We start from the raw sequence: 144,179 nt of genomic DNA, 5'->3' as shown, positions 1-144,179 counted from the left end.
ATAGTTACAATAGGATGCAATGGGGACACATAGGGATAGGGGCAACACAAACCATATACTCCAAAAGTGGAATGCGAACCACGAATGGACCCCAAACCTATGTGACCTTGTACAGGGTCGCTGGGACTATTAGAAAATAGTGAGAGTTAGAAAAATAACCCTCCCCAAGACCCTGAAAAGTGAGTGCAAAGTGCACTAAAGTTCCCCTAAGGACAAAGAAGTTGTGTTAGAGGAATAATGCAGGAAAGACACAAACCAACAATGCAACAACGATGGATTTCCAATCTTGGGTACCTGTGGAACATGGGGACCAAGACCAAAAGTCACAAGCAAGTCGGAGATGGGCAGATGCCCAGGAAATGCCAGCTGTGGGTGCAAAGAAGCTTCTACTGGACAGAAGAAGCTGAGGTTTCTGCAAGAACGAAAAGGGCTAGAGACTTCCCCTTTGGTGGACGTATCTCTCTCGGCGTGGAGAGTCGTGCAGAAGTGTTTTCCCGCCGAAAGAACGCCAACAAGCCTTGCTAGCTGCAAACCGTGCAGTTAGCGTTTTTGGATGCTGCTGTGGCCCAGGAGGGACCAGGAGGTCGCAAATTGGACCAGGAGGTAGAGGAGACGGAGAGCAAGACAAAGAGCCCTCTTAGCAGCAGGTGGCACCCGGAGAAGTGCCAGAAACAGGCACTACAAGGATGCGTGAAACGGTGCTCACCCAAAGTTACACAAAGGAGTCCCACGTCGCCGGAGACCAACTTAGAAAGTCGTGCAATGCAGGTTAGAGTGCCGTGGACCCAGGCTTGGCTGTGCACAAAGGATTCCCGCCAGAAGTGCACAGGGGCCGGAGTAGCTGCAAAAGTCACGGTTCCCAGCAATGCAGTCTAGCGAGGTGAGGCAAGGACTTACCTCCACCAAACTTGGACTGAAGAGTCACTGGACTGTTGGAGTCACTTGGACAGAGTTGCTGGATTCGAGGGACCTCGCTCGTCGTGCTGAGAGGAGAACCAAGGGACCGGTAATGCAGCTTTTTGGTGCCTGCGGTTGCAGGGGGAAGATTCCGTCGACCCACGGGAGATTTCTTCAGAGCTTCTAATGCAGAGAGGAGGCAGACTACCCCCACAGCATGCACCACCAGGAAAACAGTCGAGAAGGCGGCAGGATCAGCGTTACAGAGTTGCAGTAGTCGTCTTTGCTACTATGTTGCAGTTTTGCAGGCTTCCAGCGCGGTCAGCAGTCGATTCCTTGGCAGAAGGTGAAGAGAGAGATGCAGAGGAACTCGGATGAGCTCTTGCATTCGTTATCTAAAGTTTCCCCAGAGACAGAGACCCTAAATAGCCAGAAAAGAGGGTTTGGCTACCTAGGAGAGAGGATAGGCTAGCAACACCTGAAGGAGCCTATCAGAAGGAGTCTCTGACGTCACCTGGTGGCACTGGCCACTCAGAGCAGTCCAGTGTGCCAGCAGCACCTCTGTTTCCAAGATGGCAGAGGTCTGGAGCACACTGGAGGAGCTCTGGACACCTCCCAGGGGAGGTGCAGGTCAGGGGAGTGGTCACTCCCCTTTCCTTTGTCCAGTTTCGCGCCAGAGCAGGGCTAAGGGGTCCCCTGAACCGGTGTAGACTGGCTTATGCAGAATTGGGCACATCTGTGCCCAAGAAAGCATTTCCAGAGGCTGGGGGAGGCTACTCCTCCCCTGCATTCACACCATTTTCCAAAGGGAGAGGGTGTAACACCCTCTCTCAGAGGACGTTCTTTGTTCTGCCGTCCTGGGCCAGGCCTGGCTGGACCCCAGGAGGGCAGATGCCTGTCTGAGGGGTTGGCAGCCGCAGCAGCTGCAGTGAAACCCCAGGAAAGGTAGTTTGGCAGTACCAGGGTCTGTGCTACAGACCATTGGGATCATGGGATTGTGCCAACTATGCCAGGATGGCATAGAGGGGGCAATTCCATGATCATAGACATGTTACATGGCCATATTCGGAGTTACCATTGTGAAGCTACATATAGGTAGTGACCTATACGTAGTGCACGCGAGTAATGGTGTCCCCGCACTCACAAAGTCCGGGGAATTGTCCCTGAACAATGTGGGGGCACCTTGGCTAGTGCCAGGGTGCCCTCACACTAAGTAACTTTGCACCTAACCTTTACCAGGTAAAGGTTAGACATATAGGTGACTTATAAGTTACTTAAGTGCAGTGTAAAAAGGCTGTGAAATAACGTGGACGTTATTTTACTTAGGCTGCAGTGGCAGGCCTGTGTAAGAATTGTCAGAGCTCCCTATGGGTGGCAAAAGAAATGCTGCAGCCCATAGGGATCTCCTGGAACCCCAATACCCTGGGTACCTCAGTACCATATACTAGGGAATTATAAGGGTGTTCCAGTAAGCCAATGTAAATTGGTAAAATTGGTCACTAGCCTGTCAGTGACAATTTGAAAGAAATGAGAGAGCATAACCACTGAGGTTCTGATTAGCAGAGCCTCAGTGAGACAGTTAGGAACGTATTTATACTTTTTTTAGCGCCGCATTTGCGCCGCTTTTTGACGCAAAACGGCGCAAACCTACAAAATACAATGGCATTTTGCAAGTTTGCGCCGTTTTTGCGTCAAAAAACGACGCAAATGCGGCGCAAAAAAAGTATAAATACGGGCCTTAGTCACTACACAGGTAACACATTCAGGCACACTTATGAGCACTGGGGCCCTGGAGAACAGGGTCCCAGTGACACATACAACTAAAACAACATATATACAGTGAAAAAATGGGGGTAACATGCCAGCCAAGATGGTACTTTCCTACACAACCCCCCCCCAAACGAAGGACAATAAGACTAGCCATGAGCTGATGAGTCTTCATTGTCTAAGTGGAAATATCTGGAGAGTCCATCTGCATTGGAGTGGCTACTCCCAGGTCTATGTTCCACTGTATAGTCCATTCCCTGTAGGGATATGGACCACCTCAATAATTTAGGATTTTCACCTTTCATTTGTTTTAGCCAAAGTAGAGGTTTGTGGTCTGTCTGAACAATGAAGTGAGTGCCAAACAGGTATGGCCTCAACTTCTTCAGAGCCCAGACCACAGCAAAGGCCTCCCTCGCTATGGCAGACCAACGCTTTTCTCTAGGGGTCAACCTCCTACTAATAAAAGCAACAGGTTGATCCTGGCCCTCAGAATTAAGTTGTGATAGGACTGCCCCTACTCCTAATTCAGATGCATCAGTTTGGACATAGAATTTTTTAGAGTAACAAGGGCTTTTCAGGACAGGTGCAGAGCACATGGCCTGCTTCAGCTCCTCAAAAGCTTTCTGACAGTTTGCAGTCCATAATAACTTTTTAGGCATTTTCTTGGATGTGAGGTCATTAAGAGGGGCTGCAATGGAGCCATAGTTCTTAATGAACCTCCTGTAATACCCAGTGAGGCCTAGGAAGGCTCTCACCTGAGTCTGAGTGGTAGGGGGAACCCAATCAATAATTGTTTGAATTTTCCCCTGAAGTGGTGCAATCTGTTCCCCACCAACAAGGTGTCCCAGATAAACCACCTTACCCTGCCCTATCTGGCACTTTGAAGCCTTGATAGTGAGGCCTGCCTTTTGCAGGGCCTCCAAAACTTTCCATAGGTGGACCAGGTGATCATCCCAGCTGGAGCTAAAGACAGCTATATCGTCCAAATATGCTGCACTGAATGCCTCCAGCCCTTGCAGGACTGTGTTCACCAACCTTTGAAAAGTGGCAGGTGCATTTTTCAAACCAAAAGGCATTACTGTAAATTGGTAATGGCCTCCAATGGTTGAAAATGCAGTTTTAGGTTTAGCATCTTCTGATAATTTGATCTGCCAATACCCTGCAGTCAAATCAAAAGTGCATAGATACTTGGCAGATGCCAGTGTATCTATGAGCTCATCTGCCCTGGGTATAGGGTGAGCATCAGTTTTGGTTACCAAGTTGAGACCTCTATAGTCTACACAAAACCGCATTTCCTTCTTTCCATCTTTGGAATGGGGTTTTGGTACAAGTACCACAGGAGAAGCCCATGGACTTTCAGAGTGCTCAACCACTCCTAGTTCTAACATTTTCTGTACCTCTTGCTTTATGCAGTCCCTGACATGGTCAGGCTGCCTATAGATCTTACTTTTGACAGGTAAACTGTCTCCAGTGTCTATAGTGTGCTCACACCAAGAAGTGGTACCTAGCACAGTAGAGAAGAGTTCAGAGAATTGATCTAGGAAATTTATGCAATGGTCTTTCTGCTCAGCAGTAAGACAATCAGCCAAAACTACACCTTCCACAAGAGCATCTTGTTCTGTGGAAGAGAAGAGATCAGGTAGAGGATCACTGTCTTCTTCCTGTCCCTCATCAGTTGCCATGAGCAGGGTGAGATCAGCCATCTCATAGTAGGGTTTCAGGCGGTTTACATGGAGTACCCTAAGGGGACTCCTTGCAGTGCCTAAGTCAACTAAATAGGTGACTTCACCCTTTTTCTCAACAATTGTGTGGGGTCCACTCCATTTATCTTGGAGTGCTCTTGGGGCCACAGGCTCCAAGACCCACAATTTCTGCCCTGGTTTGTACTGAACCAAAACATCCTTCTGATCATGCCATTGCTTCTGGAGCTCTTGGCTGGCCTGAAGGTTTTTACTGGCCTTTTTCATATACTCAGCCATCCTTGATCTGAGGCCAAGTACATAATCCACAATATCTTGCTTTGGAGCTTTTAAAGGTTGTTCCCAACCCTCCTTGACAAGTGTTAGTGGACCCCTAACAGGGTGACCAAAGAGGAGTTCAAAGGGGCTGAAGCCCACTCCTTTCTGGGGTACCTCCCTGTAGGCAAAAAGGAGGCATGGTAACAGGATATCCCATCTCCTGCAGAGTTTTTCAGGGAGACCCATAATCATGCCTTTGAGAGTTTTATTAAATCTCTCCACCAGTCCATTTGTTTGTGGATGATAGGGTGTAGTGAACTTGTAAGTTACACCTGTGAGAAAGTAGCCTCTTTCTAGCCTTGTTACCCCCACTTTTGGCCTGTTTGTGAGTGTATGTCAGGGTGTTTTCACTGTCTCACTGGGATCCTGCTAGCCAGGGCCCAGTGCTCATAGTGAAAACCCTATGTTTTCAGTATCTTTGTTATGTGTCACTGGGACCCTGCTAGTCAGGACCCCAGTGCTCATAAGTTTGTGGCCTATATGTATGTGTTCCCTGTGTGGTGCCTAACTGTCTCACTGAGGCTCTGCTAACCAGAACCTCAGTGGTTATGCTCTCTCATATCTTTCAAATTGTCACTAACAGGCTAGTGACCAATTTTACCAATTTACATTGGCTTACTGGAACACCCTTATAATTCCCTAGTATATGGTACTAAGGTACCCAGGGTATTGGGGTTCCAGGAGATCCCTATGGGCTGCAGCATTTCTTTTGCCACCCATAGGGAGCTCTGACAATTCTTACACAGGCCTGCCACTGCAGCCTGAGTGAAATAACGTCCACGTTATTTCACAGCCATTTTACACTGCACTTAAGTAACTTATAAGTCACCTATATGTCTAACCTTTACCTGGTAAAGGTTAGGTGCAAAGTTAATTAGTGTGAGGGCACCCTGGCACTAGCCAAGGTGCCCCCACATTGTTCAGGGCCAATTCCCCGGACTTTGTGAGTGCGGGGACACCATTACACGCGTGCACTACATATAGGTCACTACATATATGTAGCTTCACAATGGTAACTCCGAATATGGCCATGTAACATGTCTATGATCATGGAATTGCCCCCTCTATGCCATCCTGGCATAGTTGGCACAATCCCATGATCCCAGTGGTCTGTAGCACAGACCCTGGTACTGCCAAACTGCCCTTCCTGGGGTTTCACTGCAGCTGCTGCTGCTGCCAACCCCTCAGACAGGCAGCTGCCCTCCTGGGGTCCAGCCAGGCCTGGCCCAGGATGGCAGAACAAAGGACTTCCTCTGAGAGAGGGTGTTACACCCTCTCCCTTTGGAAAATAGTGTGAAGGCAGGGGAGGAGTAGCCTCCCCCAGCCTCTGGAAATGCTTTCTTGGGCACAGATGTGCCCAATTCTGCATAGCCAGTCTACACCGGTTCAGGGGACCCCTTAGCCCTGCTCTGGCGCGAAACTGGACAAAGGAAAGGGGAGTGACCACTCCCCTGACCTGCACCTCCCCTGGGAGGTGTCCAGAGCTCCTCCAGTGCGCTCCAGACCTCTGCCATCTTGGAAACAGAGGTGCTGCTGGCACACTGGACTGCTCTGAGTGGCCAGTGCCACCAGGTGACGTCAGAGACTCCTTGTGATAGGCTCCTTCAGGTGTTGCTAGCCTATCCTCTCTCCTAGGTAGCCAAACCCTCTTTTCTGGCTATTTAGGGTCTCTGTCTCTGGGGAAATTTTAGATAACTAATGCAAGAGCTCATCCGAGTTCCTCTGCATCTCTCTCTTCACCTTCTGCCAAGGAATCGACTGCTGACCGCGCTGGAAGCCTGCAAACCTGCAACATAGTAGCAAAGACGACTACTGCAACTCTGTAACGCTGATCCTGCCGCCTTCTCGACTGTTTTCCTGGTGGTGCATGCCGTGGGGGTAGTCTGCCTCCTCTCTGCACTAGAAGCTCCGAAGAAATCTCCCGTGGGTCGACGGAATCTTCCCCCTGCAACCGCAGGCACCAAAAAGCTGCATTACCGGTCCCTTGGTTCTCCTCTCAGCATGACGAGCGAGGTCCCTCGAATCAGCAACTCTGTCCAAGTGACTCCCACAGTCCAGTGACTCTTCAGTACAAGTTTGGTGGAGGTAAGTCCTTGCCTCACCTCGCTAGACTGCATTGCTGGGAACCGCGACTTTTGCAGCTACTCCGGCCCCTGTGCACTTCCGGCGGAAATCCTTTGTGCACAGCCAAGCCTGGGTCGACGGCACTCTAACCTGCATTGCACGACTTTCTAAGTTGGTCTCCGGCGACGTGGGACTCCTTTGTGTAACTTCGGGTGAGCACCGTTTCACGCATCCTTGTAGTGCCTCTTTCTGGCACTTCTCCGGGTGCTACCGGCTGTTAATAGGGCTCCTTGTCTTGCACGACGTCCCCTCTACCTCCTGGTCCAATTTGCGACCTCCTGGTCCCTCCTGGGCCACAGCAGCATCCAAAAATGCTAACAGCACGATTTGCAGCTAGCAAGGCTTGTTGGCAATCTTTCGGCGGGAAAACACTTCTGCACGTCTCTACAAGCCGAGTGAGATCCATCCTCCAAAGGGGAAGTCTCTAGCCCTTTGCGTTCCTGCAGAAACCGCAGCTTCTTCAGTCCAGTCGAAGCTTCTTTGCACCCGCAGCTGGCATTTCCTGGGCATCTGCCCATCTCCGACTTGCTTGTGACTTTTGGACTTGGTCCCCTTGTTCCACAGGTACCCCAGATTGGAAATCCAGCGTTGTTGCATTGTTGGTTTGTGTCTTTCCTGCATTATTCCTCTAACACGACTTCTTTGTCTTTAGGGGAACTTTAGTGCACTTTGCACTCACTTTTCAGGGTCTTGGGGTGGGCTATTTTCCTAACCCTCACTATTTTCTACTAGTCCCAGCGACCCTCTACTAGGTCACATAGGTTTGGGGTCCATTCGTGGTTCACATTCCACTTTTGGAGTATATGGTTTGTGTTGCCCCTATCCCTATGTTTCCCCATTGCATCCTATTGTAACTATACATTGTTTGCACTGTTTTCTAAGACTATACTGCATATTTTTGCTATTGTGTATATATATCTTGTGTATATTTCCTATCCTCTCACTGAGGGTACACTCTGAGATACTTTGGCATATTGTCATAAAAATAAAGTACTTTTATTTTTAGTATAACTGTGTATTGTGTTTTCTTATGATATTGTGCATATGACACTAAGTGGTTCTGTAGTAGCTTCACACGTCTCCTAGTTCAGCCTAAGCTGCTCTGCTAAGCTACCATTATCTATCAGCCTAAGCTGCTAGACACCCTATACACTAATAAGGGATAACTGGGCCTGGTGCAAGGTGCAAGTACCCCTTGGTACTCACTACAAGCCAGTCCAGCCTCCTACAACACCACACTCCTTCCACATGGCCTTTAAGTATGCAGACATGAAATTGCTTCCTCTGTCTGATACTACTTCCTTTGGGAAGCCCACCCTAGAAAATATTCCCAGGAGGGCTTTTGCCACTGCAGGTGCTGTAGTGGTCCTTAAAGGAATAGCTTCAGGATATCTTGTGGCATGGTCCACTACCACCAAGATAAACCTATTGCCTGAAGCAGTAGGAGGGTCAAGGGGGCCAACTATGTCAACCCCTACCCTTTCAAAGGGAACCCCAACCACAGGCAGTGGAATAAGGGGTGCCTTTGGAGTGCCACCTGTCTAGCCACTGGCTTGACAGGTTTCACAGGACTTACAAAACTCTTTTGTGTCCTCAGACATCCTAGGCCAATGAAACAAGGGAACAAGCCTGTCCCAAGTTTTCATTTGACCCAGATGTCCAGCTAGGGGAATGTCGTGGGCAAGAGTTAGGAGGAACTTTCTGTACTCCTGAGGAATCACTAACCTCCTGGCAGTTCCAGGTTTAGGATCCCTTGCTTCAGTGTACAAGAGGTTGTCCTCCCAGTAAACTCTGTGAGAGTCACTGACATCCCCATTAGCCTGTTTGACAGCTTGCTGTCTTAGACCCTCTAGTGTGGGACAGGTTTGCTGTGCCACACTCAGCTCCTCCCTGGCAGGCCCCCCTTCACCCAAAAGCTCAGCAGTGTCTGCTTCAAGCTCCTCTGGTGTAGGTTCTGCACAGGGTGGAAATTCTTCTTCCTCAGAAGTAGAATCCACTGTAGAGGGAGGGATAGTAGGAAGTGGTTTGCTTCTACTAGCCCTAGCTTTAGGGAGCACTTGGTCCATTGTTCCAGGATCCAAGCTTCCCTGTCCTTTTTGCTTTTTGGCCTGAGCCCTGGTTAAAGCAAAAATATGCCCTGGGATGCCCAGCATTGCTGCATGGGCCTCCAACTCCACATCTGACCAAGCTGATGTCTCCAAATCATTTCCTAGTAGACAGTCTACAGGTAAATCTGTGGCTACCACAACTTTCTTTGGCCCACTAACCCCCCCCAGTTGAGATTAACAACATCCATGGGGTGGCTAAGTGTGTTGTTGTGAGCATCGGTTACTTGGTACTGGTGACCAAGTAGGTGTTGTTCAGGGTGGACCAGTTTCTCTATGACCATAGTCACACTGGCACCAGTGTCCCTGTAGGCCTGAACCTCAACACCATTTATTAGGGGTAGCTGCTTGTACTTATCCATATCAAGGGGACAAGCAACTAAGGTGGCTAAATCAATAGCCCCCTCAGAGACTAACACAGACTCTGTGGCCTCCCTAACAAGGCCAACCCCAACTAAGTTACCAATAGTGAGCCCAGCTACTCCCTTGGATTGGCTATTAGTAGGTTTGCTCCCACCACCACTGCTATTAGTAGGGACACTAGGTGTAGCAGTAGGGGTTGTAGTGGTAGGAGCAGTGGTGCCTTTCTTTGGACAACTGGGATCTGTTGTCCAATGGCCTTTTATTTTATATAAATAGCACCATGGTTTCTTTTCCTTGTTCTGATTAAAAGAGGATTTGGGCCCACCACCCCCACCAGAGTGTTTTTGTGTGCCTGATGAAGACTCATTTTTAGATTTGTCCCCACCCTTGTCAGAAGACTTACCATCCTTCTTTTTGTTGCCATCTTTGTCACCCCCTGTATGAACTTTTCTGTTCACCCTTGTTCTGACCCATTTGTCTGCCTTCTTTCCCAATTCTTGGGGAGAGGTCAGATCAGAGTCCACCAAGTACTGGTGCAACAAATCAGACACACAATTATTAAGAATATGCTCTCTCAGGATCAAGTTATACAGGCTGTCATAATCAGTAACTTTGCTGCCATGTAACCACCCCTCCAAGGCCTTCACTGAATGGTCAATGAAATCAACCCAGTCTTGTGAAGACTCCTTTTTGGTCTCTCTGAACTTTATCCTGTATTGTTCAGTGGTTAAGCCATAACCATCCAGGAGTGCATTCTTAAGAACTGTAAAATTATTGGCATCACTTTCTTTCACAGTAAGGAGCCTATCCCTACCTTTTCCACTAAATGATAGCCATAGGATAGAAGCCCACTGCCTTTGAGGGACATCCTGTACAATACAGGCCCTCTCAAGTGCAGCAAACCACTTGTTAATGTCATCCCCCTCCTTATAAGGGGGAACTATCTTGTGCAGATTCCTGGAATCATGCTCTTTTGCAGGATGACTATAGGGAATACTGCTGCTGCCACCATGGGTTTCTAAACCCAACTTCTGTCTTTCCTTCTCTAATTCTAATGACTGTCTATCCAAATCCAGCTGTTGCTTTTTAAGCTTCAGTCTGGTTTGTTCCACCCTCAACTTATTGAGTTCCCTCTCTAACAATCTGTCATCAGGGTTGGTGGGAGGGACATTCCTAGATACAGATGTATGATGGGAATGAACAGAAGGAGACCTGTCCCTTACAGAGGGCACCCTAACAGCTTGGCTAACAGAAACATCAGTACCACTGTGGTGAGAATAAATGCTTTTGCTATGATGTGAGACAACACTATTAGTATGGTGTGGCTCTTCATCATTACCAACTATGCTAGACTGTCTAGTAATGGGCAGGCTAGGAAGTTTCTTTCCTGAACTTTTTCCTGGGGGAGTCCCTGGATCAGATTGTGAACCATTAGCTACTTTTTCAACAGATGGGGCACTTTTAGCCTTATCTTGTTCTCTAAGCATGTTAAGTAACAGTTCCAAGGAAGGATTCTTCCCTACACTCAAACCTCTCTCTATGCAGAGACTCCTTGCTCCTTTCCAGCTAAGGTGATCATATGCAAGTTTGGACAGATCAACATTTTGGCCTGTGCCAGACATTCTTAGAGAGATTTAAAGTGATAGACAAAGAAAAAAACAATTCAGAACTTTTTAGAAAGACAGAAAAAAACTTTTTAAACTTTTTAGAACTTTTTTGAAAGTTTAGGAGTACTTTTCAGCACTTAGAAAAGAGTGAAAAGAGGAAATGCTAAACTTTTTGGTTATGTGTATATACAATGAACTTGTTTTGTATATTTTTCTCTTATGAAAAGTACAATGACAAGAGTGGTAAGTAGTCTCAAAGCACTTATCCCACCGCTGCACAACCAATGTAGGAGGCTGGACTGGCTTGTAGTGAGTACCTAGGGGTACTTGCACCTTGCACCAGGCCCAGTTATCCCTTATTAGTGTATAGGGTGTCTAGCAGCTTAGGCTGATAGATAATGGTAGCTTAGCAGAGCAGCTTAGGCTGAACTAGGAGACGTGTGAAGCTACTACAGTACCACTTAGTGTCATATGCACAATATCATAAGAAAACACAATACACAGTTATACTAAAAATAAAGGTACTTTATTTTTATGACAATATGCCAAAGTATCTTAGAGTGTACCCTCAGTGAGAGGATAGGAAATATACACAAGATATATATACACAATACCAAAAATATGCAGTATAGTCTTAGAAAACAGTGCAAACAATGTATAGTTACAATAGGATGCAATGGGCACACATAGGGATAGGGGCAACACAAACCATATACTCCAAAAGTGGAATGCGAACCACGAATGGACCCCAAACCTATGTGACCTTGTAGAGGGTCGCTGGGACTATTAGAAAATAGTGAGAGTTAGAAAAATAACCCTCCCCAAGACCCTGAAAAGTGAGTGCAAAGTGCACTAAAGTTCCCCTAAGGATAAAGAAGTCGTGTTAGAGGAATAATGCAGGAAAGACACAAACCAACAATGCAACAACGATGGATTTCCAATCTAGGGTACCTGTGGAACAAGGGGACCAAGTCCAAAAGTCACAAGCAAGTCGGAGATGGGCATATGCCCAGGAAATGCCAGCTGTGCATGCAAAGAAGCTTCTACTGGACAGAAGAAGCTGAGGTTTCTGCAGGAACGGAAAGGGCTTGAGACTCCCCCTTTGGTGGACGGATCCCTCTCACCGTGGAGAGTCGTGCAGAACTGTTTTCCCGCCGAAAGAACGCCAACAAGCCTTGCTAGCTGGAAATCATGAGGTTAGCGTTTTTGGACGCTGCTGTGGCCCAGGAAGGACCAGGAGGTCGCAAATTGGACCAGGAGGTAGAGGGGACGTCAAGCAGGACAAAGAGCCCTCTTAGCAGCAGGTAGCACCCAGAGAAGTGCCAGAAACAGGCACTACAAGGATGCGTGAAACGGTGCTCACCCGAAGTCGCACAAAGGAGTCCCACGTCGACGGAGAACAACTTAGGAGGTCGTGCAATGCAGGTTAGAGTGCCGTGGACCCAGGCTGGACTGTGCACAAAGGATTTCTGCCGGAAGTGCACGGAGGCCGGAGTAGCTGCAAAAGTCGCGGTTCCCAGCAATGCAGTCTAGCGAGGTGAGGCAAGGACTTACCTCCACCAAACTTGGACTGAAGAGTCACTGGACTGTAGGAGTCACTTGGACAGAGTTGCTGGATTCGAGGGACCTCGCTCGTCGTGCTAAGAGGAGACCCAAGGGACCGGTAATGCAGCTTTTTGGTGCCTGCGGTTGCAGGGGAAGATTCCGTCGACCCACGGGAGATTTCTTCGGAGCTTCTAGTGCAGAGAGGAGGCAGACTACCCCTACAGCATGCACCACCAGGAAAACAGTCGAGAAGGCGGCAGGATCAGCGTTACAGAGTTGCAGTAGTCGTCTTTGCTACTTTGTTGCAGTGTTGCAGGCTTCCAGCGCGGTCAGCAGTCGATTCCTTGGCAGAAGGTGAAGAGAGAGATGCAGAGGAACTCTGAAGAGCTCTTGCATTCGTTATCTAAAGTTTCCCCAGAGACAGAGACCCTAAATAGCCAGAAAAGAGGGTTTGGCTACCTAGGAGTGAGGATAGGCTACTAACACCTGAAGGAGCCTATCAGAAGGAGTCTCTGACGTCACCTGGTGGCACTGGCCACTCAGAGCAGTCTAGTGTGCCAGCAGCACCTCTGTTTCAAAGATGGCAGAGGTCTGGAGCACACTGTAGGAGCTCTGGACACCTCCCAGGGGAGGTGCAGGTCAGGGGAGTGGTCACTCCCCTTTCCTTTGTCCAGTTTCGCGCCAGAGCAGGGCTAAGGGGTCCCCTGAACCGGTGTAGACTGGCTTATGCAGAATTGGGCACCTCTGTGCCCAACAAAGCATTTCCAGAGGCTGGGGGAGGCTACTCCTCCCCTGCCTTCACACCATTTTCCAAAGGGAGAGGGTGTCACACCCTCTCTCAGAGGAAGTCCTTTGTTCTGCCCTCCTGGGCCAGGCCTGGCTGGACCCCAGGAGGGCAGATGCCTGTCTGAGGGGTTGGCAGCAGCAGCAGCTGCAGTGAAACCCCAGGAAGGGCAGTTTGGCAGTACCAGGGTCTGTGCTACAGACCACTGGGATCATGGGATTGTGCCAACTATGCCAGGATGGTATAGAGGGGGCAATTCCATGATCATAGACATGTTACATGGCCATATTCGGAGTTACCATGGTGAAGCTACATATAGGTAGTGACTTATATGTAGTGCACGCGTGTAATGGTGTCCCCGCACTCACAAAGTCCGTGGAATTGGCCCTGAACAATGTGGGGGCACCTTGGCTAGTGCCAGGGTGCCCTCACACTAAGTAACTTTGCACCTAACCTTTACCAGGTAAAGGTTAGACATATAGGTGACTTATAAGTTACTTAAGTGCAGTGTAAAATGGCTGTGAAATAACGTGGACGTTATTTCACTCAGGCTGCAGTGGCAGGCCTGTGTAAGAATTGTCAGAGCTCCCTATGGGTGGCAAAAGAAATGCTGCAGCCCATAGCGATCTCCTGGAACCCCAATACCCTGGGTACCTCAGTACCATATACTAGGGAATTATAAGGGTGTTCCAGTAAGCCAATGTAAATTGGTAAAATTGGTCACTAGCCTGTTAGTGACAATTTGGAAAGAAATGAGAGAGCATAACCACCGAGGTTCTGATTAGCAGAGCCTCAGTGAGACAGTTAGTCACTACACAGGTAACACATTCAGGCACACTTATGAGCACTGGGGCCCTGGGTTACCAGGGTCCCAGTGACACATACAACTAAAACAACATATATACAGTGAAAAATGGGGGTAACATGCCAGGCAAGATGGTACTTTCCTACACAACCCCCCCCCCAAACGAAGGATAATAAGACTAGCCATGACCTGATGAGTCTTCATTGTCTAAGTGGAAATATCTGGAGAGTCCATCTGCATTGGAGTGGCTACTCCCAGGTCTATGTTCCACTGTATAGTCCATTCCCTGTAGGGATATGGACCACCTCAAAAATTTAGGATTTTCACCTTTCATTTGTTTTAGCCAAAGTAGAGGTTTGTGGTCTGTCTGAACAATGAAGTGAGTGCCAAACAGGTATGGCCTCAACTTCTTCAGAGCCCAGACCACAGCAAAGGCCTCCCTCTCAATGGCAGACCAACGCTTTTCTCTAGGGGTCAACCTCCTACTAATAAAAGCAACAGGTTGATCCTGGCCCTCAGAATTAAGTTGTGATAGGACTGCCCCTACTCCTAATTCAGATGCATCAGTTTGGACATAGAATTTTTTAGAGTAACAAGGGCTTTTCAGGACAGGTGCAGAGCACATGGCCTGCTTCAGCTCCTCAAAAGCTTTCTGACAGCTAGCTGTCCACAATACCTTTTTAGGCATCTTCTTGGATGTGAGGTCATTAAGAGGGGCTGCAATGGAGCCATAGTTCTTAATGAACCTCCTGTAATACCCAGTGAGGCCTAGGAAGGCTCTCACTTGAGTCTGAGTGGTAGGGGGAACCCAGTCAATAATTGTTTGGATTTTCCCCTGAAGTGGTGCAATCTGTTCCCCACCAACAAGGTGTCCCAGATAAACCACCTTACCCTGCCCTATCTGGCACTTTGAAGCCTTGATAGTGAGGCCTGCCTTTTGCAGGGCCTCTAAAACTTTCCATAGGTGGACCAGGTGATCATCCCAGCTGGAGCTAAATACAGCTATATCGTCCAAATATGCTGCACTGAAAGCTTCCAGCCCTTGTAGGACTGTGTTCACCAACCTCTGAAAAGTGGCAGGTGCATTTTTCAATCCAAAAGGCATTACAATAAACTGGTAATGGCCTCCAATGGTTGAAAATGCAGTTTTAGGTTTAGCATCTTCTGACAGTTTGATCTGCCAATACCCTGCAGTCAAATCAAAAGTGCTTAGATACTTGGCAGATGCCAGTGTATCTATGAGCTCATCTGCCCTGGGAATAGGGTGAGCATCAGTTTTGGTTACAAGGTTGAGACCTCTATAGTCTACACAAAACCGCATTTCCTTCTTTCCATCTTTGGAATGGGGTTTTGGTACAAGTACTACAGGAGAAGCCCATGGACTTTCAGAGTGCTCAACCACTCCTAGTTCTAACATTTTCTGCACCTCTTGCTTTATGCAGTCCCTGACATGGTCAGGCTGCCTATAGATCTTACTTTTGACAGGTAAACTGTCTCCAGTATCTATAGTGTGCTCACACCAAGAAGTGGTACCTGGCACAGTAGAGAAGAGTTCAGAGAATTGATCTAGGAGATTTATGCAATGGTCTTTCTGCTCAGCAGTAAGACAATCTGCCAAAACTACACCTTCCACAAGAGCATCTTGTTCTGTGGAAGAGAAGAGATCAGGTAGAGGATCACTGTCTTCTTCCTGTCCCTCATCAGTTGCCATGAGCAGGGTGAGATCAGCCCTGTCATAGTAGGGTTTCAGGCGATTGACATGGAGCACCCTAAGGGGACTCCTGGCAGTGCCTAAGTCAACTAAATAGGTGACTTCTCCCTTCTTTTCAACAATTGTGTGGGGACCACTCCATTTATCTTGGAGTGCTCTTGGGGCCACAGGCTCCAAGACCCACACTTTCTGCCCTGGTTTGTACTGAACCAAAACAGCCTTCTGATCATGCCATTGCTTTTGGAGCTCTTGGCTGGCCTGAAGGTTTTTACTGGCCTTTTTCATATGCTCAGCCATCCTTGATCTGAGGCCAAGTACATAATCCACAATATCTTGCTTAGGAGCTTTTAAAGGTTGTTCCCAACCCTCCTTTATAAGTGTGAGTGGACCCCTAACAGGGTGTCCAAAAAGAAGTTCAAAGGGGCTGAAGCCCACTCCTTTCTGGGGTACCTCCCTGTAGGCAAAAAGGAGGCATGGTAACAGGATATCCCATCTCCTGCGGAGTTTTTCAGGGAGACCCATAATTATGCCTTTGAGAGTTTTATTAAATCTCTCCACCAGTCCATTTGTTTGTGGATGATAGGGTGTAGTGAACTTGTACGTTACACCACACTCCTTCCACATGGCCTTTAAGTATGCAGACATGAAATTGCTTCCCCTGTCTGATACTACTTCCTTTGGGAAGCCCACCCTGGAAAATATTCCCAGGAGGGCCTTTGCCACTGCAGGAGCTGTAGTGGTCCTTAAAGGAATTGCTTCAGGATATCTTGTGGCATGGTCCACTACCACCAAGATAAACCTATTGCCTGAAGCAGTAGGAGGGTCAAGGGGGCCAACTATGTCAACCCCTACCCTTTCAAAGGGTACCCCAACCACAGGCAGTGGAATAAGGGGTGCCTTTGGAGTGCCACCTGTCTTGCCACTGGCTTGACAGGTTTCACAGGACTTACAAAAATCTTTTGTGTCCTCAGACATCCTAGGCCAATGAAACAAGGGAACCAGTCTGTCCCAAGTTTTCATTTGTCCCAGGTGCCCAGCTAGGGGAATGTCGTGTGCAAGAGTTAGGAGGAACTTTCTGTACTCCTGAGGGATCACTAATCTCCTGGCAGTTCCAGGTTTAGGATCCCTTGCCTTAGTGTACAAGAGGTTGTCCTCCCAGTAAACTCTGTGAGAGTCACTGACATCCCCATTAGCCTGTTTGACAGCTTGCTGTCTCAGACCCTCTAATGTGGAACAGGTTTGCTGTGCCACACTCAGCTCCTCCCTGGCAGGCCCCCCTTCACCCAAAAGCTCAGCAGTGTCTGCTTGAAGCTCCTCTGGTGTAGGTTCTGCACAGGGAGGGAATTCTTCTTCCTCAGAAGTAGAATCCACTGTAGAGGGAGGGATAGTAGGAAGTGGTTTGCTTCTACTAGCCCTAGCTTTAGGGAGCACTTGGTCCATTGTTCTAGGATCCAAGCTTCCCTGTCCTTTTTGCTTTTTGGCCTGAGCCCTTGTCAAAGCAAAAATATGCCCTGGGATGCCCAGCATTGCTGCATGGGCCTCCAACTCCACATCTGACCAAGCTGATGTCTCCAAATCATTCCCTAATAGACAGTCTACAGGTAAATCTGAAGCTACCACAACTTTCTTTGGACCAGTAACCCCCCCCCAGGTGAGATTTACAACAGCCATGGAGTGGCTAAGTGTGTTGTTGTGAGCATCGGTTACTTGGTACTGGTGACCAAGTAGGTGTTGTTCAGGGTGGACCAGTTTCTCTATGACCATAGTCACACTGGCTCCAGTGTCCCTGTAGGCCTGAACCTCAACACCATTTATTAGGGGTAGCTGCTTGTACTTATCCATATTAAGGGGACAAGCAACTAAGGTGGCTAAATCAATAGCCCCCTCAGAGACTAGTATAGCCTCTGTGGTCTCCCTAACAAGACCAACCCCAACTAAGTTACCAATAGTGAGCCCAGCTACTCCCTTGGATTGGCTATTAGTAGGTTTGCTCCCACCACCACTGCTATTAGTAGGGACACTAGGTGTAGCAGTAGGGGTTGTAGTGGTAGGAGGCTTGGTGCTTTTCTTTGGACAACTGGGATCTGTTGTCCAATGGCCTTTTATTTTACATAAATAGCACCATGGTTTCTTTTCCTTGTTTTGATTAGAAGAGGATTTGGGCCCACCACCCCCACCAGAGTGTTTTTGTGGGCCTGATGAAGACTCATTTTTAGATTTGTCCCCACCCTTGTCAGAAGACTTACCATCCTTCTTCTTGTTGCCATCTTTGTCACCCCCTGTAGGAAAGTACCATCTTGCCTGGCATGTTACCCCCATTTTTCACTGTATATATGTTGTTTTAGTTGTATGTGTCACTGGGACCCTGTTCTCCAGGGCCCCAGTGCTCATAAGTGTGCCTGAATGTGTTACCTGTGTAGTGACTAACTGTCTCACTGAGGCTCTGCTAATCAGAACCTCAGTGGTTATGCTCTCTCATTTCTTTCAAATTGTCACTGACAGGCTAGTGAACAATTTTACCAATTTACATTGGCTTACTGGAACACCCTTATAATTCCCTAGTATATGGTACTGAGGTACCCAGGGTATTGGGGTTCCAGGAGATCCCTATGGGCTGCAGCATTTCTTTTGCCACCCATAGGGAGCTCTGACAAATCTTACACAGGCCTGCCACTGCAGCCTGAGTGAAATAACGTCCACGTTATTTCACAGTTATTTTACACTGCACTTAAGTAACTTATAAGTCACCTATATGTCTAACCTTTACCTGGTAAAGGTTGGGTGCTAAGTTACTTAGTGTGAGGGCACCCCGGCACTAGCCAAGGTGCCCCCACATTGTTCAGGGCCAATTCCCCGGACTTTGTGAGTGCGGGGACACCATTACACGCGTGCACCACATATAGGTCACTACCTATATGTAGCTTCACAATGGTAACTCCGAATATGGCCATGTAATATGTCTATGATCATGGAATTGCCCCCTCTATACCATCCTGGCATAGTTGGCACAATCCCATGATCCCAGTGGTCTGTAGCACAGACCCTGGTACTGCCAAACTGCCTTTCCCGGGGTTTCACTGCAGCTGCTGCTGCTGCCAACCCCTCAGACAGGCATCTGCCCTCCTGGGGTCCAGCCAGGCCTGGCCCAGGATGGCAGAACAAAGGACTTCCTCTGAGAGAGGGTGTTACACCCTCTCCCTTTGGAAAATGGTGTGAAGGCAGGGGAGGAGCAGCCTCCCCCAGCCTATGGAAATGCTTTCTTGGGCACAGATGTGCCCAATTCTGCATAAGCCAGTCTACACCGGTTCAGGGGACCCCTTAGCCCTGCTCTGGCGCGAAACTGGACAAAGGAAAGGGGAGTGACCACTCCCCTGACCTGTACCTCCTCTGGGAGGTGACCAGAGCTCCTCCAGTGTGCTCCAGACCTCTGCCATCTTGGAAACAGAGGTGCTGCTGGCACACTGGACTGCTCTGAGTGGCCAGTGCCACCAGGTGACGTCAGAGACTCCTTGTGATAGGCTCCTTCAGGTGTTGCTAGCCTATCCCATGGCTGTTGTAAATCTCAACTGGGGGGGGGGTTACTGGTCCAAAGAAAGTTGTGGTAGCTTCAGATTTACCTGTAGACTGTCTATTAGGGAATGATTTGGAGACATCAGCTTGGTCAGATGTGGAGTTGGAGGCCCATGCAGCAATGCTGGGCATCCCAGGGCATATTTTTGCTTTAACAAGGGCTCAGGCCAAAAAGCAAAAAGGACAGGGTGACTTGGATCCTGGAACAATGGACCAAGTGCTCACTAAAGCTAGGGCTAGTAGAAGTGAAGCACTTCCTACTATCCCTCCCTCTACAGTGGATTCTACTTCTGAGGAAGAAGAATTTCCACCCTGTGCAGAACCTACACCAGAGGAGCTGGAAGCAGACACTGCTGAGCTTTTGGGTGAAGGGGGGCCTGCCAAGGAGGAGCTGAGTGTGGCACAGCATACCTGTCCCACACTAGAGGGTCTAAGACAGCAAGCTGTCAAACAGGCTAATGGGGATGTCAGTGACTCTCACAGAGTTTACTGGGAGGACAACCTCTTGTACACTGAAGCAAGCGATCCTAAACCTGGAACTGCCAGGATGTTAGTGATTCCTCAGGAGTACAGAAAGTTCCTCCTAACTCTAGCCCACGACATTCCCCTAGCTGGACATCTGGGACAAATGAAAACTTGGGACAGGCTTGTTTCATTGGCCTAGAATGTCTGAGGACACAAAATAATTTTGTAAGTCCTGTGAAACCTGTCAAGCCAGTGGCAAGACAGGTGGCACCCCAAAGGCACCCCTTATTCCACTGCCTGTGGTTGGGGTTCCCTTAGAAAGGGTAGGGGTTGACATAGTTGGCCCCCTTGACCCTCCTACTGCTTCAGGCAATAGGTTTATCTTGGTGGTAGTGGACCATACCACCAGATATCCTGAAGCAATTCCTTTAAGGACCACTACAGCACCTGCAGTGGCAAAGGCCCTCCTGGGAATATTTTCCAGGGTTGGCTTCCCAAAGGAAGTAGTATCAGACAGGGGAAGTAATTTCATGTCTGCTTACTTAAAGGCCATGTGGAAGGAGTGTGGTGTGACTTACAAGTTCACTACACCCTATCATCCACAAACTAATGGACTGGTAGAGAGATTTAACAAAACTCTCAAAGGCATGATTATGGGACTCCCTGAAAAACTCCGCAGGAGATGGGATATCCTTTTACCATGCCTCCTTTTTGCCTACAGGGAGGTACCCCAGAAAGGAGTGGGCTTCAGCCCCTTTGAACTCCTCTTTGGACACCCTGTTAGGGGTCCACTAACACTTGTCAAAGAGGGTTGGGAACAACTTTTAAAAGCTCCAAAACAAGATATTGTGGATTATGTACTTGGCCTCAGATCAAGGATGGCTGAGTATATGAAAAAGGCGAGTAAAAACCTTCAGGCCAGCCAAGAGCTCCAGAAGCAATGGCATGATCAGAAGGCTGTTTTGGTTCAGTACCAACCAGGGCAGAAAGTGTGGGTCTTGGAGCCTGTGGCCCCAAGAGCACTCCAAGATAAATGGAGTGGACCCCACATAATTGTTGAAAAGAAGGGTGAAGTCACCTACTTAGTTGACTTAGGCACTGCCAGGAGTCCCCTTAGGGTGCTCCATGTCAATCGCCTGAAACCCTACTATGACAGGGCTGATCTCACCCTGCTCATGGCAACTGATGAGGGACAGGAAGAAGACAGTGATCCTCTACCTGATCTCTTCTCTTCCACAGAACAAGATGCTTTTGTGGAAGGTGTAGTTTTGGCTGATTGTCTTACGGCTGAGCAGAAAGACCATTGCATAAATCTCCTGGGTCAGTTTTCTGAACTCTTCTCTACTGTGCCAGGTACCACTTCTTGGTGTGAGCACACTATAGATACTGGAGACAGCTTGCCTGTCAAAAGTAAGATCTATAGGCAGCCTGACCATGTCAGAGACTGCATAAAGCAAGAGGTGCAGAAAATGTTAGAGCTGGGAGTGGTTGAGCACTCTGAAAGTCCATGGGCCTCTCCTGTGGTACTTGTACCAAAACCTCATTCCAAGGATTGAAAGAAGGAAAAGCGGTTTTGTGTAGATTATAGAGGTCTCAACCAGGTAACCAAAACTGATGCTCACCCTATACCCAGGGCAGATGAGCTCATAGATACACTGGCATCTGCCAAGTATCTAAGCACTTTTGATTTGACTGCAGGGTATTGGCAGATCAAATTATCAGAAGATGCTAAACCTAAAACTGCATTTTCAACCATTGGAGGCCATTACCAATTCACAGTAATGCCTTTTGGATTGAAAAATGCACCTGCCACTTTTCAAAGGTTGGTGAACACAGTCCTGCAAGGGCTGGAAGCTTTTAGTGCAGCATATTTGGACGATATAGCTGTCTTTAGCTCCAGTTGGGATGATCACCTGGTCCACCTATGGAAAGTTTTAGATGCCCTGCAAAAGGCAGGCCTCACTATCAAGGCTTCAAAGTGCCAGATAGGGCAGGGGAAGGTGGTTTATCTGGGACACCTTGTTGGTGGAGAACAGATTGCACCACTTCAGGGGAAAATCCAAACTATTGTTGATTGGGTTCCCCCTACTACTCAGACTCAAGTGAGAGCCTTCCTAGGCCTCACTGGGTATTACAGGAGGTTCATTAAGAAATATGGCTCCATTGCAGCCCCTCTTAATGACCTCACATCCAAAAAGATGCCTAAAAAGGTATTGTGGACAGCTAGCTGTCAGAAAGCTTTTGAGGAGCTGAAGCAGGCCATGTGCTCTGCACCTGTCCTGAAAAGCCCTTGTTACTCTAAAAAATTCTATGTCCAAACTGATGCATCTGAATTAGGAGTAGGGGCAGTCCTATCACAACTTAATTCTGAGGGCCAGGATCAACCTGTTGCTTTTATTAGTAGGAGGTTGACCCCTAGAGAAAAGCGTTGGTCTGACATAGAGAGGGAGGCCTTTGCTGTGGTCTGGGCACTGAAGAAGTTGAGGCCATACCTGTTTGGCACTCACTTCATTGTTCAGACAGACCACAAACCTCTACTTTGGCTAAAACAAATGAAAGGTGAAAATCCTAAATTGTTGAGGTGGTCCATATCCCTACAGGGAATGGACTATACAGTGGAACATAGACCTGGGAGTAGCCACTCCAATGCAGATGGACTCTCCAGATATTTCCACTTAGACAATGAAGACTCATCAGGTCATGGCTAGTCTTATTGTCCTTCGTTGGGGGGGGAGGGTTGCGTAGGAAAGTACCATCTTGCCTGGCATGTTACCCCCATTTTTCACTGTATATATGTTGTTTTAGTTGTATGTGTCACTGGGACCCTGTCATCCAGGGCCCCAGTGCTCATAAGTGTGCATGAATGTGTTACCTGTGTAGTGACTAACTGTCTCACTGAGGCTCTGCTAATCAGAACCTCAGTGGTTATGCTCTCTCATTTCTTTCCAAATTGTCACTAACAGGCTAGTGACCAATTTCACCAATTTACATTGGCTTACTGGAACACCCTCATAATTCCCTAGTATTTGGTACTGAGGTACCCAGGGTATTGGGGTTCCAGGAGATCCCTATGGGCTGCAGAATTTGTTTTGCCACCGATAGGGAGCTCTGACAATTCTTACACAGGCCTGCCACTGCAGCCTGAGTGAAATAACGTCCACGTTATTTCACAGCCATTTTACACTGCACTTAAGTAACTTATAAGTCACCTATATGTCTAACCTTTACCTGGTAAAGGTTGGGTGCTAAGTTACTTAGTGTGTGGGCACCCTGGCACTAGCCAAGGTGCCCCCACATTGTTCAGGGCCAATTCCCCGGACTTTGTGAGTGCGGGGACACCATTAAACGCGTGCACTACATATAGGTCACTACCTATATGTAGCTTCACAATGGTAACTCCGAATATGGCCATGTAATATGTCTATGATCATGGAATTGCCCCCTCTATACCATCCTGGCATAGTTGGCACAATCCCATGATCCCAGTGGTCTGTAGCACAGACCCTGGTACTGCCAAACTGCCTTTCCCTGGGTTTCACTGCAGCTGCTGCTAACCCCTCAGACAGGCATCTGCCCTCCTGGGGTCCAGCCAGGCCTGGCCCTGGATGGCAGAACAAAGGACTTCCTCTGAGAGAGGGTGTTACACCCTCTCCCTTTGGAAAATGGTGTGAAGGCAGGGGAGGAGTAGCCTCCCCCAGCCTCTGGAAATGCTTTCATGGGCACATTTGGTGCCCATTTCTGCATAAGCCAGTCTACACCGGTTCAGGGACCCCTTAGCCCTGCTCTGGCGCGAAACTGGACAAAGGAAAGGGGAGTGACCACTCCCCTGACCTGTACCTCCCCTGGGAGGTGCCCAGAGCTCCTCCAGTGTGCTCCAGACCTCTGCCATCTTGGAAACAGAGGTGCTGCTGGCACACTGGACTGCTCTGAGTGGCCAGTGCCATCAGGTGACGTCAGAGACTCCTTCTGATAGGCTCCTTCAGGTGTTGCTAGCCTATCCTCTCTCCTAGGTAGCCAAACCCTCTTTTCTGGCTATTTAGGGTCTCTGTCTCTTAGGATTCGTTAGATAACGAATGCAAGAGCTCATCCGAGTTCCTCTGCATCTCTCTCTTCACCTTCTGCCAAGGAATCGACTGCTGACCGCGCTGGAAGCCTGCAAAACTGCAACATAGTAGCAAAGACGACTACTGCAACTCTGTAACGCTGATCCTGCCGCCTTCTCGACTGTTTTCCTGGTGGTGCATGCTGTGGGGGTAGTCTGCCTCCTCTCTGCACTAGAAGCTCCGAAGAAATCTCCCGTGGGTCGACGGAATCGTCCCCCTGCAACCGCAGGCACCAAAGAACTGCATCACCGGTACCTTGGGTCTCCTCTCAGCACGACGAGCGAGCTCCCTTGAATCCAGCAACTCTGTCCAAGTGACTCCCACAGTCCAGTGACTCTTCAGTCCAAGTTTGGTGGAGGTAAGTCCTTGCCTCCCCACGCCAGACTGCATTGTTGGAAACCGCGACTTTTGCAGCTACTCCGGCCTCCGTGCACTTCCGGTGGAAATCCTTTGTGCACAGTCCAGCCTGGGTCCACAACACTCTAACCTGCATTGCACGACCTCCTAAGTTGTTCTCCGGCGACGTGGGACTCCTTTGTGCGACTTCGGGTGAGCACCGTTTCACGCATCCTCGTACTGCCTGTTTCTGGCACTTCTCCGGGTGCTACCTGCTGCTGAGAGGGCTCCTTTTCTTACTCGACGTCCGCTCTGTGTCCTGACGCAATTTGCTACATCCTAGTCCCTCCTGGACCACAGCAGCGTCCAAAAACCCTTACCGCACGATTTGCAGCTAGCAAGGCTTGTTGGCGGTCTTTCGGCGGGAAAACACTTCTACACAACTCTCCACAGCGTGGGGGATCCGTCCTCCAAAGGGGAATTCTCTAGCCCTTGTCGTTCTTGCAGAAACCTACCCTTCTACTGTCCAGTAGCAGCATCTCTGCACCCACAGCTGGCATTTCCTGGGCATCTGCCCATCTCCGACTTGCTTGTGACTTTTGGATTTGGTCCCCTTGTTCCACAGGTACCCTCGACTGGAAATCCATCATTGTTGCATTGTTGGTTTGTGTCTTTCCTGCAGAATTCCCCTATCACGACTTCTATGTCCTTTGGGGAACTTTAGTGCACTTTGCACTCACTTTTCAGGGTCTTGGGGTGGGCTATTTTTCTAACCCTTACTATTTTCTAATAGTCCCAGCGACCCTCTACAAGGTCACATAGGTTTGGGGTCCATTCGTGATTCACATTCCACTTTTGGAGTATATGGTTTGTGTTGCCCCTATCCCTATGTGTCTCCATTGCATCCTATTGTAACTATACATTGTTTGCACTGTTTTCTAATACTATTACTGCATATTTTGGTATTGTGTACATATATCTTGTGTATAGTTGCTATCCTCATACTGAGGGTACTCACTGAGATACTTTTGGCATATTGTCATAAAAATAAAGTACCTTTATTTTGAGTATATCTGTGTATTGTGTTTTCTTATGATATTGTGCATATGACACTAAGTGGTACTGTAGGAGCTTCACTCGTCTCCTAGTTCAGCCTAAGCTGCTCTGCTAAGCTACCATTATCTATCAGCCTAAGCTGCTAGACACCCTATACACTAATAAGGGATAATTGGGCCTGGTGCAAGGTGCAAGTACCCCTAGGTACTCACTACAAGCCAGTCCAGCCTCCTACACTGAGTACATGAAAAAGGCCAGTAAAAGCCTTCAGGCCAGCCAAGAGCTCCAAAAGCAATGGCATGACCAGAAGGCTGTTCTGATTCTGTACCAACGAGGACAGAAGGTGTGGGTCTTGGAGCCTGTGGCCCCAAGAGCACTCCAAGACAAATGGAGTGGACCCCACATCATTGTTGAAAAGAAGGGAGAGGTCACCTACTTGGTTGACCTGGGCACTGCCAGGAGTCCCCTTAGGGTGCTCCATGTCAATCGCCTAAAACCCTACTATGACAGGGCTGATCTCACCCTGCTCATGGCAACAGATGAAGGACAGGAAGAAGAGAGTGACCCTCTCCCTGATCTCTTCTCTTCCACAGAACAGGATGCTCTAGTGGAAGGTGTAGTTTTGGCAGAGTGTCTTACTGCTGAGCAGAAAGACAAATGCATAAATCTCCTGGGTAAGTTTTCTGAACTCTTTTCTACTGTGCCAGCCACCACTTCTTGGTGTGAGCACACTATAGATACTGGAGACAGCATGTCTGTCAAAAGTAAAATCTATAGGCAGCCTGACCATGTCAGGGACTGCATAAAACAAGAAGTTCAGAAAATGCTTGAACTGGGAGTGGTTGAACATTCTGAAAGCCCATGGGCCTCTCCTGTGGTGCTTGGTCCAAAACCTTACTCCAAAGATGAAAAAAGGGAAATGAGGTTTTGTGTAGATTACAGAGGTCTCAACCAGGTAACAAAAACTGATGCTCACCCTATACCCAGGGCAGATGAGCTCATAGATACACTGGCATCTGCCAAGTATCTAAGCACCTTTGATTTGACTGCAGGGTATTGGCAGATCAAGTTATCAGAGGATGCTAAAGCAAAAACTGCATTTTCGACTATTGGAGGGCACTACTAATTCACAGTAATGCCCTTTGGTTTGAAAAATGCACCTGCCACTTTTCAGAGGTTGATGAATACAGTCCTGCAGGGGTTGGAGGCTTTTAGTGCAGCATATCTAGATGATATAGCTGTCTTTAGCTCCACCTGGGATGATCACCTGGTCCACCTATGGAAAGTTTTGGAGGCCCTGCAAAAGGCAGGCCTCACTATCAAGGCTTCAAAGTGCCAGATAGGTCAGGGGAATGTGGTTTATCTGGGACACCTGGTTGGCGGAGAACAGATTGCACCACTTCAGGGGAAAATCCAAACTATCATGGATTGGGTTCCCCCTACAACTCAGACCCAGGTGAGAGCCTTCTTAGGCCTCACTGGGTATTACAGGAGGTTCATCAAGAACTATGGCTCCATTGCAGTCCCACTTAATGACCTCACTTCAAAGAAAATGCCTAAAAAGGTATTGTGGACAGCTAGCTGTCAGAAAGCTTTTGAGGAGCTGAAACAGGCCATGTGCACTGCACCTGTACTAAAAAGCCCATGTTACTCCAAGAAATTAATTGTTCAAACTGATCCATCTGAATTAGGGGTAGGGGCAGTCTTATCACAACTCAATTCTGAGGGCCAGGATAAACCTGTTGCTTTTATCAGCAGGAGGTTGACCCCTAGAGAAAAGCGTTGGTCTGCCATAGAGAGGGAGGCCTTTGCTGTGGTCTGGGCACTGAAGAAGTTGAGGCCATACCTGTTTGGCACTCACTTCATTGTTCAGACAGACCACAAACCTCTACTTTGGCTAAAACAAATGAAAGGTGAAAACCCTAAATTGTTGAGGTGGTCCATATCTCTACAGGGAATGGATTATACAGTGGAACATAGACCTGGGAGTCCCCACTCCAATGCAGATGGACTCTCCAGACATTTCCACTTAGACAATGAAGACTCATCAGGTCATGGCTAGTCTTATTGTCCTTCGTTTCGGGGGGGGGGTTGTGTAGGAAAGTACCATCTTGCCTGGCATGTTACCCCCATATTTCACTGTATATATGTTGTTTTAGTGTATGTGTCACTGGGACCCTGCCAGCCAGGGCCCCAGTGCTCATAAGTGTGCCTTGTATGTGTTCCCTATGTGGTGACTAACTGTCTCACTGAGGCTCTGCTAACCAGAACCTCAGTGGTTATGCTCTCTCTGCTTTCCAAATTGTCACTAACAGGCTAGTGAACAATTTCACCAATTCACATTGGCATACTGGAACACCCTTATAATTCCCTAGTATATGGTACTGAGGTACTGTAGGAAAGTACCATCTTGCCTGGCATGTTACCCCCATTTTTCACTGTATATATGTTGTTTTAGTTGTATGTGTCACTGGGACCCTGCCAGCCAGGGCCCCAGTGCTCATAAGTGTGCCTGAATGTGTTACCTGTGTTATGACTAACTGTCTCACTGAGGCTCTGCTATCCAGAACCTCAGTGGTTATGCTCTCTCATTTCTTTCAAATTGTCACTAACAGGCTAGTGACCAATTTTACCAATTTACATTGGCATACTGGAACACCCTTATAATTCCCTAGTATATGGTACTGAGGTACCCAGGGTATTGGGGTTCCAGGAGATCCCTATGGGCTGCAGCATTTCTTTTGCCACCCATAGGGAGCTCTGACAATTCTTACACAGGCCTGCCACTGCAGCTTGAGTGAAATAACGTCCACGTTATTTCACAGACATTTTACACTGCACTTAAGTAACTTATAAGTCACCTCTATGTCTAACCTTTACCTGGTAAAGGTTGGGTGCTAAGTTACTTAGTGTGTGGGCACCCTGGCACTAGCCAAGGTGCCCCCACATTGTTCAGGGCCAATTCCTCGGACTTTGTGAGTGCGGGGACACCACTACACGCGTGCACTACATATAGGTCACTACCTATGTGGAGCTTCACAATGGTAACTCCGAATATGGCCATGTAACATGTCTATGATCATGGAATTGCCCCCTCTATGCCATCCTGGCATAGTTGGCACAATCCCATGATCCCACGGGTCTCTAGCACAGACTCTGGTACTGCCAAACTGCCTTTCCCGGGGTTTCACTGCAGCTGCTGCTGCTGCCAACCCCTCAGACAGGTTTCTGCCCTCCTGGGGTCCAGCCAGGCTTGGCCCAAGATGGCACAACAAAGGACTTCCTCAGAGAGAGGGTGTTACACCCTCTCCCTTTGGAAAATGGTGTGAAGGCAGGGGAGGAGTAGCCTCCCCCAGCCTCTGGAAATGCTTTCATGGGCACACATGGTCCCCATTTCTGCATAAGCCAGTCTATACCGGTTCAGGGACCCCTCAGCCCTGCTCTGGCGCGAAACTGGACAAAGGAAAGGGGAGTGACCACTCCCCTGACCTGTACCTCCCCTGGGAGGTGCCCAGAGCTCCTCCAGTGTGCTCCAGACCTCTGCCATCTTGGAAACAGAGGTGCTGCTGGCACACTGGACTGCTCCGAGTGGCCAGGGCCAGCAGGTGACGCCAGAGACTCCTTCTGATAGGCTCCTTCAGGTGTTGCTAGCCTATCTTCTCTCCTAAGTAGCCAAACCCTATTTTCTGGCTATTTAGGGTCTCTGCTTTGGGGATTTCCTTAGATAACGAATGCAAGACCTCATCCGAGTTCCTCTGCATCTCTCTCTTCACCTTCTGCCAAGGAATCGACTGCTGACCGCGCTGGAAGCCTGCAAAACTGCAACAAAGTAGCGAAGACGACTACTGCAACTCTGTAACGCTGATCCTGCCGCCTTCTCGACTGCTTTCCTGGTGGTGCATGCTGTGGGGGTAGTGTAGGAGGCTGGACTGGCTTGTAGTGAGTACCAAGGGGTACTTGCACCTTGCACCAGGCCCAGTTATCCCTTATTAGTGTATAGGGTGTCTAGCAGCTTAGGCTGATAGATAATGGTAGCTTAGCAAAGCAGCTCAGGCTGAACTAGGAGACGTGTGAAGCTACTACAGTACCACTTAGTGTCATATGCACAATATCATAAGAAAACACAATACACAGTTATACTAAAAATAAAGGTACTTTATTTTTATGACAATATGCCAAAGTATCTTAGAGTGTACCCTCAGTGAGAGGATAGGAAATATACACAAGATATATATACACAATAGCAAAAATATGCAGTATAGTCTTAGAAAACAGTGCAAACAATGTATAGTTACAATAGGATGCAATGGGGAAACATAGGGATAGGGGCAACACAAACCATATACTCCAGAAGTGGAATGCGAACCACGAATGGACCCCAAACCTATGTGACCTTGTAGAGGGTCGCTGGGACTATTAGAAAATAGTGAGAGTTAGAAAAATAACCCTCCCCAAGACCCTGAAAAGTGAGTGCAAAGTGCACCAAAGTTCCCCTAAGGACAAAATAGTCGTGTTAGAGGGAGAATGCAAGGAAAACACAAATCAGCAATGCAACAACGATGGATTCCTGTCTGAAGGTACCTGTGGAGCAAGGGGACCAAGTCCAAAAGTCACAAGCAGCTCGGAGATGGGCAGATGCCCAAGAAATGCCAGCGGTTGGTGCAAAGAAGCTCTTACTAGGCTGAAGAACTGTGAATACTGCAGGAACGACAAGGGCTAGAGACTTCCCCTTTGGAGGATGGATCCCCCACGCCTTGGAGAGTCGTGCAGAAGTGTTTTCCCGCCGGATGGACGCCAACAAGCCTTGCTACACGCAAATCGTGCGTTTGGCGTTTTTGGACGCTGCTGGGGCCCAGGAGGGACCAGGAGGTCGCAAATTGGACCTGCAGAGAGAGGGGACGTCGAGCAAGACAAAGAGCCCTCACTGAAGCAGGTAGCACCCGGAGAAGTGCCAGAAACAGGCACTACGAGGATGCGTGAAACGGTGCTCGCCGAAGTTGCACAAAGGAGTCCCACGTCGCCGGAGACCAACTTAGAAAGTCGTGCAATGCAGGTTAGAGTGCCGTGGACCCAGGCTTGGCTGTGCACACAAGATTTCCGCCGGAAGTGCACAGGGGCCGGAGAAGCTTGCAAAGTCGCGGTTCCCAGCAATGCAGCCCAGCGAGGTGAGGCAAGGACTTACCTCCACCAAACTTGGGCTGAAGAGTCACTGGACTGTGGGGGTCACTTGGACGGTGTCGCTGGATTCGAGGGACCTCGCTCGTCGTGCTGAGAAGAGACCCAAGGGACCGGAGATGCAGCTTTTTGGTGCCTGCGGTTGCAGGGGGAAGATTCCGTCGACCCACGGGAGATTTCTTCGGAGCTTCTGGTGCAGAGAGGAGGCAGACTACCCCCACAGCATGCACAAGCAGGAAAACAGTCGAGAAGGCGGCAGGATCAGCGTTACAGAGTTGCAGTAGTCGTCTTTGCTACTATGTTGCAGGTTTGCAGGCTTCCAGCGCGGTCAGCGGTCGATTCCTTATCAGAAGGTGAAGAGGGAGATGCAGAGGAACTCGGCTGAGCTCATGCATTCGTTATCTAAAGTTTCCCCAGAGACAGAGACCCTAAATAGCCAGAAAAGAGGGTTTGGCTACCTAGGAGAGAGGAAAGGCTACTAACACCTGAAGGAGCCTATCACAAGGAGTCTCTGACGTCACCTGGTGGCACTGGCCACTCAGAGCAGTCCAGTGTGCCAGCAGCACCTCTGTTTCCAAGATGGCAGAGGTCTGGAGCACACTGGAGGAGCTCTGGACACCTCCCAGGGGAGGTGCAGGTCAGGGGAGTGGTCACTCCCCTTTCCTTTGTCCAGTTTCGCGCCAGAGCAGGGGCTAAGGGGTCCCTGAACCGGTGTAGACTGGCTTATGCAGAATTGGGCACCTCTGTGCCCAACAAAGCATTTCCAGAGGCTGGGGGAGGCTACTCCTCCCCTGCCTTCACACCATTTTCCAAAGGGAGAGGGTGTCACACCCTCTCTCAGAGGAAGTTCTTTGTTCTGCCATCCTGGGCCAGGCCTGGCTGGACCCCAGGAGGGCAGATGCCTGTCTGAGGGGTTGGCAGCAGCAGCAGCTGCAGAGAAACCCCAGGAAGGGCAGTCTGGCAGTACCAGGGTCTGTGCTACAGACCACTGGGATCATGGAATTGTACCAACAATGCCAGGATGGCATAGAGGGGGCAATTCCATGATCATAGACATGTTACATGGCCATATTCGGAGTTACCATGGTGAAGCTACATATAGGTAGTGACCTATATGTAGTGCACGCGTGTAATGGTGTCCCCGCACTCACAAAGTTCAGTGAATTGGCTCTGAACAATGTGGGGGCACCTTGGCTAGTGCCAGGGTGCCCACACACTAAGTAACTTTGCACCTAACCTTTACCAGGTAAAGGTTAGACATATAGGTGACTTATAAGTTACTTAAGTGCAGTGTAAAATGGCTGTGAAATAACGTGGACGTTATTTCACTCAGGCTGCAGTGGCAGGCCTGTGTAAGAATTGTCAGAGCTCCCTATGGGTGGCAAAAGAAATGCTGCAGCCCATAGGGATCTCCTGGAACCCCAATACCCTGGGTACCTCAGTACCATATACTAGGGAATTATAAGGGTGTTCCAGTAAGCCAATGTAAATTGGTAAAATTGGTCACTAGCCTGTTAGTGACAATTTGAAAGTAATGAGAGAGCATAACCACTGAGGTTCTGGTTAGCAGAGCCTCAGTGAGACAGTTAGGCACCACACAGGGAACATATACATGCACACCTATGAGCACTGGGGCCCTGTGTGACAGGGTCCCAGTGACACATACATATAGGCCACAAACCTATGAGCACTGGGGTCCTGACTAGCAGGATCCCAGTGACACATAACAACCATACTGAAAACATGGTGTTTTCACTATGAGCACTGAGGCCTGGCCATCAGGATCCCAGTGAGACAGTGAAAACAGTGACAAACACCCTGACATACACTCACAAACAGGCCAAAAGTGGGGGTAACAAGGCTAGAAAGAGGCTACCTTCTCACACAACCCCCCCCCAAACGAAGGACAATAAGGCTAACCTTGGCCAGTTGAGACTTTATTGTCTAAGTGGTGATAAGTAGAGAGTAGCTCTGCAATAGACTGGTTACTCCCTTTATCATCCACTATATGGTTACTTCCCTGTGGGGATGTAAACCACCCTGTTTGAAGTTTTTTAGCTAACCAACAATGTGAAGATGTATTTTCAGAGTTTCTATCAGTAAGTTTTAGTTTAGAGCAGTGGGAATTATCCACTGAACCTATTTGTAATGATGGAAATGCCAGACAGGGATGCTGTCTCAGTAAAGCCATAGCTGGGCAAAAACTTTGTCCATTTGGCTGGAAGAGGGAACAGGGATGCTGTTTCTCTTGAGTTGGAGCAGGGCAGGGATGCTGTCCTATGAGCTCCACACTAGGGCAGGGATGCTGTCCTAAGTGTTGTGAGGCAGTACAGGGTTTCTGCACTAAAGTTTCTCTGGGAGGGTTGGAGGGATGCTCCATGTTAACTAAAATGGTGTTCTTTTTGTCACCAATGTTAGTTATCCCCCAGAGAGGTACTTCTACCTCAGGGAGTCCAGCTATGCCAGCTGATGATTCCCTTGGAACAGGTGCCACCCCAGGAGAGGTTTCTCCCACCACAGGAATGGTATCCTGAATGGTAGGGTGGTTAGGGGATACTGTGATACCCTTTTTACCTGTTGATGGAGAGGGATCCTGAGTTTTCAGGCCTTTTCTCCTTTGCTTTTTCATTTCAGTAGAAATGAGAGGGAACAATTCCTCAGGGATGCCCAGCATGGCTGCATGGGCATAAAACTCTACATCAGCCCAACCTGAGGCCTCTAGGTCATTACCTAAGAGACAGTCTACAGGTAAGCTAGGTGATACCACCACCTGCTTAGGGCCAGTAACTCCACCCCAACTAAACTGAATTATAGCTAAGGGAAGAAACTTAGTGGAGTTATGGACATCAATAATCTTATACTGTTGTCCAATGATGTGTTGTTCAGGAGGCACTAGGTTTTCAGTCACCAAAGTGAAACTGGCACCTGTGTCCCTGTAGGCCAAGGCCTCAACACCATTTATTGCAACTGTCTGCCTGTACTTATCCATTGTAAGGGGACAAGCAGCCAGTGTGGCAAGGCCAGTGCCACTAGGTGTGACAGAAACTGTCTTGGGACTGATTACATCAGTTTCCACTATGGACCCATAAGTGAACCCAACTACACCCTTTGCTTGACTGTTGCCAGCAGTCCCACCACTAGTACCACTACTGCTAGGGGCACTAGAGCTTGATGTATTAGTGGTGGTAGGCTCAGGGGGTTTACCTGGACAGGACTTATCCCCTGGCCTATGGCCTCTGTTTTTACACACAAAGCACCAAGGCTTTTTAATGTGTGCAGGTTGGGAAGAAGAGGAAGACTTTGTTTTATCCCCACCCTCTGAAGAGTGTTTAAGATTTGAAGTGGGATCTTTGGTTTTACCCTTATCCCCATGCTTATCTTGAGATTTTTCACCATCTTTCTTCTTATTGCCATCTTTGTCACCCCCTGTATGAACTTTTCTGTTCACTCTTGTTCTGACCCATTTGTCTGCCTTCTTTCCCAATTCTTGGGGAGAGGTCAGATCAGAGTCCACCAAGTACTGGTGCAACAAATCAGACACACAATTATTAAGAATATGCTCTCTCAGGATCAAGTTATACAGGCTGTCATAATCAGTAACTTTACTGCCATGTAACCACCCCTCCAAGGCCTTCACTGCCTGGTCAATGAAATCAACCCAGTCTTGTGAAGACTCCTTTTTGGTATCTCTGAACTTTATCCTGTACTGTTCAGTGGTTAAGCCATAACCATCCAGGAGTGCATTCTTAAGAACTTGGAAATTGTTAGCATCATTTTCTTTTACAGTAAGGAGCCTATCCCTACCTTTTCCAGTAAATGATAGCCATAGGATAGCAGCCCACTGCTTTTGAGGGACATCCTGTACAACACAGGCCCTCTCAAGTGCAGCAAACCACTTGTTAATGTCATCCCCCTCCTTGTAAGGGGGAACTATCTTATGCAGATTCCTGGAATCATGCTCTTTTGCAGGATGACTATGGGGAATACTGCTGCTGCCACCATGGGTATCTAAACCCATTTTCTGTCTTTCCCTCTCTATTTCTAAAGACTGTCTATCCAAATCCAGCTGTTGCTTCTTGAGCTTCAGTCTGGTTTGCTCCACTCTCAATCTATTGAGCTCCCTTTCTAACAATCTGTCATCAGGGTGGGTGGGAGGGACATTTCTAGATACAGAGGTATGATGGGAATGAACAGAAGGAGACCTGTCCCTTACAGAGGGCACCCTAACAGCTTGGCTACCAGTATAATGTGAGAGCACATCATCAGTATGATGTGATTCAACCTCTGTACCAACTATGCTAGACTGTCTAGTAATGGGCAGGCTAAGAAGTTTCTTTCCTGAACCTTTTCCTGGGGGAGTCCCTGGATCAGATTGAGAACCATTAGCTACTTTTTCCACAGATTGGGCACTTATGGCCTTATCCTGTACTCTAAGCATATTAATTAACAGTTCTAAGGAAGGATTCTTCCCTACACTCAAACCTCTCTCTATGCAGAGACTCCTTGCTCCTTTCCAGCTAAGGTGATCATATGCAAGTTTGGACAGTTCAACTTTTTGGCCTGTGCCAGACATTTTTAGAGAGAGTTAAAGAAGACAGAAAAAAACTTTTTAAACTTTTAAGAACTTTTTGAAAGTTTAGAAGTACTTTTCAGCACTTAGAAAAGAGTGAAAAGAGGAAATGCAAAACTTTTTGGCTATGTGTATATACACTGACCTTGTTTTGTATATTTTTCTCTTATGAAAAGTACAATGACAAGAGTGGTAAGTAGTCTCAAGCACTTATCCCACCACTGCACAACCAATGTAGGAGGCTGGACTGGCTTGTAGTGAGTACCAAGGGGTACTTGCACCTTGCACCAGGCCCAGTTATCCCTTATTAGTGTATAGGGTGTCTAGCAGCTTAGGCTGATAGATAATGGTAGCTTAGCAAAGCAGCTCAGGCTGAACTAGGAGACGTGTGAAGCTACTACAGTACCACTTAGTGTCATATGCACAATATCATAAGAAAACACAATACACAGTTATACTAAAAATAAAGGTACTTTATTTTTATGACAATATGCCAAAGTATCTTAGAGTGTACCCTCAGTGAGAGGATAGGAAATATACACAAGATATATATACACAATAGCAAAAATATGCAGTATAGTCTTAGAAAACAGTGCAAACAATGTATAGTTACAATAGGATGCAATGGGGAAACATAGGGATAGGGGCAACACAAACCATATACTCCAGAAGTGGAATGCGAACCACGAATGGACCCCAAACCTATGTGACCTTGTAGAGGGTCGCTGGGACTATTAGAAAATAGTGAGAGTTAGAAAAATAACCCTCCCCAAGACCCTGAAAAGTGAGTGCAAAGTGCACCAAAGTTCCCCTAAGGACAAAATAGTCGTGTTAGAGGGAGAATGCAAGGAAAACACAAATCAGCAATGCAACAACGATGGATTCCTGTCTGAAGGTACCTGTGGAACAAGGGGACCAAGTCCAAAAGTCACAAGCAGCTCGGAGATGGGCAGATGCCCAAGAAATGCCAGCGGTTGGTGCAAAGAAGCTCTTACTAGGCTGAAGAACTGTGAATACTGCAGGAACGGACAAGGGCTAGAGACTTCCCCTTTGGAGGATGGATCCCCCACGCCTTGGAGAGTCGTGCAGAAGTGTTTTCCGCCGGATGGACGCCAACAAGCCTTGCTACACGCAAATCGTGCGTTTGGCGTTTTTGGACGCTGCTGGGGCCCAGGAGGGACCAGAAGGTCGCAAATTGGACCTGCAGAGAGAGGGGACGTCGAGCAAGACAAAGAGCCCTCACTGAAGCAGGTAGCACCCGGAGAAGTGCCAGAAACAGGCACTACGAGGATGCGTGAAACGGTGCTCGCCGAAGTTGCACAAAGGAGTCCCACGTCGCCGGAGACCAACTTAGAAAGTCGTGCAATGCAGGTTAGAGTGCCGTGGACCCAGGCTTGGCTGTGCACACAGGATTTCCGCCGGAAGTGCACAGGGGCCGGAGAAGCTTGCAAAGTCGCGGTTCCCAGCAATGCAGCCCAGCGAGGTGAGGCAAGGACTTACCTCCACCAAACTTGGGCTGAAGAGTCACTGGACTGTGGGGGTCACTTGGACGGTGTCGCTGGATTCGAGGGACCTCGCTCGTCGTGCTGAGAGGAGACCCAAGGGACCGGAGATGCAGCTTTTTGGTGCCTGCGGTTGCAGGGGGAAGATTCCGTCGACCCACGGGAGATTTCTTCGGAGCTTCTGGTGCAGAGAGGAGGCAGACTACCCCCACAGCATGCACAAGCAGGAAAACAGTCGAGAAGGCGGCAGGATCAGCGTTACAGAGTTGCAGTAGTCGTCTTTGCTACTATGTTGCAGGTTTGCAGGCTTCCAGCGCGGTCAGCGGTCGATTCCTTATCAGAAGGTGAAGAGGGAGATGCAGAGGAACTCGGCTGAGCTCATGCATTCGTTATCTAAAGTTTCCCCAGAGACAGAGACCCTAAATAGCCAGAAAAGAGGGTTTGGCTACCTAGGAGAGAGGAAAGGCTACTAACACCTGAAGGAGCCTATCACAAGGAGTCTCTGACGTCACCTGGTGGCACTGGCCACTCAGAGCAGTCCAGTGTGCCAGCAGCACCTCTGTTTCCAAGATGGCAGAGGTCTGGAGCACACTGGAGGAGCTCTGGACACCTCCCAGGGGAGGTGCAGGTCAGGGGAGTGGTCACTCCCCTTTCCTTTGTCCAGTTTCGCGCCAGAGCAGGGGCTAAGGGGTCCCTGAACCGGTGTAGACTGGCTTTATGCAGAATTGGGCACCTCTGTGCCCAACAAAGCATTTCCAGAGGCTGGGGGAGGCTACTCCTCCCCTGCCTTCACACCATTTTCCAAAGGGAGAGGGTGTCACACCCTCTCTCAGAGGAAGTTCTTTGTTCTGCCATCCTGGGCCAGGCCTGGCTGGACCCCAGGAGGGCAGCTGCCTGTCTGAGGGGTTGGCAGCAGCAGCAGCTGCAGAGAAACCCCAGGAAGGGCAGTCTGGCAGTACCAGGGTCTGTGCTACAGACCACTGGGATCATGGAATTGTTCCAACAATGCCAGGATGGCATAGAGGGGGCAATTCCATGATCATAGACATGTTACATGGCCATATTCGGAGTTACCATGGTGAAGCTACATATAGGTAGTGACCTATATGTAGTGCACGCGTGTAATGGTGTCCCCGCACTCACAAAGTTCAGTGAATTGGCTCTGAACAATGTGGGGGCACCTTGGCTAGTGCCAGGGTGCCCTCACACTAAGTAACTTTGCACCTAACCTTTACCAGGTAAAGGTTAGCATATAGGTGACTTATAAGTTACTTAAGTGCAGTGTAAAATGGCTGTGAAATAACGTGGACGTTATTTCACTCAGGCTGCAGTGGCAGGCCTGTGTAAGAATTGTCAGAGCTCCCTATGGGTGGCAAAAGAAATGCTGCAGCCCATAGGGATCTCCTGGAACCCCAATACCCTGGGTACCTCAGTACCATATACTAGGGGATTATAAGGGTGTTCCAGTAAGCCAATGTAAATTGGTAAAAATGGTCACTAGCCTGTCAGTGACAATTTGGAAAGCAATGAGAGAGCATAACCACTGAGGTTCTGATTAGCAGAGCCTCAGTGAGACAGTTAGTCACTACACAGGTAACACATACAGGCACACTTATGAGCACTGGGGCCCTGGGTTACCAGGGTCCCAGTGACACATACAACTAAAACAACATATATACAGTGAAAAATGGGGGTAACATGCCAGGCAAGATGGTACTTTCCTACACAACCCCCCCCCAAACGAAGGACAATAAGACTAGCCATTACCTGATGAGTCTTCATTGTCTAAGTGGAAATATCTGGAGAGTCCATCTGCATTGGAGTGGCTACTCCCAGGTCTATGTTCCACTGTATAGTCCATTCCCTGTAGGGATATGGACCACCTCAACAATTTAGGATTTTCACCTTTCATTTGTTTTAGCCAAAGTAGAGGTTTGTGGTCTGTCTGAACAATGAAGTGAGTGCCAAACAGGTATGGCCTCAACTTCTTCAGAGCCCAGACCACAGCAAAGGCCTCCCTCTCAATGGCAGACCAACGCTTTTCTCTAGGGGTCAACCTTCTACTAATAAAAGCAACAGGTTGATCCTGGCCCTCAGAATTAAGTTGTGATAGGACTGCCCCTACTCCTAATTCAGATGCATCAGTTTGGACATAGAATTTTTTAGAGTAACAAGGGGCTTTTCAGGACAGGTGCAGAGCACATGGCCTGCTTCAGCTCCTCAAAAGCTTTCTGACAGTTTGCTGTCCATAATACCTTTTTAGGCATTTTCTTGGATGTGAGGTCATTAAGAGGGGCTGCAATGGAGCCATAGTTCTTAATGAACCTCCTGTAATACCCAGTGAGGCCTAGGAAGGCTCTCACCTGAGTCTGAGTGGTAGGGGGAATCCAATCAATAATAGTTTGGATTTTCCCCTTAAGTGGTGCAATCTGTTCCCCACCAACAAGGTGTCCCAGATAAACCACCTTACCCTGCCCTATCTGGCACTTTGAAGCCTTGATAGTGAGGCCTGCCTTTTGCAGGGCCTCCAAAACTTTCCAAAGGTGGACCAGGTGATCATCCCAGCTGGAGCTAAAGACAGCTATATCATCCAAATATGCTGCACTGAAAGCTTCCAGCCCTTGCAGGACTGTGTTCACCAACCTCTGAAAAGTGGCAGGTGCATTTTTCAAACCAAAAGGCATTACAGTAAACTGGTAATGTCCTCCAATGGTAGAAAATGCAGTCTTAGGTTTAGCATCTTCTGACATTTTGATCTGCCAATACCCTGCAGTCAAATCAAAAGTGCTTAGATACTTGGCAGATGCCAGTGTATCTATTAGCTCATCTGCCCTGGGTATAGGGTGAGCATCTGTTTTGGTTACCAAGTTGAGACCTCTATAGTCTACACAAAACCTCATTTCCTTCTTTCCATCTTTAGAATTGGGTTTTGGTACCAGTACCACAGGAGAAGCCCATGGACTGTCAGAGTGCTCAACCACTCCTAGTTCCAACATCTTCTGAACTTCTTGCTTTATGCAGTCCCTGACATGGTCAGGCTGCCTATAGATCTTACTTTTGACAGGTAAACTGTCTCCAGTATCTATAGTGTGCTCACACCAAGAAGTGGTGCCTGGCACAATGGAGAAGAGTTCTGAAAATTGTCCTAGGAGATTTATGCAATTATCTTTCTGCTCAGCAGTAAGACAATCAGCCAAAACTACCCCTTCCACAAGAGCATCTTGTTCTGTGGAAGAGAAGAGATCAGGTAGAGGATCACTGTCTTCTTCCTGTCCCTCATCTGTTGCCATGAGCAGGGTGAGATCAGCCCTGTCATAGTAGGGTTTCAGGCGGTTGACATGGAGCACCCTAAGGGGACTCCTGGCAGTGCCTAAGTCAACCAAGTAGGTGACTTCACCCTTCTTTTCAACAATTGTGTGTGGACCACTCCATTTATCTTGGAGTGCTCTTGGGGCCACAGGCTCCAAGACCCACACTTTCTGCCCTGGTTGGTACTGAACCAAAACAGCCTTCTGATCATGCCATTGCTTCTGGAGCTCTTGGCTGGCCTGAAGGTTTTTACTGGCCTTTTTCATGTACTCAGCCATCCTTGATCTGAGGCCAAGTACATAATCCACAATATCCTGCTTAGGAGCTTTCAAAGGTTGTTCCCAACCCTCCTTTACAAGTGTGAGTGGACCCCTAACAGGGTGTCCAAAAAGAAGTTCAAAGGGGCTGAAGCCCACTCCTTTCTGGGGTACCTCCCTGTAGGCAAAAAGGAGGCATGGTAGAAGGATATCCCATCTCCTGCGGAGTTTTTCAGGGAGTCCCATAATCATGCCTTTGAGAGTTTTATTAAATCTCTCCACCAGTCCATTTGTTTGTGGATGATAGGGTGTTGTGAACTTGTAAGTTACACCACACTCCTTCCACATGGCCTTTAAGTATGCAGACATGAAATTGCTTCCTCTGTCTGATACTACTTCCTTTGGGAAGCCCACCCTGGAAAATATTCCCAGGAGGGCCTTTGCCACTGCAGGAGCTGTAGTGGTCCTTAAAGGAATTGCTTCAGGATACCTTGTGGCATGGTCCACTACCACTAAGATAAACCTATTGCCTGAAGCAGTAGGAGGGTCAAGGGGGCCAACTATGTCAACCCCTACCCTTTCAAAGGGAACCCCAACCACAGGCAGTGGGATAAGGGGTGCCTTTGGAGTGCCACCTGTCTTGCCACTGGCTTGACAGGTTTCACAGGACTTACAAAAATCTTTTGTGTCCTCAGACATCCTAGGCCAATGAAACAGTGGTACCAATCTGTCCCAAGTTTTCATTTGACCCAGGTGCCCAGCTAAGGGAATGTCATGTGCCAGTGTTAGGAGGAACTTTCTGTACTCCTGAGGAATCACTAATCTCCTGGCAGCTCCAGGTTTAGGATCCCTTTGCTCAGTGTACAAGAGGTTGTCCTCCCAGTAAACTCTGTGTGAGTCACTGACATCCCCATTAGCCTGTTTGACAGCTTGCTGTCTGAGACCCTCTAATGTGGGACAGGTTTGCTGTGCCACACTCAGCTCCTCTCTGGCAGGCCCCCCTTCACCCAAAAGCTCAGCAGTGTCTGCTTCCAGCTCCTCTGGTGTAGGTTCTGCACAGGGAGGGAATTCTTCTTCCTCAGAAGTAGAATCCACTGTAGAGGGAGGGATAGTAGGAAGTGGTTTGCTTCTACTAGCCCTAGCTTTAGGGAGCACTTGGTCCATTGTTCCAGGATCCAAGCTTCCCTGTCCTTTTTGCTTTTTGGCCTGAGCCCTTGTCAAAGCAAAAATATGCCCTGGGATGCCCAGCATTGCTGCATGGGCCTCCAACTCCACATCTGACCAAGCTGATGTCTCCAAATCGTTCCCTAATAGACAGTCTACAGGTAAATCTGAAGCTACCACAACTTTCTTTGGACCAGATACCCCCCCCCAGTTGAGATTTACAACAGCCATGGGGTGGCTTTGTGTTATGTTGTGAGCATCGGTTACTTGGTACTGGTGTCCAAGTATGTGTTGTTCAGGGTGCACCAGTTTCTCAATCACCATTGTGACACTGGCACCTGTGTCCCTGTAGGCCTGGACCTCAACACCATTTATTAGGGTTAGTTGCTTGTACTTCTCCAAGTTATGGGGGCAAGCAACCAAAGTGGCTAAGTCAATAGCCCCTTCAGAGACTAAAGTAGCCTCTGTGGTCTCCCTAATCAGACCAACCCCAACTAAATTACCAAAAGTGAGCCCAGCTACTCCCTTGGATTGGCTATTAGTAGGTTTGCTCCCACCACCACTGCTATTAGTAGGGACACTAGGTGTAGCAGTAGGGGTTGTAGTGGTAGGAGCTGTGGTGCCTTTCTTTGGACAACTGGGATCTGTTGTCCAATGGCCTTTTATCTTACATAAATAGCACCATGGTTTCTTTTCCTTGTTCTGATTAGAGGAGGGTTTGGGCCCACCACCCCCACCAGAGTGTTTTTGTGGGCCTGATGAAGACTCATTTTTAGATTTGTCCCCACCCTTGTCAGAAGACTTACCATCCTTCTTTTTGTTGCCATCTTTGTCACCCCCTGTATGAACTTTTCTGTTCACTCTTGTTCTGACCCATTTGTCTGCCTTCTTTCCCAATTCTTGGGGAGAGGTCAGATCAGAGTCCACCAAGTACTGGTGCAACAAATCAGACACACAATTATTAAGAATATGCTCTCTCAGGATTAAGTTATACAGGCTGTCATAATCAGTAACTTTACTGCCATGTAACCACCCCTCCAAGGCCTTCACTGCCTGGTCAATGAAATCAACCCAGTCTTGTGAAGACTCCTTTTTGGTATCTCTGAACTTGATCCTGTACTGTTCAGTGGTTAAGCCATAACCATCCAGGAGTGCATTCTTAAGAACTTGGAAATTGTTAGCATCATTTTCTTTTACAGTAAGGAGCCTATCCCTACCTTTTCCAGTAAATGATAGCCATAGGATAGCAGCCCACTGCCTTTGAGGGACATCCTGTACAGCACAGGCCCTCTCAAGTGCAGCAAACCACTTGTTAATGTCATCCCCCTCCTTGTAAGGGGGAACTATCTTATGCAGATTCCTGGAATCATGCTCTTTTGCAGGATGACTATGGGGAATACTGCTGCTGCCACCATGGGTATCTAAACCCATTTTCTGTCTTTCCCTCTCTATTTCTAAAGACTGTCTATCCAAATCCAGCTGTTGCTTCTTGAGCTTCAGTCTGGTTTGCTCCACTCTCAATCTATTGAGCTCCCTTTCCAACAATCTGTCATCAGGGTGGGTGGGAGGGACATTTCTAGATACAGAGGTATGATGGGAATGAACAGAAGGAGACCTGTCCCTTACAGAGGGCACCCTAACAGCTTGGCTACCAGCATAATGTGAGAGCACACCATCAGTATGGTGTGATTCAACCTCTGTACCAACTATGCTAGACTGTCTAGTAATGGGCAGGCTGAGAATTTTCTTTCCTGAACCTTTTCCTGGGGGAGTCCCTGGATCAGATTGAGAACCATTAGCTACTTTTTCTACAGATTGGGCACTTATGGCCTTATCCTGTACTCTAAGCATATTAATTAACAGTTCTAAGGAAGGATTCTTCCCTACACTCAAACCTCTCTCTATGCAGAGACTCCTTGCTCCTTTCCAGCTAAGGTGATCATATGCAAGTTTGGACAGTTCAACTTTTTGGCCTGTGCCAGACATTTTTAGAGAGAGTTAAAGTGATAGATAAAGAGAAAAAAGTTTTCAGAACTTTTTGGAAAGACAGAAAAAACTTTTTAAACTTTTAAGAACTTTTTGAAAGTTTAGTAGTACTTTTCAGCACTTAGAAAAGAGTGAAAAGAGGAAATGCAAAACTTTTTTGGCTATGTGTATATACACTGACCTTGTTTTGTATATTTTTCTCTTATGAAAAGTACAATGACAAGAGTGGTAAGTAGTCTCAAGCACTTATCCCACCACTGCACAACCAATGTAGGAGGCTGGACTGGCTTGTAGTGAGTACCAAGGGGTACTTGCACCTTGCACCAGGCCCAGTTATCCCTTATTAGTGTATAGGGTGTCTAGCAGCTTAGGCTGATAGATAATGGTAGCTTAGCAGAGCAGCTTAGGCTGAACTAGGAGACGTGTGAAGCTACTACAGTACCACCTAGTGTCATATGCACAATATCATAAGAAAACACAATACACAGTTATACTAAAAATAAAGGTACTTTATTTTTATGGCAATATGCCAAAGTATCTTAGAGTGTACCCTCAGTGAGAGGATAGGAAATATACACAAGATATATATACACAATAGCAAAAATATGCAGTATAGTCTTAGAAAACAGTGCAAACAATGTATAGTTACAATAGGATGCAATGGGGAAACATAGGGATAGGGGCAACACAAACCATATACTCCAGAAGTGGAATGCGAACCACGAATGGACCCCAAACCTATGTGACCTTGTAGAGGGTCGCTGGGACTATTAGAAAATAGTGAGAGTTAGAAAAATAACCCTCCCCAAGACCCTGAAAAGTGAGTGCAAAGTGCACCAAAGTTCCCCTAAGGACAAAATAGTCGTGTTAGAGGGAGAATGCAAGGAAAACACAAATCAGCAATGCAACAACGATGGATTCCTGTCTGAAGGTACCTGTGGAACAAGGGGACCAAGTCCAAAAGTCACAAGCAGCTCGGAGATGGGCAGATGCCCAAGAAATGCCAGCGGTTGGTGCAAAGAAGCTCTTACTAGGCTGAAGAACTGTGAATACTGCAGGAACGACAAGGGCTAGAGACTTCCCCTTTGGAGGATGGATCCCCCACGCCTTGGAGAGTCGTGCAGAAGTGTTTTCCCGCCGGATGGACGCCAACAAGCCTTGCTACACGCAAATCGTGCGTTTGGCGTTTTTGGACGCTGCTGGGGCCCAGGAGGGACCAGAAGGTCGCAAATTGGACCTGCAGAGAGAGGGGACGTCGAGCAAGACAAAGAGCCCTCACTGAAGCAGGTAGCACCCGGAGAAGTGCCAGAAACAGGCACTACGAGGATGCGTGAAACGGTGCTCGCCGAAGTTGCACAAAGGAGTCCCACGTCGCCGGAGACCAACTTAGAAAGTCGTGCAATGCAGGTTAGAGTGCCGTGGACCCAGGCTTGGCTGTGCACACAGGATTTCCGCCGGAAGTGCACAGGGGCCGGAGAAGCTTGCAAAGTCGCGGTTCCCAGCAATGCAGCCCAGCGAGGTGAGGCAAGGACTTACCTCCACCAAACTTGGGCTGAAGAGTCACTGGACTGTGGGGGTCACTTGGACGGTGTCGCTGGATTCGAGGGACCTCGCTCGTCGTGCTGAGAGGAGACCCAAGGGACCGGAGATGCAGCTTTTTGGTGCCTGCGGTTGCAGGGGGAAGATTCCGTCGACCCACGGGAGATTTCTTCGGAGCTTCTGGTGCAGAGAGGAGGCAGACTACCCCCACAGCATGCACAAGCAGGAAAACAGTCGAGAAGGCGGCAGGATCAGCGTTACAGAGTTGCAGTAGTCGTCTTTGCTACTATGTTGCAGGTTTGCAGGCTTCCAGCGCGGTCAGCGGTCGATTCCTTATCAGAAGGTGAAGAGGGAGATGCAGAGGAACTCGGCTGAGCTCATGCATTCGTTATCTAAAGTTTCCCCAGAGACAGAGACCCTAAATAGCCAGAAAAGAGGGTTTGGCTACCTAGGAGAGAGGAAAGGCTACTAACACCTGAAGGAGCCTATCACAAGGAGTCTCTGACGTCACCTGGTGGCACTGGCCACTCAGAGCAGTCCAGTGTGCCAGCAGCACCTCTGTTTCCAAGATGGCAGAGGTCTGGAGCACACTGGAGGAGCTCTGGACACCTCCCAGGGGAGGTGCAGGTCAGGGGAGTGGTCACTCCCCTTTCCTTTGTCCAGTTTCGCGCCAGAGCAGGGGCTAAGGGGTCCCTGAACCGGTGTAGACTGGCTTATGCAGAATTGGGCACCTCTGTGCCCAACAAAGCATTTCCAGAGGCTGGGGGAGGCTACTCCTCCCCTGCCTTCACACCATTTTCCAAAGGGAGAGGGTGTCACACCCTCTCTCAGAGGAAGTTCTTTGTTCTGCCATCCTGGGCCAGGCCTGGCTGGACCCCAGGAGGGCAGCTGCCTGTCTGAGGGGTTGGCAGCAGCAGCAGCTGCAGAGAAACCCCAGGAAGGGCAGTCTGGCAGTACCAGGGTCTGTGCTACAGACCACTGGGATCATGGAATTGTTCCAACAATGCCAGGATGGCATAGAGGGGGCAATTCCATGATCATAGACATGTTACATGGCCATATTCGGAGTTACCATGGTGAAGCTACATATAGGTAGTGACCTATATGTAGTGCACGCGTGTAATGGTGTCCCCGCACTCACAAAGTTCAGTGAATTGGCTCTGAACAATGTGGGGGCACCTTGGCTAGTGCCAGGGTGCCCTCACACTAAGTAACTTTGCACCTAACCTTTACCAGGTAAAGGTTAGACATATAGGTGACTTATAAGTTACTTAAGTGCAGTGTAAAATGGCTGTGAAATAACGTGGACGTTATTTCACTCAGGCTGCAGTGGCAGGCCTGTGTAAGAATTGTCAGAGCTCCCTATGGGTGGCAAAAGAAATGCTGCAGCCCATAGGGATCTCCTGGAACCCCAATACCCTGGGTACCTCAGTACCATATACTAGGGGATTATAAGGGTGTTCCAGTAAGCCAATGTAAATTGGTAAAAATGGTCACTAGCCTGTCAGTGACAATTTGGAAAGCAATGAGAGAGCATAACCACTGAGGTTCTGATTAGCAGAGCCTCAGTGAGACAGTTAGTCACTACACAGGTAACACATACAGGCACACTTATGAGCACTGGGGCCCTGGGTTACCAGGGTCCCAGTGACACATACAACTAAAACAACATATATACAGTGAAAAATGGGGGTAACATGCCAGGCAAGATGGTACTTTCCTACACAGACCACTGGGATCATGGAATTGTACCAACAATGCCAGGATGGCATAGAGGGGGCAATTCCATGATCATAGACATGTTACATGGCCATATTCGGAGTTACCATGGTGAAGCTACATATAGGTAGTGACCTATATGTAGTGCACGCGTGTAATGGTGTCCCCGCACTCACAAAGTTCAGTGAATTGGCTCTGAACAATGTGGGGGCACCTTGGCTAGTGCCAGGGTGCCCACACACTAAGTAACTTTGCACCTAACCTTTACCAGGTAAAGGTTAGACATATAGGTGACTTATAAGTTACTTAAGTGCAGTGTAAAATGGCTGTGAAATAACGTGGACGTTATTTCACTCAGGCTGCAGTGGCAGGCCTGTGTAAGAATTGTCAGAGCTCCCTATGGGTGGCAAAAGAAATGCTGCAGCCCATAGGGATCTCCTGGAACCCCAATACCCTGGGTACCTCAGTACCATATACTAGGGAATTATAAGGGTGTTCCAGTAAGCCAATGTAAATTGGTAAAATTGGTCACTAGCCTGTTAGTGACAATTTGAAAGTAATGAGAGAGCATAACCACTGAGGTTCTGGTTAGCAGAGCCTCAGTGAGACAGTTAGGCACCACACAGGGAACATATACATGCACACCTATGAGCACTGGGGCCCTGTGTGACAGGGTCCCAGTGACACATACATATAGGCCACAAACCTATGAGCACTGGGGTCCTGACTAGCAGGATCCCAGTGACACATAACAACCATACTGAAAACATGGTGTTTTCACTATGAGCACTGAGGCCTGGCCATCAGGATCCCAGTGAGACAGTGAAAACAGTGACAAACACCCTGACATACACTCACAAACAGGCCAAAAGTGGGGGTAACAAGGCTAGAAAGAGGCTACCTTCTCACAGGTAGTCTGCCTCCTCTCTGCACTAGAAGCTCCGAAAAAATCTCCTGTGGGTCGACGGAATCGTCCCCCTGCTACCGCAGGCACCAAAGAACTGCATCACCGGTACCCTGGGTCTCCTCTCAGCACGACGAGCGAGGTCCCTTGAATCCAGCAACTCTGTCCAAGTGACTCCCACAGTCCAGTGACTCTTCAGTCCAAGTTTGGTGGAGGTAAGTCCTTGCCTCCCCACGCCAGACTGCATTGCTGGGAACCGCGACTTTTGCAGCTACTCCGGCCTCTGTGCACTTCCGGCGGAAATCCTTTGTGCACAGCCAAGCCTGGGTCCACAGCACTCTAACCTGCATTGCACGACCTCCTAAGTTGTCCTCCGGCGGCGTGGGACTCCTTTGTGCAACTTCGGGTGAGCACCATTTTCACTCCTCTTCGTAGTGCCTGTTCTGGCACTTCTGCGGGTGCTGCCTGCTTCTGAGAGGGCTCCTTTTCATGATCATAGACATGTTACATGGCCATATTCGGAGTTACCATTGTGAAGCTACATATAGGTAGTGACCTATATGTAGTGCACGCGTGTAATGGTGTCCCCGCACTCACAAAGTTCAGGGAATTGGCTCTGAACAATGTGGGGGCACCTTGGCTAGTGCCAGGGTGCCCTCACACTAAGTAACTTTGCACCTAACCTTTACCAGGTAAAGGTTAGACATATAGGTGACTTATAAGTTACTTAAGTGCAGTGTAAAATGGCTGTGAAATAACGTGGACGTTATTTCACTCAGGCTGCAGTGGCAGGCCTGTGTAAGAATTGTCAGAGCTCCCTATGGGTGGCAAAAGAAATGCTGCAGCCCATAGGGATCTCCTGGAACCCCAATAACCTGGGTACCTCAGTACCATATACTAGGGAATTATAAGGGTGTTCCAGTAAGCCAATGTAAATTGGTAAAAATGGTCACTAGTCTGTTAGTGACAATTTGGAAAGAAATGAGAGAGCATAACCACTGAGGTTCTGGTTAGCAGAGCCTCAGTGAGACAGTTAGGCACTACACAGGGAACACACACATATAGGCCACAACCTTATGAGCACTGGGGTCCTGACTAGCAGGGTCCCAGTGACACATAACAAACATACTGAAAACATAGGGTTTTCACTATGAGCACTGGGCCCTGGCTAGCAGGATCCCAGTGAGACAGTGAAAACACCCTGACATACACTCACAAACAGGCCAAAAGTGGGGGTAACAAGGCTAGAAAGAGGCTACTTTCTCACACAACCCCCCCCCAAACGAAGGACAATAAGGCTAACCTTGGCCAGTTGAGACTTTATTGTCTAAGTGGTGATAAGTAGAGAGTAGCTCTGCAATAGACTGGTTACTCCCTTAATCATCCACTATATGGTTACTTCCCTGTGGGGATGTAAACCACCCTGTTTGAAGTTTTTTAGCTAAGCAACAATGTGAAGATGTATTTTCAGAGTTTCTATCAGTAAGTTTTAGTTTAGAGCAGTGGGAATTTTCCACTGAACCTATTTGTAGTGATGGAAATGCCAGACAGGGATGCTGTCTCAGAAAAGCCATAGCTGGGGCAAAAACTTTGTCCATATGGCTAGAAGAGAGAACAGGGATGCTGTTTCTCTTGAGTTGGAGCAGGGCAGGGATGCTGTCCTATGAGCTCCATACTAGCGCAGGGATGCTGTCCTAAGTGTTGTGAGGCAGTGCAGAGTTTCTGCACTAAAGTTTCTCTGGGAGGGTTGGAGGGATGCTCCATGTTAACTAAAATGGTGCTCTTTTTCTCACCAATGTTAGTTATCCCACAGAGAGGTACTTGTACCTCAGGGAGTCTAGCTTTGCCAGCTGATGATTCCCTTGGAACAGGTGCCACCCCAGGAGAGGTTTCTCCCACCACAGGAATGGTATCCTGAATGGTAGGGTGGTTAGGGGATACTGTGATACCCTTTTTACCTGTTGATGGAGAGGGATCCTGAGTTTTCAGGCCTTCTCTCCTTTGCTTTTTCATTTCAGTAGAAATGAGAGGGAACAATTCCTCTGGGATGCCCAGCATGGCTGCATGGGCATAAAACTCTACATCAGCCCAACCTGAGGCCTCTAGGTCATTACCTAAGAGACAGTCCACAGGTAAGCTAGGTGATACCACCACCTGCTTAGGGCCAGTAACTCCACCCCAACTAAACTGAATTATAGCTAAGGGAAGAAACTTAGTGGAGTTATGGACATCAATAATTTTATATTGTTGTCCAATGATTTGTTGTTCAGGAGCCACTAGGTTTTCAGTCACCAAAGTGATACTGGCACCTGTGTCCCTGTAGGCCAAGGCCTCAACACCATTTATTGAAACTGTCTGCCTGTACTTATCCATTGTAAGGGGACAAGCAGCCAGTGTGGCAAGGCCAATGCCACTAGGTGTGACAGAAACTGTCTTGGGACTGACTACCCCAGTTTCTATGATGGATGTGAGAAGGTAGCCTCTTTCTAGCCTTGTTACCCCCACTTTTGGCCTGTTTGTGAGTGTATGTCAGGGTGTTTGTCACTGTTTTCACTGTCTCACTGGGATCCTGATAGCCAGGCCTCAGTGCTCATAGTGAAAACACTATGTTTTCAGTATGGTTGTTATGTGTCACTGGGATCCTGCTGGTCAGGACCCCAGTGCTCATAGGTTTGTGGCCTATATGTATGTGTCACTGGGACCCTGTCACACAGGGCCCCAGTGCTCATAGGTGTGCATGTATATGTTCCCTGTGTGGTGCCTAACTGTCTCACTGAGGCTCTGCTAACCAGAACCTCAGTGGTTATGCTCTCTCATTACTTTCAAATTGTCACTAACAGGCTAGTGACCAATTTTACCAATTTACATTGGCTTACTGGAACACCCTTATAATTCCCTAGTATATGGTACTGAGGTACCCAGGGTATTGGGGTTCCAGGAGATCCCTATGGGCTGCAGCATTTCTTTTGCCACCCATAGGGAGCTCTGACAATTCTTACACAGGCCTGCCACTGCAGCCTGAGTGAAATAACGTCCACGTTATTTCACAGCCATTTTACACTGCACTTAAGTAACTTATAAGTCACCTATATGTCTAACCTTTACCTGGTAAAGGTTAGGTGCAAAGTTACTTAGTGTGAGGGCACCCTGGCACTAGCCAAGGTGCCCCCACATTGTTCAGAGCCAATTCACTGAACTTTGTGAGTGCGGGGACACCATTACACGCGTGCACTACATATAGGTCACTACCTATATGTAGCTTCACCATGGTAACTCCGAATATGGCCATGTAACATTTCTATGATCATGGAATTGCCCCCTCTATGCCATCCTGGCATTGTTGGTACAATTCCATGATCCCAGTGGTCTGTAGCACAGACCCTGGTACTGCCAGACTGCCCTTCCTGGGGTTTCACTGCAGCTGCTGCTGCTGCCAACCCCTCAGACAGGCAGCTGCCCTCCTGGGGTCCAGCCAGGCCTGGCCCAGGATGGCAGAACAAAGAACTTCCTCTGAGAGAGGGTGTGACACCCTCTCCCTTTGGAAAATGGTGTGAAGGCAGGGGAGGAGTAGCCTCCCCCAGCCTCTGGAAATGCTTTGTTGGGCACAGATGTGCCCAATTCTGCATAAGCCAGTCTACACCGGTTCAGGGACCCCTTTGCCCCTGCTCTGGCGCGAAACTGGACAAAGGAAAGGGGAGTGACCACTCCCCTGACCTGCACCTCCCCTGGGAGGTGTCCAGGGCTCCTCCAGTGTGCTCCAGACCTCTGCCATCTTGGAAACAGAGGTGCTGCTGGCACACTGGACTGCTCTGAGTGGCCAGTGCCACCAGGTGACGTCAGAGACTCCTGCTGATAGGCTCCTTCAGGTGTTAGTAGCCTTTCCTCTCTCCTAGGTAGCCAAACCCTCTTTTCTGGCTATTTAGGGTCTCTGTCTCTGGGGAAACTTTAGATAACGAATGCATGAGCTCAGCCGAGTTCCTCTGCATCTCTCTCTTCACCTTCTGATAAGGAAACGACCGCTGACCGCGCTGGAAGCCTGCAAACCTGCAACATAGAGCAAAGACGACTACTGCAACTCTGTAACGCTGATCCTGCCGCCTTCTCGACTGTTTTCCTGCTTGTGCATGCTGTGGGGGTAGCCTGCCTCCTCTCTGCACCAGAAGCTCCGAAGAAATCTCCCGTGGGTCGACGGAATCTTCCCCCTGCAACCGCAGGCACCAAAAAGCTGCATTACCGGTCCCTTGGGTCTCCTCTCAGCACGACGAGCGAGGTCCCTCGAATCCAGCGACTCTGTCCAAGTGACCCCCACAGTCCAGTGACTCTTCAGCCCAAGTTTGGTGGAGGTAAGTCCTTGCCTCACCTCGCTGGGCTGCATTGCTGGGAACCGCGACTTTGCAGCTACTCCGGCCCATGTGCACTTCCGGCGGAAATCCTTTGTGCACAGCCAAGCCTGGGTCCACGGCACTCTAACCTGCATTGCACGACTTTCTAAGTTGGTCTCCGGCGACGTGGGACTCCTTTGTGCAACTTCGGCGAGCACCGTTTCACGCATCCTCGTAGTGCCTGTTTCTGGCACTTCTCCGGGTGCTATCTGCTTCAGTGAGGGCTCTTTGTCTTGCTCGACGTCCCCTCTCTCTGCAGGTCAAATTTGCGACCTCCTGGTCTCTCCTGGGCCGCAGCAGCGTCCAAAAATGTCAAACTAACGATTTGCGTGTAGCAAGGCTTGTTGGCGTCCTTCCGGCGGGAAAACACTTCTGCACGACTCTCCACGGCGAGAGGGATCCGTCCACCAAAGGGGAAGTCTCTAGCCCTTTTTGTTCCTGCAGAAACCTCAGCTTCTTCTGTCCAGTCGAAGCTTCTTTGCACCCGCAGCTGGCATTTCCTGGGCATCTGCCCATCTCCGACTTGCTTGTGACTTTTGGACTTGGTCCCCTTGATCCACAGGTACCCTAGATTGGAAATCCACAGTTATTGCATTGCTGGTTTGTGTCTTTCCTGCATTATTCCTCTAACACGACTCTTTTGTCCTTAGGGGAACTTTAGTGCACTTTGCACTCACTTTTCAGGGTCTTGGGGAGGGTTATTTTTCTAACTCTCACTATTTTCTAATAGTCCCAGCGACCCTCTACAAGGTCACATAGGTTTGGGGTCCATTCGTGGTTCGCATTCCACTTTTGGAGTATATGGTTTGTGTTGCCCCTATCCCTATGTTTCCCCATTGCATCCTATTGTAACTATACATTGTTTGCACTGTTTTCTAAGACTATACTGCATATTTTTTGCTATTGTGTATATATATCTTGTGTATATTTCCTATCCTCTCACTGAGGGTACACTCTAAGATACTTTGGCATATTGTCATAAAAATAAAGTACCTTTATTTTTAGTATAACTGTGTATTGTGTTTTCTTATGATATTGTGCATATGACACTAAGTGGTACTGTAGTAGCTTCACACGTCTCCTAGTTCAGCCTAAGCTGCTCTGCTAAGCTACCATTATCTATCAGCCTAAGCTGCTAGACACCCTATACACTAATAAGGGATAACTGGGCCTGGTGCAAGGTGCAAGTACCCTTTGGTACTCACTACAAGCCAGTCCAGCCTCCTACATTGGTTGTGCAGTGGTGGGATAAGTGCTTGAGACTACTTACCACTCTTGTCATTGTACTTTTCATAAGAGAAAAATATACAAAACAAGGTCAGTGTATATACACATAGCCAAAAAGTTTTGCATTTTCTCTTTTCACTCTTTTCTAAGTGCTGAAAAGTACTCCTAAAACTTTCAAAAAGTTCTTAAAAGTTTAAAAAGTTTTTTTCTGTCTTTCCAAAAAGTTCTGAAAACTTTTTTCTCTTTTTCTATCACTTTAACTCTCTCTAAAAATGTCTGGCACAGCCCAAAGTGTTGATCTGTCCAAACTTGCATATGACAACCTTAGCTGGAAAAGAGCAAGGAGTCTCTGTATAGAGAGAGGTTTGAGTGTAGGGAAGAATCCTGCCTTAGAACTATTAATTAACATGCTTAGAGAACAGGATAAGGCCATAGGTGCCCCATCTGTTGAAAAAGTACCTAATAGTTCCCAATCAGATTCAGGGACTCCCCCAGGAAAAGATTCAGGAAAGAAACTTCCTAGCCTGCCCATTACTAGACAATCTAGCATAGATGGTAATGATGATGAGCCACACCATAGAAATAGTGTTGTCTCACATCATAGCAAAAGCATTTATTCTCACCATACTGGTAGTAATGTTTCTGTAAACCAAGCTGTTAAGTTGGCTTCTGTAAGGGACAGGTCTCCTTCTGTTCATTCCCATCATAGCTCTGTTTCTAGAAATGTCCCTCCCACCAACCCTGATGACAGAATGTTAGAGAGGGAACTCAATAAGTTGAGGGTGGAACAAACCAGACTGAAGCTTAAAAAGCAACAGCTGGATTTGGATAGACAGTCTTTTGAATTAGAGAAGGAAAGACAGAAGTTGGGTTTAGATACCCATGGTGGCAGCAGCAGTATTCCCCATAGTCATCCTGCAAAAGAGCATGATTCCAGGAATCTGCACAATATAGTTCCCCCTTATAAGGAGGGGGATGACATTAACAAGTGGTTTGCTGCACTTGAGAGGGCCTGTGTTGTACAGGATGTCCCTCAAAGGCAGTGGGCTGCTATCCTATGGCTATCATTTAGTGGAAAAGGTAGGGATAGGCTCCTTACTGTGAAAGAAAATGATGCCAATAATTTCCAAGTTCTTAAGAATGCACTCCTGGATGGTTATGGCTTAACCACTGAACAGTACAGGATAAAGTTCAGAGAGACCAAAAAGGAGTCTTCACAAGACTGGGTTGACTTCATTGACCATTCAGTGAAGGCCTTGGAGGGGTGGTTACATGGCAGTAAAGTTACTGATTATGAAAGCCTGTATAACACAATCCTGAGAGAGCATATACTTAATAATTGTGTGTCTGATTTGTTGCACCAGTACCTGGTAGACTCTGATCTGACCTCTCCCCAAAAATTGGGAAAGAAGGCAGACAAATGGGTCAGAAGAACGAGTTACTTACCTTCGGTAACGACTTTTCTGGTGGATACATTAGCTACCTGTGGATTCCTCACCTCATGAATACTCCCATGGCGCCAGCATTCGACGGAAATCTTCTTACTAGTCTCTGCACGTCGACGAGGACGTCACTGTCTCGCACGCGACGCCGTCTGACGTCATACAGGCAATAAGAGGTCCTCGACGATGTGCGGACGTCAGTACCAATCATTTTTTACGTGCATGAGAACAACCAGGCAATGCAATGAAAGAACAAAGCAACATCCATTATATTGTAAAAATACACCACATTGTATGAATAACTGTAAATCTTTTTTATGTACATATATATATATATATATATATATAAAACTCTTTCTTTTAAAAATATATACACACACCAAGTATATACATAAAGATATGTACACATATACCTATATATATATAAATATATTATATATATACATCTATAGCACCCTCAAAGATCAAGAGGAGCGCACTCAAGGATTACTTGGCAAGACCATAAAGGCAACGGGGAGGCGGGTGGGACCGTGAGGAATCCACAGGTAGCTAATGTATCCACCAGAAAAGTCGTTACCGAAGGTAAGTAACTCGTTCTTCTGATGGATACAACTACCTGTGGATTCCTCACCTCATGAATAGAGTCCCAAAGCAGTACCACGCCCGGCGGTGGGTGCCTAAATGGTCAAACCAAGAAATCCTGCAGCACTGACCGTGCAAAATGGCCGTCCCTTCTAACCTCAGAATCTAAACAGTAATGTTTTGCAAAAGTGTGAAGGGACGACCAAGTTGCGGCCTTGCAGATGTCGACCACAGGAACACCTCTGGCTAAGGCCGAAGTGGCCGACTTAGCTCTGGTGGAATGAGCTCTAATGCCCTCAGGAGGATCCTTCTTTGCCAAAGAGTAACATATTTTAATGCAAAGAACAACCCACCTGGATAGTGTTCTCTTGTGGACTGCCTTTCCTCTCCTCTTGCCCACGTATCCAATAAACAGCTGATCCTCCAGCCTGAAATCCTTTGTTCTATCGATAAAGAAGCTCAACGCTCTCTTTGGATCCAGACGGTGCAGTCTTTCTTCCTCTTTGGAAGGATGAGGCGGAGGATAGAACGTGGACAAAGTAATTGCCTGAGCCAAATGGAAGGGTGAAACAACCTTCGGGAGGAAAGCAGCCTTGGTCCTCAACATCACCTTATCCCCATAAAAAGTTGTATAAGGGGGTTTTACTGATAAGGCCTGCAACTCACTCACTCTCCTTGCTGATGTTATAGCTATCAGGAAGACTGTTTTTAAAAACAAATACCTCAAGGGGCAAGAATGCATAGGTTCAAAAGGGGACCCCATAAGGAAAGTCAGGACTAAGGACAAATCCCATTGCGGCATAACGAATGGCTTTGGAGGATATTGATTTAGAAGACCTTTCAAGAATCTGATAACAATAGGGGATTTAAATAAAGATGGTTGGTCTGGAAGACATATGAAGGCTGACAAGGCCGATAAATAACCTTTAATGGTAGCCACTGCACAACCTTTCTGCGCCAGAGATAGAGCAAAAGACAAAACGTCCGATAGATGAGCTTGTAAAGGATCAATCTGCCTCTCTCCACACCACGCAACAAATTTAGACCACCTATTAGCGTAGATAGATTTAGTGGAGTGTCGCCTGGCCGCTAATATAACATCCACTACCTCAGGCGGGAGAGAGAAGGAACTCAGGTTGCCCCGTTCAATCTCCAGGCATGTAGGTGCAGACTCTGGAGGTTGGGGTGTAGAACCTGCCCCTGCGACTGCGAGAGGAGGTCTGCCCTGAAAGGGAGACGGAGCGGCGGGCACGTTGAGAGTTGGAGAAGGTCGGAGTACCACACCCTCCTTGGCCAATCCGGAGCTATTACGATTACTAGAGCCCGGTCTTGGCGAATCTTCCTCAATACTCGAGGAATCAAGGGTATGGGAGGAAACGCGTAAAGCAACTGGCCGCACCAGGTCATTTGAAACGCGTCCCCCAACGCTTCCTGCATCGGATACTGAAGGCTGCAGAACAACGGACAATGCGCGTTCTCTCGAGTGGCGAACAGATCTACCCGAGGAAACCCCCACTTCTGGAAGATTAAACGGACTTGATCTGGATGGAGACGCCACTCGTGGTCTGCCGAGAAGTGGCGACTGAGACTGTCCGCACGCACGTTCAAGACTCCGGCCAGATGGTTTGCTATCAAGCAAATCAGATGGTCCTTTGCCCAGGACCATAGTCGAAGAGCTTCTCTGCAGAGAAGGTACGACCCCACTCCTCCCTGCTTGTTTATGTACCACATCGTGGTAGTATTGTCCGTTAGGACCTGTACCGACTGACCACGAAGGGAAGGGAGGAAGGCCTTGAGAGCCAGACGTACAGCCCGTAACTCTAACAGATTGATGTGAAAAATCTGTTCCTCTGGAGACCAAAGACCTTTGATCTCCAGATCCCCCAGATGAGCTCCCCACCCTAGAGTGGAAGCATCCGTTATGACTGTGGCCACTGGTGGCGACTGCTGGAACGGTTTTCCTTGTGAAAGATTGTTGCTTGCAATCCACCACTTCAAATCCACAGCAGCATCTCTGGAGATCTTGACAGTACCCTCTAGATCCCCTCTGTGTTGAGACCACTGCCTTCGGAGGCACCACTGAAGAGCCCTCATGTGCCAGCGAGCATGCGTGACCAACAGAATGCAGGAGGCAAAAAGACCGAGCAGACGAAGGACCTTGAGGACTGGAACTACCGCTCCATTTCGAAACATTGGAACCAAATCCTGAATATCTTGAATCCGCTGAGGCGGAGGAAAGGCCCGACCCAATGTCGTATCCAGTACTGCCCCTATGAACAGGAGGCGCTGAGAGGGCTCCAGGTGAGATTTGGGCTCGTTCACCGAAAAGCCCAGGTCGAACAACAACTGGGTTGTTGACTGCAGATGACGCAACACAAGCTCCGGGGACTTGGCTTTGATCAACCAATCGTCCAAGTAAGGGAATACTGCTATCCCCTTCCTTCTGAGCTCTGCCGCAACCACCGACATCACCTTCGTGAAGACTCGAGGTGCTGAAGTAAGACCAAACGGAAGGACCGCAAACTGGTAGTGTTGCGATCCCACCACAAACCGGAGATACTTCCTGTGTGACTTGAGTATCGGGATATGAAAGTAAGCATCCTGCAAGTCGACAGACACCATCCAGTCTTCCATGTTCAACGCCAAAAGCACCTGTGCTAGGGTCAGCATCTTGAACTTTTCCTGCTTGAGGAACCAATTCAAGATCCTCAGGTCCAGAATTGGTCTCAAACGACCATCCTTCTTGGGAATCAGGAAATACCTTGAGTAAACTCCTTGACCCCTTTCCTGCTCCGGGACCAACTCCACCGCGCCCTTTAAAAGGAGGACTTCTACCTCCTGTTCTAGCAACAGGAGGTGTTCTTGTGAACAATACGAAGGGCGGGGCGGGATGAGGGGCGGAAACTCCCGAAAGGGAAGGGTGTAGCCTTTTCCCACAACACTGAGAACCCAAGTGTCCGACGTAACAGTCTCCCATTTGGTGAGAAAATGCTGTAATCTTCCCCCTACAGGAGAGGAGTGAGTGGGAAATGGTGGAAGCCTAAGGCTGCTTCCCCTGCTGCACCCCGCCAGAGGATGAGGAAGAGGCAGAGTGCTGCTGAGAGGCTCCCCTGGTGCGGACCCTCCCCCTCCCCCTAAAAGATCTATAGGGATGGGAAGAGGCAGGTTGCTGATATCTTCCCCGAAAGGAAGAGGAGGAAGAGCCACGCCCAAATCCACGAAACCTCCTGAAGAATCTGGAAGAGGCCGTGGAAGAAGGAGCTTGGAGTCCCAACGACTTAGCCGTGGCCCTGCTCTCCTTAAAACGTTCCAAGGCCGAATCAGCCTTAGCCCCAAACAGTTTGTCCCCATCAAACGGGAGATCCAACAATGTGGACTGTACATCTGCCGAAAAGCCCGAGTTACGTAGCCAGGCCTGTCTCCTTTCCACCACAGTTGTGCCCATTGCTCTGGCTACCGAGTCGGTGGTATCCAGTCCCGTCTGGATAATTTGGGTCGCAGCAGCCTGGGCATCAGAGACAAGATCCAAAAGACCCTGGGGAAGCTCTGTAAACGAAGAGGAGATGTCATCCATCAGAGCATGAATATACCTCCCCAGGATACAGGTCGCATTAGTGGCTTTTAACACCAGACTGCAGGCCGAAAAAATCTTCTTCGACTGCGCCTCTAGCTTTTTTGAGTCTCTGTCCCCAGGCACCGTCGGGAAAGAACCAGGCGCTGATTTGGACGAACAGGAGGCCTGCACAACCAAGCTCTCCGGCGTAGGGTGCCTAGATAGGAAACCAGGATCAGTTGGAGCCGTCCGATACCTCCTGGCCACGGCTCTGTGAACTGCTGGGGAAGATGCCGGCTTCTTCCACACCTCTAAAACCGGATCCAGCAGAGCGTCATTAAAAGGTAATAGAGGCTCCGCCGCGGCTGAGGCCGGATGCAACACCTCTGTCAAAAGGTTTTGTTTCGCCTCCACCACCGGCAAAGGCAGGTCCAAAAAACTAGCTGCCTTCCGTACCACTGTATGCCTTGAATGCAGTCGTTGCTCAATCCGCGGAGTCGACAACACCTCCGCCGAAGTCGGAGATCGGCGCCGATCTTCCGAAGCCACCGACGCCGCATCCGGCGCCACAGGTAACTTCGGCGCCGACTGAAGAGCAGATGAAACGGATGGACCCACCGGAGTCACAGGCCGAAATCTCGACGTCGACGGGATGGAAATCCCTGGGGCCAATCCCTCCGAAGCCATCGGAGCGGCCACCGGCGCCGACACTGGCGCCGAGCCCACGTTCCCAAACGGGAGAAAGGGCATAAAGGGTGCCGGCCGAAGAGGCGCAGGATCACCCAAAGAAAAGGCCAAAGGCCCAGCCGGAGCACCCCCTGGAGCCATCTGTTGGAAGATGGCATACATCGCATTCAAGAATGCGGAACTATCGGCTCCAGGGGTGGGAAAAGCCGGATACTGGGGTGCCTGACTCAGAGGCGACCCCGACGCCGGCCTCGGCGTCTGCGCCGGAGAAAACACCTGAGGCTCCAATACCTCAATCACCGACGCCTGTCCAGGCGAAGTTGGAGACGTCGGAGAGAGCAACGGCGTCGAAGGATGCGGCGTCACCGTGGGGCTGACCTCCCATGTCCTCCGGCGCCGATCCGGAGACCTGGAACGAGCCTCCCTTGAATGACGCCGAGATTCTCTACGGCGCCGGGAGTCTCGATGACGCCGATGTCTTGGAGAAGACTTTTTCTTGTGATGCTTCTCCTTTGACTTGGCCATAAACAGCTTCGCCTCGCGTTCTTTAATGGCCTTCGGATTCATGTGCTGACACGAATCACAAGTCGAGACGTCGTGGTCGGAGCTCAAACACCAAAGGCAATCGGAATGAGGATCCGTCACCGACATCTTGCCTCCACACTCACGACAAGGCTTAAATCCAGACTTTCTCTGCGACATTATTTCCACAGAGAAAGAGTACGCAGCAAGATATACACTGTAACCGCAAAAGTAACAGTTGCTCCCTCGAAGATAACCGTTTCGAATGCACGGAAAAAAGGGAACTGACGTCCGCACGTCGTCGAGGACCTCTTATTGCCTGTATGACGTCAGACGGCGTCGCGTGCGAGACAGTGACGTCCTCGTCGACGTGCAGAGACTAGTAAGAAGATTTCCGTCGAATGCTGGCGCCATGGGAGTATTCATGAGGTGAGGAATCCACAGGTAGTTGTATCCATCAGAACAAGGGTGAACAGAAAAGTTCATACAGGGGGTGACAAAGATGGCAATAAGAAGAAAGATGGTGAAAAATCTCAAGATAAGCATGGGGATAAGGGTAAAACCAAAGATCCCACTTCAAATCTTAAACACTCTTCAGAGGGTGGGGATAAAACAAATTCTTCCTCTTCTTCCCAACCTGCACACATTAAAAAGCCTTGGTGCTTTGTGTGTAAAAATAGAGGCCATAGGCCAGGGGATAAGTCCTGTCCAGGTAAACCCCCTGAGCCTACCACCACTAATACATCAAGCTCTAGTGCCCCTAGCAGTAGTGGTACTAGTGGTGGGACTGCTGGCAACAGTCAAGCAAAGGGTGTAGTTGGGTTCACTTATGGGTCCATAGTGGAAACTGATGTAATCAGTCCCAAGACAGTTTCTGTCACACCTAGTGGCACTGGCCTTGCCACACTGGCTGCTTGTCCCCTTACAATGGATAAGTACAGGCAGACAGTTTCAATAAATGGTGTTGAGGCCTTGGCCTACAGGGACACAGGTGCCAGTTTCACTTTGGTGACTGAAAACCTAGTGCCTCCTGAACAACACATCATTGGACAACAGTATAAGATTATTGATGTCCATAACTCCACTAAGTTTCTTCCCTTAGCTATAATTCAGTTTAGTTGGGGTGGAGTTACTGGCCCTAAGCAGGTGGTGGTATCACCTAGCTTACCTGTAGACTGTCTCTTAGGTAATGACCTAGAGGCCTCAGGTTGGGCTGATGTAGAGGTTTATGCCCATGCAGCCATGCTGGGCATCCCTGAGGAATTGTTCCCTCTCATTTCAAGTGAAATGAAAAAGCAAAGGAGAGAAGGCCTGAAAACTCAGGATCCCTCTCCATCAACAGGTAAAAAGGGTATCACAGTATCCCCTAACCACCCTACCATTCAGGATACTATTCCTGTGGTGGGAGAAACCTCTCCTGGGGTGGCACCTGTTCCAAGGGAATCATCAGCTGGCAAAGCTGGACTCCCTGAGGTGGAAGTACCTCTCTGTGGGATAACTAACATTGGTGAGAAAAACAGCACCATTTTAGTTAACATGGAGCATCCCTCCAACCCTCCCAGAGAAACTTTAGTGCAGAAACCCTGCACTACCTCACAACACTTAGGACAGCATCCCTGCCCTAGTGTGGAGCTCATAGGACAGCATCCCTGCCCTGCTCCAACTCAAGAGAAACAGCATCCCTGTTCTCTCTTCCAGCCAGATGGACAAAGTTTTTGCCCAGCTATGGCTTTTCTGAGACAGCATCCCTGTCTGGCATTTCCATCACTACAAATGGGTTCAGTGGACAATTCCCACTGCTCTAAACTAAAACTTACTGATAGAAACTCTGAAAATACATCTTCACATTGTTGCTTAGCTAAAAAACTTCAAACAGGGTGGTTTACATCCCCACAGGGAGGTAACCATATAGTGGATGATAAAGGGAGTAACCAGTCTATTGCAGAGCTACTCTCTACTTATCACCACTTAGACAATAAAGTCTCAACTGGCCAAGGTTAGCCTTATTGTCCTTCGTTTGGGGGGGGGGGTTGTGTGAGAAGGTAGCCTCTTTCTAGCCTTGTTACCCCCACTTTTGGCCTGTTTGTGAGTGTATGTCAGGGTGTTTGTCACTGTTTTCACTGTCTCACTGGGATCCTGATAGCCAGGCCTCAGTGCTCATAGTGAAAACACTATGTTTTCAGTATGGTTGTTATGTGTCACTGGGATCCTGCTGGTCAGGACCCCAGTGCTCATAGGTTTGTGGCCTATATGTATGTGTCACTGGGACCCTGTCACACAGGGCCCCAGTGCTCATAGGTGTGCATGTATATGTTCCCTGTGTGGTGCCTAACTGTCTCACTGAGGCTCTGCTAACCAGAACCTCAGTGGTTATGCTCTCTCATTACTTTCAAATTGTCACTAACAGGCTAGTGACCAATTTTACCAATTTACATTGGCTTACTGGAACACCCTTATAATTCCCTAGTATATGGTACTGAGGTACCCAGGGTATTGGGGTTCCAGGAGATCCCTATGGGCTGCAGCATTTCTTTTGCCACCCATAGGGAGCTCTGACAATTCTTACACAGGCCTGCCATTGCAGCCTGAGTGAAATAACGTCCACGTTATTTCACAGCCATTTTACACTGCACTTAAGTAACTTATAAGTCACCTATATGTCTAACCTTTACCTGGTAAAGGTTAGGTGCAAAGTTACTTAGTGTGAGGGCACCCTGGCACTAGCCAAGGTGCCCCCACATTGTTCAGAGCCAATTCACTGAACTTTGTGAGTGCGGGGACACCATTACACGCGTGCACTACATATAGGTCACTACCTATATGTAGCTTCACCATGGTAACTCCGAATATGGCCATGTAACATGTCTATGATCATGGAATTGCCCCCTCTATGCCATCCTGGCATTGTTGGTACAATTCCATGATCCCAGTGGTCTGTAGCACAGACCCTGGTACTGCCAGACTGCCCTTCCTGGGGTTTCACTGCAGCTGCTGCTGCTGCCAACCCCTCAGACAGGCAGCTGCCCTCCTGGGGTCCAGCCAGGCCTGGCCCAGGATGGCAGAACAAAGAACTTCCTCTGAGAGAGGGTGTGACACCCTCTCCCTTTGGAAAATGGTGTGAAGGCAGGGGAGGAGTAGCCTCCCCCAGCCTCTGGAAATGCTTTGTTGGGCACAGATGTGCCCAATTCTGCATAAGCCAGTCTACACCGGTTCAGGGACCCCTTAGCCCCTGCTCTGGCGCGAAACTGGACAAAGGAAAGGGGAGTGACCACTCCCCTGACCTGCACCTCCCCTGGGAGGTGTCCAGGGCTCCTCCAGTGTGCTCCAGACCTCTGCCATCTTGGAAACAGAGGTGCTGCTGGCACACTGGACTGCTCTGAGTGGCCAGTGCCACCAGGTGACGTCAGAGACTCCTGCTGATAGGCTCCTTCAGGTGTTAGTAGCCTTTCCTCTCTCCTAGGTAGCCAAACCCTCTTTTCTGGCTATTTAGGGTCTCTGTCTCTGGGGAAACTTTAGATAACGAATGCATGAGCTCAGCCGAGTTCCTCTGCATCTCTCTCTTCACCTTCTGATAAGGAAACGACCGCTGACCGCGCTGGAAGCCTGCAAACCTGCAACATAGTAGCAAAAACGACTACTGCAACTCTGTAACGCTGATCCTGACGCCTTCTCGACTGTTTTCCTGCTTGTGCATGCTGTGGGGGTAGCCTGCCTCCTCTCTGCACCAGAAGCTCCGAAGAAATCTCCCGTGGGTCGACGGAATCTTCCCCCTGCAACCGCAGGCACCAAAAAGCTGCATTACCGGTCCCTTGGGTCTCCTCTCAGCACGACGAGCGAGGTCCCTCGAATCCAGCGACTCTGTCCAAGTGACCCCCACAGTCCAGTGACTCTTCAGCCCAAGTTTGGTGGAGGTAAGTCCTTGCCTCACCTCGCTGGGCTGCATTGCTGGGAACCGCGACTTTGCAGCTACTCCGGCCCCTGTGAACTTCCGGCGGAAATCCTTTGTGCACAGCCAAGCCTGGGTCGACGGCACTCTAACCTGCATTGCACGACTTTCTAAGTTGGTCTCCGGCGACGTGGGACTCCTTTGTGCAACTTCGGCGAGCACCATTTCACGCATCCTTGTCGTGCCTGTTTCTGGCACTTCTCCGGGTGGTACCTGCTTCAGTGAGGGCTCTTTGTCTTGCTCGACGTCCCCTCTCTCTTCAGGTTCAATTTGCGACCTCCTGGTCCCTCCTGGGCCCCAGCAGCGTCCAAAAACGCCAAACGCCCGATTTGCGTGTAGCAAGGCTTGTTGGCGTCCTTCCGGCGGGAAAACACTTCTGCACGACTCTCCAAGGCGAGAGAAATCCGTCCACCAAAGGGGAAGTCTCTAGCCCTTTTCGTTCCTGCAGAAACCTCAGCTTCTTCTGTCCAGTTGAAGCTTCTTTGCACCCGCAGCTGGTATTTCCTGGGCATCTGCCCATCTCCGACTTGCTTGTGACTTTTGGACTTGGTCCCCTTGTTCCACAGGTACCCTAGATTGGAAATCCACAGTTGTTGCATTGCTGGTTTGTGTCTTTCCTGCATTATTCCTCTAACACGACTCTTTTGTCCTTAGGGGAACTTTAGTGCACTTTGCACTCACTTTTCAGGGTCTTGGGGAGGGTTATTTTTCTAACTCTCACTATTTTCTAATAGTCCCAGCGACCCTCTACAAGGTCACATAGGTTTGGGGTCCATTCGTGGTTCGCATTCCACTTTTGGAGTATATGGTTTGTGTTGCCCCTATCCCTATGTTTCCCCATTGCATCCTATTGTAACTATACATTGTTTGCACTGTTTTCTAAGACTATACTGCATATTTTTTGCTATTGTGTATATATATCTTGTGTATATTTCCTATCCTCTCACTGAGGGTACACTCTAAGATACTTTGGCATATTGTCATAAAAATAAAGTACCTTTATTTTTAGTATAACTGTGTATTATGTTTTCTTATGATATTGTGCATATGACACTAAGTGGTACTGTAGTAGCTTCACACGTCTCTTAGTCCAGCCTAAGCTGCTCTGCTAAGCTACCATTATCTATCAGCCTAAGCTGCTAGACACCCTATACACTAATAAGGGATAACTGGGCCTGGTGCAAGGTGCAAGTACCCCTTGGTACTCACTACAAGCCAGTCCAGCCTCCTACAATGGACCCATAAGTGAACCCAACTACACCCTTTGCTTGACTGTTGCCAGCAGTCCCACCACTAGTACCACTACTGCTAGGGGCACTAGAGCTTGATGTATTAGTGGTGGTAGGCTCAGGGGGTTTACCTGGACAGGACTTATCCCCTGGCCTATGGCCTCTGTTTTTACACACAAAGCACCAAGGCTTTTTAATGTGTGCAGGTTGAGAAGAAGAGGAAGAATTTGTTTTATCCCTACCCTCTGAAGAGTGTTTAAGATTTGAAGAGGGATCTTTGGTTTTACCGTTATCCCCATGCTTATCTTGAGATTTTTCACTATCTTTCTTCTTGCCATCCTTGTCACCACCTGTATGAACTTTTCTCTTCACTCTTGTTCTGACCCATTTGTCTGCCTTCTTTCCCAATTTTTGGGGAGAGGTCAGATCTGAGTCCACTAGATACTGGTGCAACAAATCAGACACACAATTATTAAGTATATGCTCTCTCAGGATTATGTTATATAGGCTTTCATAGTCAGTCACTTTACTGCCATGTAACCACCCCTCCAAGGCCTTCACTGAATGGTCAACAAAGTCTACCCAGTCTTGTGAAGACTCCTTTTTGGTCTCTCTGAACTTCATCCTGTACTGTTGAGTGGTTAAGCCATAACCATCCAGGAGTGCATTCTTAAGAACTTTGTAATCATTGGCTTCACTTTCTTTCACAGTAAGGAGCCTATCCCTACCCTTTCCACTAAATGATAGCCATAGGATGGCAGCCCACTGCCTTTGAGGGACATCCTGTACAGCACAGGCCCTCTCAAGTGCAGCAAACCACTTGTTAATGTCATCCCCCTCCTTATAAGGGGGAACTATCTTGTGCAGATTCCTAGAATCATGCTCTTTTGCAGGATGACTATTGGGAATACTGCTGCTGCCACCATGGGTTTCTAAACCCAACTTCTGTCTTTCTTTCTCTAGTTCTAAGGACTGTCTATCAAAATCCAGCTGTTGCTTCTTGAGCTTCAGTCTGGTTTGTTCCACTCTCAATTTATTGAGCTCCCTTTCTAACAATCTGTCTTCAGGGTGGGTTGGAGGGACATGTCTAGAAACAGAAGTATGATGTGAAAGGACAGAAGGAGACCTGTCCCTAACAGAAGGCACCCTAACAGCTTGGCTCATAGAAACATCACTTCTACTATGGTGAGAAGGAATACTCTTACTGAGATGTGAGACCACACTATCTGTATGATGTGACTCAACATTAGTTCCAACTATGCTAGGTTGTCTGCTAGGGGCCAGGCTTGGAAGTTTCCCTCCCACTTCTTTAGCTAGGGGAGCCCCAGAGTCAGAGTGGGAGCCATCAGCTAACTTTTCAACAGGAGTGCCAGCTGTGGCCTTATCCAGTTCAATAAGCATATTCACTAACAGTTCTCTAGAAGGATTCTTCCTTACACTTAAACCTCTATCTATGCAGAGACTCCTTGCTTCTTTCCAGCTAAGGTTATCATAGCCAAGTTTGGAGAGATCAACAGTTTGGCCTGTGCCAGACATTTTAGACAGTGTTTAAGTGAAAGAAAAATTTAAGAAAAAGTTTTTTCAGAACTTTTAGAAAGACAGAAAAAACTTTTAAAACTTTTTAAGAACTTTTTAGAAAGTTTAGATGTACTTTTCAAGAACTTTTTAGAAAGTTAGAGGTACTTTTCAGCACTTTAGAAAAGAAGTGAGAAAAGAAATGCAAAACTTTTTGGTTAGGTGTACATACACTGAACTTGTTTTGTATATTTTTCTCTTATGAAAAGTACAATGACAAAAGCGGTAAGTAGTTACAGAGCACTTATCCCACCACTGCACAACCAATGTAGGAGGCTGGACTGGCTTGTAGTGAGTACCAAGGGGTACTTACACCTTGCACCTTGCACCAGACCCAGTTATCCCTTATTAGTGTATAGGGTGTCTAGCAGCTTAGGCTGATAGATAATGGTAGCTTAGCAGAGCAGCTTAGGCTGAACTAGGAGACGAGTGAAGCTCCTACAGTACCACTTAGTGTCATATGCACAATATCATAAGAAAACACAATACACAGATATACTAAAAATAAAGGTACTTTATTTTTATGACAATATGCCAAAAGTATCTCAGTGAGTACCCTCAGTATGAGGATAGCAAATATACACAAGATATATGTACACAATACCAAAATATGCAGTAATAGTCTTAGAAAACAGTACAAACAATGTATAGTTACAATAGGATGCAATGGGGACACATAGGGATAGGGGCAACACAAACCATATACTCCAAAAGTGGAATGCGAACCACGAATGGACCCCAAACCTATGTGACCTTGTAGAGCGTCGCTGGGACTGTAAGAAAACAGTTAGGGTTAGAAAAATAGCCCACCCCAAGACCCTGAAAAGTGAGTGCAAAGTGCACTAAAGTTCCCCAAAGGACATAGAAGTCGTGATAGGGGAATTCTGCAGGAAAGACACAAATCAGCAATGCAACAACGATGGATTTCCAAACGAGGGTACCTGTGGAACAAGGGGACCAAGTCCAAAAGTCACAAGCAAGTCGGAGATGGGCAGATGCCCAGGAAATGCCAGCTGTGGGTGCAAAGAAGCTGCTACTGGACAGTAGAAGCTGAAGATTCTGCAGGAACGACAAGGGCTAGAAACTTTCCCTTTAGAGGACGGATTTCTCACGCCGTGGAGATTTGTGCAGATGTGCTTTCCTGAAAAAAGAGAGCCAACAAGCCACGCTAGCTGCAAATCATGCAGTTAGGGTTTTTGGATGCTGCTGTAGCCCAGGAGGGACCAGGATGTCGCCAATTGCGTCTGGGGACAGAGGGGACGTCGAGCAAGACAAGGAGCCCTCTCAGAAGCAGGCAGCACCCGCAGAAGTGCCAGAAAAGGCACTACAAAGTGGAGTGAAACAGTGCTCACCCGAAGTCGCACAAAGGAGTCCCACGTCGCCGGAGGACAACTTAGGAGGTCGTGCAATGAAGGTTAGAGTGCCGCGGACCCAGGCTTGGCTGTGCACATAGGATTTCCGCCGGAAGTGCACAGAGGCCGGAGTAGCTGCAAAAGTCGCGGTTTCCAGCAATGCAGTCTGGCGTGGGGAGGCAAGGACTTACCTCCACCAAACTTGGACTGAAGAGTCACTGGACTGTGTGAGTCACTTGGACAGAGTTGCTGGATTCAAGGGACCTCGCTCGTCGTGCTGAGAGGAGACCCAGGGTACCGGTGATGCAGTTCTTTGGTGCCTGCGGTTGCAGGGGGACGATTCCGTCGACCCACGGGAGATTTCTTCGGAGCTTCTAGTGCAGAGAGGAGGCAGACTACCCCCACAGCATGCACCACCAGGAAAGCAGTCGAGAAGGCGGCAGGATCAGCGTTACAGAGTTGCAGTAGTCGTCTTTGCTACTTTGCTGAAGTTTTGCAGGCTTCCAGCGCGGTCAGCAGTCGATTCCTTGGCAGAAGGTGAAGAGAGGACCGCCAGGGCCAACGACCGCGGGAGCACCGCCAACAGGCTGGCGGTGCTCCCATGGCATTCTGACCGCGGCGGTACGGCCGCGGTCAGATACGGGAAACCGGCGGTGTACCACCGGTTTCCCGCTGCCCAAGGGAATCCTCCATGGCGGCGCTGCAAGCAGCGCTGCCATGGGGATTCCGACCCCCTTACCGCCAGCCTTGTTCTGGCGGTTTTGACCGCCAGAACCTGACTGGCGGTAACGGGTGTCGTGGGGCCCCCTAACAGGGCCCCACCAAGATTTTCAGTGTCTGCCACGCAGACACTGAAAATCACGACGGGTGCAACTGCACCCGTCGCACCCCTTCCACTCCGCCGGCTCCATTCGGGGTTTCCCGCTGGGCTAGCGGGCGGCCTTCTGGCGGTCGCCCGCCAGCCCAGCGGGAAACTCAGAATTACCGCAGCGGTCTTTTGACCGCGCAGCGGTATTCTGCCGGCGGGAATTTGGCGGGCGGCCTCCAGAGACCCTAAATAGCCAGAAAAGAGGGTTTGGCTACTTAGGAGAGAGGATAGGCTAGTAACACCTGAAGGAGCCTATCAGAAGGAGTCTCTGACGTCACCTGATGGCACTGGCCACTCAGAGCAGTCCAGTGTGCCAGCAGCACCTCTGTTTCCAAGATGGCAGAGGTCTGGAGCACACTGGAGGAGCTCTGGGCACCTCCCAGGGGAGGTACAGGTCAGGGGAGTGGTCACTCCCCTTTCCTTTGTCCAGTTTCGCGCCAGAGCAGGGCTAAGGGGTCCCTGAACCGGTGTAGACTGGCTTATGCAGAAATGGGCACCATGTGTGCCCATGAAAGCATTTCCAGAGGCTGGGGGAGGCTACTCCTCCCCTGCCTTCACACCATTTTCCAAAGGGAGAGGGTGTAACACCCTCTCTCAGAGGAAGTCCTTTGTTCTGCCATCCTGGGCCAGGCCTGGCTGGACCCCAGGAGGGCAGAAGCCTGTCTGAGGGGTTGGCAGCAGCAGCAGCTGCAGTGAAACCCCGGGAAAGGCAGTTTGGCAGTACCCAGGTCTGAGCTACAGACCTGTGGGATCATGGGATTGTGCCAACTATGCCAGGATGGCATAGAGGGGGCAATTCCATGATCATAGACATGTTACATGGCCATATTCGGAGTTACCATTGTGAAGCTACATATAGGTAGTGACCTATATGTAGTGCACGCGTGTAATGGTGTCCCCGCACTTACAAAGTCCGGGGAATTGGCCCTGAACAATGTGGGGGGACCTTGGCTAGTGCCAGGGTGCCCACACACTAAGTAACTTAGCACCCAACCTTTACCAGGTAAAGGTTAGACATATAGGTGACTTATAAGTTACTTAAGTGCAGTGTAAAATGGCTGTGAAATAACGTGGAGTTATTTCACTCAGGCTGCAGTGGCAGGCCTGTGTATGAATTGTCAGAGCTCCCTATGGGTGGCAAAAGAAATGCTGCAGCCCATAGGGATCTCCTGGAACCCCAATACCCTGGGTACCTCAGTACCATATACTAGGGAATTATAAGGGTGTTCCAGTATGCCAATGTAAATTGGTAAAATTGGTCACTAGCCTGTTAGTGATAATTTGAAAGAAATGAGAGAGCATAACCACTGAGGTTCTGGTTAGCAGAGCCTCAGTGAGACAGTTAGGCATCACACAGGGAACACATACCTATAGGTCACAAACTTATGAGCACTAGGGTCCTGACTAGCAGGGTCCCAGTGGCACATAACAAACATACTGAAAACATAGGGTTTTCACTATGAGCACTGGGCCCTGGCTAGCAGGATCCCAGTGAGACAGTGAAAACACCCTGACATACACTCACAAACAGGCCAAAAGTGGGGGTAACAAGGCTAGAAAGAGGCTACTTTCTCACACAACCCCCCCCAAACGAAGGACAATAAGGCTAACCTTGGCCAGTTGAGACTTTATTGTCTAAGTGGTGATAAGTAGAGAGTAGCTCTGCAATAGACTGGTTACTCCCTTAATCATCCACTATATGGTTACTTCAATGTGGGGATTTAAACCACCCTGTTTGAAGTTTATTAGCTAAGCAACAATGTGAAGATGTATTTTCAGAGTTTCTATCAGTAAGTTTTAGTTTAGAGCAGTGGGAATTTTCCACTGAACCTATTTGTAGTGATGGAAATGCCAGACAGGGATGCTGTCTCAGAAAAGCCATAGCTGGGCAAAAACTTTGTCCATATGGCTAGAAGAGAGAACAGGGATGCTGTTTCTCTTGAGTTGGAGCAGGGCAGGGATGCTGTCCTATGAGCTCCACACTAGCGCAGGGATGCTGTCCTAAGTGTTGTGAGGCAGTGCAGAGTTTCTGCACTAAAGTTTCTCTGGGAGGGTTGGAGGGATGCTCCATGTTAACTAAAATGGTGCTCTTTTTCTCACCAATGTTAGTTATCCCACAGAGAGGTACTTGTACCTCAGGGAGTCTAGCTTTGCCAGCTGATGATTCCCTTGGAACAGGTGCCACCCCAGGAGAGGTTTCTCCCACCACAGGAATGGTATCCTGAATGGTAGGGTGGTTAGGGGATACTGTGATACCCTTTTTACCTGTTGATGGAGAGGGATCCTGAGTTTTCAGGCCTTCTCTCCTTTGCTTTTTCATTTCAGTAGAAATGAGAGGGAACAATTCCTCTGGGATGCCCAGCATGGCTGCATGGGCATAAAACTCTACATCAGCCCAACCTGAGGCCTCTAGGTCATTACCTAAGAGACAGTCCACAGGTAAGCTAGGTGATACCACCACCTGCTTAGGGCCAGTAACTCCACCCCAACTAAACTGAATTATAGCTAAGGGAAGAAACTTAGTGGAGTTATGGACATCAATAATTTTATATTGTTGTCCAATGATTTGTTGTTCAGGAGCCACTAGGTTTTCAGTCACCAAAGTGATACTGGCACCTGTGTCCCTGTAGGCCAAGGCCTCAACACCATTTATTGAAACTGTCTGCCTGTACTTATCCATTGTAAGGGGACAAGCAGCCAGTGTGGCAAGGCCAATGCCACTAGGTGTGACAGAAACTGTCTTGGGACTGACTACCCCAGTTTCTATGATGGACCCATAAGTGAACCCAACTACACCCTTTGCTTGACTGTTGCCAGCAGTCCCACCACTAGTACCACTACTGCTAGGGGCACTAGAGCTTGATGTATTAGTGGTGGTAGGCTCAGGGGGTTTAGCTGGACAGGACTTATCCCCTGGCCTATGGCCTCTGTTTTTACACACAAAGCACCAAGGCTTTTTAATGTGTGCAGGTTGAGAAGAAGAGGAAGAATTTGTTTTATCCCTACCCTCTGAAGAGTGTTTAAGATTTGAAGAGGGATCTTTGGTTTTACCGTTATCCCCATGCTTATCTTGAGATTTTTCACTATCTTTCTTCTTGCCATCCTTGTCACCACCTGTATGAACTTTTCTGTTCACTCTTGTTCTGACCCATTTGTCTGCCTTCTTTCCCAATTCTTGGGGAGAGGTCAGATCTGAGTCCACTAGATACTGGTGCAACAAATCAGACACACAATTATTAAGTATATGCTCTCTCAGGATTATGTTATATAGGCTTTCATAGTCAGTCACTTTACTGCCATGTAACCACCCCTCCAAGGCCTTCACTGAATGGTCAACAAAGTTTACCCAGTCTTGTGAAGACTCCTTTTTGGTCTCTCTGAACTTCATCCTGTACTGTTGAGTGGTTAAGCCATAACCATCCAGGAGTGCATTCTTAAGGACTTTGTAATCATTGGCTTCACTTTCTTTCACAGTAAGGAGCCAATCCCTACCCTTTCCACTAAATGATAGCCATAGGATGGCAGCCCACTGCCTTTGAGGGACATCCTGTACAGCACAGGCCCTCTCAAGTGCAGCAAACCACTTGTTAATGTCATCCCCCTCCTTATAAGGGGGAACTATCTTGTGCAGATTCCTAGAATCATGCTCTTTTGCAGGATGACTATTGGGAATACTGCTGCTGCCACCATGGGTTTCTAAACCCAACTTCTGTCTTTCTTTCTCTAGTTCTAAGGACTGTCTATCCAAATCCAGCTGTTGCTTCTTGAGCTTCAGTCTGGTTTGTTCCACTCTCAATTTATTGAGCTCCCTTTCTAACAATCTGTCATCAGGGTGGGTTGGAGGGACATGTCTAGAAACAGAAGTATGATGTGAAAGGACAGAAGGAGACCTGTCCCTAACAGAAGGCACCCTAACAGCTTGGCTCATAGAAACATCACTTCTACTATGGTGAGAAGGAATACTCTTACTGAGATGTGAGACCACACTATCTGTATGATGTGACTCAACATTAGTTCCAACTATGCTAGGTTGTCTGCTAGGGGCCAGGCTTGGAAGTTTCCCTCCCACTTCTTTAGCTAGGGGAGCCCCAGAGTCAGAGTGGGAGCCATCAGCTAACTTTTCAACAGGAGTGCCAGCTGTGGCCTTATCCAGTTCAATAAGCATATTCACTAACAGTTCTCTAGAAGGATTCTTCCTTACACTTAAACCTCTATCTATGCAGAGACTCCTTGCTTCTTTCCAGCTAAGGTTATCATAGGCAAGTTTGGAGAGATCAACAGTTTGGCCTGTGCCAGACATTTTAGACAGTGTTTAAGTGAAAGAAAATTTTAAGAAAAAGTTTTTTCAGAACTTTTAGAAAGACAGAAAAAACTTTTAAAACTTTTTAAGAACTTTTTAGAAAGTTTAGATGTACTTTTCAAGAACTTTTTAGAAAGTTAGAGATACTTTTCAGCACTTTAGAAAAGAAGTGAGAAAAGAAATGCAAAACTTTTTGGTTAGGTGTACATACACTGAACTTGTTTTGTATATTTTTCTCTTATGAAAAGTACAATGACAAAAGCGGTAAGTAGTTACAGAGCACTTATCCCACCACTGCACAACCAATGTAGGAGGCTGGACTGGCTTGTAGTGAGTACCAAGGGGTACTTACACCTTGCACCTTGCACCAGACCCAGTTATCCCTTATTAGTGTATAGGGTGTCTAGCAGCTTAGGCTGATAGATAATGGTAGCTTAGCAGAGCAGCTTAGGCTGAACTAGGAGACGAGTAAAGCTCCTACAGTACCACTTAGTGTCATATGCACAATATCATAAGAAAACACAATACACAGATATACTAAAAATAAAGGTACTTTATTTTTATGACAATATGCCAAAAGTATCTCAGTGAGTACCCTCAGTATGAGGATAGCAAATATACACAAGATATATGTACACAATACCAAAATATGCAGTAATAGTCTTAGAAAACAGTACAAACAATGTATAGTTACAATAGGATGCAATGGGGACACATAGGGATAGGGGCAACACAAACCATATACTCCAAAAGTGGAATGCGAACCACAAATGGACCCCAAACCTATGTGACCTTGTAGAGGGTCGCTGGGACTGTAAGAAAACAGTTAGGGTTAGAAAAATAGCCCACCCCAAGACCCTGAAAAGTGAGTGCAAAGTGCACTAAAGTTCCCCAAAGGACATAGAAGTCGTGATAGGGGAATTCTGCAGGAAAGACACAAATCAGCAATGCAACAACGATGGATTTCCAAACGAGGGTACCTGTGGAACAAGGGGACCAAGTCCAAAGGTCACAAGCAAGTCGGAGATGGGCAGATGCCCAGGAAATGCCAGCTGTGGGTGCAAAGAAGCTGCTACTGGACAGTAGAAGCTGAAGATTCTGCAGGAACGACAAGGGCTAGGAACTTTCCCTTTAGAGGACGGATTTCTCACGCCGTGGAGATTTGTGCAGATGTGTTTTCCTGAAAAAAGACAGCCAACAAGCTATGCTAGCTGCAAATCATGCGGTTAGGGTTTTTGGATGCTGCTGTAGCCCAGGAGGGACCAGGATGTCGCCAATTGCGTCTGGGGACAGAGGGGACGTCGAGCAAGACAAGGAGCCCTCTCAGAAGCAGGCAGCACCCGCAGAAGTGCCAGAAAAGGCACTACAAAGTGGAGTGAAACAGTGCTCACCCGAAGTCGCACAAAGGAGTCCCACGTCGCCGGAGGACAACTTAGGAGGTCGTGCAATGAAGGTTAGAGTGCCGCGGACCCAGGCTTGGCTGTGCACATAGGATTTCCGCCGGAAGTGCACAGAGGCCGGAGTAGCTGCAAAAGTCGCGGTTTCCAGCAATGCAGTCTGGCGTGGGGAGGCAAGGACTTACCTCCACCAAACTTGGACTGAAGAGTCACTGGACTGTGTGAGTCACTTGGACAGAGTTGCTGGATTCAAGGGACCTCGCTCGTCGTGCTGAGAGGAGACCCAGGGTACCGGTGATGCAGTTCTTTGGTGCCTGCGGTTGCAGGGGGACGATTCCGTCGACCCACGGGAGATTTCTTCGGAGCTTCTAGTGCAGAGAGGAGGCAGACTACCCCCACAGCATGCACCACCAGGAAAGCAGTCGAGAAGGCGGCAGGATCAGCGTTACAGAGTTGCAGTAGTCGTCTTTGCTACTTTGCTGAAGTTTTGCAGGCTTCCAGCGCGGTCAGCAGTCGATTCCTTGGCAGAAGGTGAAGAGAGGACCGCCAGGGCCAACGACCGCGGGAGCACCGCCAACAGGCTGGCGGTGCTCCCATGGCATTCTGACCGCGGCGGTACGGCCGCGGTCAGATACGGGAAACCGGCGGTGTACCACCGGTTTCCCGCTGCCCAAGGGAATCCTCCATGGCGGCGCTGCAAGCAGCGCTGCCATGGGGATTCCGACCCCCTTACCGCCAGCCTTGTTCTGGCGGTTTTGACCGCCAGAACCTGGCTGGCGGTAACGGGTGTCGTGGGGCCCCTGGGGGCCCCTGCAGTGCCCATGCCAATGGCATGGGCACTGCAGGGGCCCCCTAACAGGGCCCCACCAAGATTTTCAGTGTCTGCCACGCAGACACTGAAAATCGCGACGGGTGCAACTGCACCCGTCGCACCCCTTCCACTCCGCCGGCTCCATTCGGGGTTTCCCGCTGGGCTGGCGGGCGGCCTTCTGGCGGTCGCCCGCCAGCCCAGCGGGAAACTCAGAATTACCGCGGCGGTCTTTTGACCGCGCAGCGGTATTCTGCCGGCGGGAATTTGGCGGGCGGCTTCCAGAGACCCTAAATAGCCAGAAAAGAGGGTTTGGCTACTTAGGAGAGAGGATAGGCTAGTAACACCTGAAGGAGCCTATCAGAAGGAGTCTCTGACGTCACCTGATGGCACTGGCCACTCAGAGCAGTCCAGTGTGCCAGCAGCACCTCTGTTTCCAAGATGGCAGAGGTCTGGAGCACACTGGAGGAGCTCTGGGCACCTCCCAGGGGAGGTACAGGTCAGGGGAGTGGTCACTCCCCTTTCCTTTGTCCAGTTTCGCGCCAGAGCAGGGCTAAGGGGTCCCTGAACCGGTGTAGACTGGCTTATGCAGAAATGGGCACCATGTGTGCCCATGAAAGCATTTCCAGAGGCTGGGGGAGGCTACTCCTCCCCTGCCTTCACACCATTTTCCAAAGGGAGAGGGTGTAACACCCTCTCTCAGAGGAAGTCCTTTGTTCTGCCATCCTGGGCCAGGCCTGGCTGGACCCCAGGAGGGCAGAAGCCTGTCTGAGGGGTTGGCAGCAGCAGCAGCTGCAGTGAAACCCCGGGAAAGGCAGTTTGGCAGTACCCAGGTCTGAGCTACAGACCTGTGGGATCATGGGATTGTGCCAACTATGCCAGGATGGCATAGAGGGGGCAATTCCATGATCATAGACATGTTACATGGCCATATTCGGAGTTACCATTGTGAAGCTACATATAGGTAGTGACCTATATGTAGTGCACGCGTGTAATGGTGTCCCCGCACTTACAAAGTCCGGGGAATTGGCTCTGAACAATGTGGGGGGACCTTGGCTAGTGCCAGGGTGCCCACACACTAAGTAACTTAGCACCCAACCTTTACCAGGTAAAGGTTAGACATATAGGTGACTTATAAGTTACTTAAGTGCAGTGTAAAATGGCTGTGAAATAACGTGGAGTTATTTCACTCAGGCTGCAGTGGCAGGCCTGTGTATGAATTGTCAGAGCTCCCTATGGGTGGCAAAAGAAATGCTGCAGCCCATAGGGATCTCCTGGAACCCCAATACCCTTGGTACCTCAGTACCATATACTAGGGAATTATAAGGGTGTTCCAGTATGCCAATGTAAATTGGTAAAATTGGTCACTAGCCTGTTAGTGACAATTTGAAAGAAATGAGAGAGCATAACCACTGAGGTTCTGGATTAGCAGAGCCTCAGTGAGACAGTTAGTCACTACACAGGTAACACATTCAGGCACACTTATGAGAACTGGGGCCCTGGGTGACAGGGTCCCAGTGACACATACAACTAAAACAACATATATACAGTGAAAAATGGGGGTAACATGCCAGGCAAGATGGTAATTTCCTACAATAACCACTGAGGTTCTGGTTAGCAGAGCCTCAGTGAGACAGTTGGGCATCACACAGGGAACACATACAGGGCACATACTTATGAGCACTGGGGCCCTGCCTGGCAGGGTCCCAGTGACACATAGACTAAAACAACATATATACAGTGAAATATGGGGGTAACATGCCAGGCAAGATGGCACTTTCCTACACCAGTGATGCATTCTTTTGGTGCCTGCGGTTGCAGGGGGAAGATTCGTCGACCCACTGGAGATTTCTTCAGAGCTCCTGGTGCAGAGAGGAGGCAGGCTACCCCCAGAGCATGCACCACCTGGAAACAGTCGAGAAAGCCGGTAGGATGAGATGATACAAGGTTGCTAGTAGTCGTCTTGCTACTTTGTTGCGGTTTTGCAGGCATCCTGAGCAGTCAGCGGTCGATCCTTTGGTAGAAGGTGAAGAGGGAGATGCAGAAGAACTCTGGTGAGCTCTTACATTCGTTATCCAAAGAATTCTCCAAAGCAGAGACCATAAATAGCCAGAAAAGGAGGTTTAGCTACTAAGGAAGGAGGATTGGCTACCAAGAGAGGTAACAGCCTATCAGAATGAGCCTTTGACGTCACCTGCTGGCACTGGCCACTCAGAGCAGTCCAGTGTGCCACAAACACCTCTGTTTCCAAGATGGGAGAGGTCTGGGACACACTGGAGGAGCTCTGGGCACCTCCCCTGGGAGGTGCAGGTCAGGGGAGTGGTCGCTCCCCTTTCCTTTGTCCAGTTTCACGTCAGAGCAGGGCTGGGGGATCCCTAAACTGGTGTAGACTGGCTGTGCAGAGATGGTCACCATCTGTGCCAATCAAAGCATTTCCAGAGGCTGGGGGAGGCTACTCCACCCCAGCCCTGACACCTATTTCCAAAGGGAGAGGGTGTTACACCCTCTCTCAGAAGAAATCCTTTGTTCTGCCTTCCTGGGCCAGGGCTGCCTGGACCCCAGGAGGGCAGAAACCTGTCTGAGAGGTTGGCAGCAGCAGCTGCAGTGGAGACCCCGGAAAGGCAGTTTTTCAGTACCCGGGTTCTGTGCTAGAGACCCGGGGGATCATGGATTTATCTCCCCAATGCCAGAATGGCATTGGCGTGACAATTCCATGATCTTAGACATGTTACATGGACATGTTCGGAGTTACCATTGTGACGCTATACATATGTCGTGACATATGTATAGTGCACACGTGTAATGGTGTCCCCGCACTCACAAAGTCCGGGGAATTTGCCCTGAACGATGTGGGGGCACCTTGGCTAGTGCCAGGGTGCCCACACACTAAGTAACTTAGCACCCAACCTTCACCAGGTGAAGGTTAGACATATAGGTGACTTATAAGTTACTTAAGTGCAGTGGTAAATGGCTGTGAAATAACATGGACGTTATTTCACTCAGGCTGCAGTGGCAGGCCTGTGTAAGAATTGTCAGAGCTCCCTATGGGTGGCAAAAGAAATGCTGCAGCCCATAGGGATCTCCTGGAACACCAATACCCTGTGTACCTCAGTACCATATACTAGGGAATTATAAGGGTGTTCCAGTATGCCTATGTGAATTGGTGAAATTGGTCACTAGCCTGTTAGTGACAATTTGGAAGGCAGAGAGAGCATAACCACTGAGGTTCTGGATAGCAGAGCCTCAGTGAGACAGTTAGTCATCACACAGGGAACACATACAGGGCACACTTATGAGCACTGGGGCCCTGGCTGGCAGGGTCCCAGTGACACATACACTAAAACAACATATATACAGTGAAATATGGGGGTAACATGCCAGGCAAGATGGTACTTTCCTACAGTATCCCTCAGGCTTTCTACTTTTGTCCCATTAATTAAGAGCTGTTGCCTGTATTTTTGCATGTCAGGTGGCAAGGACGAAAGTGTGGCTATGTCCACCCCACCCTCAGTGTCTAGAGTAGCTTCAGTGTAGACCCTAATTTGCTCTGGGCACACTGGTGATTCCACCTGGAGATGGGCTATACCAGTACTAACTGGTGCAGTGCTAGGGGGATTCTTTTTGGCACAGGCTTGTCTCCAGTTTGGTGTCCATGCTGTTTACAGGTGTGACACCAGGCCTTCTTAGGATCAACGTTTTTACCCTTGTACCCGCTTGTGGACTGTGAAGAGGCTTGTGCCCACCATCCTGAGCAGATTCTTGGGGCCCTTGTGAAGACTCTTTGTTTTTGTCCTTAGGTGTCTCACCACCCTTCCCCTGGGGAGGCTTTGTGACCCCTTTCTTTTGGTCACCCCAGTGGAAGTCTTGGTCACCCTAGTGTTGACCTAATGGTCTGCCTTCTTTTCCAATTCTTGGGAAGAAATTGGATCTTGGTCTACCAGATATTGATGCAACTTGCCACTGAAGCAGTTCATTAAAAGATGCTCTTTCCTAAACAGCATCTGCACCAGTGAGTGCGAAGAGTCTGTCCCTACACTTACCAGTAAACAGTTCCCAAAGGAGAGTCCCCAGTGGGATCTGTTTAAGTTTCTTGTTGCACAAGCTCTCTCAAAAGTTGTGAACCATTTGGTGATATCATCACCTTCTTCATACTTTGAGACAATCCCTTTGGGGATTTATAGGACAACAGTATTCTCTCTGACCATATTTATAATTCTTCCACCATTAATGGGTGCTAACCCCTTTTCTGCTATCTCTCTTTCTATAGCTAGGAGTTTTTGCTCCAAAGCTAACGTTTTGGACATCCTTGCTAAACTGAGGTCCTCTTCATTGAGGGTGCCCTCGATGTTCCCAGAAGAGCTGGACTCCTCTGTGGAAGATCCAGATCCTGTGAACCTTGGAGATCCTTGGCGATAAGGGCCTTGGGGCCCTGGTCTCCCTAGTTAGGTGAGGATGGAGGAGTTCAACCTCCTCATCTCTAACATCTTCCATGTCTGAGTGGAGGTTGTAGGAGGCTGGACTGGGTTGTAGTGAGTACCTAGGGGTACTTGCACCTTGCACCAGGACCTGTTATCCCTTATTAGTGTATAGGGTGTCTAGCAGCATAGGCTGATAGATAATGGTAGCTTAGCAGAGCAGCTTAGGCTGAACTAGGAGACGAGTGAAGCTCCTACAGTACCACTTAGTGTCATATGCACAATATCATAAGAAAACACAATACACAGATATACTAAAAATAAAGGTACTTTAATTTTATGACAATATGCCAAAAGTATCTCAGTAAGTACCCTCAGTATGAGGATAGCAAATATACACAAGATATATGTACACAATACCAAAATATGCAGTAATAGTATTAGAAAACAGTGCAAACAATGTATAGTTACAATAGGATGCAATGGGGACACATAGGGATAGGGGCAACACAAACCATATACTCCAAAAGCAGAATACGAACCACGAATGGACCCCAAACCTATGTGACCTTGTAGAGGGTCGCTGGGACTATTAGAAAATAGTAAGGGTTAGAAAAATAGCCTACCCCAAGACCCTGAAAAGTGAGTGCAAAGTGCACTAAAGTTCCCCAAAGGATATAGAAGTCGTGATAGGGGAATTCTGCAGGAAAGACACAAACCAACAATGCAACAACGATGGATTTCCCGTCGAGGGTACCTGTGGAACAAGGGGACCAAGTCCAAAAGTCACAAGCAAGTCGGAGATGGGCAGATGCCCAGGAAATGCCAGCTGTGGGTGCAAAGGAGCTGCTATTGGACAGTAGAAGCTTAGGTTTCTGCAGGAACGACAAGGGCTAGAGATTTCCCCTTTGGAGGTCGGATTCCGCACGCTGTGGAGAGTCGTACAGAAGTGTTTTCCCGCCGAAAGACCGCCAATGAGCCTTGCTAGGTGCAAATCGTGCGGATAGTGTTTTTGGATGCTGCTGTGGCCCAGGAGGGACCAGGATGTCGCCAACTGCATCATGGGACAGAGGGGGCGTCGAGCAAGTCAAGGAGCCCTCTCAGCAGCAGGCAGCACCCGCAGAAGTGCCAGAAACAGGCACTACAAGGATGCGTGAAACAGTGCTCAACCGAAGTCGCACAAAGGAGTCCCACGTCGCCGGAGAACAACTTAGGAGGTTGTGCAATGCAGGTTAGAGTGCCGTGGACCCAGGCTGGGCTGTGCACAAAGGATTTTCGCCGGAAGTGCACGGAGGCCGGAGTAGCTGCAAAAGTTGCGGTTCCCAGCAATGCAGTCTGGCGTTGGGAGGCAAGGACTTACCTCCACCAAACTTGGACTGAAGAGTCACTGGACTGTGGGAGTCACTTGGACAGAGTTGCTGGATTCAAGGGACCTCGCTCGTCGTGCTGAGAGGAGACCCAAGGTACCGGTGATGCAGTTCTTTGGTGCCTGCGGTTGCAGGGGGACGATTCCGTCGACCCACGGGAGATTTCTTCGGAGCTTCTACTGAAGAGAGGAGGCAGACTACCCCCACAGCATGCACCACCAGGAAAACAGTCGAGAAGGCGGCAGGATCAGCGTTACAGAGTTGCAGTAGTCGTCTTCGCTACTATGTTGCAGTTTTGCAGGCTTCCAGCGCGGTCAGCAGTCGATTCCTTGGCAGAAGGTGAAGAGAGAGATGCAGAGGAACTCGGATGAGCTCTTGCATTCGTTATCTAAGGAATCCCAAGAGACAGAGACCCTAAATAGCCAGAAAAGAGGGTTTGGCTACCTAGGAGAGAGGATAGGCTAGCAACACCTGAAGGAGCCTATCAGAAGGAGTCTCTGACGTCACCTGATGGCACTGGCCACTCAGAGCAGTCCAGTGTGCCAGCAGCACCTCTGTTTCCAAGATGGCAGAGGTCTGGAGCACACTGGAGGAGCTCTGGGCACCTCCCAGGGGAGGTACAGGTCAGGGGAGTGGTCACTCCCATTCCCTTTGTCCAGTTTCGCGCCAGAGCAGGGCTAAGGGGTCCCTGAACCGGTGTAGACTGGCTTATGCAGAAATGGGCACCATGTGTGCCCATGAAAGCATTTCCAGAGGCTGGGGGAGGCTACTCCTCCCCAGCCTTCACACCATTTTCCAAAGGGAGAGGGTGTAACACCCTCTCTCAGAGGAAGTCCTTTGTTCTGCCATCCTGGGCCAGGCCTGGCTGGACCCCAGGAGGGCAGAAGCCTGTCTGAGGGGTTGGCAGCAGCAGCAGCTGCAGTGAAACCCCGGGAAAGGCAGTTTGGCAGTACCAGGGTCTGTGCTACAGACCACTGGGATCATGGGATTGTGCCAGCTATGCCAGGATGGTATACAGGGGGCAATTCCATGATCATAGACATATTACATGGCCATATTGTGAGAAGGTAGCCTCTTTCTAGCCTTGTTACCCCCACTTTTGGCCTGTTTGTGAGTGTATGTCAGGATGTTTGTCACTGTTTTCACTGTCTCACTGGGATCCTGATAGCCAGGCCTCAGTGCTCATAGTGAAAACACTATGTTTTCAGTATGGTTGTTATGTGTCACTGGGATCCTGCTGGTCAGGACCCCAGTGCTCATAGGTTTGTGGCCTATATGTATGTGTCACTGGGACCCTGTCACACAGGGCCCCAGTGCTCATAGGTGTGCATGTATATGTTCCCTGTGTGGTGCCTAACTGTCTCACTGAGGCTCTGCTAACCAGAACCTCAGTGGTTATGCTCTCTCATTACTTCCAAATTGTCACTGACAGGCTAGTGACCATTTTTACCAATTTACATTGGCTTACTGGAACACCCTTATAATTCCCTAGTATATGGTACTGAGGTACCCAGGGTATTGGGGTTCCAGGAGATCCCTATGGGCTGCAGCATTTCTTTTGCCACCCATAGGGAGCTCTGACAATTCTTACACAGGCCTGCCACTGCAGCCTGAGTGAAATAACGTCCACGTTATTTCACAGCCATTTTACACTGCACTTAAGTAACTTATAAGTCACCTATATGTCTAACCTTTACCTGGTAAAGGTTAGGTGCAAAGTTACTTAGTGTGAGGGCACCCTGGCACTAGCCAAGGTGCCCCCACATTGTTCAGAGCCAATTCACTGAACTTTGTGAGTGCGGGGACACCATTACACGCGTGCACTACATATAGGTCACTACCTATATGTAGCTTCACCATGGTAACTCCGAATATGGCCATGTAACATGTCTATGATCATGGAATTGCCCCCTCTATGCCATCCTGGCATTGTTGGTACAATTCCATGATCCCAGTGGTCTGTAGCACAGACCCTGGTACTGCCAGACTGCCCTTCCTGGGGTTTCTCTGCAGCTGCTGCTGCTGCCAACCCCTCAGACAGGCATCTGCCCTCCTGGGGTCCAGCCAGGCCTGGCCCAGGATGGCAGAACAAAGAACTTCCTCTGAGAGAGGGTGTGACACCCTCTCCCTTTGGAAAATGGTGTGAAGGCAGGGGAGGAGTAGCCTCCCCCAGCCTCTGGAAATGCTTTGTTGGGCACAGAGGTGCCCAATTCTGCATAAGCCAGTCTACACCGGTTCAGGGACCCCTTAGCCCCTGCTCTGGCGCGAAACTGGACAAAGGAAAGGGGAGTGACCACTCCCCTGACCTGTACCTCCCCTGGGAGGTGTCCAGAGCTCCTCCAGTGTGCTCCAGACCTCTGCCATCTTGGAAACAGAGGTGCTGCTGGCACACTGGACTGCTCTGAGTGGCCAGTGCCACCAGGTGACGTCAGAGACTCCTTGTGATAGGCTCCTTCAGGTGTTAGTAGCCTTTCCTCTCTCCTAGGTAGCCAAACCCTCTTTTCTGGCTATTTAGGGTCTCTGTCTCTGGGGAAACTTTAGATAACGAATGCATGAGCTCAGCCGAGTTCCTCTGCATCTCCCTCTTCACCTTCTGATAAGGAATCGACCGCTGACCGCGCTGGAAGCCTGCAAACCTGCAACATAGTAGCAAAGACGACTACTGCAACTCTGTAACGCTGATCCTGCCGCCTTCTCGACTGTTTTCCTGCTTGTGCATGCTGTGGGGGTAGTCTGCCTCCTCTCTGCACCAGAAGCTCCGAAGAAATCTCCCGTGGGTCGACGGAATCTTCCCCCTGCAACCGCAGGCACCAAAAAGCTGCATTTCCGGTCCCTTGGGTCTCCTCTCAGCACGACGAGCGAGGTCCCTCGAATCCAGCGACACCGTCCAAGTGACCGCCACAGTCCAGTGACTCTTCAGCCCAAGTTTGGTGGAGGTAAGTCCTTGCCTCACCTCGCTGGGCTGCATTGCTGGGAACCGCGACTTTGCAAGCTACTCCGGCCCCTGTGCACTTCCGGCGGAAATCCTTCGTGCACAGCCAAGCTTGGGTCCACGGCACTCTAACCTGCATTGCACGACTTTCTAAGTTGGTCTCCGGCGACGTGGGACTCCTTTGTGCAACTTCGGCGAGCACCGTTTCACGCATCCTCGTAGTGCCTGTTTCTGGCACTTCTCCGGGTGCTACCTGCTTCAGTGAGGGCTCTTTGTCTTGCTCGACGTCCTCTCTCTCTGCAGGTCCAATTTGCGACCTCCTGGTCCCTCCTGGGCCCCAGCAGCGTCCAAAAACGCCAAACGCACGATTTGCGTGTAGCAAGGCTTGTTGGCGTCCATCCGGCGGGAAAACACTTCTGCACGACTCTCCAAGGCGTGGGGGATCCATCCTCCAAAGGGGAAGTCTCTAGCCCTTGTCGTTCCTGCAGTATTCACAGTTCTTCAGCCTAGTAAGAGCTTCTTTGCACCAACCGCTGGCATTTCTTGGGCATCTGCCCATCTCCGAGCTGCTTGTGACTTTTGGACTTGGTCCCCTTGTTCCACAGGTACCCTCAGTCAGGAATCCATCGTTGTTGCATTGCTGATTTGTGTTTTCCTTGCATTCTCCCTCTAACACGACTAATTTGTCCTTAGGGGAACTTTAGTGCACTTTGCACTCACTTTTCAGGGTCTTGGGGAGGGTTATTTTTCTAACTCTCACTATTTTCTAATAGTCCCAGCGACCCTCTACAAGGTCACATAGGTTTGGGGTCCATTCGTGGTTCGCATTCCACTTCTTTAGTATATGGTTTGTGTTGCCCCTATTCCTATGTTTCCCCATTGCATCCTATTGTAACTATACATTGTTTGCACTGTTTTCTAAGACTATACTGCATATTTTTGCTATTGTGTATATATATCTTGTGTATATTTCCTATCCTCTCACTGAGAGTACACTCTAAGATACTTTGGCATATTGTCATAAAAATAAAGTACCTTTATTTTTAGTATAACTGTGTATTGTGTTTTCTTATGATATTGTGCATATGACACTAAGTGGTACTGTAGTAGCTTCACACGTCTCCTAGTTCAGCCTAAGCTGCTCTGCTAAGCTACCATTATCTATCAGCCTAAGCTGCTAGACATCCTATACACTAATAAGGGATAACTGGGCCTGGTGCAAGGTGCAAGTACCCCTTGGTACTCACTACAAGCCAGTCCAGCCTCCTACATTGGTTGTGCAGTGGTGGGATAAGTGCTTGAGACTACTTACCACTCTTGTCATTGTACTTTTCATAAGAGAAAAATATACAAAACAAGGTCAGTGTATATACACATAGCCAAAAAGTTTTGCATTTCCTCTTTTCACTCTTTTCTAAGTGCTGAAAAGTACTTCTAAACTTTCAAAAAGTTCTTAAAAGTTTAAAAAGTTTTTTCTGTCTTTCCAAAAAATTCTGAAAACTTTTTTCTCTTTGTCTATCACTTTAACTCTCTCTAAAAAATGTCTGGCACAGGCCAAAAAGTTGAACTGTCCAAACTTGCATATGATCACCTTAGCTGGAAAGGAGCAAGGAGTCTCTGCATAGAGAGAGGTTTGAGTGTAGGGAAGAATCCTTCCTTAGAACTGTTAATTAATATGCTTAGAGTACAGGATAAGGCCATAAGTGCCCAATCTGTAGAAAAAGTAGCTAATGGTTCTCAATCTGATCCAGGGACTCCCCCAGGAAAAGGTTCAGGAAAGAAACTTCTCATCCTGCCCATTACTAGACAGTCTAGCATAGTTGGTACAGAGGTTGAATCACATCATACTGATGATGTGCTCTCACATTATACTGGTAGCCAAGCTGTTAGGGTGCCCTCTGTAAGGGACAGGTCTCCTTCTGTTCATTCCCATCATACCTCTGTATCTAGAAATGTCCCTCCCACCCACCCTGATGACAGATTGTTGGAAAGGGAGCTCAATAGATTGAGAGTGGAGCAAACCAGACTGAAGCTCAAGAAGCAACAGCTGGATTTGGATAGACAGTCTTTAGAAATAGAGAGGGAAAGACAGAAGTTGGGTTTAGAAACCCATGGTGGCAGCAGCAGTATTCCCCATAGTCATCCTGCAAAAGAGCATGATTCCAGGAATCTGCACAAGATAGTTCCCCCTTATAAGGAGGGGGATGACATTAACAAGTGGTTTGCTGCACTTGAGAGGGCCTGTGCTGTACAGGATGTCCCTCAAAAGCAGTGGGCTGCTATCCTATGGCTATCATTTAGTGGAAAGGGTAGGGATAGACTCCTTACTGTGAAAGAAAGTGATGCCAATAATTTTACAGTTCTTAAGAATGCACTCCTGGATGGTTATGGCTTAACCACTGAACAGTACAGGATAAAGTTCAGAGAGACCAAAAAGGAGTCTTCACAAGACTGGGTTGATTTCATTGACCAGGCAGTGAAGGCCTTGGAGGGGTGGTTACATGGCAGTAAAGTTACTGATTATGAAAGCCTGTATAACACAATCCTGAGAGAGCATATACTTAATAATTGTGTGTCTGATTTGTTGCACCAGTACCTGGTAGACTCTGATCTGACCTCTCCCCAAGAATTGGGAAAGAAGGCAGACAAATGGGTCAGAACAAGGGTGAACAGAAAAGTTCATACAGGGGGTGACAAAGATGGCAATAAGAAGAAAGATGGTGAAAAATCTCAAGATAAGCATGGGGATAAGGGTAAAACCAAAGATCCCACTTCAAATCTTAAACACTCTTCAGAGGGTGGGGATAAAACAAATTCTTCCTCTTCTTCCCAACCTGCACACATTAAAAAGCCTTGGTGCTTTGTGTGTAAAAACAGAGGCCATAGGCCAGGGGATAAGTCCTGTCCAGGTAAACCCCCTGAGCCTACCACCACTAATACATCAAGCTCTAGTGCCCCTAGCAGTAGTGGTACTAGTGGTGGGACTGCTGGCAACAGTCAAGCAAAGGGTGTAGTTGGGTTCACTTATGGGTCCATAGTGGAAACTGATGTAATCAGTCCCAAGACAGTTTCTGTCACACCTAGTGGCATTGGCCTTGCCACACTGGCTGCTTGTCCCCTTACAATGGATAAGTACAGGCAGACAGTTTCAATAAATGGTGTTGAGGCCTTGGCCTACAGGGACACAGGTGCCAGTTTCACTTTGGTGACTGAAAACCTAGTGCCTCCTGAACAACACATCATTGGACAACAGTATAAAATTATTGATGTCCATAACTCCACTAAGTTTCTTCCCTTAGCTATAATTCAGTTTAGTTGGGGTGGAGTTACTGGCCCCAAGCAGGTGGTGGTATCACCTAGCTTACCTGTAGACTGTCTGTTAGGTAATGACCTAGAGGCCTCAGGTTGGGCTGATGTAGAGTTTTATGCCCATGCAGCCATGCTGGGCATCCCAGAGGAATTGTTCCCTCTCATTTCAAGTGAAATGAAAAAGCAAAGGAGAGAAGGCCTGAAAACTCAGGATCCCTCTCCATCAACAGGTAAAAAGGGTATCACAGTATCCCCTAACCACCCTACCATTCAGGATACTATTCCTGTGGTGGGAGAAACCTCTCCTGGGGTGGCACCTGTTCCAAGGGAATCATCAGCTGGCATAGCTGGACTCCCTGAGGTAGAAGTACCTCTCTGTGGGATAACTAACATTGGTGACAAAAAGAGCACCATTTTAGTTAACATGGAGCATCCCTCCAACCCTCCCAGAGAAACTTTAGTGCAGAAACCCTGTACTGCCTCACAACACTTAGGACAGCATCCCTGCCCTAGTGTGGAGCTCATAGGACAGCATCCCTGCCCTGCTCCAACTCAAGAGAAACAGCATCCCTGTTCTCTCTTCCAGCCAAATGGACAAAGTTTTTGTCCAGCTATGGCTTTACTGAGACAGCATCCCTGTCTGGCATTTCCATCATTACAAATAGGTTCAGTGGATAATTCCCACTGCTCTAAACTAAAACTTACTGATAGAAACTCTGAAAATACATCTTCACATTGTTGGTTAGCTAAAAAACTTCAAACAGGGTGGTTTACATCCCCACAGGGAAGTAACCATATAGTGGATGATAAAGGGAGTAACCAGTCTATTGCAGAGCTACTCTCTACTTATCACCACTTAGACAATAAAGTCTCAACTGGCCAAGGTTAGCCTTATTGTCCTTCGTTTGGGGGGGGGTTGTGTGAGAAGGTAGCCTCTTTCTAGCCTTGTTACCCCCACTTTTGGCCTGTTTGTGAGTGTATGTCAGGATGTTTGTCACTGTTTTCACTGTCTCACTGGGATCCTGATAGCCAGGCCTCAGTGCTCATAGTGAAAACACTATGTTTTCAGTATGGTTGTTATGTGTCACTGGGATCCTGCTGGTCAGGACCCCAGTGCTCATAGGTTTGTGGCCTATATGTATGTGTCACTGGGACCCTGTCACACAGGGCCCCAGTGCTCATAGGTGTGCATGTATATGTTCCCTGTGTGGTGCCTAACTGTCTCACTGAGGCTCTGCTAACCAGAACCTCAGTGGTTATGCTCTCTCATTACTTCCAAATTGTCACTGACAGGCTAGTGACCATTTTTACCAATTTACATTGGCTTACTGGAACACCCTTATAATTCCCTAGTATATGGTACTGAGGTACCCAGGGTATTGGGGTTCCAGGAGATCCCTATGGGCTGCAGCATTTCTTTTGCCACCCATAGGGAGCTCTGACAATTCTTACACAGGCCTGCCACTGCAGCCTGAGTGAAATAACGTCCACGTTATTTCACAGCCATTTTACACTGCACTTAAGTAACTTATAAGTCACCTATATGTCTAACCTTTACCTGGTAAAGGTTAGGTGCAAAGTTACTTAGTGTGAGGGCACCCTGGCACTAGCCAAGGTGCCCCCACATTGTTCAGAGCCAATTCACTGAACTTTGTGAGTGCGGGGACACCATTACACGCGTGCACTACATATAGGTCACTACCTATATGTAGCTTCACCATGGTAACTCCGAATATGGCCATGTAACATGTCTATGATCATGGAATTGCCCCCTCTATGCCATCCTGGCATTGTTGGTACAATTCCATGATCCCAGTGGTCTGTAGCACAGACCCTGGTACTGCCAGACTGCCCTTCCTGGGGTTTCTCTGCAGCTGCTGCTGCTGCCAACCCCTCAGACAGGCATCTGCCCTCCTGGGGTCCAGCCAGGCCTGGCCCAGGATGGCAGAACAAAGAACTTCCTCTGAGAGAGGGTGTGACACCCTCTCCCTTTGGAAAATGGTGTGAAGGCAGGGGAGGAGTAGCCTCCCCCAGCCTCTGGAAATGCTTTGTTGGGCACAGAGGTGCCCAATTCTGCATAAGCCAGTCTACACCGGTTCAGGGACCCCTTAGCCCCTGCTCTGGCGCGAAACTGGACAAAGGAAAGGGGAGTGACCACTCCCCTGACCTGTACCTCCCCTGGGAGGTGTCCAGAGCTCCTCCAGTGTGCTCCAGACCTCTGCCATCTTGGAAACAGAGGTGCTGCTGGCACACTGGACTGCTCTGAGTGGCCAGTGCCACCAGGTGACGTCAGAGACTCCTTGTGATAGGCTCCTTCAGGTGTTAGTAGCCTTTCCTCTCTCCTAGGTAGCCAAACCCTCTTTTCTGGCTATTTAGGGTCTCTGTCTCTGGGGAAACTTTAGATAACGAATGCATGAGCTCAGCCGAGTTCCTCTGCATCTCCCTCTTCACCTTCTGATAAGGAATCGACCGCTGACCGCGCTGGAAGCCTGCAAACCTGCAACATAGTAGCAAAGACGACTACTGCAACTCTGTAACGCTGATCCTGCCGCCTTCTCGACTGTTTTCCTGCTTGTGCATGCTGTGGGGGTAGTCTGCCTCCTCTCTGCACCAGAAGCTCCGAAGAAATCTCCCGTGGGTCGACGGAATCTTCCCCCTGCAACCGCAGGCACCAAAAAGCTGCATTTCCGGTCCCTTGGGTCTCCTCTCAGCACGACGAGCGAGGTCCCTCGAATCCAGCGACACCGTCCAAGTGACCGCCACAGTCCAGTGACTCTTCAGCCCAAGTTTGGTGGAGGTAAGTCCTTGCCTCACCTCGCTGGGCTGCATTGCTGGGAACCGCGACTTTGCAAGCTACTCCGGCCCCTGTGCACTTCCGGCGGAAATCCTTCGTGCACAGCCAAGCTTGGGTCCACGGCACTCTAACCTGCATTGCACGACTTTCTAAGTTGGTCTCCGGCGACGTGGGACTCCTTTGTGCAACTTCGGCGAGCACCGTTTCACGCATCCTCGTAGTGCCTGTTTCTGGCACTTCTCCGGGTGCTACCTGCTTCAGTGAGGGCTCTTTGTCTTGCTCGACGTCCTCTCTCTCTGCAGGTCCAATTTGCGACCTCCTGGTCCCTCCTGGGCCCCAGCAGCGTCCAAAAACGCCAAACGCACGATTTGCGTGTAGCAAGGCTTGTTGGCGTCCATCCGGCGGGAAAACACTTCTGCACGACTCTCCAAGGCGTGGGGGATCCATCCTCCAAAGGGGAAGTCTCTAGCCCTTGTCGTTCCTGCAGTATTCACAGTTCTTCAGCCTAGTAAGAGCTTCTTTGCACCAACCGCTGGCATTTCTTGGGCATCTGCCCATCTCCGAGCTGCTTGTGACTTTTGGACTTGGTCCCCTTGTTCCACAGGTACCCTCAGTCAGGAATCCATCGTTGTTGCATTGCTGATTTGTGTTTTCCTTGCATTCTCCCTCTAACACGACTAATTTGTCCTTAGGGGAACTTTAGTGCACTTTGCACTCACTTTTCAGGGTCTTGGGGAGGGTTATTTTTCTAACTCTCACTATTTTCTAATAGTCCCAGCGACCCTCTACAAGGTCACATAGGTTTGGGGTCCATTCGTGGTTCGCATTCCACTTCTTTAGTATATGGTTTGTGTTGCCCCTATTCCTATGTTTCCCCATTGCATCCTATTGTAACTATACATTGTTTGCACTGTTTTCTAAGACTATACTGCATATTTTTGCTATTGTGTATATATATCTTGTGTATATTTCCTATCCTCTCACTGAGAGTACACTCTAAGATACTTTGGCATATTGTCATAAAAATAAAGTACCTTTATTTTTAGTATAACTGTGTATTGTGTTTTCTTATGATATTGTGCATATGACACTAAGTGGTACTGTAGTAGCTTCACACGTCTCCTAGTTCAGCCTAAGCTGCTCTGCTAAGCTACCATTATCTATCAGCCTAAGCTGCTAGACATCCTATACACTAATAAGGGATAACTGGGCCTGGTGCAAGGTGCAAGTACCCCTTGGTACTCACTACAAGCCAGTCCAGCCTCCTACACATATTCAGAGTTACCATTGTGAAGCTACATATAAGTAGTGACCTATACGTAGTGCACGCGTGTAATGGTGTCCCCGCACTCACAAAGTCCGGGGAATTGGCCCTGAACAATGTGGGGGCACCTTGGCTAGTGCCAGGGTGCCCACACACTAAGTAACTTAGCACCCAACCTTTACCAGGTAAAGGTTAGACATATAGGTGACTTATAAGTTACTTAAGTGCAGTGTAAAATGGCTGTGAAATAACGTGGACGTTATTTCACTCAGGCTGCAGTGGCAGGCCTGTGTAAGAATTGTCAGAGCTCCCTATGGGTGGCAAAAGAAATGCTGCAGCCCATAGGGATCTCCTGGAACCCCAATACCCTGGGTACCTCAGTACCATATACTAGGGAATTATAAGGGTGTTCCAGTAACCCAATGTAAATTGGTAAAATTGGTCACTAGCCTGTTAGAGACAATTTGAAAGAAATGAGAGAGCATAACCACTGAGGTTCTGATTAGCAGAGCCTCAGTGAGACAGTTAGTCATAACACAGGTAACACATTCAGGCACACTTATGAGCACTGGGGCCTGTTGACTCAGCACGACGAGCGAGGTCCCTCGAATCCAGCAACTCTGTCCAAGTGGCCCCCACAGTCCAGTGACTCTTCAGTCCAAGTTTGGTGGAGGTAAGTCCTTGCCTCACCTCGCTAGACTGCATTGCTGGGAACCGCGACTTTTGCAGCTACTCCGGCCTCCGTGCACTTCCGGCGGAAATCCTTTGTGCACAGTCCAGCCTGGGTCCACGGCACTCTAACCTGCATTGCACGACCTCCTAAGTTGTTCTCCGGCGACGTGGGACTTCTTTGTGCGACTTCGGGTGAGCACTGTTTCACGCATCCTCGTAGTGCCTGTTTCTGGCACTTCTCTGGGTGCTACCTGCTGCTTTGTCTTGCTCGACGTCCCCTCTACCTCCTGTTCCAATTTGCGACCTCCTGGTCCCTCCTGGGCCACAGCAGCATCCAAAAACGCTAACCGCACGATTTGCAGCTAGCAAGGCTTGTTGGCGTTCTTTCGGCGGGAAAACACTTCTGCACGACTCTACAAGGAGAGAGGGATCCTTCCTCCAAAGGGGAAGTCTCTAGCCCTTTGCGTTCCTGCAGAAACCACAGCTTCTTCTGTCCAGTAGAAGCTTCTTTGCACCCGCAGCTGGCATTTCCTGGGCATCTGCCCATCTCCGACTTGCTTGTGACTTCTGGACTTGGTCCCCTTGTTCCACAGGTACCCTAGATTGGAAATCCACAGTTGTTGCATTGTTGGTTTGTGTCTTTCCTGCATTATTCCTCTAACACAACTTCTTTATCCTTAGGGGAACTTTAGTGCACTTTGCACTCACTTTTCAGGGTCTTGGGGAGGGTTATTTTTCTAACTCTCACTATTTTCTAATAGTCCCAGCGACCCTCTACAAGGTCACATAGGTTTGGGGTCCATTCGTGGTTCGCATTCCACTTTTGGAGTATATGGTTTGTGTTGCCCCTTTCCCTATGTTTCCCCATTGCATCCTATTGTAACTATACATTGTTTGCACTGTTTTCTAAGACTATACTGCATATTTTTGCTATTGTGTATATATATCTTGTGTATATTTCCTATCCTCTCACTGAGGGTACACTCTGAGATACTTTGGCATATTGTCATAAAAATAAAGTACCTTTATTTTTAGTATAACTGTGTATTGTGTTCTCTTATGATATTGTGCATATGACACTAAGTGGTTCTGTAGTAGCTTCACACGTCTCCTAGTTCAGCCTAAGCTGCTCTGCTAAGCTACCATTATCTATCAGCCTAAGCTGCTAGACACCCTATACACTAATAAGGGATAACTGGGCCTGGTGCAAGGTGCAAGTACCCCTAGGTACTCACTACAAGCCAGTCCAGCCTCCTACATTGGTTGTGCAGTGGTGGGATAAGTGCTTTGAGACTACTTACCACTCTTGTCATTGTACTTTTCATAAGAGAAAAATATACAAAACAAGTTCAGTGTATGTACACCTAACTAAAATGTTTTGCATTTCTTTTCTCGCCTCTTTTCTAAAGTGCTGAAAAGTACCTCTAAACTTTCTTAAAAGTTCTTAAAAGTTTTAAAAGTTTTTTTTCTGTCCTTCTAAAAGTTCTGAAAACTTTTTTCTCTTTTTATATCTCTTAAACTCTTTCTAAAAATGTCTGGCACAGGCCAAAATGTTGATCTGTCCAAACTTGCATATGACCACCTTAGCTGGAAAGGAGCAAGGAGTCTCTGTGTAGAAAGAGGTTTGAGTGTAGGGAAGAATCCTTCAATGGAATTATTGCTTAACATGCTTAGAGAACAAGATAAGGCCACAAGGGCCCCATCTGTTGAAAAAGTAGCTAATGGTTCCCAATCTGATCCAGGGACTCCCCTAGGAAAAGATTCAGGAAAGAAACTTCCTAACCTGCCCAATACTAGACAGCCTAGCATAGTTTGTACTGAGGTTGAGTCACACCATACAGATAGTGTTGTCTCACATCATAGCAAGAGCATTCATTCTCACCACAGTAGAACTGATGTTTCTGTTACCAAGCTGTTAGGATGCCTTCTGTAAGGGACAGGTCTCCTTCTGTCCATTCTCACCACACTTCTGTGTCAAGGAATGTCCCTCCCACCCCCCCTGATGACAGATTGTTAGAAAGGGAGCTCAATAGATTGAGAGAGGAACAAACCAGACTGAAGCTCAAGAAGCAACAGCTGGATTTGGATAGACAGTCCTTAGAAGTAGAGAAGGAGAGACAGAAACTGGGTTTAGAAACCCATGGTGGCAGCAGCAGTATTCCCAATAGTCATCCTGCAAAAGAGCATGATTCTAGGAATCTGCACAAGATAGTTCCCCCTTATAAGGAGGGGGATGACATTAACAAGTGGTTTGCTGCACTTGAGAGGGCCTGTGTTGTACAGGATGTCCCTCAAAGGCAGTGGGCTGCTATCCTACGGCTATCATTTAGTGGAAAAGGTAGGGATAGGCCCCTTACTGTGAAAGAAAGTAATGCCAATAATTTTACAGTTCTTAAGAATGCACTCCTGGATGGTTATGGCTTAACCACTGAACAATACAGGATAAAGTTCAGAGAGACCAAAAAGGAGTCTTCACAAGACTGGGTTGATTTCATTGACCATTCAGTGAAGGCCTTGGAGGGGTGGTTACATGGCAGTAAAGTTACTGATTATGACAGCCTGTATAACTTGATCCTGAGAGAGCATATTCTTAATAATTGTGTGTCTGATTTGTTGCGCCAGTACTTGGTGGACTCTGATCTGACCTCTCCCCAAGAATTGGGAAAGAAGGCAGACAAATGGGTCAGAACAAGGGTGAACAGAAAAGTTCATACAGGGGGTGACAAAGATGGCAACAAGAAGAAGGATGGTAAGTCTTCTGACAAGGGTGGGGACAAATTTAAAAATGAGTCTTCATCAGGCCCACAAAAACACTCTGGTGGGGGTGGGTGGGCCCAAATCCTCTTCTAATCAAAACAAAGAAAAGAAACCATGGTGCTATTTATGTAAAATAAAAGGCCATTGGACAACAGATCCCAGTTGTCCAAAGAAAAGCACCAAGCCTCCTACCACTACAACCCCTACTGCTACACCTAGTGTCCCTACTAATAGCAGTGGTGGTGGGAGCAAACCTACTATTAGCCAATCCAAGGGAGTAGCTGGGATTACTATTGGTAACCTAGTTGGGGTTGGTCTGATTAGGGAGACCACAGAGGCTGTGTTAGTCTCTGAGGGGGCTATTGATTTAGCCACCTTCGTTGCTTGTCCCCTTAACATGGATAAGTACAAGCAACTACCCCTAATAAATGGTGTTGAGGTTCAGGCCTACAGGGACACTGAAGCCAGTGTGACTATGGTCATAGAGAAACTGGTCCACCCTGAACAACACCTACTTGGTCACCAGTACCAAGTAACCGATGCTCACAACAACACACTTAGCCACCCCATGGCTGTTGTAAATCTCAACTGGGGGGTGGTTACTGGTCCAAAGAAAGTTGTGGTAGCTTCAGATTTACCTGTAGACTGTCTATTAGGGAATGATTTGGAGACATCAGCTTGGTCAGATGTGGAGTTGGAGGCCCATGCAGCAATGCTGGGCATCCCAGGGCATATTTTTGCTTTAACCAGGGCTCAGGCCAAAAAGCAAAAAGGACAGGGTGACTTGGATCCTGGAACAATGGACCAAGTGCTCCCTAAAGCTAGGGCTAGTAGAAGTAAAGCACTTCCTACTATCCCTCCCTCTACAGTGGATTCTACTTCTGAGGAAGAAGAATTTCCACCCTGTGCAGAACCTACACCAGAGGAGCTGGAAGCAGACACTGCTGAGCTTTTGGGTGAAGGGGGGCCTGCCAGGGAGGAGCTGAGTGTGGCACAGAATACCTGTCCCACACTAGAGGGTCTAAGACAGCAAGCTGTCAAACAAGCTAATGGGGATGTCAGTGACTCTCACAGAGTTTACTGGGAGGACAACCTCTTGTACACTGAAGCAAGGGATCCTAAACCTGGAACTGCCAGGAGGTTAGTGATTCCTCAGGAGTACAGAAAGTTCCTCCTAACTCTAGCACACGACATTCCCCTAGCTGGACATCTGGGACAAATGAAAACTTGGGACAGGCTTGTTCTCTTGTTTCATTGGCCTAGAATGTCTGAGTGAAGGTCCGCCGCGGTCAGAATGTCCTGAGGAGCACCGCCAGCCTGTTGGCGGTGCTCCCGCATCCCCGGCCCCAATGACCCCCTATGTTACCAAAGCTGGGGATTACTTTTAGGAACTAAGACTACTTCTAGTTACTAACCCTTAACTTACAATAACTTTGAAATCTAAAAAGAAATGCTAATGGGACTTAACCAAGGCCCTAGCAGGACTTTAAAAATGTGTAAACTTTTTGCCAAATTCAAAAATCAGTTTCGAAAGGCAATTTTGGAATTTCGTCTTGTGATCAGATATTGGCTGAGTAGTCCAGCAAAAGCAAAATCGTAGACCCCACTGCTGTTCCACCAATGTAAGAAACTGGCTCTGTATATACTATATCAAAAAAGCCTTTTGGTTTGGAGTTAAGTCAATGAGTGTGTCCTTCTTCTATTGTCTGTGTGCATATATAAAATACTTTGCATTACCCTCTGATAAGCCTAACTGCTCGACCACACTACCACAAAAGAGACCCAGAGAGAGTCCCCAGGCGATTGTGAGCAAGGGCCCACCCTGGGTGGGCCTCTCCACCCCTCTCCATGATGCCTGCAGAAGGAATCCCGAGGACCCCCCTGACCATGAAAGCTCCAGGCAAAGATATCTGACTCCTGGAGACACACTGCACCCATAGCCCCAGGCCACCAAGAACCTGACCCCCAGTGCAGCTACGGACAGCAGGCAGCTCTCCTCCCTGTCCAGCCTGTGGTTTGCCCGTGACGACCTCCTGGACCTCGTCTGCAGGATCTGAGTGACCTCCGGGGTCCCCTGATATAGAAGCATTGAAAACCCAATGCCTTGTTTGCACACTGCACCTGGCCGCCCCAGTGCCGCTGAGGATGTGTGTTTGGTGCCTACTTGTGGCCCCCAAGTCTGCCATCCGACACGCGGGTACTTACCTGCCTGCAGATTTGATTCGGAGTGCTCCAGTCTCATTAGGAGCCCTGTTAAATTTGCTTCAGCTTTGACCTCTGCACCCGGCCGGCCCCGTGTTTCTGGTGTTGGGTGTTTGGGGTTAACTTGAACCCCCAGTGGTGGACTTCCTAACCCCCGGAGACTGGAACTGTAAGTCGAGTACTTACCTCTAAAAACTATACTTCCTTTTCTTCGCCAAAGAACTGTCATGAAATTGCACTGTTCCCATTTTTAAAATAGATATTCTCTGTTTTCTTAAAAACTGTTTACTTTGCTAAAGTGAAACAAACTTACATTGATGTCTATGTTGAGTACTTACATGTAACATTATTTACTTCTAAACTGAGTCTTGTGGTTCTAGCAATAAATTAACAAAATATATTTTTCTATATAAAAACCTATTGGTCTGGAGATAACCTTTTGAGTGTGTGCTTCTTCTATTGTCTATGTGTGTATAACAAATGCTTTGCACTGCCCTCTGATAAGCCTAATGGCTCGACCACACTACCACAAAAGAGAGCATTAGTATTATCTACTTTAGCCTCGGTCAAGCCTCTGGGGAACCCCGGGACTCTGTGCACACTATATCTCATTTTGATACAGTATATACGGAGCCAGCTTACTACAATGCATTTTTAAAAGTGCCATGTATCTCACACGTGGCCCTAGGGCATGTGTGCACTTCATATGTGCACAATTACATTTTGGGGAGCCTCAAAGGGGGCCTTAGGCCCTCAGCACAATTGGATTTGCATTTCCTAATTTGCGATTCCCTAATAAGGAATCTCAAATTAGGAAATGCTAAAACATTTGCACCTGTTGGCCTGAAGTCCGAGAGGAACAAAGGGAGTTGCATGTCTTAATAGCGATTGTGACTCAGTGGAATTTGCTATTAGGGAATTGCTATTTTCTTACATACCATGTTGCATTTCTTAAATAGCGATTTCTTAAAATTCGCTATATAAGAAATGCTAAACAGAACTTTGATACATCTGATCCTTTACCCCTTTCCAAAATTGACTGGGGTTGAATCCAGAATTTGGAACATTTTTTACAATTGCATCAAATGGCCCACAACGTATCAAAGATTCAAAAAGCACTTTTTTTAGAAATAGCAACTTAACCTCTTAAGCATAACTACAGTGTTGTTATTGCCAACTCTGATATTTCTGCGTCATAGAAAGGATGAGGCCAGCATATAATTTTGGGTAAAATCGAAAGTGTCCACTTTGTAGTATTAGACACTTATAGAAACCCCCTTGTTAGCATGTCTGTTTTACAAGTTTATTTGTTCATAAAATAACTGGTACAGTTTAATTAGGGAACTTCTGCTGTAGTACATACACATTTCAAAAGATATTAAAGGTTGTTCACTAGACTAACTCAGAGAGTATGGAAGCAATAAGAGTCTCCAGGGTGTATAATAATAACAGAAAACCACTGTACCTGAAGTTGTTGCATATGCTGTTGTTCCTGTCAAGAAAAGGAAACCAGCATCAATCTCCAGAGCAAGGATTTGCACAGTACGAAGAAACCAACTAATGGATGAATACAAGGCTGTAAAATACTGTGTTGTGTGACAGAGAAGATTTAAGGTATGAGCGCACTGGATTAAATTAATGTTGTTGTGTTAGGTTGATAAGTGCTGCAAGTAAGTAATGGCATAGAGAGCAGAATGGCTTATGATGTGCTACACATTGTTTAGGAGAAACTAATGGTCAGATTTTGCGGGACAGTTCCTCAGATTTTTGCATTGACTGCTCCTGTTGGCCATAGACCTCTGTACACTTTATCCCTGCTAACCAGTGGTAAAGTGCTTGTGCCCCTCTTTAAACATGATGAATAAGTTACTTACCTTCGGTAACGAGGTATCTGGTAGAGACTCTATCTAGCTGCAGATTCCTTACCCTAGAATTCCCTGGCGTCAGCTTCGAATCCGGAGTTTTTTCTGAGCAGTACCCTGCGCGCGCGCCGTCGGACGTCGTCCTTCGGATCCACATGCGTCGACCAGCTCCGCGTGCGTCGTCAGTGTCATTGGAGCCGTCTATGACGTCACGGTTGTCTATATAGACGCCGTCTTGGCGTGCATACGTCAGTTCTTTTCCACAACTTCCCACGCCAGAAGCGCAGAGTCATGGAAGAACCAACCATTATGTATTTTACCTCATTGACTGTTTGAAGTAAAAAAAAATTCATGCCTTTAAGAAAGGCAAAAAAATGCCAAGATCAAAAATGTACATATGTACACATAAATATGTATATATATATGTACATATATATACATATCTACATAAGAAAAATTTCCGCAGAGCGGGGAGGCTTGGGCAGGTGTAAGGAATCTGCAGCTAGATAGAGTCTCTACCAGATACCTCGTTACCGAAGGTAAGTAACTTGTTCATCTTATAGAGACTTCTAGCTGCAACTTCCTTACCTTAGAATAGATACCCAAGCTATAACCCATGGCGGTGGGTCTGTTTTTTTTTTTTTTTTTAATTTATACGAGGAAGTCCTGCAAGACAGAACGGGCAAAATGCTCCTCTCCTCACCTGGCAATCCAGGCAGTAGTGTTTTGCAAACGTGTGCAAAGAAGCCCACGTTGCAGCCTGACAGATGTCCACCACCGGTACGCCATGTGCTAAAGCAGTGGTAGCAGCTTTCCCCCTAGTAGAATGAGCTCTCAAGCCCTCGGGAGGCTGCTTCTTCACCAAAGCGTAGCATATTTTTTAACAGAGAACGATCCAGCACAAAATTGATCTTTTCTGCACTGCCCGACCCTTCTTTGCACCAACGTACCCCACAAAGACTTAGTCGTCCACCAGGAACTCTTTAGTGCGGTCAAGGTAGAACGATAATGTTCTTTTTGGATCCAGCCGATGGAGACTTTCCTCTTCCTTAGAGGGATGCAGTGGTGCAAAGAAGGTGGGCAGGGTGATATTTTGACCCAGATGGAAAGGGGTCACCACCTTGGGGAGGAAAGAGGCACGAGTTCTGAGAGCCACTTTTTCAGGAAAGATTGTGAGATACGGCGGTTTTGATGATAAAGCCTGTAGCTCACTCACTCTTCTGGCAGATGTAATTGCCACCAAAAAGGCTGTCTTAATAGTGAGCAGCCGAAGAGGACAATTATGCAAGGGCTTGAAGGGAGCACACATAAGGAAGGTAAGAACCAAATTAAGATCCCACTGGGGCATAACGAAAGGCACAGGCGGGAATAGATGTACAAGCACTTTCAAAAACCTCTGTACTATAGGTGATTTAAACAGAGATGGTTGATCAGGAAACCGAAGAAAAGCTGATAAGGCTGCAAGATAGCCCTTGAGAGTCCCCAAGGAGGAACCCTGCTGGGCGAGAGACAAAATAAACAAAAGGATGTTAGACAGAGAAGAAGAAAGAAGATCAATAGACCTCTCTGAACAATATGAAACAAAACGTTTCCAACGGCAGGCGTAGATCGACTTAGTAGAGGGACGCCTGGCTGTCAGAATGACATCACAGACCTCGGGAGGGAGGTCATAATCCATCAACTGTCACTGCTCAATCTCCACGCATGAAGGCGCAGAGTTGACAGGTTCGGGTGGAGAACCTTCCCCTGCTGCTGCGACAGAAGATCCTACCGAAGAGGCAGCTTGATTGGAGGACCAATGCTCATTTTGAGAAGCACTGGATACCAAACTCTCCGTTCCCAATCCGGAGCCACTAGGATTACTTGGGCCCGGTCGTTCTTGATTTTCTTAAGAACTCTGGGCAGAAGTGGTATAGGCGGAAAGGCGTACAGGAGGTCTGAACTCCACTCGCGACGAAAAGCTTTGCCTAGCGATAGCCCCCTTGGAAACTCCAACGCGCAAAACTGCTGACATTGTGCGTTCTCTGCGGAGGCGAACAGATCTAACCAAGGCTCTCCCCACTGCTGAAAGAGTCCTTGCGCCACCTCCAGATGGAGACACCATTCGTGATCCTCTAAGCATTTTCGGCTGAGTTCGTCTGCTCTGGCGTTCAGACAACCTGCCAGGTGTTGAACCTCCAGGGTCATGCCCTGCTGTTCCAGCCATGTCCAGAGACGTAAAGCCTCTTGACAAAGGGTCCACGACCCCACACCACCCTGCTTGTTGCAGTATCACATTGCGGTAGTGTTGTCCGTGAACACCTGCACCACCTTCCCTTTCACAACAGGAAGAAATGCTTTTAATGCTAGCCGGATCGCCCGAAGCTCCAACAAGTTGATGTGGAGCCCGGATTCCGCCAGAGACCAGTGACCTCTGATCTCCACCTCCCCCAGATGGCCGCCCCATCCCAGAAGTGACGCATCTGTCACTACCGTTAGATCTGGTTGGGGAAGGGAGAGGGGTCTGCCCTTGACCCACTCGCAGTTCACTAACCACCACTGTAAATCTTTTGCAGTCCCCTCCGAGATCTGAACCACGTTGGTGAGATTTCCCTGATGCTGTGCCCATTGGCCATCTGGCATGCTTGACCAACAGGATGCAGGAAGCCATGAGTTCCAGCAGCCTCAGAGTCTGTCTCATCGAGATCCAGGATAGAGGCCGAAACATCGCAATCAAAACCTGAATATCCTGGACCCGCTGATCAATCAATCAATCAATCAATAATTTATAAAGCGCGCTATGTACCCGTTAGGGTTTCGAGGCACTGGGGGGGGGGGGGTGCTGCTATCGTTCGAAGAGCCATGTCTTGAGGAGTCTCCTGAAGGTGAGGAGGTCCTGGGTCTGGCGTATTGAGGTTGGGAGTGCGTTCCAGGTCTTGGCGGCGAGGTGGGAGAAGGATCTGCCGCCAGAGGTCTTGCGCTGGATTCGGGGGACGATGGCGAGGGCAAGGTTGGCAGAGCGTAGTTGACGTGAGGGAACGTAGAAGTTGAGTCTGGTGTTCAGGTAGGTGGGTCCGGTGTCGTGTAGAGCCTTGTGTGCGTGGGTGAGGAGTTTAAAGGTGATTCTTTTGTCCACGGGGAGCCAGTGGAGGTCCCTCAGGTGAGGGGAGATGTGACATCGGCGGGGTATGTTGAGGATCAGGCGGGCGGATGCGTTCTGGATGCGTTGGAGTCGTTTGATGTCTTTTGTTGGGATGCCTGTGTAGAGTGCGTTGCCGTAGTCGAGTCTGCTACTGACGAGGGCTTGGGTTACCGTCTTTCTGGTTCCTGTTGGAATCCACTTGAAGATCCTGCGGAGCATACGGAGGGTGTTATCCTGCAGAGCATACGGATGGTGGATAAGCCCGATACTGCACTGTGTCCAGAACAGCTCCGATGAAAGTGAGCTTCTGAGAGGGAGTCAGATGTGACTTCGGCACATTTATAGTGAACCCCAGCGAATGCAAGAGGTCCGCCTGTCGTCTGGAGGTGGGTGACGAAAGCTTGGGGTGTAGGATCCTTCAACAGCCAATCATCTAGGTAGGGGAAGATTGAAATCCCTGACCTGCGCAAATGAGCTGCAACCACCGCCATCACCTTTGTGAACACCCGAGGGGCACTGGTGAGACTGAAAGGAAGCACAGCAAACTGAAAGTGCTCGTGGCCCACCTTGAACCGCAGGTAACGCCTGTGGGCTGGCAGGATAGGAATATGGAAATATGCATCCTGCAAATCCAACACTACCATCCAGTCTCCTTGGTCTAGGGCAGACAAAACCTGAGCAAGAGTGAGCATCTTGAATTTCTCCTTCTTGAGGAAGAGATTGACGGCCCTTAAATCCAAGATAGGGTGAAGGCCTTTGTTCTTTTTGGGAATCGGAAAGTAGCGGGAATAACAACCACTGCCTACTTCTGATATCAGGACTCTTTTTATGGCTCCCTTGGCCAAGAGAGCTGTAACTTCCTCGCGGAGCAAAGCTAGATGGTCCTCCATCAGCCATTCCTTTGTCGGAGGGAAAGACTGGAAGGGAAGGGAGTAGCCCTTCCGTATGATCTGCAGGACCCACTTGTCCGTGGTGATGGAAAGCCAGCGAGGGGATGAAAACGAATCCTTCCTCCAACTGGACGGACATGATTCCGCAGAACCACACTAGGAGGGCTTGGGCGCAGTGGAGGGGGGCTGTGTGGCGGCCGACCTCTGGCCAGACCCTCTGGGTCTGATGGTACCACGGCCTCTTCCGGGATGCTGTGAAGCCTGAGGACGGTGGGTGAACTGTGGGTGGCGTGGTACCACACCCCTTCCGAAGCCTCGAAAGGGGTGAAAGACAGACTGCTGTCATGCTGGCGCTGAAAGGCCCAAGGATCTGGCCGTGGCTCGAGAATCCTCGAGTCTGCCTTTTCACCAAAAAGGCAAGAGCCATCAAAGGGCATGTCCATCAAGCTGGACTGGACATCCCCTGAAAAGCCAGTAGAACGTAGCCAGGCATGGTGAAGTAGGGCCACTGACGATGAAATCGCTCTGCCCAGCGAGTCGGTCGTGTCCAAACCACACCGGATCGTAAACTTGGCTGCATCTCTCCCATCCTTGACAGCCTGGGTGAGAGTGTCCCATACGTCCTCCGGGACCTGAGGCAGCACCCGTGTCACCGTATCCCATAAAGTATGGGAATAACTGCCCAATAGGCAAGAGGTGTTTACGGACCTTAATGCCAGGCTGGAGGAAGAAAACATCTTCTTCCCAAGCTGATCCAGCCTCTTGGATTCCCTATCCGGGGGAGCGGAAGGGAAGGCACCACAGGAAGTAGAGGCTTGGACAACCAAGCTCTCAGGAGTGGGGTGTTGTGTCAGGAAACACGGGTCGCTGGGAGCGGGTCTATGGCGGCGGCCGTACTATTCACAGGAGCCCCTGTGCTGGGTTTGGACCACGTACCCAGAAGGACGTCTGTAAGAGCCTCATTGAAGGGCAACAACAGCTCCGATGTTGACACCGCCAGCTGAAGGATATTTGTCCTGACTGGCACTATAGGCAAATCTAGGTCCAAGACCTCAGCTGCCCTACGCACCACCATAGCGAAAGAAGCACCCTCCTCCGTAGCCACATTAGGAGGAGAGAGCATACCAGTATCTGGAGACGTGTCCAGTCCACTGGCCTCTCCCACATCCTCATACCAGTCCTGTTGCAATCCAGATTCTAAAGGGTCCTCAGACCCCTCCCATTCCTCTCCTGCATATGGCTGTTCTAAAAAATGCTCAGACAATGATCTGGGCCAAATTAGCTCCGTCGGAGTCGACGTCGTAAGACGTCGCTCCAGATCATCCGGAATAAGGATGGGGCTGCCACCGGTGGGGGCGGAATCGTCGACGTGCCAAAGGAGGCCGACTGTGAGAGACCGGCACCGGTCCAGATCTGGTATCGGATCCTGGGGTCCCCACCGGCACCGAGGCCGAAGCCGCCGGTGTCGAATCTGAAGGGGCCCCGAAGACCCACCCGAGGGTGCAGCCTGCTCAAAAACGAGACGCATGGCCTCGTAAAATTATTTTATTTGAGCAGAGGTCGATCCGGTCCCCGGAAAGGGGGGAAGACGCGGAGTCGACCCTGGCGACGGCTCCGCAGAACCGCGCACGGAACGTCGATGTTCCCTAGACGCCTCGTCGGCCGACGGGCATGGCCAAGACGTAGTCCGCTTGGACTTCTTCTTCTTGTCCCTCTTATCTTCGGATGACCTCGAATGCGAGGAAGAGAACTTGGGGCTCCAGGAGCGGTGCCGCGACCTCCTCCTACTGCAGGACCGTGACCTCCGCGGAGTCGCGCCGACTGAAGACGAATGTCGGGCCGCAAGAAGCTTAAGGGATCTCTCCCTCAAGGCCTTCGGCGCCATGGCCTGACAGTCAGAGCACGAGGTGGAATTGTGGTCCTTCTCCAGGCACCAAAGACAAACTCAGTGCGGATGATATGCACCACACGGCTTGAATCCTGTCTTTCTCGAAGACATGACTTCAAACAGTCAAAAAAGCGTTGACAAACCATCAAAGCAGGGTAGCTCTTTCCAAAACTGCGCTTAACCGGCGCGGAAGGAAAAGAACTGACGTACGACCGCCGAGATGGCGTCTATTTAGACAACCGTGACGTCATAGATGGCTCCAACGATGCTGACAACGCACGCGGAGCTGGTCGACACACACGTGGATCCGAACGGCGACGCCCGCCGTCGCGCGCGCAGGGTACTGCTCAGAAAAATCACTGGATTCGAAGCTGACACCAGGGAATTCTAAGGTAAGGAAGTTGCAGCTAGAAGTCTCTATTAGATGAAATTGTTATACACCTGATTGCCACATTTCACTTACCCATAAGTTCCTCTTAAATTGTATAAATAATACCAACAGCTTGTAAGTTAAAAGTCACCAGTGGATTGCAGTACACATTGTGCCACCCCAGTGCTTAATTTGTAAATAAAAATGTGCCGGTGCCCAAAGACCTCCTCAAACACACGTGGCTGCTGCAATTAAATGAAAGAACACAGATACTCAGGGAGAGTAATCCTGAAGCCATCTCGGGGCTCTTCAATCCACATAAAGCCACTCCCTGTCTCTTCAGCTCACTCTTGCAGATTTCTACTTTCTCCCTTTGTGACGCTTTTTTGTTTTTCCCTTCATCTGTCTTTCCCATATGTGTCTTTTGCTCGCAGCAAATGCTTGAGGCAGAGGAGTAAGCCCCGGCCCTCAAAAATAATTGCTGGTGCTCAGCACCAGAAACAACAAGCACAAATTAAGCACTGTGCCACCCTTTGCAGTGACACAACAAACCCGACCTCAGGCCTATCTTTGTAGGGTGGAAGACCAGTTTTTAAACTGCCAGTTCGACCTAATAAAATAAACACTGCTGACAGGCCTAAAATCTTCCTTTTAAATACTAGTAAGTCTTCCCTAAGGTCGTCCTTAGTACCCATAAAGGCAGGGTGCATGATATTTAGAAATGGGACATGTAAATGTTTGTTTCACATGTCCTTACAGTGATTGTAGGAAAGTATCCTCTTTCTAGTATGGTTACCCCCACCTTTGGGCTGTTTGTGAGTGTGTCAATGTGTTTTCACTGTGTCACCAGGATCCTGCTAGCCAGGACCCCAGGGCTCATAAATAAAAACTTATATGTCAGTGTGTTTTGCCCGTCTCACTGGGATCCTACTAGCCTGGACCCCAGTGCTCATAGTTTGTGGCCTAATGTGTATGCCTGTGTAGTGCCTAACTGTGTCACTGAGGCTCTGCTAACCAGAACCTCAGTGCTTATGCTCTCTCTGCTTTTAAGTTTGTCACTGTAGGCCAGTGACTTCATTTACCAATTTCAATTGGCATACTGGACCCCCCTTATAAGTCCCTAGTATATGGTACCTAGGTACCCAGGGCATTGGGGTTTCAGGAGATCCATATGGGCTGCAGCATTTCTTTTGCCACACATAGGGAGCTCAGACAAACCCTTACACAAGACTGCCATTGCAGCCTGCATAAAATAGTGCACACACTATTTCACAGCCATTTTCACTGCACTTAAGTAACTTATAAGTCACCTATATGTCTAACCTTCACTTGCTGATGGTTAGGTGCAAAGTTACTAAATGTGAGGGCACCCTTGCACTAGCAAAGGTGCCCCCACATAGTTCAGGGCCATTTCCGGGGACTTTGTGAGTGCGGGTACGCCATTACACGCGTGCACTACATACAGGTCAATACCTATTTGTAGCTTCACAATGGTAACTCCGAATATGGCCACGTAACATGTCTAAGAGCATGGAATTGCCCCCCTATTCCAAATCTGGTATTGGGGAGACAATTCCATGAATCCTGGGGACTCCACCATGGACCCCCAGTACTGCCAAACCAGCTCTCTCTGGCTTTCACTGCAGCTACAGCTGCTGACACCTCATAGACAGGGTTCTGCCCTCCTGGGGTCTGGACAGCCCAGTCCCAGGAAAGCAGAACAAAGCATTTCCTCTGAGAGCAGGGTGTTACACTCTCTCCATTTGGAAATAGGTGTTACAGGAAGGGGAGGGGTAGCCTCCACCAGACTCTGGAAATGCTTTGAAGGGCACAGATGGTGCCCTCCTTGCATAAACCAGTCTACACCGGTTCAGGGACCTCTTCTCCCCTGCTCTGGCACGAAACTTTACAAAGGAAAGGGGAGTGACCAGTTCCCTGTCCATCACTACCTCAGGGGTGGTGCCCAGAGCTCCTCCAGTGTGTCCCAGACTTCAGCCATCTTTTTTGCAAGATGTGGGGGCACTCTGGAGGGCTCTGAGTGGCCAGTGTCAGCAGGTGCCGTCAGAGACCCCTCCTGATAGGTCGATACCTGATAAGGTAGCCAATCCCCCTCTCAGGGCTGTTTAGGGTCTCTCCCGTGGGTTCTCTTCAGATTCTGCTTGTATGTTTCCCTCAGGAATCTGTCACGATCTGAATGCTTCTTACTGCAATTGTTTGTCAATCTTGAGGCACCACCTGGTCTCTGGCTGGTTCTGGACTGACCAAGGTAAGGGCGACCCTTTCCAGTAGCCACGGTGCTGCTGACAGAATAACACCAAGCAGACAGTGACCTTCAGAAGGAGTCCCAGAGGAAAAAACCCAGTCCTGGGCAAAACCTCAGAAGCAAGGAATTCCTGGAAGGGAGGTAAGAAAAAAGAGAAGCGTAATATAAACTGGAAACAGCAATACTGCAGCCAAGAAAAAACAGGAGAAATCCAAAAATCACCAGAAACAGGAGCGAGGAGCACCTCCAGAACGGAAGTATTTGCAACACAAGAAACAGAGGACCAATTGTGCTTAATACTGGAAAACAGGAAGTGACATGCAGGAAGTTCTAAAGACACCATCTTGAATTGGGAAAAGCCACATTTCAGTGAATGGAAAAATAGCCATGGTGTAAAAAGAGGAAGCAAAGCATGCAGGGAAGGAAACACAGACTCCTGGGACGAAGAAAAGATGGCTAAGAGGAAAACCATAAAGAAAGAGAAAACAAGAAAAAAGGCAGAAAGAATAGGTAAGAGAGATTGTAAGGGCAAAAAGTGGGCGCAGCGCGAAACAGCACCCAAAGAAAGATTGACTGGTCACGCTGTGGACCGAAAAATAGGTAGCGGCCCGAAACACGGCTCAAAACGCGGCCTGCAGCAGAAACGGCTGTTCAGGACTCAGACTGCCGATCTGACCGCGGTCCGCATGTGGGGTGCTGCAGGTCCTCGCGGCGTCACAGTATGTCCCCTCCCCGAAGCCCCAGGCTTGTCCGGAAAATGCTGAAAAAAGGTACGGACCAAGCAGGGAGCATGGACAGAGGAGGCATCCTCCCATAAACAGTCACTAATGAGATAGCCCTTCCACTGAATCAAAAACTGGAGGCGATTCCGAAAAATGCGCGAATCGCATATCTCCTGTACTTCATACTCAGGCTGACCATCAACCAAAAGAGGAGGAGGACCATGGACAGTTCTCTGGTAGGGATCTGGAACAAAAGGCTTGAGTTGGGATACATGAAAGACAGGATGCACTTTCCAAGTCAATGGCAGGCGAAGTCGAACAGAGACTGGATTAATCACATGCAAAACTCGAAAAGGCCCATAGTAACGAGGTTTGAACTTGTTCTGGGATAAGCGAAAAGGCAGAAATTTAGAGGAAAGCCAGACCTTGTCCCCGGGCTGAAAGATGGAGCAGCATTACACCGAGCACCAGCTACCTTCTTCATATATCGTTTTGTGGCCAAGAGATTGGCACGTATCAGGTTCTGGACCTGATGGAGATGATGAAAAATTGATCTAACTGCAGGAACAGGGGAGTCCTTAGGAATGACATTAGGAAAAGCACTAGGGTGAAAACCATAGGTGCAAAAGAAAGGTGTAGACTTAGTTGCACTATGGACTGTATTGTTATAAGAAAACTCAGCCAACGGTAGGTAAGAAGACCATTTATTCTGATTCGCATTACAAAAACAGCGTAAATATTGTTGGAGTCCTTGGTTAAGGCGTTCTGTTTGACCAATGGTCTGCGGATGGAAACCAGAAGATAGAGCCACATCAATATGTAAAAATTTACAAAACTCTCTCCAAAAACGGGATACATATTGAGGTCCCTGATAAGAAATAATTACTTGAGGAAGACCATGTAATCGAAAGATATCTTGTATAATGACTTGACTCATTTCTTTAGCAGTGGGTAATTTCTTAAGTGCTGAAAATGGGCCATCTTAGTAAAGGAGTCCACTGTAACCATTATGACCTGATAACCTGCAGAAGATGGCAAAGAACATATAAAATCTGTGGTTACCGTATGCCATGGAACGGAGGGTACTGGTAAGGGCATCAATAGACCCACTGGCTTAGTCCGAGGTGTTTTAGTTTGAGCACAAAATGGGCAAGATCTTACATATCTTTCAGCATCAGACTTTAACGTGGGCCACCAAAAAGAGCGAAGGAGTAGTTCCTGCGTGTTCTTAATTCTGCGATGTCCAGCAATAGGAGAGTCATGACACATTTGCAAAGCTTCTGTCTGGACCTTCTCGGTAGGCAAAAATATGGTGTTTTTATGAAAGTAATATTCCTGATGCTTTTGTAAGTGGGGATTTAAAGTGTTCTATTCTTCCATGGATAACTTCTGATACTCGGTCTTCACCCGATCAAGAAAAGATTGAACAAGTCCCACAATGCAACATGGCTCAATGATGTGTGGAGTAATAGAAATATTGCTCTCCGGATATCGGCGAGATAAAGCATCTGCCACAATATTTTCGGATCCGGGAATGTAAGTAACAATGAAATCGTATTGACTGAAAAAGAAAGCCCACCTGGCTTGACGACTATTCCGGCATTGAAAACTGCGGAGGCATTGTAGATTGCAATGATCAGTTCGTACTTCAAAAGTCTCCTGAGAACCCATTCGGAAATGCCTCCATTCCTTGCAGGCAGCCTTCAATGCCAGTAATTCTCTTTCCAATACAGAATAGTTTCGTTCTGCGTCGGATAACACGTGGGACAGGTAAAAGATTGGATGTTCAAGGTCATCATTGTCTTGTTTTTGAAGTAACACGGCTCCAATGTCTCGATCTGAAGCGTCCGTGACCACAATAAACTTCTTAGTAATGTCAGGATGACGAAGAATCGGGGCTTGGGTAAAGGCAGGCTTTAGAGTCTGAAAGGCCCTTTCCGCTTCTTCTGTCCAAATGAACCCCTTCTTTAGGCCTTCTTTTTTGATGGTCTGTGTTATACATCCTTTTTGTTGGGCAAAGTCCTTTATAAATTGCCTACAGAAATTGGACAACCCTAAGAAGCACTGTGTTTCTTTGACAGACGTAGGAGAAGGCCAGTCTAACATGGCTTGTACCTTTTCAGGGTCCATTGCGATTCCAACTGGATTGATACAAAAACCTAGATATTGAACTTCGGTCTTGTTGAACTCACACTTCTCCGGTTTACAGTACAAATTATTTTGTCGGAGTCTTTAAAAAACATGAAGAACATGTTGAGTGTGTTGTTCTGGACTGCGAAAATATATTAGAATGTCATCTAAATAGACTACGACACTCTGGTTCAAAAGACCAGAGAAAACCGAATCCATACATTTTTGGAATATGGAAGGGGCGTTGGTAAGACAAAAAGGCATAACACGATATTCAAAGTGGCCCAACGGGGTATGAAAAGCAGTCTTCCTTTTGTCACCGTCCTTAATGCGTAAGAGATGATAGGCACACCTTAGGTTTAACGTAGTGACTATTGTAGCTCCTTGAAATGCTTCCAGAACATCCTTAATATGGGGTAAGGGATACCTATCCTTGATGGTAATCTTATTCCACCCTCGAAAGTCTATACAGGGGCGGAGACCATTAGTCATTTTAGGGACAAAGAAAAGAGGAGCCCAAGCAGGTGATGAAGAGGGAGCAATCAATCCACTTTGTAGGTTTTCCTCTATGCATTCCTTGAGTACCTTATTTTCCTGTTCTGATAAGGAATACATTCTTCCAAATGGGACCACTTCCCCAGGTATCAAAGGAATAGAGCAGCCATAGTCCCTATGAGGAGGCAAAATGGGTCTTTGAGGTTTCTGGAATACGTCAGAGAACCCCTGATAGCATCTGGGTACTCCTTAAATCACATTAATAGTACCGCTTGCTTCATTGGAGGAAAACAAGGACACTTTTGGTGACCAGTGCAGGAGGCTGGCCTGGCTTATAGTGGGTACCCAGTGGTACTTACACCTTGTGCCAGGTCCAGTTATCCCTTATTAGTAGAATAGAGGTGTTTCTAGCAGTTTAGGCTGATAGAAGGTAGCTATGGCAAAGCAGCTTAGGCTGAACTAGGAGACATACAAAGCTCCTACTATACCACTTATATCATATAGCACAATATCATAAGAACACACAATCCTCAGAGTTACAAAAAATAAAGGTACTTTATTTTAGTGACAATATGCCAAAAGTATCTCGAGAATACCCTCACTCAGGAGATAAGTAATATACACAAGTTATATGTACAAAAACCCAAAACAGGTAAGTAACAGTAAGAAAAGTAGTGCAAACAATGTAGAATCACAATAGGATGCAATAAGTGAACATAGGTCTAGGGGCAACACAAACCATAAACTCCAAAAGTGGAATGCGAATCAAGAATGGACCCCAGACCTATGGGAGTTAGTAGAGGGTCGCTGGGACTGTAGGAAAACAGTAAGGGTGTCCAAGATACCTGTAGGAGGCTGGCCTGGCTTGTAGTGGGTACCAGAGGGACTTACACCTTGTGCCAGGTCCAGTTATCCCTTATTAGTGTAGAAGAGGTGTTTCTAGCAGCTTAGGCTGATAGAAGGTAGCTATGACAAAGCAGCTTACGCTGAACTAGGAGACATGTAAAGCTCCTACTATACCACTGGTGTCATAAGAAAACACAATACACAGATACACTAAAAATAAAGGTACTTTATTTTTATGACAATATGCCAAAAGTATCTCAGTAAGTTCCCTCAGTATGAGGATAAGTTATATACACAAGATATATGTACACAAACCAAAATTATGCAGTAAATAGCAAAAGGAAGTAATGCAAACAATGCAAAGTTACAGTAGATTGCAATAGGAGCACATAGGTATAGGGGCAACGCAAACCATATATTCCAAAAGTGGAATGCGAACCACAAATGGACCCCAAACCTATGTGAGCTTGTAGAGGGTCGCTGGGACTGTAAGAAAAAAGTGAGGGTTAGAAAAATAGCCCACCCCAAGACCCTGTAAGGTAGGTGTAAAGTGCACCTACCACCCCCAGAGAGCACAGAAGTCATGATAGGGGGATTCTACAAGGAAAACCAACACAGGCAATGAAACAAACAGTGGATTTCCGGACCTGAGTACCTGTAAGACAAGGAGACCAAGTACAAGAGTCGCGACAGTGTAGAGAGTGGGCAGGAGCCCAGGAAATGCCAGCTGAGGGTGCAAGGAAGCTGCCACCTGATGGAAGAAGATTGGTATTTTGCAAGAACGAAGAGGACTAGGAACTTCCCCTTTGGAGGATGGATGTCCCACGTCGTGAAGAAGCTTGCAGAGGTGTTCCCACGCAGAAAGACCACAAACAAACCTTGCTAGCTGAAAGGGTCACGGTTAGGGTTTTTGGATGCTGCTGTGGCCCAGGAGGGACCAGGATGTCGCCACTTAGATGAGGAGACAGAGGGGGTGCCCAGCAAGTCAGGGAGCCCTCACAGAAGCAGGCAGCACCCGCAGAAGTACCCGAAAAGGCACTTAGAAGAAAAGTGAACCGGAGTCCACCTGAAGTCACAAAAGGGAGTCCCACAACGCTTGAGGACAACTCAGAAGGTTGTGCACTGCAGGTTAGAGTGTAGGGGACCCAGGCTTGGCTCTGCACAAAGGAAATCCTTGAAGAGTGCACAGGAGCCGGAGCAGCTGCAAATCACGTGGTACCAAGCAATGCAGTCTAGCGTGGGGAGGCAAGGACTTACCTCCACCAAACTTGAACTGAAGAGTCACTGGACTGTGGGAGTCACTTGGACAGAGTTGCTGAGTTCCAGGGACCACGCTCGTTGTGCTGAGAGGGGACCCAGAGGACGGGTGATGCAGTCTTTTGTCCCTGCGGTTGCAGGGGGGAAGATTCAGTCGACCCACGGGAGATTTCTTCACAGCTCCTGGTACAAGAAGGAGGCAGGCTACCCCCAGAGCATGCACCACCTGGAAACAGTCGAGAAAGCCGGCAGGATGAAGCGATACAAGGTTGCTAGTAGTCGTCTGGCTACTTTGTTGCGGTTTTGCAGGCGTCCTGAGCAGTCAGCGGTCGATCCTTTGGCAGAAGGTGAAGAAGGAGATGCAGAGGAACTCTGGTGAGCTCTTGCATTCGTTATCTGAAGAATTCCCCAAAGCAGAGACCCTAAATAGCCAGAAAAGGAGGTTTACCTACCTAGCAAGGAGGGTTGGCTACTAAGAGAGGTAAGAGCCTATCAAAAGGAGTCTCTGACGTCACCTGCTGGCACTGGCCACTCAGAGCAGTCCAGTGTGCCAGCAACATCTCTGAATCCAAGATGGCAGAGGTCTGGGGCACACTGGAGGAGCTCTGGGCACCTCCCCTGGGAGGTGCAGGTCAGGGGAGTGATCTCTCCCTTTTCCTTTGTCCACTATCGCGCCAGAGCAGGGCTGGGGGATACCTAAACCGGTGTAGACTGGCTTATGCAGAGATGGGCACAATCTGTGCCCATCAAAGCATTTCCAGAGGCTGGGGGAGGCTACTCCTCCCCAGCCTTCATACCTATTTCCGAAGGGAGAGGGTGTTACACCCTCTCTCAGAGGAAATCCTTTGTTCTGCCTTCCTGGGCCAGGGCTGCCTGGACCCCAGGAGGGCAGAAACCTGTCTGAGGGGTTGGCAGCAGCAGCAGCTGCAGTGGAGACCACGGAAAGGCAGTTTGGCAGTACCCGGGTTCTGTGCTAGAGACCCAAGCGATCATGGAATTGTCCCCCCAATGCCAGAATGGCATTGGGGGGACAATTCAATGATCTTAGACATGTTACATGGCAATGTTCGGAGTTACCATTGTGACACTATACATAGGTAGTGACCTATGTATAGTGCACGCGTGTAATGGTGTCCCCGCAGTCACCAAGTCCGGGGAATTTGCCCTGAACGATGTGGGGGCACCTTGGCTAGTGCCAGTGTGCCCACACACTAAGTAACTTTGCACCCAACCTTCACCAGGTGAAGGTTAGAGGTATAGGTGACTTATAAGTTACTTAAGTGCAGTGGTAAATGGCTGTGAAATAACGTGGACGTTATTTCACTCAGGCTGCACTGGCAGGCCTGTGTAAGAATTGTTAGATCTCCCTATGGGTGGACAAAGAAATGCTGCAGCCCATAGGGATCTCCTGGAACCCCAATACCCTGGGTACCTCAGTACCATATACTAGGGAATTATATGGGTGTACCAGTATGCCAATGTGAATTGGTGAAATTGGTCACTAGCCTGTTAGTGACAAATTTGGAAAGCAGAGAGAGCATAACTGTAGGAAAGTCCCATCTTGCCTGGCATGTTACCCCCATATTTCACTGTATATATGTTGTTTCAGTGTATGTGTCACTGGGACCCTGCCAGCCAGGGCCCCAGTGCTCATAAGTGAGCCCTGTATGTGTTCCCTGTGTGATGACTAACTGTCTCACTGAGACTCTGCTAACCAGAACCTCAGTGGTTATGCTCTCCATTGTAGGAGGCTGGACTGACTTGTAGTGAGTACCAAGGGGTACTTGCACCTTGCACCAGGCCCAGTTATCCCTTATTAGTGTATAGGGTGTCTAGCAGCTTAGGCTGATAGATAATGGTAGCTTAGCAAAGCAGCTCAGGCTGAACTAGGAGACGTGTGAAGCTACTACAGTACCACTTAGTGTCATATGCACAATATCATAAGAAAACACAATACACAGTTATACCAAAAATAAAGGTACTTTATTTTTATGACAATATGCCAAAGTATCTTAGAGTGTACCCTCAGTGAGAGGATAGGAAATATACACAAGATATATATACACAATAGCAAAAATATGCAGTATAGTCTTAGAAAACAGTGCAAACAATGTATAGTTACAATAGGATGCAATGGGGAAACATAGGGATAGGGGCAACACAAACCATATACTCCAGAAGTGGAATGCGAACCACGAATGGACCCCAAACCTATGTGACCTTGTAGAGGGTCGCTGGGACTATTAGAAAATAGTGAGAGTTAGAAAAATAACCCTCCCCAAGACCCTGAAAAGTGAGTGCAAAGTGCACTAAAGTTCCCCTAAGGACAAAATAGTCGTGTTAGAGGGAAAATGCAAGGAAAACACAAATCAGCAATGCAACAACGATGGATTCCTGACTGAGGGTACCTGTGGAACAAGGGGACCAAGTCCAAAAGTCACAAGCAGCTCGGAGATGGGCAGATGCCCAAGAAATGCCAGCGGTTGGTGCAAAGAAGCTCTTACTAGGCTGAAGAACTGTGAATACTGCAGGAACGACAAGGGCTAGAGACTTCCCCTTTGGAGGATGGATCCCCCACACCTTGGAGAGTCGTGCAGAAGTGTTTTCCCGCCGGATGGATGCCAACAAGCCTTGCTACACGCAAATCGTGCGTTTAGCGTTTTTGGACGCTGCTGGGGCCCAGGAGGGGCCAAGAGGTCGCAAATTGGACCTGCAGAGAGAGGGGACGTCGAGCAAGACAAAGAGCCCTCACTGAAGCAGGTAGCACCCGGAGAAGTGCCAGAAACAGGCACTACGAGGATGCGTGAAACGGTGCTCGCCGAAGTTGCACAAAGGAGTCCCACGTCGCCGGAGACCAACTTAGAAAGTCGTGCAATGCAGGTTAGAGTGCCGTGGACCCAGGCTTGGCTGTGCACACAGGATTTCCGCCGGAAGTGCACAGGGGCCAGAGAAGCTTGCAAAGTCGCGGTTCCCAGCAATGCAGCCCAGCGAGGTGAGGCAAGGACTTACCTCCACCAAACTTGGGCTGAAGAGTCACTGGACTGTGGGGGTCACTTGGACGGTGTCGCTGGATTCGAGGGACCTCGCTCGTCGTGCTGAGAGGAGACCCAAGGGGCCGGAGATGCAGCTTTTTGGTGCCTGCGGTTGCAGGGGGAAGATTCCATCGACCCACGGGAGATTTCTTCGGAGCTTCTGGTGCAGAGAGGAGGCAGACTACCCCCACAGCATGCACAAGCAGGAAAACAGTCGAGAAGGCAGCAGGATCAGCGTTACAGAGTTGCAGTAGTCGTCTTTGCTACTATGTTGCAGGTTTGCAGGCTTCCAGCGCGGTCAGCGGTCGATTCCTTATCAGAAGGTGAAGAGGGAGATGCAGAGGAACTCGGCTGAGCTCATGCATTCGTTATCTAAAGTTTCCCCAGAGACAGAGACCCTAAATAGCCAGAAAAGAGGGTTTGGCTACCTAGGAGAGAGGAAAGGCTACTAACACCTGAAGGAGCCTATCACAAGGAGTCTCTGACGTCACCTGGTGGCACTGGCCACTCAGAGCAGTCCAGTGTGCCAGCAGCACCTCTGTTTCCAAGATGGCAGAGGTCTGGAGCACACTGGAGGAGCTCTGGACACCTCCCAGGGGAGGTGCAGGTCAGGGGAGTGGTCACTCCCCTTTCCTTTGTCCAGTTTCGCGCCAGAGCAGGGGCTAAGGGGTCCCTGAACCGGTGTAGACTGGCTTATGCAGAATTGGGCACATCTGTGCCCAACAAAGCATTTCCAGAGGCTGGGGGAGGCTACTCCTCCCCTGCCTTCACACCATTTTCCAAAGGGAGAGGGTGTCACACCCTCTCTCAGAGGAAGTTCTTTGTTCTGCCATCCTGGGCCAGGCCTGGCTGGACCCCAGGAGGGCAGCTGCCTGTCTGAGGGGTTGGCAGCAGCAGCAGCTGCAGAGAAACCCCAGGAAGGGCAGTCTGGCAGTACCAGGGTCTGTGCTACAGACCACTGGGATCATGGAATTGTACAAACAATGCCAGGATGGCATAGAGGGGGCAATTCCATGATCATAGACATGTTACATGGCCATATTCGGAGTTACCATGGTGAAGCTACATATAGGTAGTGACCTATATGTAGTGCACGCGTGTAATGGTGTCCCCGCACTCACAAAGTTCAGTGAATTGGCTCTGAACAATGTGGGGGCACCTTGGCTAGTGCCAGGGTGCCCTCACACTAAGTAACTTTGCACCTAACCTTTACCAGGTAAAGGTTAGACATATAGGTGACTTATAAGTTACTTAAGTGCAGTGTAAAATGGCTGTGAAATAACGTGGACGTTATTTCACTCAGGCTGCAGTGGCAGGCCTGTGTAAGAATTGTCAGAGCTCCCTATGGGTGGCAAAAGAAATGCTGCAGCCCATAGGGATCTCTTGGAACCCCAATACCCTGGGTACCTCAGTACCATATACTAGGGAATTATAAGGGTGTTCCAGTAAGCCAATGTAAATTGGTAAAAATGGTCACTAGCCTGTCAGTGACAATTTGGAAAGAAATGAGAGAGCATAACCACTGAGGTTCTGATTAGCAGAGCCTCAGTGAGACAGTTAGTCACTACACAGGTAACACATTCAGGCACACTTATGAGCACTGGGGCCCTGGGTTACCAGGGTCCCAGTGACACATACAACTAAAACTACATATATACAGTGAAAAATGGGGGTAACATGCCAGGCAAGATGGTACTTTCCTACACAACCCCCCCTCAAACGAAGGACAATAAGACTAGCCATTACCTGATGAGTCTTCATTGTCTAAGTGGAAATATCTGGAGAGTCCATCTGCATTGGAGTGGCTACTCCCAGGTCTATGTTCCACTGTATAGTCCATTCCCTGTAGGGATATGGACCACCTCAACAATTTAGGATTTTCACCTTTCATTTGTTTTAGCCAAAGTAGAGGTTTGTGGTCTGTCTGAACAATGAAGTGAGTGCCAAACAGGTATGGCCTCAACTTCTTCAGAGCCCAGACCACAGCAAAGGCCTCCCTCTCAATGGCAGACCAACGCTTTTCTCTAGGGGTCAACCTTCTACTAATAAAAGCAACAGGTTGATCCTGGCCCTCAGAATTAAGTTGTGATAGGACTGCCCCTACTCCTAATTCAGATGCATCAGTTTGGACATAGAATTTTTTAGAGTAACAAGGGCTTTTCAGGACAGGTGCAGAGCACATGGCCTGCTTCAGCTCCTCAAAAGCTTTCTGACAGTTTGCTGTCCATAATACCTTTTTAGGCATTTTCTTGGATGTGAGGTCATTAAGAGGGGCTGCAATGGAGCCATAGTTCTTAATGAACCTCCTGTAATACCCAGTGAGGCCTAGGAAGGCTCTCACCTGAGTCTGAGTGGTAGGGGGAACCCAATCAATAATAGTTTGGATTTTCCCCTGAAGTGGTGCAATCTGTTCCCCACCAACAAGGTGTCCCAGATAAACCACCTTACCCTGCCCTATCTGGCACTTTGAAGCCTTGATAGTGAGGCCTGCCTTTTGCAGGGCCTCCAAAACTTTCCATAGGTGGACCAGGTGATCATCCCAGCTGGAGCTAAAGACAGCTATATCATCTAAATATGCTGCACTGAAAGCTTCCAGCCCTTGCAGGACTGTGTTCACCAACCTCTGAAAAGTGGCAGGTGCATTTTTCAAACCAAAGGGCATTACAGTAAACTGGTAATATCCTCCAATGGTAGAAAATGCAGTTTTAGGTTTAGCATCTTCTGACATTTTGATCTGCCAATACCCTGCAGTCAAATCAAAAGTGCTTAGATACTTGGCAGATGCCAGTGTATCTATGAGCTCATCTGCCCTGGGTATAGGGTGTGCATCAGTTTTGGTTACAAGGTTGAGACCTCTATAGTCTACACAAAACCGCATTTCCTTCTTTCCATCTTTGGAATGGGGTTTTGGTACAAGTACCACAGGAGAAGCCCATGGACTTTCAGAGTGCTCAACCACTCCTAGTTCCAACATTTTCTGCACCTCTTGCTTTATGCAGTCCCTGACATGGTCAGGCTGCCTATAGATCTTACTTTTGACAGGTAAACTGTCTCCAGTATCTATAGTGTGCTCACACCAAGAAGTGGTACCTGGCACAGTAGAGAAGAGTTCAGAGAATTGATCTAGGAGATTTATGCAATGGTCTTTCTGCTCAGCAGTAAGACAATCAGCCAAAACTACACCTTCCACAAGAGCATCTTGTTCTGTGGAAGAGAAGAGATCAGGTAGAGGATCACTGTCTTCTTCCTGTCCCTCATCAGTTGCCATGAGCAGGGTGAGATCAGCCCTGTCATAGTAGGGTTTCAGGCGATTGACATGGAGCACCCTAAGGGGACTCCTGGCAGTGCCTAAGTCAACTAAATAGGTGACTTCTCCCTTTTTTTCAACAATTGTGTGGGGACCACTCCATTTATCTTGGAGTGCTCTTGGGGCCACAGGTTCCAAGACCCACACTTTCTGCCCTGGTTTGTACTGAACCAAAACAGCCTTCTGATCATGCCATTGCTTCTGGAGCTCTTGGCTGGCCTGAAGGTTTTTACTGGCCTTTTTCATATACTCAGCCATCCTTGATCTGAGGTCAAGTACATAATCCACAATATCTTGCTTAGGAGCTTTTAAAGGTTGTTCCCAACCCTCCTTTACAAGTGTGAGTGGACCCCTAACAGGGTGTCCAAAAAGAAGTTCAAAGGGGCTGAAGCCCACTCCTTTCTGGGGTACCTCCCTGTAGGCAAAAAGGAGGCATGGTAACAGGATATCCCATCTCCTGCGGAGTTTTTCAGGGAGACCCATAATCATGCCTTTGAGAGTTTTATTAAATCTCTCCACCAGTCCATTTGTTTGTGGATGATAGGGTGTAGTGAACTTGTAAGTCACACCACACTCCTTCCACATGGCCTTTAAGTATGCAGACATGAAATTGCTTCCCCTGTCTGATACTACTTCCTTTGGGAAGCCCACCCTAGAAAATATTCCTAGGAGTGCCTTTGCCACTGCAGGTGCTGTAGTGGTCCTTAAAGGAATTGCTTCAGGATATCTTGTGGCATGGTCCACTACCACCAAGATAAACCTATTGCCTGAAGCAGTAGGATGGTCAAGAGGGCCAACAATGTCAACCCCTACCCTTTCAAAGGGTACCCCAACCACAGGCAGTGGAATAAGGGGTGCCTTTGGAGTGCCACCTGTTTTGCCACTGGCTTGACAGGTTTCACAGGACTTACAAAAATCTTTTGTGTCCTCAGACATCCTAGGCCAATGAAACAATGGAACCAGTCTGTCCCAAGTTTTCATTTGTCCCAGGTGCCCAGCTAGGGGAATGTCGTGTGCAAGAGTTAGGAGGAACTTTCTGTACTCCTGAGGGATCACTAATCTCCTGGCAGTTCCAGGTTTAGGATCCCTTGCCTCAGTGTACAAGAGGTTATCCTCCCACTAAACTCTGTGAGAGTCACTGACATCCCCATTAGCGGGTTTGACAGCTTGCTGTCTGAGACCCTCTAATGTGGGACAGGTTTGCTGTGCCACACTCAGCTCCTCCCTGGCAGGCCCCCCTTCACCCAAAAGCTCAGCAGTGTCTGCTTGAAGCTCCTCTGGTGTAGGTTCTGGACAGGGAGGGAATTCTTCTTCCTCAGAAGATGAATCCACTGTAGAGGGAGGGATAGTAGGAAGTGGTTTGCTTCTACTAGCCCTAGCTTTAGGGAGCACTTGGTCCATTGTTCCAGGATCCAAGCTTCCCTGTCCCTTTTGCTTTTTGGCCTGAGCCCTTGTCAAAGCAAAAATATGCCCTGGGATGCCCAGCATTGCTGCATGGGCCTCCAACTCCACATCTGACCAAGCTGATGTCTCCAAATCATTCCCTAATAGACAGTCTACAGGTAAATCTGAAGCTACCACAACTTTCTTTGGACCAGTAACACCCCCCCCAGTTGAGATTTACAACAGCCATGGGGTGGCTAAGTGTGTTGTTGTGAGCATTGGTTACTTGGTACTGGTGACCAAGTAGGTGTTGTTCAGGGTGGACCAGTTTCTCTATGACCATAGTTACACTGGCTCCAGTGTCCCTGTTGGCCTGAACCTCAACACCATTTATTAGGAGTAGCTGCTTGTACTTATCCATATTAAGGGGACAAGCAACTAAGGTGGCTAAATCAATAGCCCCCTCAGAGACTAACACAGCCGCTGTGGTCTCCCTAACAAGACCAACCCCAACTAAGTTACCAATAGTGAGCCCAGCTACTCCCTTGGATTGGCTATTAGTAGGTTTGCTCCCACCACCACTGCTATTAGTAGGGACACTAGGTGTAGCAGTAGGGGTTGTAGTGGTAGGAGGCTTGGTGCCTTTCTTTGGACAACTGGGATCTGTTGTCCAATGGCCTTTTATTTTACATAAATAGCACCATGGTTTCTTTTCCTTGTTTTGATTAGAAGAGGATTTGGGCCCACCACCCCCACCAGAGTGTTTTTGTAGGCCTGATGAAGACTCATTTTTAGATTTGTCCCCACCCTTGTCAGAAGACTTACCATCCTTCTTCTTGTTGCCATCTTTGTCACCCCCTGTATGAACTTTTCTGTTCACCCTTGTTCTGACCCATTTGTCTGCCTTCTTTCCCAATTCTTGGGGAGAGGTCAGATCAGAGTCCACCAAGTACTGGTGCAACAAATCAGACACACAATTATTAAGAATATGCTCTCTCAGGATCAAGTTATACAGGCTGTCATAATCAGTAACTTTACTGCCATGTAACCACCCCTCCAAGGCCTTCACTGAATGGTCAATGAAATCAACCCAGTCTTGTGAAGACTCCTTTTTGGTCTGTCTGAACTTTATCCTGTATTGTTCAGTGGTTAAGCCATAACCATACAGGAGTGCATTCTTAAGAACTTTGTAATCATTAGCTTCATTTTCTTTTACAGTAAGGAGCCTATCCCTACCTTTTCCACTAAATGATAGCCATAGGATAGCAGCCCACTGCCTTTGAGGGACATCCTGTACAGCACAGGCCCTCTCAAGTGCAGCAAACCACTTGTTAATGTCATCCCCCTCCTTATAAGGGGGAACTATCTTGTGCAGATTCCTGGAATCATGCTCTTTTGCAGGATGATTATGGGGAATACTGCTGCTGCCACCATGGGTTTCTAAACCCAACTTCTGTCTTTCCTTCTCTATTTCTAAAGACTGTCTATCCAAATCCAGCTGTTGCTTTTTAAGCTTCAGTCTGGTTTGTTCCACCCTCAACTTATTGAGTTCCCTCTCTAACAATCTGTCATCAGGGTTGGTGGGAGGGACATTCCTAGATACAGAGGTGTGATGGGAATGAACAGAAGGAGACCTGTCCCTTACAGAGGGCACCCTAACAGCTTGGCTGACAGTGTAATGTGAGAGCACATCATCTGTATGATGTGACTCCACCTCAGTAACAACTATGCTAGACTGTCTTGTAATGGGCAGGCTATGAAGTTTCTTTCCTGAACCTTTTCCTGGGGGAGTCCCTGGATCAGATTGAGAACCATTAGCTACTTTTTCAACAGATGGGGCACTTTTAGCCTTATCTTGTTCTCTAAGCATGTTAAGTAACAGTTCCATGGAAGGATTCTTCCCTACACTCAAACCTCTCTCTATGCAGAGACTCCTTGCTCCTTTCCAGCTAAGGTGATCATATGCAATCTTAGATAGGTCGACATTTTGGCCTGTGCCAGACATTTTTAGAGAGAGTTAAAGTGATAGAAAAAGAGAAAAAAGTTTTCAGAACTTTTAGAAAGACTGAGAAAAAAAACTTTTAAAACTTTTTAGAACTTTTTAGAAAGTTAGAAGTACTTTTCAGCACTTGGAAACGAGTGAAAAGAGGAAATGCAAAACTTTTTGGCAATGTGTATATACACTGAACCTGTTTTGTATATTTTTCTCTTATGAAAAGTACAATGACAAGAGTGGTAAGTAGTCTCAAAGCACTTATCCCACCGCTGCACAACCAATGTAGGAGGCTGGACTGGCTTGTAGTGAGTACCTAGGGGTACTTGCACCTTGCACCAGGCCCAGTTATCCCTTATTAGTGTATAGGGTGTCTAGCAGCTTAGGCTGATAGATAATGGTAGCTTAGCAGAGCAGCTTAGGCTGAACTAGGAGACGTGTGAAGCTACTACAGTACCACTTAGTGTCATATGCACAATATCATAAGAAAACACAATACACAGTTATACTAAAAATAAAGGTACTTTATTTTTATGACAATATGCCAAAGTATCTCAGAGTGTACCTTCAGTGAGAGGATAGGAAATATACACAAGATATATATACACAATAGCAAAAATATGCAGTATAGTCTTAGAAAACAGTGCAAACAATGTATAGGGGGTGATTCTAAGTCCGGCGGGCGGCACCCCCTACCGCCATCCTGTTCCTGGCGGGAGACCCGCCAGGAACAGGATGGCGGTAGGGGGTGTCAGACGCGCTCCGCCGCCATGGAGGATTCTGCAGGGCAGCGGGAAACTGGCGGGAGACCGCCGGTTTCCCGCATCTGACCGCGGCCGAACCGCCGCGGTCAGAATGCCCTGCGGGGCACCGCCGGTCTGTCGGCGGTGCTCCCGCCGACCCTGGCCCCGGCGGTCTCTGACCGCCGGGCTCAGAATGACCCCCATAGTTACAATAGGATGCAATGGAGACACATAGGGATAGGGGCAACACAAACCATATACTCCAGAAGTGGAATGCGAACCACGAATGGACCCCAAACCTATGTGACCTTGTAGAGGGTCGCTGGGACTATTAGAAAATAGTGAGGGTTAGAAAAATAGCCCACCCCAAGACCCTGAAAAGTGAGTGCAAAGTGCACTAAAGTTCCCCAAAGGACAAAGAAGTCGTGATAGGGGAATAAGGCAGGAAAGACACAAACCAACAATGCAACAACGCTGGATTTCCAATCTGGGGTACCTGTGGAACAAGGGGACCAAGTCCAAAAGTCACAAGCAAGTCGGAGATGGGCAGATGCCCAGGAAATGCCAGCTGCGGGTGCAAAGAAGCTTCGACTGGACTGAAGAAGCTGCGGTTTCTGCAGGAACGCAAAGGGCTAGAGACATCCCCTTTGGAGGACGGATCCCACTCGCCTTGTAGAGTTGTGCAGCAGTGTTTTCCCACCGAAAGAACGCCAACAAGCCTAGCTAGCTGCAAATCGTGCGGTTAGCGTTTTTGGACGCTGCTGCGGCCCAGGAGGGACCAGGAGGTCGCAAATTAGACCAGGAGGTGGAGGGGACGTCTAGCAAGACAAGGTGCCCTCTTAGCAGCAGGTAGCATCCGGAGAAGTGCCAGAAACAGGCAATACGAGGATGCGTGAAACGGTGCTCACCCGAAGTTACACAAAGGAGTCCCACGTCGCCGGAGACCAACTTAGAAAGTCGTGCAATGCAAGTTAGAGTGCCGTGGACCAAGGCTTGGCTGTGCACAAAGGATTTCCGCCGGAAGTGCACAGGGGCCGGAGTAGCTGCAAAAGTCGCGGTTCCCAGCAATGCAGTCTAGCGAGGTGAGGCAAGGACTTACCTCCACCAAACTTGGACTGAAGAGTCACTGGACTGTGGGAGTCACTTGGACAGAGTTGCTGGATTCGAGGGACCTCGCTCGTCATGCTGAGAGGAGACCCAAGGGACCGGTAATGCAGCTTTTTGGTGCCTGCGGTTGCAGGGGGAAGATTCCGTCGACCCACTGGAGATTTCTTCGGAGCTTCTAGTGCAGAGAGGAGGCAGACTACCCCCACAGCATGCACCACCAGGAAAACAGTCGAGAAGGCGGCAGGATCAGCGTTACAGAGTTTCAGTAGTCGTCTTTGCTACTATGTTGTAGGTTTGCAGGCTTCCAGCGCGGTCAGCAGTCGATTCCTTGGCAGAAGGTGAAGAGAGAGATGCAGAGGAACTCGGATGAGCTCTTGCATTCGTTATCTAAGGAATCCCAAGAGACAGAGACCCTAAATAGCCAGAAAAGAGGGTTTGGCTACTTAGGAGAGAGGATAGGCTAGCAACACCTGAAGGAGCCTATCACAAGGAGTCTCTGACGTCACCTGGTGGCACTGGCCACTCAGAGCAGTCCAGTGTGCCAGCAGCACCTCTGTTTCCAAGATGGCAGAGGTCTGGAGCACACTGGAGGAGCTCTGGGCACCTCCCAGGGGAGGTACAGGTCAGGGGAGTGGTCACTCCCCTTTCCTTTGTCCAGTTTCGCGCCAGAGCAGGGCTAAGGGGTCCCCTGAACCGGTGTAGACTGGCTTATGCAGAATTGGGCACATCTGTGCCCAAGAAAGCATTTCCAGAGGCTGGGGGAGGCTACTCCTCCCCTGCCTTCACACCATTTTCCAAAGGGAGAGGGTGTAACACCCTCTCTCAGAGGAAGTCCTTTGTTCCGCCATCCTGGGCCAGGCCTGGCTGGACCCCAGGAGGGCAGATGCCTGTCTGAGGGGTTGGCAGCAGCAGCAGCTGCAGTGAAACCCCGGGAAAGGCAGTTTGGCAGTACCAGGGTCTGTGCTACAGACCACTGGGATCATGGGATTGTGCCAACTATGCCAGGATGGTATAGAGGGGGCAATTCCATGATCATAGACATATTACATGGCCATATTCAGAGTTACCATTGTGAAGCTACATATAGGTAGTGACCTATATGTAGTGCACGCGTGTAATGGTGTCCCCGCACTCACAAAGTCCGGGGAATTGGCCCTGAACAATGTGGGGGCACCTTGGCTAGTGCCAGGGTGCCCTCACACTAAGTAACTTTGCACCTAACCTTTACCAGGTAAAGGTTAGACATATAGGTGACTTATAAGTTATTTAAGTGCAGTGTAAAATGGTTGTGAAATAATGTGGACGTTATTTCACTCAGGCTGCAGTGGCAGGCCTGTGTAAGATTTGTCAGAGCTCCCTATGGGTGGCAAAAGAAATGCTGCAGCCCATAGGGATCTCCTGGAACCCCAATACCCTGGGTACCTCAGTACCATATACTAGGGAATTATAAGGGTGTTCCAGTAAGCCAATGTAAATTGGTAAAATTGGTAACTAGCCTGTTAGTGACAATTTGAAAGAAATGAGAGAGCATAACCACTGAGGTTCTGATTAGCAGAGCCTCAGTGAGACAGTTAGTCACTACACAGGTAACACATTCAGGCACACTTATGAGCACTGGGGCCCTGGTGAACAGGGTCCCAGTGACACATACAACTAAAACAACATATATACAGTGAAAAATGGGGGTAACATGCCAGGCAAGATGGTACTTTCCTACAGTCATCACACAGGGAACACATACAGGGCACACTTATGAGCACTGGGGCCCTGGCTGGCAGGGCCCCAGTGACAAATACACTAAAACAACATATATACAGTGAAATAAGGGGGTAACATGCCAGGCAAGATGGTACTTTCCTACAGTGAGTACCCTCAGTATGAGGATAAGTTATATACACAAGATATATGTACACAAACCAAAATTATGAAGGTAATAGCAAGAAAAGTAATGCAAGCAGTGTAAAGTTACAATAGATTGAAATAGGAGCACATAGGTATAGGGGTAACACAAGCCATATACTCCAAAATTGGAATGCGAATCACGAATGGACCCCAAAGCTATGTGAGCTTGTAGAGGGTCGCTGGGAGTGTAGGAAAACAGTGAGGGGTAGAAAAATAGCCCACCCTGAAAGGTAGGTGTAAAGTGCACCTACTACCCCCAGAGAGCACAGAAGTTGTGATAGGGGGATTCTGCAGGAAGAACAAACACCAGCAATGCATCAACAGTGGATTTCCGGACCTGAGTACCTGTAAGACAAGGGGACCAAGTCCATCAGTCGCAACAGTGTAGAGAGTGGGCAGGAGTCCAGGAAATGCCAACTGAGGGTGCAAGGAAGCCGCCACCTGTTGGAAGAAGCTTGGAGTTCTGCAAGAAAGAAGAGGACTAGGAACGTCCCCTTGGGAGGATAGATGTCCCACGTCGCGATGAAGCTTGCAGAGGTGTTCCCCTGCAGAAAGACAGCAAACAAGCCTTGTTAGCTGCAAGTGTCGCGGTAGAGGTTTTTGGGTGCTGCTGTGGCCCAGGAGGGACCAGGATGTCGCCACTTGGAGGAGGAGATGGAGGGGGCGCCCAGCAATTCAGGGAGCCCTCACAGAGGCAGGCAGCACCCACAGGAGCACCTGAACAGGCACTTGGAAGAAGAGTGAACTGGAGTCCACACAAAGTCACAAAAGGGAGTCCCACGACGCCGGAGAATAACTCAGAAGGTTGTGCACTGCAGGTTAGAGTGTCGGGGACCTAGGCTTGGCTGTGCACAAAGGAAATCCTGGAAGAATGCACAGGAGCCGGAGCAGCTGCAAATCACGCTGTACCCAGCAATGCAATCTAGCGTGGGGAGGCAAGGACTTACCTCAACCAAACTTGGACTGAAGATTCACTGGACTGTGGGAGCGACTTGGACAGAGTTGCTGAGTCCCAGGGACCACGCTCGTCATGCTGAGAGGGGACCCAAAGGACCAGTGATGAAGTCTTTTGGTGCCTGCGGTTGCAGGGGTAAGATTCCGTCGACCCACGGGAGATTTCTTTAGAGCTCCTGGTGCAGAGAAGAGGCAGGCTACCCCCAGAGCATGCACCACCTGGAAACAGTCGAGAAAGCCGGCAGGATGAAGCGATACAAGGTTGCCAGTAGTCCTCTTGCTACTTTGTTGCGGTTTAGCAGGCATCCTGAGCAGTCAGCAGTCGATCCTTTGGTAGAAGGTGAAGAGGGAGATGCAGAGGAACTTTGATGAGCTCTTGCATTCGTTATCTGGTGAGATCCCCAAAGCAGAGACCCTAAAAAGACAGAAAAGGAGGTTTGGCTACCTAGGAAGGAGGATTGGCTACCAAGAGAGGTAAGAGCCTATCAGAAGGAGCCTCTGACGTCACCTGCTGGCACTGGCCACTCAGAGCAGTCCAGTGTGCCACAGACACCTCTGTTTCCAAGATGGCAGAGGTCTGGGACACACTGGAGGAGCTCTGGGCACCTCCCCTGGGAGGTGCAATTCAGGGGAGTGGTCACTCCCCTTTCCTTTGTCCAATTTCGCACCAGAGCAGGGCTGGGGGATCTCTGAACCGGTGTAGACTGGCTTATGCAGAGATGGGCACCATCTGTGCCCATCAAAGCATTTCCAGAGGCTGGGGGAGGCTACTCCTCCCCAGCCCTCACACCTATTTCCAAAGGGAGAGGATGTTACACCCTCTCTCAGAGGAAGTCCATTGTTCTGCCTTCCTGGGCCAGGGCTTCCTGGACCCCAGGAGGGCAGAAACCTGTCTGAGGGGTTGGCAGCAGCAGCAGCTGCAGTGGAGATCCCGGAAAGGCAGTTTGGCAGTACCAGGGTTCTGTGCTAGAGACCCGGGGGATCATGGAATTGTCCCCCCAATGCCAGAATGGCATTGGGGTGACAATTCCATGATCTTAGACATGTTAAATGGCCATGTTCAGAGTTACCATTGTGACGCTGTCCATAGGTAGTGACCTATGTACAGTGCACGTGTGTAATGGTGTCCCCGCACTCACAAAGTCCGGGGAATTTGCCCTGAACGATGTGCGGGCACCTTGGCTAGTGCCAGGATGCCCACACACTAAGTAACTTTGCACCCAACCTTCACTAGGTGAAGGTTAGACATATAGGTGACTTATAAGTTACTTAAGTGCAGTGGTAAATGGCTGTGAAATAACGTGGACGTTATTTCACTCAGGCTGCACTGGCAGGCCTGTGTAAAAATTGTCAGAGCTCCCTATGGGTGGCAAAAGAAATGCTGCAGCCCATAGGGATCTCCTGGAACCCCAATACCCTGGGTACCTCAGTACCATATACTAGGGAATTATATGGGTGTACCAGTATGCCAATGTGAATTGGTAAATTTAGTCACTAGACTGTTAGTGACAAATTTGGAAAGCAGAGAGAGCATAACCACTGAGGTTCTGGTTAGCCGAGCCTCAGTGAGACAGTTAGGCATCACACAGGGAACACATACAGGGCACATACTTATGAGCACTGGGGCCCTGCCTGGCAGGGTCCCAGTGACACATAGACTAAAACAACATATATACAGTGAAATATGGGGGTAACATGCCAGGCAAGATGGTACTTTCCTACACAAGGCTAGAAAGAGGCTACTTTCTCACAAGCCCTCAAAGCTTTCGGGTTCATGGCCCGACACTCAGAGTACGACTTCGGGTCTTGGTCGTGCTCCAGGCACCAAAGACACACGAGGTGTGGATCCGGCACAGACATAGTTCAGTGACAGGAGTCGCAGGGCTTGAATCCGGTCTTGCAGGACATCCGTCGACTCATCTATGAACTCATCAAAAACTTCGACAAAAGTGTTGACATAGTCAAAAAATTACTGAGGTAGCTCCCTCCGGATCTGCGCATAGGCTGGTGAATTGACATCAGAGGGTTGGGTTGGCCCCTATATATGACCGCAACGTCATCACAGCGAGCGCGATGCCAACAACGCCCGTGGAGTCAACCGACGCCACCTGACAGCATGCAGAGGTACTGCTCGAAGAAAAATCTTGGGATCCAGTTTGACACCTGGGGAAATTCAAAGGTGAGGAATCTGCAACTAGAAGTCTCTATCAGATGTACTAAGTTTAACTACAGTGATATTGCTTGTGCTTTGCATGTCTCATAGATAAGCCTTAGCTGCTCATCCACAGCTACCTCTAGAGAGCCTGGCTTCTAGACACTGACTACACTACACTAATAAGGGCATACCTGGTATAAGGCATAAGTACTGTAGGCACCCACCACACACCAGGCCAGCTTCCTACATTGTCCACTTGGACTTTTCTGTGAAGTCAAGGTAGAAAAACAATGCTATTTTTGAGTCCAGCCAGTGGAGTTTCTCCTCTTCCTTTCAGAGATGAGGAGGAGCCTAAAAGGTAGGCAATGTGATGGACTGGCCTACGTCAAAAGAAGTGACCACTTTCGGAAGGAAGGAAGCCATAGTGCAAAAGACCAACCTGTTAGGGAAGATGTTGAAGTATGGAGCATTAAAAGACACAGACTGGAGCTCTCTGACTCTCTGGGCAGATATTATTGCCACAAGAAAGACAGTTTTGATAGTAAGGAGCCTGGCGGGACAGTTGTTTAGTGGCTCGAAAGGAGGGCACATTCAAAAAGTTACGACCAAATTTAGGCCCCACTAAGGCACATTGAAGGCTGAAGGTGGGAACAAGTGTTAGGGACTTTTCAGAAAGCTATGTATGATGGGCTACTTGAAAAGGAATGTCTGATCAGGCAATACATTCCAGTTCCCCAAAGAAATTACAACAAAGAGAGGGCTTCTTACCTGGATGAGGAAAGGGAGGTGCAAATGCCTCTGTTCCTAAGGGGAACAATAACAAAATAAATGGTTAGTACAATCTACATAGGCACATTGACACTGAAGTATCATGAGATTGTGAGTATATTAGAATGAATGTGAAACCGAAATGTGCTGGAACACAGGCCATCAGTGTGAGGAAATGCGGTTTATTATATGGTGTGACTTTGCGACCTCACCCTGTAATAAACTCACATACCTGTCTTAGGCCCAGTCAGGTTTGTTTGTGAAACGTTAGCTCAACAGTGGGTAGCTGTGACTTCCAGCAGTCAGGCTTTAGCAAAGGAACTAGTGTAAAGCATTTAGGACTACCAAAACAATTGAACAAGAAAGAAACGCTACACAAAAGAAGTCTAACACCATTTATAAAGAAGAGCCTATATGAACAAGTTACTTACCTTCGGTAACAATGTATCTGGTAGAGACATATTGTAGTCGTAGATCCCTTACCTTAGAATTTCTCCAAGCATCAGACTGGATCTGGAGATTTTTCTTCGAGCAGTACCCCTGCACACCATCTCGTGACATCAGTAGACTCCACGTGCATCTTTGTTGTGGTCACATATAGGTGCCACCCCGGCGCTGTCTGTTTTTTTTCACGACTTTCCACACCAGTAGCGCAGAGCCATGAAGAACACTGAGAACTGTGCACCATAACTAGGGACCTTAAAGGGAAGCACTGTCCCTAGAAATCAGTTCGCAGAGAGTGGAGGATGAGCAAGTCGGCAAGGAATCTGCAACTAGAATGTCTCTACTGTAGGAAAGTACCATCTTTCTTGGCATGTTACCCACATTTGTACCTGTATGTCAGTATGTTTTTGCCTGTCTCACTGAGATCCTGCTGGTCAGGACCCCAGTGCTTATAGTTTGTGGCCTAATGTGTGTGTTATGAATGGTGCATAACTGTGTCACTGAGGGTCTGCTAACCAAAACCTCAGTGCTTATGCTCTCCGTGCTTTTAAATTTGTCACTAAAGGCTACTGACTTAATTTACCATTTTAAATTGGCACACTGGAGATCCCTTATAAGTCCCTAGAATGGTACCTAGGTACCCAGGTCATTGGGGTTCCAGGCGATTCTTATGGGCTGAAGCAATTATTTTGCCACCCATAAGGAGCTCAGACAAGCCCTTTCACAGGACTGCCACTGCAGCCTGCATGAAATAGTGCACACATTATTTCACAGCCATTTTTACTACACTTAAGGAACTTAAAGTCACCTATATGTCTAACCTTCATTTAATGAAGGCTAAGTGCAAAGTTGCTAAGTGTGAGGGCACCCTTGCACTAGCAAAGGTGCCTCCACATAGTTCAGGTCCAATCCCCAGGACTTTGTGAGTGTGGGGACGCCACTACACATAGTTCAATACCTATATGTAGCTTCACAATGGTAACCCCAAATATGGGCATGTAAGGTGTCTAAGATCATGGAGTTGTCACCCCATTCCAAATCTGGTATTGGGAAGCTGTAGGAGGCTGGCCTGGTTTGTAGTGGGTACCTTGGGTACTTACACCTTATACAAGGTCTAGTTATCCCTTATTAGTGAAGTAGTAGCATTCTAGCAGCTTAGGCTGATAGAGGTAGCTATAGCAGAGCAGCTTAGGCTGCACAAGGAGACATGCAAAGCACATGCAATACCACTTATAGTTACACAGTACCTTTACACAAGAAAAGACAATACTCGGTGTTACCAAAAATAAAGGTATTTATTTGGGTGACACAGTACCAAAAATATCTCAGAGACAATAGTCCTTCTGGAGGTAAGTATTATACACAATATATACACTAGACACCAAAATTAGACAAGTAAAAAGTCATAGAACAATGCAAACAATAGGAAATGCTATAGATTGCAATGGGAGAAAATAGGTCTAGGGGCAACACAAACCATATACTAAGAGAGTGGAATGCTGTAAGTGTGAGAAGGTAGCCTCTTTCTAGCCTTGTTACCCCCACTTTTGGCCTGTTTGTGAGTGTATGTCAGGGTGTTTTCACTGTCTCACTGGGATCCTGCTAGCCAGGGCCCAGTGCTCATAGTGAAAACCCTATGTTTTCAGTATGTTTGTTATGTGTCACTGGGACCCTGCTAGTCAGGACCCCAGTGCTCATAAGTGTGTGGCCTATATGTATGTGTTCCCTGTGTGGTGCCTAACTGTCTCACTGAGGCTCTGCTAACCAGAACCTCAGTGGTTATGCTCTCTCATTACTTTCAAATTGTCACTAACAGGCTAGTGACCAATTTTACCAATTTAATTGGCTTACTGGAACACCCTTATAATTCCCTAGTATATGGTACTGAGGTACCCAGGGTATTGGGGTTCCAGGAAACCCTATGGGCTGCAGCATTTCTTTTGCCACCCATAGGGAGCTCTGACAATTCTTACACAGGCCTGCCACTGCAGCCTGAGTGAAATAACGTCAACGTTATTTCACAGCCATTTTTCACTGCACTTAAGTAACTTATAAGTCACCTATATGTCCAACCTTTACCTAGTAAAGGTTGGGTGCTAAGTTACTTAGTGTGAGGGCACCCTGGCACTAGCCAAGGTGCCCCCACATTGTTCAGGGCCAATTCCCCGGACTTCGTGAGTGCGGGGACGCCATTACACGCGTGCACTACATACAGGTCACTACCTATATGTAGCTTCACAATGGTAACTCCGAATATGGCCATGTAACATGTCTATGATCATGGAATTGCCCCCTCTATACCATCCTGGCATAGTTGGCACAATCCCATGATCCCAGTGGTCTGTAGCACAGACCCTGGTACTGCCAAACTGCCCTTCCTGGGGTTTCACTGCAGCTGCTGCCAACCCCTCAGACAGGCAGCTGCCCTCCTGGGGTCCAGCCAGGCCTGGCCCAGGATGGCAGAACAAAGGACTTCCTCTGAGAGAGGGTGTTACACCCTCTCCCTTTGGAAAATGGTGTGAAGGCAGGGGAGTAGTAGCCTACCCCAGCCTCTGGAAATGCTTTCTTGGGCACAGATGTGCCCATTTCTGCATAAGCCAGTCTACACCGGTTCAGGGGACCCCTTAGCCCTGCTCTGGCGCGAAACTGGACAAAGGAAAAGGGAGTGACCACTCCCCTGACCTGCACCTCCCCTGGGAGGTGTCCAGAGCTCCTCCAGTGTGCTCCAGACCTCTGCCATCTTGGAAACAGAGGTGCTGCTGGCACACTGGACTGCTCTGAGTGGCCAGTGCCACCAGGTGACGTCAGAGACTCCTTGTGATAGGCTCCTTCAGGTGTTGCTAGCCTATCCTCTCTCCTAGGTAGCCAAACCCTCTTTTCTGGCTATTTAGGGTCTCTGTCTCTGGGGAAACTTTAGATAACGAATGCAAGAGCTCGTCCGAGTTCCTCTGCATCTCTCTCTTCACCTTCTGCCAAGGAATCGACTGCTGACCGCGCTGGAAGCCTGCAAACCTGCAACAGTAGCAAAGACGACTACTGCAACTCTGTAACGCTGATCCTGCCGCCTTCTCGACTGTTTTCCTGGTGGTGCATGCTGTGGGGGTAGTCTGCCTCCTCTCTGCACTAGAAGCTCCGAAGAAATCTCCTGTGGGTCGACGGAATCTTCCCCCTGCAACCGCAGGCACCAAAAAGCTGCATTCCCGGTCCCTTGGGTTTCCTCTCAGCACGACGAGCGAGGTCCCTCGAATCGAATCCAGCAACTCTGTCCAAGTGGCCCCCACAGTCCAGTGACTCTTCAGTCCAAGTTTGGTGGAGGTAAGTCCTTGCCTCACCTCGCTAGACTGCATTGCTGGGAACCGCGACTTTTGCAGCTGCTCCGGCCCCTGTGCACTTCCGGCGGAAATCCTTTGTGCACAGCCAAGCCTGGGTCCACGGCACTCTAACCTGCATTGCACGACTTTCTAAGTTGGTCTCCGGCGACGTGGGACTCCTTTGTGTAACTTCGGGTGAGCACCGTTTCACGCATCCTCGTAGTGCCTGTTTCTGGCACTTCTCCGGGAGCTACCTGCTGCTAAGAGGGCTCCTCGTCTTGCTCGACGTCCCCTCTACCTCCTGGTCCAATTTGCGACCTCCTGGTCCCTCCTGGGCCACAGCAGCGTCCAAAAACGCAAACCACACGATTTGCAGCTAGCAAGGCTTGTTGACGTTCTTTCGGCGGGAAAACACTTTTGCACGACTCTCCACGGCGAGTGGGATCCGTCCACCAAAGGGGAAGTCTCTAGCCCTTTTCGTTCCTGCAGAAACCTCAGCTTCTTCTGTCCAGTAGAAGCTTCTTTTCACCCACAGCTGGCATTTCCTGGGCATCTGCCCATCTCCGACTTGATTGTGACTTTTTGACTTGGTCCCCTTGTTCCACAGGTACCCAAGATTGGAAATCCATCATTGTTGCATTGTTGGTTTGTGTCTTTCCTGCATTATTCCTCTAACACGACTACTTTATCCTTAGGGGAACTTTAGTGCACTCTGCACTCACTTTTCAGGGTCTTGGGGAGGGTTATTTTTCTAACTCTCACTATTTTCTAATAGTGCCAGCGACCCTCTACAAGGTCACATAGGTTTGGGGTCCATTTGTGGTTCGCATTCCACTTTTGGAGTATATGGTTTGTGTTGCCCCTATCCCTATGTGTCCCCATTGCATCCTATTGTAACTATACATTGTTTGCACTGTTTTCTAAGACTATACTGCATATTTTTGCTATTGTGTATATATATCTTGTGTATATTTCCTATCCTCTCACTGAGGGTACACTCTGAGATACTTTGGCATATTGTCATAAAAATAAAGTACCTTTATTTTTAGTATAACTGTGTATTGTGTTTTCTTATGATATTGCGCAAGTGACACTAGTGGTACTGTAGGAGCTTCACTCGTCTCCTAGTTCAGCCTAAGCTGCTCTGCTAAGCTACCATTATCTATCAGCCTAAGCTGCTAGACACCCTATACACTAATAAGGGATAACTGGGCCTGGTGCAAGGTGCAAGTACCCCTTGGTACTCACTACAAGCCAGTCCAGCCTCCTACATTGGTTGTGCAGCGGTGGGATAAGTGCTTTGAGACTACTTACCACTCTTGTCATTGTACTTTTCATAAGAGAAAAATATACAAAACAAGTTCAGTGTATATACACATAGCCAAAAAGTTTTGCATTTCCCCTTTTCACTCTTTTCTAAGTGCAGAAAAGTACTTCTAACTTTCTAAAAAGTTCTAAAAAGTTTTAAAAGTTTTTTTTCTCTGTCTTTCTAAAAGCTCTGACAAACTTTTTTCTCTTTTTCTATCACTTTAACTCTCTCTAAAAATGTCTGGCACAGGCCAAAATGTTGATCTGTCCAAACTTGCATATGATCACCTTAGCTGGAAAGGAGCAAGGAGTCTCTGCATAGAGAGAGGTTTGAGTGTAGGGAATAATCCTTCCTTGGAATTGTTACTTAACATGCTTAGAGAACAGGATAAGGCTAAAAGTGCCCCATCTGTTGAAAAAGTAGCTAATGGTTCCCAATCTGATCCAGGGACTCCGCCAGGAAAAGATTCAGGAAAGAAACTTCCTAGCCTGCCCATTAGTAGACAGTCTAGCATAGTTGGTAATGATGAAGAGCCACACCATACAAATAGTGTTGTCTCACATCATAGCAAAAGCATTTATTCACACCACAGTGGTACTGATGTTTCTGTTAGCCAAGCTGTTAGGGTGCCCTCTGTAAGGGACAGGTCTCCTTCTGTCCATTCTCACCATACTTCTGTTTCAAGGCATGTCCCTCCCACCCACCCTGATGACAGATTGTTAGAAAGGGAGCTCAATAGATTGAGAGTGGAACAAACCAGACTGAAGCTCAAGAAGCAACAGCTGGATTTGGATAGACAGACTTTAGAAGTAGAGAAGGAGAGACAGAAACTGGGTTTAGAAACCCATGGTGGCAGCAGCAGTATTCCCCATAGTCATCCTGCAAAAGAGCATGATTCCAGGAATCTGCATAAGATAGTTCCCCCTTATAAGGAGGGGGATGACATTAACAAGTGGTTTGCTGCACTTGAGAGGGCCTGTGTTGTACAGGATGTCCCTCAAAGGCAGTGGGCTGCTATCCTATGGCTATCATTTAGTGGAAAAGGTAGGGATAGGCTCCTTACTGTGAAAGAAAGTGATGCCAATAATTTTACAGTTCTTAAGAATGCACTCCTGGATGGTTATGGCTTAACCACTGAACAGTACAGGATAAAGTTCAGAGAGACCAAAAAGGAGTCTTCACAAGACTGGGTTGATTTCATTGACCATACAGTGAAGGCCTTGGAGGGGTGGTTACATGGCAGTAAAGTTACTGATTATGACAGCCTGTATAACTTGATCCTGAGAGAGCATATTCTTAATAATTGTGTGTCTGATTTGTTGCACCAGTACTTGGTGGACTCTGATCTGACCTCTCCCCAAGAATTGGGAAAGAAGGCAGACAAATGGGTCAGAACAAGGGTGAACAGAAAAGTTCATACAGGGGGTGACAAAGATGGCAACAAAAAAAAAAGGATGGTAAGTCTTCTGACAAGGGTGGGGACAAATCTAAAAATGAGTCTTCATCAGGCCCACAAAAACACTCTGGTGGGGGTGGTGGGTCCAAATCCTCCTTTAATCAAAACAAAGAAAAGAAACCATGGTGCTATTTATGTAAAGTAAAAGGCCATTGGACAACAGATCCCAGTTGTCCAAAGAAAAGCACCAAGCCTCCTACCACTACAACCCCTACTGCTACACCTAGTGTCCCTACTAATAGCAGTGGTGGTGGGAGCAAACCTACCAATAGCCAATCCAAGGGAGTAGCTGGGCTCACTATTGGTAACTTAGTTGGGGTTGGCCTTGTTAGGGAGGCCACAGAGGCTGTGTTAGTCTCTGAGGGGGCTATTGATTTAGCCACCTTAGTTGCTTGTCCCCTTAATATGGATAAGTACAAGCAGCTACCCCTAATAAATGGTGTTGAGGTTCAGGCCTACAGGGACACTGGTGCCAGTGTGACTATGGTCATAGAGAAACTGGTCCACCCTGAACAACACCTACTTGGTCACCAGTACCAAGTAACCGATGCTCACAACAACACACTTAGCCACCCCATGGCTGTTGTAAATCTCAACTGGGGGGGGGTTACTGGTCCAAAGAAAGTTGTGGTAGCCACAGATTTACCTGTAGACTGTCTACTAGGAAATGATTTGGAGACATCAGCTTGGTCAGATGTGGAGTTGGAGGCCCATGCAGCAATGCTGGGCATCCCAGGGCATATTTTTGCTTTAACCAGGGCTCAGGCCAAAAAGCAAAAAGGACAGGGAAGCTTGGATCCTGGAACAATGGACCAAGTGCTCCCTAAAGCTAGGGCTAGTAGAAGCAAACCACTTCCTACTATCCCTCCCTCTTCAGTGGATTCAACTTCAGAGGAAGAAGAATTCCCTCCCTGTGCAGAACCTACACCAGAGGAGCTGGAAGCAGACACTGCTGAGCTTTTGGGTGAAGGGGGGCCTGCCAGGGAGGAGCTGAGTGTGGCACAGCAACCCTTTCCCACATTAGAGGGTCTAAGACAGCAAGCTGTCAAACAGGCTAATGGGGATGTCAGTGACTCTCACAGAGTTTACTGGGAGGACAACCTCTTGTACACTGAGCATAGGGATCCTAAACCTGGAGCTGCCAGGAGATTAGTGATTCCTCAGGAGTACAGAAAGTTCCTCCTAACTCTTACCCACGACATTCCCCTAGCTGGACAACTGGGACAAATGAAAACTTGGGACAGACTTGTCCCCTTGTTTCATTGGCCTAGGATGTCTGAGGACACAAAAGATTTTTGTAAGTCCTGTGAAACCTGTCAAGCCAGTGGCAAGACAGGTGGCACTCCAAAGGCACCCCTTATTCCACTGCCTGTGGTTGGGGTTCCCTTTGAAAGGGTAGGGGTTGACATAGTTGGCCCCCTTGACCCTCCTACTGCTTCAGGCAATAGGTTTATCTTGGTGGTAGTGGACCATGCCACAAGATACCCTGAAGCAATTCCTTTAAGGACCACTACAGCACCTGCAGTGGCAAAGGCCCTCCAAGGAATATTTTCTAGGGTGGGCTTCCCAAAGGAAGTAGTATCAGACAGGGGAAGCAATTTCATGTCTGCATACTTAAAGGCCATGTGGAAGGAGTGTGGTGTAACTTACAAGTTCACAACACCCTATCATCCACAAACAAATGGACTGGTGGAGAGATTTAATAAAACTCTCAAAGGCATGAATATGGGTCTCCCTGAAAAACTCCGCAGGAGATGGGATATCCTTCTACCATGCCTCCTTTTTGCCTACAGGGAGGTACCCCAGAAAGGAGTGGGCTTCAGCCCCTTTGAACTTCTTTTTGTACACTGTAGGAAAGTACCATCTTGCCTGGCATGTTACCCCCATTTTTCACTGTATATATTTTGTTTTAGTTGAATGTGTCACTGGGACCCTGTTCACCAGGGCCCCAGTACTCATAAGTGTGCCTGAATGTGTTACCTGTGTAGTGACTAACTGTCTCACTGAGGCTCTGCTAATCAGAACCTCAGTGGTTATGCTCTCTCATTTCTTTTAAATTGTCACTGACAGGCTAGTGACCAATTTTACCAATTTACATTGGCTTACTGGAACACCCTTATAATTCCCTAGTATATGGTACTGAGGTACCCAGGGTATTGGGGTTCCAGGAGATCCCTATGGGCTGCAGCATTTCTTTTGCCACATATAGGGAGCTCTGACAAATTTTACACAGGCCTGCCACTGCAGCCTGAGTGAAATAACGTCCACGTTATTTCACAGCCATTTTACACTGCACTTAAGTAACTCATAAGTCACCTATATGTCTAACCTTTTCCTGGTAAAGGTTGGGTGCTAAGTTACTTAGTGTGAGGGCACCCTGGCACTAGCCAAGGTGCCCCCACATTGTTCAGGGCCAATTCCCCGGACTTTGTGAGTGCGGGGACACCATTACACGCGTGCACTACATATAGGTCACTACCTATATGTAGCTTCACAATGGTAACTCCGAATATGGCCATGTAATATGTCTATGATCATGGAATTGCCCCCTCTATACCATCCTGGCATAGTTGGCACAATCCCATGATCCCAGTGGTCTGTAGCACAGACCCTGGTACTGCCAAACTGCCTTTCCCGGGGTTTCACTGCAGCTGCTGCTGCTGCCAACCCCTCAGACAGGCATCTGCCCTCCTGGGGTCCAGCCAGGCCTGGCCCAGGATGGCAGAACAAAGGACTTCCTCTGAGAGAGGGTGTTACACCCTCTCCCTTTGGAAAATGGTGTGAAGGCAGGGGAGGAGTAGCCTCCCCCAGCCTCTGGAAATGCTTTCTTGGGCACAGATGTGCCCAAATCTGCATAAGCCAGTCTACACCGGTTCAGGGGACCCCTTAGCCCTGCTCTGGCGTGAAACTGGACAAAGGAAAGGGGAGTGACCACTCCCCTGACCTGTACCTCCCCTGGGAGGTGCCCAGAGCTCCTCCAGTGTGCTCCAGACCTCTGCCATCTTGGAAACAGAGGTGCTGCTGGCACACTGGACTGCTCTGAGTGGCCAGTGCCACCAGGTGACGTCAGAGACTCCTTGTGATAGGCTCCTTCAGGTGTTGCTAGCCTATCCTCTCTCCTAGGTAGCCAAACCCTCTTTTCTGGCTATTTAGGGTCTCTGTCTCTTGGGATTCCTTAGATAACGAATGCAAGAGCTCATCCGAGTTCCTCTGCATCTCTCTCTTCACCTTCTGCCAAGGAATCGACTGCTGACCGCGCTGGAAGCCTGCAAAACTGCAACATAGTAGCAAAGACGACTACTGCAACTCTGTAACGCTGATCCTGCCGCCTTCTCGACTGTTTTCCTGGTGGTGCATGCTGTGGGGGTAGTCTGCCTCCTCTCTGCACTAGAAGCTCCGAAGAAATCTCCTGTGGGTCGACGGAATCTTCCCCCTGCAACCGCAGGCACCAAAAAGCTGCATTACAGGTCCCTTGGGTCTCCTCTCAGCACGACGAGCGAGGTCCCTCGAATCCAGCAACTCTGTCCAAGTGACTCCAACAGTCCAGTGACTCTTCAGTCCAAGTTTGGTGGAGGTAAGTCCTTGCCTCACCTTGCTAGACTGCATTGCTGGGAACTGCGACTTTTGCAGCTACTCCGGCCCCTGTGCACTTCCGGCGGAAATCCTTTGTGCACAGCCAAGCCTGGGTCCACGGCACTCTAACCTGCATTGCACAACTTTCTAAGTTGGTCTCCGGCGACGTGGGACTCCTTTGTGTAACTTCGGGTGAGTACCGTTTCACGCATCCTCGTAGTGCCTGTTTCTAGCACTTCTATGGGTGCTACCTGCTGCTAAGAGGGCTCCTTTTCTTGCTCTACGTCCCCTCTACCTCCTGGTCCAATTTGCGACCTCCTGGTCCCTCCTGGGCCACAGCAGCATCCAAAAATGATAACCGCATGATTTGCAGCTAGCAAGGCTTGTTGGCGTTCTATTGGCGGGAAAATACTTCTACACGACTCTACAAGGCGAGAGGGATTCGTCCTCCGAAGGGGAAGTCTCTAGCCCTTTGCGTTCCTGCAGAAACCGCAGCTTCTTCTGTCTAGTAGAAGCTTCTTTGCACCCGCAGCTGGCATTTCCTGGGCATCTGCCCATCTCCGACTTGCTTGTGACTTTTGGACTTGGTCCCCTTGTTCCACAGGTACCCCAGATTGGAAATCCAGCGTTGTTGCATTGTTGGTGTGTGTCTTTCCTGCCTTATTCCCCTATCACGACTTCTTTGTCCTTTGGGGAACTTTAGTGCACTTTGCACTCACTTTTCAGGGTCTTGGGGTGGGCTATTTTTCTAACCCTCACTATTTTCTAATAGTCCCAGCGACCCTCTACAAGGTCACATAGGTTTGGGGTCCATTCGTGGTTCGCATTCCACTTCTGGAGTATATGGTTTGTGTTGCCCCTATCCCTATGTGTTTCCATTGCATCCTATTGTAACTATACATTGTTTGCACTGTTTTCTAAGACTATACTGCATATTTCTGGTATTGTGTATATATATCTTGTGTATATTTCCTATCCTCTCACTGAGGGTACACTCTGAGATACTTTGGCATATTGTCATAAAAATAAAGTACCTTTATTTTTAGTATAACTGTGTATTGTGTTTTCTTATGATATTGTGCATATGACACTAAGTGGTACTGTAGTAGCTTCACACGTCTCCTAGTTCAGCCTAAGCTGCTCTGCTAAGCTACCATTATCTATCAGCCTAAGCTGCTAGACACCCTATACACTAATAAGGGATAACTGGGCCTGGTGCAAGGTGCAAGTACCCCTAGGTACTCACTACAAGCCAGTCCAGCCTCCTACATTGGTTGTGCAGCGGTGGGATAAGTGCTTTGAGACTACTTACCACTCTTGTCATTGTACTTTTCATAAGAGAAAAATATACAAAACAAGTTCAGTGTATATACACATTGCCAAAAAGTTTTGCATTTCCTCTTTTCACTCTTTTCTAAGTGCTGAAAAGTACTTCTAACTTTCTAAAAAGTTCTAAAAATTTTAAAAAGTTTTTTTCTCTGTCTTTCTAAAAGCTCTGACAAACTTTTTTCTCTTTTTCTATCAGTTTAACTCTCTCTAAAAAAAAAAAATGTCTGGCACAGGCCAAAATGTTGATCTGTCCAAACTTGCATATGATCACCTTAGCTGGAAAGGAGCAAGGAGTCTCTGCATAGAGAGAGGTTTGAGTGTAGGGAAGAATCCTTCCTTGGAATTGTTACTTAACATGCTTAGAGAACAAGATAAGGCAAGAAGTGCCCCATCTGTTGAAAAAGTAGCTAATGGTTCCCAATCTGATCCAGGGACTCCCCCAGGAAAAGATTCAGGAAATAAACTTCCTAGCCTGCCCATTACTAGGCAGTCTAGCATAGTTGGTAATGATGTTGAGTCACACCATACAAATGGTGCTGTCTCACATCATAGCAAAAGCATTTATTCTCACCACAGTGGTACTGATGTTTCTGTTAGCCAAGCTGTTAGGGTGCCCTCTGTAAGGGACAGGTCTCCTTCTGTCCATTCTCACCATACTTCTGTTTCAAGGCATGTCCCTCCCACCCACCCTGATGACAGATTGTTAGAAAGGGAGCTCAATAGATTGAGAGTGGAACAAACCAGACTGAAGCTCAAGAAGCAACAGCTGGATTTGGATAGACAGACTTTAGAAGTAGAGAAGGAGAGACAGAAACTGGGTTTAGAAACCCATGGTGGCAGCAGCAGTATTCCCCATAGTCATCCTGCAAAAGAGCATGATTCCAGGAATCTGCACAAGATAGTTCCCCCTTATAAGGAGGGGGATGACATTAACAAGTGGTTTGCTGCACTTGAGAGGGCCTGTGCTGTACAGGATGTCCCTCAAAGGCAGTGGGCTGCTATCCTATGGCTATCATTTAGTGGAAAAGGTAGGGATAGGCTCCTTACTGTAAAAGAAAATGAAGCTAATGATTACAAAGTTCTTAAGAATGCACTCCTGGATGGTTATGGCTTAACCACTGAACAATACAGGATAAAGTTCAGAGAGACCAAAAAGGAGTCTTCACAAGACTGGGTTGATTTCATTGACCATTCAGTGAAGGCCTTGGAGGGGTGGTTACATGGCAGTAAAGTTACTGATTTTGACAGCCTGTATAACTTGATGCTGAGAGAGCATATTCTTAATAATTGTGTGTCTGATTTGTTGCACCAGTACTTGGTGGACTCTGATCTGACATCTCCCCAAGAATTGGGAAAGAAGGCAGACAAATGGGTCAGAACAAGGGTGAACAGAAAAGTTCATACAGGGGGTGACAAAGATGGCAACAAGAAGAAGGATGGTAAGTCTTCTGACAAGGGTGGGGACAAATCTAAAAATGAGTCTTCATCAGGCCCACAAAAACACTCTGGTGGGGGTGGTGGGCCCAAATCCTCTTCAAATCAAAACAAAGAAAAGAAACCATGGTGCTATTTATGTAAAATAAAAGGCCATTGGACAACAGATCCCAGTTGTCCAAAGAAAAGCACCAAGCCTCCTACCACTACAACCCCTACTGCTACACCTAGTGTCCCTACTAATAGCAGTGGTGGTGGGAGCAAACCTACTAATAGCCAATCCAAGGGAGTAGCTGGGCTCACTATTGGTAACTTAGTTGGGGTTGGTCTTGTTAGGGAGACCACAGAGGCTGTGTTAGTCTCTGAGGGGGCTATTGATTTAGCCACCTTAGTTGCTTGTCCCCTTAATATGGATAAGTACAAGCAGCTACCCCTAATAAATGGTGTTGAGGTTCAGGCCTACAGGGACACTGGAGCCAGTGTGACTATGGTCATAGAGAAACTGGTCCACCCTGAACAACACCTACTTGGTCACCAGTACCAAGTAACCGATGCTCACAACAACACACTTAGCCACCCCATGGCTGTTGTAAATCTCAACTGGGGGGGGGTTACTGGTCCAAAGAAAGTTGTGGTAGCTTCAGATTTACCTGTAGACTGTCTATTAGGGAATGATTTGGAGACATCAGCTTGGTCAGATGTGGAGTTGGAGGCCCATGCAGCAATGCTGGGCATCCCAGGGCATATTTTTGCTTTGACAAGGGCTCAGGCCAAAAAGCAAAAAGGACAGGGAAGCTTGGATCCTGGAACAATGGACCAAGTGCTCCCTAAAGCTAGGGCTAGTAGAAGCAAACCACTTCCTACTATCCCTCCCTCTACAGTGGATTCTACTTCTGAGGAAGAAGAATTCCCTCCCTGTGCAGAACCTACACCAGAGGAGCTTCAAGCAGACACTGCTGAACGTTTGGGTGAAGGGGGGCCTGCCAGGGAGGAGCTGAGTGTGGCACAGCAAACCTGTCCCACATTAGAGGGTCTAAGACAGCAAGCTGTCAAACAGGCTAATGGGGATGTCAGTGACTCTCACAGAGTTTACTGGGAGGACAACCTCTTGTACACTGAGGCAAGGGATCCTAAACCTGGAACTGCCAGGAGATTAGTGATCCCTCAGGAGT

Source organism: Pleurodeles waltl, chromosome 7 (genome assembly GCF_031143425.1).
Source record: "Pleurodeles waltl isolate 20211129_DDA chromosome 7, aPleWal1.hap1.20221129, whole genome shotgun sequence".
In the NCBI taxonomy this organism is placed as follows: domain Eukaryota; kingdom Metazoa; phylum Chordata; class Amphibia; order Caudata; family Salamandridae; genus Pleurodeles; species Pleurodeles waltl.
The sequence above is the reverse complement of the archived record's forward strand: the minus strand, read 5'-3'. Positions refer to the sequence as shown.